Here is a 144,179-nt window from a genome sequence, read left to right as displayed (position 1 = left end):
TTGACAAATTAGTACACTTCAGTAAGATGTTCTTCGAAAACATGATAAATATTCTAAGCTTTAATTTTACATGAAAACTTAGAGTTTGAGATTTATCCACATGTTAGGTATGTGGACTTTTGAATAAATTCGGAATATTTAAGGGTACAGTGGCATCATCATGATATTATTCGCCAAATGGTCTAGGGGCCTGGAGCATCTAATGCTCCAGATGCTTCAGTTCAAAGGCAACCTCGGCGGCTGGGTAATTTAAATACAGTTACTGAAATTAACCTGGAAATTACCAGATTGTTGCCAAAAACTCGCTGGTCTACTGATATACTGTAGGAAAAAAATACCATCTGGTCTACATGTGGCTCTATTCCTACAGAAATGTGGTTGACTCCCTGGAAATTGACAAGCTATTCAGTTGATTCAAACCTAACAAAGCTTGGACAGAGCACTCAGGGCTGATGCAGGTGCCGGACAGGAAAAAGGCACAACTGACCCAGGTGCCTCTGACAAGTTACTAATATCTAGTTATTAATAATTGGGAAAGCAGTCACACAGACTAGGAAAGTAACATCCCAATATATTTTCGTGCTCAGAGTGCCACAACTTTCAGCCCAATTTCAAGACTCCTTCAACATTAGCCCTGGATTTGTCCTGTCCCACTGGCAGGTAGATCTACCACAGGCAGCCTTACAGTAGTAGAGTTGTGAGGGCGTAACCCTGGTACAATGTTCTCTCTAGCTTCTGTTTGCTGAACATGGTGATTTTGTTGCACTGTACCATCCCTTCAAGATAGACATGTAACCATCTAAAATGGAAGGTTGTTTCTCCGTCGCTTGTTTGTTCCCTGTGGGATGTTGTTAATTATTGTGTTTATTCACAATAACAGAGAGTCCTCATCATTGACTCCATACCCCACAAATTTTCATGGCATCAGCTCCCTCAGCTGATGACTCAGTACCTTTCCATTCTGAGCACCACTTTGGGAGAAGCACTGAGGTTAGCAGGAGCACAGAATGTAAGTCTGGATGTGGGACTTCAACATCCTTTACCAAGAATTCTCCCATGGCACCACGACTGACTAAGATGACTGAATTCTAAAGGACATAACCATCAGACATGGCTCCTCGTAAGTGGTGAGAAAGCCAACACAAGGGAATAACTTACTTGTCTTTGCCCTCAATAAGCTATACGTTGAAAGTCCATCTATTCAGGACAGTATTAGTAGGAATGCCTGCAACAGCCCTTGTGAAGACAAGGCCCTGTCTTCACACTGGAAACAGCCTCCATCGTGTCAGGTGGTATTTCTGCCATGCTAACTGAGGTGGATACAGAACAAATCAAGGAGCTCAAAATCGGCATCAATAAAAACCAGCGGGCTTCCAGCAGGAGAAGAATTGTACTTCACAGTATATAATCTCATGACCCAGCATAGCACTTACACCACATTACCATTAGGGCAGGGGCCAACTAAGTCAGGGTTCAATAAGGTGTGTTGGAAAGCATGCCAGGAGCAAACTTGGGCACACTGAAAACGTAGAAAGATGGAAACATAGAAAATAGGAACAGGGAGTAGGCCATTCGGCACATCGAGCCTGCTCCACCACTCAATGTGATCCTCTATCTCAGCACCATACTCCTGCTCTCTCCTCATGCTCTTCGGCACCTTTAGAGTCTAGGAATCTATTTAATTCCTCTTTAAATATATTCAGTGACTTGGCCTCCACATCCCTCTGTGGTAGAGAATTCCATATTTTCACCACCCTCTGAGTGAAGAAGTTTCTCCTAACCTCAGCCTTAAATGGCCTACCCCGTATCCTGAGACTTTGACCCCTTGTCCTAGAACCCCCCAACCAGAGGAGGCATCATTTCTGCATCCAGTCTCTCCAGCCCTGTCAGGATTTTATACATTTCAATGAGAACCCTTCTTATTCTTCTAAACTCCAATGAATACAGGCCCAGTCGACCCAATCTCTCCTCATACCAGGAATGAGTCTGATGAACCTTCACTGCACTCTCTGTCCATGGCAAGTAGATCCTTTCTTAGGTAAGGAGACTAAAACTGCACACAATCCTGCAGGTGTGGTCTCACGAAAGCCATGTACAGCTGCAATAAGACATCTTTGGTCATGCACTCAAGTCCGCACTGAAGGCCAAAATATTTACCTTCTTAAATGCTTGCTGAGATGCCAGAACTATATACATGCTAAATGGCAGAAGTAGCATGTCATAAAGGATGACACGTGATCCTACAACTAACGAATCATATCAGAGCTTTGCAGTCCTGCCACATCCAGTCATGAAGGGTCGTGGACAACTAACCAAATAATGAAGAAGAGACTGCATGTGCATCCCCATCATCAATGATGGCAAAACCCAGCACATGAGTGCAAAAGGCTGACTGAAGGATTCGCAGTCATATTCAGCCAGGATTGTCAATGGGATACAAAAACAAAAAGTGCGGGAAAAAGTCAGCAGGCCTGACAGCATCTGTGGAGAGAAAGACAGAGATAATGTTTCGAGTCCGTATGACTCTTCTTCAGATTCTGTAGCTGTTGATGTTCAAATGCAGCAAGGCCTGGACAAGAATACAGCCCCGGTCTTTCCAAAGCCTGTCAAGCACCTACAAAGCACAAATCAGGATTGTGATGGAATACTCTCCACTTGCCTGGATGAGTGCAGCTCCATAACAATCAAGAAACTCAACACCATCAGGACAAAGCATCTCACTTGATTGACACCCCATCCACAAACATTCACTCCCTCCGCCACTGAAGCACAGTGGCAGCAGTGTGTACCATCTACAAGATGCAGTGCAGGAACTCACCAAGCCTCCATAGACAGCACCTTCCAAACGCACAACATCTATCACATAGATGGACAAGGGAAGCAGATGCATGGGAACATCAGCATCTGCAAGTTCTCCTTCAAGCCACACATCATCCTGACTTGGATCTATATCACCATTCCTTCATTGTCACTGGGTCAAAATCCTAGGGCTCTCTCCCTAATATTACTGTGTGTGCACCTACACCACATGGGCTGCAACAGTTCAATAAGGCAGCTCACCATCACATTGGCAATTAGGGATAGCTAATAAATGCTGGCCAAGCCAGCAACGCCCAACTCCCATGAACGCATAATAATTAAAAAATAAATAAATAGAGAAAGAGGCTACAGAATGTTGCCGAACACTGGGATCTAGATCGCACAAAAATCACAAGAAGTTAGCATTTGCAGGTATCTTCAGACAAGGGCAGCAGATGTATGGGAACACTACCACCTGCAAGTGGCAGCCCATGTCAAAATGCAGCAAGACCTGGACAATATCCAGGCTTGGGCTGACAACTGGCAAGTAACATTCACACCACACAAGTGTAAGGCAATGACCATTTCCAGCAAGAGTGAATCTCACCTTTGCCATTCAATGGCGTTACCATCGCTGAACCCCCCACTATCAACATTTTGGGGGTCAACCTTAACCAGAAACTGAAATGCACTAGCCATATAAATGCTATGGCTACATGAGCAGATCGGAGGCTAGGAATCCTGCGACAATAATTCATCTCCTAACTCCCCAAAGCCTGTCCACCATCTACAAGGCACAAGTCAGGATTGTGATGGAACACTTTCCATTTGCCTGGATGAGTGCAGCTCCGACAACACTCAAGAAGCTGGACAACTTCCAGGACAAAGCAGCCTCCTTGATTTGCACCCCAACCATCACCTTAAACATTCACTCCCTCCACCACCGATGAACAGTGGCAGCAGTGTGTACCATCCAAAGGGCACACTGCAGAAACTCACCAAGACTTCTTAGGCAGCCCCTTCCTAATCCACGACCGCTACCACCTAGAAGGACAAGGGCAGCAGGTACATGGGAACTCCACCACCTGGAAATTCCCCTCGAAGCTACTCACCATCCTGTTCCTTCACTGTCGTTGGTCAAAACCATGGAATTCCCTTCATAACAAGCACTGCGGATGTTGCTACATGATGTGGACTGCAGCAGCTCAAGAAGGAACTCACCAGCACCTTCTTAAGGGCAGTTGGGGATGGGCAATAAATGCTGCCCTGGCCAGTGATGCCTACATCCTAAAACGAATAAATTAAATATGAAAGCAGTATTGAGGGAGGCAAATGGAATATTGGCCTTTGTTGCAGGAGGAGATGGAGTATAAAGTCAGGAAGTCTTGCTCCAACCGTGCAGGGCAGTGATGTGAACTCACCAAGAGTACTGTGTACCTTTTTGGTCCCCTTACTTAAGGAGGTCTTTGCTTGCATTGGAAGAACATCAGAGAAGGTTCTATAGGCTGATTCCTGGAATAAAGCAGTTGCCACATGAGGGAAGGTTGACTTAGATACGTTGAAGTTTCGAAGAATGAGAGATGGTCTTATTGGAACAAATAAGATTATCAGGAGGATTGACAGGGTAGATGCTTTGAGGACGTTTCCACTCGTGGCAGAATCTAGAATTTGGGGCACCTTTCAGAAAATGGAGTATCCCATCTAAGATCGAGAGAAGGAGGAATTTCTTCTCTCAGCCGTTCATTAATATTTTAATTCTTTACCCCAGAAATCAGTGGAGGCTTGGTCAATGACCATATTCAAGGCTGAGTTAGACAGATATTTGATCTAAAAGAGAGTCAAGAGTTATGTCGGGAAGGCAGGAATGTGGAGTTAATGCCACAGTCAGGTCGGCAGGGACCGTAATAAATGGCAATTCAGGCACGCGGATCAGAATGGCCTGCTTTTGTTCCAATTTCTTATGTTCCTCATAGAAGTGTCCTAGCCCAAAAGCCCTTCAGTTGTGGCAACAAAGATTTTCCCTCCATCAGTAGGTGAGGAATGAGGATTATCGTTAATGAATGTACAGTTTATAGTTACATTTATAGTTTATTCTTTCACGGGGCATGGGTGTCGCTGGTTAGGCCAGCATTTATTGCCCATCACTAATTGCCTTTGAGAAAATGGGGATGAGCTGCCTTCTTGAACCGCTGCAGCCCACGTAGTGTAGATACACCCACAGTTCTGATAGGAAGTGAGTACCAGAGTTTTGACCCAGCGACAATGAAAGAATGGTGAAAAAGTTCCAAATTGGGATAGTGTGTGGCTTGGAGGGGAACTCCTTGGAGGGGCGGTTATATTCCCATATATCTACTGCCTTCATCCTTTGAGGTGGTAGTGGTCACGGTTTGGAAGATGCTGTCCAAGGATCTCTCATTAAATAATGAAACCGTCCATGCTCATTTGCAACAAGACCTTGACTGTATTCAATCACAGGCTGATAAGCGTCATACAACGTTCATGCCACATAAGTGCCAGGTAATCACCAACTCCAATAAAAAGAGAGACTCAACTCCTCCCTTTGACTGTCAAAGGGATTATCGGTGCTGAATCCCCCACCACCATGGAGATCAGCATTGACCACAAAATTAATTGCATGAACCACATAAATACTGCGGCTACAAGAGCAGGTCAGAGGCTGAATATTCTGTGGGGCATAACTCACCTCCCGACTTGGCAAGGTCTGCCTAGGGTCTACAAGGCACAAAATATGAGTGTGTTGGAATATTCTGTACCTGCCTGGATGATGAAATTTCCAGCAACACTCAGGAGGTTTGATACCGCTAAAGGCAAAGCAAACAGCCTGATTGGTGCCCCAACCACTACCTCAAATATGCAGCCCTTCTGCAATGGTGCAGCATAGGTTTTTTTTTATTCTTTCATGGAACGTGGACGTCACTGAAAAGGCCAGCATTTGTTACCCATCCTAATTGCCCTTGAGAAGGTGACGGTGAGCCTTTTCATTTGAACTGCTGCAGTCCATGTGGACACCAACAATACTGTCAGGAAAGGAGCCCCAGATGTTTATCCCGCAATAGTAAAAGAACAGCAATATAGTCCCAAAACAGAATGGTGTTCATCTTGTAGTGAAACTTGTAGGTGGTGGAGTTCCTTGCGCCGGCTGCCCTTGTCTTTCTAGGTGGTAAAGTTTCCGGCTTTGAAAGGTGATGTGGAAAGTGAGCTGCTGCAGTGCATCTTGTAAATAGCATGCCCGGCTGCCACTGTGCTTCCGTGTTGGAGGGGATGAATATTTAAATTGGTGGATGGGTTGTCAATCGAGCGCACTGCTTTGCCCTAAATGATGCTGAGCTTCTGAGCTAAGTCGCAGTCGTCCAGGCAAATGAAGAGTATTCCATCACACTCATAACTTGTGCTTTTCAGATGGTGGACAGACTTTGGGGTGAGGCGGTATCCAGCTGCTTTGTACCATCTACAAGATGCACTGCAGAAACTTGCCAATGTTTCTTTGGCAGCACGTTGCAAACCTGCGACCTCTGCCATTTACAAGGATAAGGAAACAGTCACGTGGAGCAAGCACCACGTCCAATTTTCTCTTCAAGTCACACTGACTTTGAAATATATCAGCTTGCTTCATCTTTACTGGGTCAAAATTCTGGAACTCGCTATGAAATTGCTCTGTTGCCAGTTCCTTTACCACACTGGCAAGGGTGATTGAAGACCTCTCTTCACCCTAATGACAAATACGGATGGGCAATAAATACAGCCTTGCCAGTGACGCCCACGTCCCAGGAACCAATACCGAATGTGTCATATGAAATTAAATATCGCAGAATCATTGCAGTGTGGTAGGAGGCCATTCGGTACATTGAGTTTGCACTGGCTCTTTGAAGATGCATTCTACCTAGACCCACTCCCCTGCCTTAGCCCAGTAACCTTGCACATTCCTTATTTTCCAATAGCAATCCAATTGCCTTTTGAATACCTCAATCGAACCTGCCTCCAGCAACCTCTCAGGGAGTTCCTACCAGGTTGCAAACACCCCCTCGGTGAAAAAGTGGTTCCTAATGCTCACTTGATTGGGAACAGTTTCTCTCTATTTACCCTGCCCATACACCATCAGGACCTTGAATATCCCTATTAAGTCTCGTGCCAGCCTTCTTTTCTCCATGGAAAACAATCCCAACCTCTTCAGTCTATCCTCATATCTGCAGTTTTTTTTTTTATTCTTTATGGAATAATTCTCCTCTGTACTTTCTCCAATGCCTTCAAATCCTTTCTCAAGTATGGCGTTCAGAACTGGACACAGTACGGCAGATCAGGCCTAACTAGTGTCTTATACAAGTTCAACATGGCCTCCTTACCCTTGTACTCGATAACTCAATACGCCTATTAATAAAGTCTAAGATAGAATATGCTTTAGTAACTACTCTCACAACATAGCCTGCCATCTTTTATGATTTATGTACATACACACAGAGATCCCCTTGTTCCTACACCTCATTTAAAATTTGACACTTTATTTTGTTCTGTCTCTCCATATTCTTCCTACCAAGGTGAATCACCTCACACTTCTCTGCATTGAACTGCATCTGCCACTTGTCTGTCCAAACCACCGACATGTCTATGTCTTTTGAAGGTCAAGACTATCCCCATCACACTTGACAACGTTTCCAATCTTCTTATCATCTAAAAATTTTGAAATCGTGTCCTGAACACCACAGTCCATGTCATTAATATATATCAGGAAGAGCAGGGGTCCCAAAACTGATGTCTGGGGAACTCCATTGTAAACCTTCCTCCAATCTGAAAAACAACAGTTTATCACTACACTGCTCCCTGTGACTCAACCAATTTCTTATCCAAATGCCAATTTTCCTTTTATTCCATGAGCTATTATTTTTCACACAAGACTGTTGTGTGGCACTGCATCAAATGCCTTTTGAAGGTCCATATATACCACATCAACGGCGTTGCCCTTGTCAACTTTCTCTGTTACTTCCTCAAAAAACGCCAGCTAGTTAGTTAAACGTGATTTCCTCTTAATGAATCCATGCTGGCTTTCCTTCGTTATCCTCTGATTATTGATTTTGCCTGAACTATAGTTTCCAGAAGTTTACTTGCTGCTGAAGTCAAACTAACGGGCTTGTAGTTGCCAGCGTTATCCTTGCACCCATTTTGAGCAAGGGTTCAACATTCGCAATTTCTCCTGCCTCCATCTGCAAGACCCCTTTTTATACATAATCAGCCCTATTATTTCTTTCACCACCCTTTTATTATTTATTTGCTTACAGAAGGCCTTGTGATTCCTTTTTATGTTAGCTGCCAGTCTATTTTCATACTCCCTCCTTGCTTTTTGTGTTCGCTTTTTTTCACTTCCCCTCTGGTTCTTCTATATTTTGCCTGATTCTCCATTGTGATTTCTACCTGACATCTGCTGTAAGCACACTTCTTCCTTTTCATCCTCAACTCTATGGATCTCATCATCCAGGGTGCTCTTGATTTAGTTGTCTGACATTTTCCATAACGGGAATATACCTTGACATTACCTGCAACACGTTTTCTTCGAAGGTAGCCTATTGTTCAGCCACCATCTTTTCTGCGAGCATTTGCTTCCACCTCACCCAATTCTGATGCATTCTCATCCCATCGAAATTGCTTTTCCTCCAATTAACTATCCCTGTGCTGGATTGTTCCTTGTGCTTTTCCATGGCCAACCTAAACATTATGATACAATGGTAACTGACCATAAATGCTCCCCCACAGGGCAGGCACTGTCTCATTGTGTTGTACAGACAAAGGGAGAAGCACAAATGAGACAGAGTTACAATCTATCACAACCAGGAGCAAACATCATTGGTTCGCGCTGACCCTTAACCCAATGGGTTGAAAATAGGTAGGTTAACAAACATCAAGTATTAATCAAAAACAAAAACAGAATTACCTGGAAAAACTCAGCAGGTCTGGCAGCATCGGCGGAGAAGAAAAGAGTTGATGTTTGGAGTCCTCATGACCCTTCGACAGAACTCTATCAAGTATTAATGATTTCTGTTCTGCCTGTGCTCAGCATTGTAATATCCTTACACATCTGACCATCAAGCGAGTTCCTTCCAGTTTGTCTTCAAATAATAAAACGTACTCTACTCATTAGAGTAACGATTCTCAGCTATATAACATTGAAACTGCCTTGCTTAATGTGGAACAAGCTTGAATTGCACAATTCGATCAGCTTGGTGTCTGGTACAAACAGCAATCCATCAGAATATTTTACAATTTTCTGACTTCCCAACACATCTGGATAATTTTGTTTACCCGATGTGAAAGGAGCGCATGCTCTCCCTGTAAGCAAACAAGAAAGCATTGTATTTGAACAATGTATTTCACGAGATTAACACATTGCAAAGCGCTTTTTTACAAACACATTTGACATGCAGGCACTGTTGTAAATTTTACGAGGCTATGTCCCTTTATTTTTCAAAATATGTTCCTTCAAATTTCAATTGACTGGAAATGTTGCAATTTGAACTGAGACAGAGAAAACTTCTTAAAATGCAAGGCCACATTCGTAGGCGGAGGTGAGAAACAAACAAATCACCCTCAGGAGAATGTGAAAAGAGAGAGACATTTCCTTTAACCCAGATATCCATCATAACTCATAACTTTGGAAGGAAGATATATTAAAATGCAAATTACTGGATAAAGAAACAATGGCTACCACAGATGGATACGTCCAAAATCTCTTGAAAATACACAATGGGTGAAGTTTTCCAAGACAGCACTGTCAGTCACTAGAGATGGAAAGTGACACAGGAAGAGTCTGGAAAGCCTTCAGCAGAGGAAACAAGTTGAGAGCTGCCCTCTATCTCTCTCTCTTCTGGACTAAACATGTCTCCCAGCTGGAGAAGCCAAATCTACAAGAAACCCATCAGCGAACTGAAATCTCGTAATAATTACAACATTTCCTACATCTGACTGTGTCCAAGAAACCAGCTAACTTAAATCAGCCACAGCGTTTAAAATCTATACTTCAAGAACAATCAAAGGACACTCAGCTGTATGTACTTTAACTTTTTTTTTATTGGACCTAACTCCCCTAATTTCTGATACGTGTGTGTGTGTGTGTGTGTGTTTGTGTGTGTGTTTGTGTGTGTGTTTGTGTGTGTGTATGTGCCCTAATGACTGCATGAGGGTCAAATGCTTGACACCTTTACTATTTTTCTCGGGTAGTGGTTAATAAATTTTCCCTTTCGTTGAGTCAAGAAAACCCTGTTTGATTGGCTCCTTATTGCTCACAGCATGAATACTTTAATACAATCTGATCTGGAAAAGGCATATCCTCGTAAAAAAGAAACTTAAGCCTTTACGGGGCCAACTGAAGAAGGTGAATAAAGGGAACGCAGTTCAATCCTTCTCATCTGGTCATAATATAATGGAGGAAACTTTACTGCTAACTTATGCAGGGCATATTCCCACAAAGAACAATGTGATATGGTGGTGCTGGGGGCGGGGGCGTGGGGGTGGGGGGGGGGGGGGGGGCGGTTGGTGGGGTGGGGTGGTGGTGATGGTGGTGGGGGCGGGATGCGAATATATTTTGACCGGGAAACGTGGTGAAACCCCATGCTCCCCTTTGAAATGCCGTCCTGAGATTTTCTATCCACACTTGAGAGAGAAGAAGGGACCACAAATTTAACTTTCGCCCAATAGACAGCACCTCCAATGGCGCAGCACCCTCTCAGCAATGGACTGGAATGTCAGCCTTAAATTTTGTGCTATAGTCTCTAGGGTATATATATCCCAGTTATACACACTTCCGCGAAGGTCAGCACAACAGAGGGACAACCACTCCCATTCCCCTTCAATGTGCGCAGTGGTGCTCCTGACATTTAACCAATAAAAGCTTTGAAGTTTACCGGAGCAAAGCACTAATAAATATCCCATTGCTCCTTCTACGATCACTCTCCTTATTCAGCCAATGGCTTTCAGTATTCAGGAGGTTACAGGACTTTGTTCCACATGCAATGAACGAATGGCGATGTATGTCCAAGTAAGGACGATGCGTGACTGGCAGGGGAGCTTGAAGGTGACGGTGTTCATGTGGATCTGCTGCTCTTTTCCTTCCAGGCGATGGAGATGCTGACGAACTAGTGTTGAGGAGTTTGTGCACTTCATTCTTTAGATAGGATATTCCATAGGCACGCAATGCCGGTAGTGGAGCAAGTGGATGTTTCAGGTGGTAGATGGGAAGATACAATGATATTGGAGTTATTGATCAATCTACCGCCATCAGATAGTCTACAGCAGATCAAAAAAAAAAAATGACAGGGTAAAATTCCCACTGATAGAAGACTTTGGCAACCATAGTTCCAAACTCACATTTTTGCTCCCAAAAATATTCACTTCTGTATTTATTCATATACAGTATCGCCAAACCTTATTTTCTTTCTAGCCAAGATCAACAAAAACGACTCTACAGCTACCTTAAAGTCAAAACTATTCAAACGAATAGGTGTGTTGCTGGGAATGTAAATTTAATAAGTTTCGGTAATTCTGTTCCCGTTTTGCGACAACATGTGCTTTTCACATCATATAACAGAATGACCCAATTACATTTACATTCATAAGTAAAGCAAAATGAAATTATTTAGGATCTACGGCATACTGAAATTTAGCTTTTGGTAGATATATTGCAAGAAATTCTAATTGTTGAAATTGTTTTGTCGTGAATTCAATAATTGCATCTTTGATTTCTCGAAATCTGCCCAAGAACTTATTTATTCCTCTTGCAAGCGTTGTTAACCTAAAATTAATTGTCAGTTATCACACCCAAAACTGTGTTTTTGAGTCTTGAACATCTAGAACAACCTCTGCATGGATGCTTAACATTTCCTTACTATAACTACTCTCCCAATAATACCTTACACACAAGTGAAAAATATTACCTAATATTTATGTTTCAGGACAAGTTAAAAAGCAAATCCATCCAATCGTTTCAGCTTTGGTAAATATTATATGCCACTATGTTAATAATGCATTAAAATGTACGCTGACATATTCATAACGCTCTATTTTAGTGGAGTGAATAAAACATCCAGCAGAGTCAAAAAACAAAAAAACTGCGGATGCTGGAAATCCAAAACAAAAACAAAAACAGAATTACCTGGAAAAACTCAGCAAGTCTGGCAGCATCGGCGGAGATTTTTTTTTGTTTTTATCCAGCAGAGTCTCTCTTGCGCAATATCCCGTGCGCAGAATCATGCCGTGCTCGGTGTAAATACATTGGTTGTATTTTAATTCGCTTTTCGACCATCTTTACACTTACAAAAGCAGATCAAGCAAAACATAAGTGTAAAGTAAATAGGGAAAACGGTTTATATCTTTACAGCTGTTTAATCCGCAATCAGCCCTCACTAAAATCCGTTGGTTATGTGAAAACAGCAGGGCCAGAGTGGCGAGCAGGACATTGTAACATGAGGATGGAAGGTGGGTCTGTAGATTAGGTATAAACTAGTTTCTAGATTAATGTTTTTCTGCTTGGGATCCGATTGAAATGCGGAACATCACCAATGCTCTTACGAGATTGTTCCACAGAGCGTCCGGACGATTATTCAGTCAAATAACTCACACAATATTATCGGAATAAGGATACGGGACGCCGGCAGCAGACGTAGGCCATTACGCAGCGATGTAGCCGTTCGTCTGATTCAGGACACCCCTCATGCCCATCGCTAGGTTCTATCAGGCAAGCCAGGCATGAAAAGATTAACTAAACGGAAAAAATAAATTTGTTAAGTGCCTGCTTTGGATGCTGAATGTACAATTATGCAGCAAATCAACAACCTCGAACATTTAACAAACATACAGTTTTTAAGAATGTGCGCCACAATCCAGAGATTTTGGTTGCATGATGTTAAATACAATGATTCTCTGGTCTACAAATTATTCTGAAACAGTCCAGCTTTAAGGAACGCTTGGTGTAGTTAGTGGTTGAGACTCTTTGTGTCGCTGTCCACCAATTAGGAGCTTAGACGCTGCAAGAGATCTACCCCTCTCCTCCATAGGACAGAATCGAAGAGAGAGAGAGAGAAATAGATGCTGTGTCTGTTTTTGCGCTATGCCGCCATGTTTAGCAGTACAGTTCCAGTGTAATATTTGTATTTATCGGTTTAATATCGGCGATAGGCTTATTTGTGGCACAATGTTCCAGTTTATATAAACGATTGGCAGAAGCTTCGTTATTTTAACAACAAAATTCAGCCCAGAACAATGGCTAAGACACGCAGGGGCGGAACCCCTTTTATCTTGCTGCTTTGTGTGTTGGACCTGGTCTCGGGACAAATTCGCTACTCGATTCCCGAGGAACTGGAGCATGGGGCCTTTGTTGGAAATATCGCTGAGGATTTAAAGCTGCAGGTTTGGGAATTATCTGCTCACAATTGTCGGCTTGTCGCCAATGAGAAGAAACAATATATTGAGGTAAATCTGGAAAATGGGATGTTATTTATGAATGAAAGAATCGACAGAGAAGAGATTTGCAGGCAAAGCTCTACCTGTTCCCTTTCTTTTGAAATAGCGCTGGACAATCCATTGAAAATGCATCGAGCTGTAGTGGAAATACTAGACGTAAATGATAATTCACCTCATTTTTCCAAAGATGAATTTTCCCTGCAAATCAGCGAGTTAATTGCGCAAGGGGCGCGCTTTCCTCTCGAGAGCGCGCACGACCCGGACATCGGCTCAAACACAGTCAGCACTTATCAAATCAGTTCGAACGAACATTTCCGTATTAAAGTGCAGACCAGAAATGATGGCAGTAAAAGTGCCGAGTTGTTATTAGAAAAGCCCTTAGACCGTGAAGCGCAGTCCACTTTTCACCTGACACTGACGGCTGTTGACGGTGGAATTCCTCGCAGGTCTGGCACAGCTCGGATTATCATTATTGTAGTGGACGTCAATGATAATGCACCTTTATTCGATCATGAAATATACAGGGCGACGATAGCAGAAAACACTGCTAAAGGCACCTTAGTTGCAAAAATCAACGCTGTTGATTTGGATGAAGGCACGAACGCTGAGTTAACATATTCTTTCACCCATCACGTTTCGGAAAGCATTCGCGAGTTGTTCAAATTGGAACCGAGCACTGGAGATATCAGAGTTCAAGGAGTACTGGATTTTGAAGATTCAATTGTTTATGAACTTGATGTACAAGCTGTGGATAACGCTATGCCTGGGTTAGCAGGACATGCCAAAGTTATGGTTAGTTTAATTGACGTTAATGATAATTGTCCCGTGATAGAGGTAACGTCGGTATCCAGCACGGTCCCTGAAGATGCTGCACCAGGGACGGTAATAGCTGTAATCAGCGTTACGGATTTAGATTCGGGGGTAAATGGGCAAGTACAATGTCAAGTTCCTAGGGATGTGCCATTTAAACTGCAAAGATCTTCAAAGAACAACTTCGAATTGGTAACACGCGAAATCCTGGATAGGGAAATAGTTCCATTCCACAACATCACTATTTCAGCCTGGGACGGAGGCTCTCCCACACTTTCAACGCTCAAAACTATCCTGGTGTCAGTTTCTGATATCAATGACAACGCACCAAAGTTTGCACAATCCTTGTATAGCCTGTACCTGATGGAGAACAACATTCCTGGTGCTTCTATATTCGTTGTTAAAGCATTAGATCTTGATTTGGATCAGAATGGGGAAGTCATGTACTCTATTCTGGACAATCAAATACAAGGGCAGCCTGGGCCTGCTTACCTCACGATTAATTCCAAACATGGGACCATTTATGCGCTGCGTTCCTTTGACTACGAGCAACTTAAACAATTCCAGATCCAAGTTCAAGCTCAGGATGCTGGATCTCCTCCACTGAGCAGCACTGCCACCGTAAATGTTATTATCCTGGATCAAAATGACAATGCACCAGTTATTGTTTCACCTTTAACGTGGAACCATTCCGCATCAGTAGAGATTGCACCTCAGTCAGTGTATTCAGGATACCTGCTCACCAAGATAATCGCGACTGATGCGGATTCTGGTCAGAATTCACGGCTCTGCTACCGACTGTTGCAGGCCACTGATCCCAGTCTGTTTACTGTTGAACTTCACTCTGGAGAAATCAGAGCAACGCGAAATGTTAGAGAACAAGACATCATTACAGAAAGACTGGTTATCCTTGTGAAGGACAATGGAGAGCCTAGTCTCTCCAGTACCACCACGATCTCCTTCACAATGGGAGCCAACGCTACTGGTAAACCTTTGGAACGAATTGACGAACCGAGACAGTCGGAATATTTTTCCGTACTTAATCGTTATTTAATTATCGTTCTAGGATCAACTTCATTTTTGTTTCTTGTAACAATTATTTTTCTGGCCGCCTTGAAGTTTAAACAAGCCAGGGATTTGACAGAAGATTACAATGCCAGAGATCGTTGTTACAGATGGAGCAATTCAAATGAGAATTCTCATCGTAGACCTGCCCCAAAAGAGCCATTAAATTATCCTGGAGCTGGTGAGACTGAAGGTTATCGTTATACTGTTTGCTTATCTCCAGAATCATCCAAGAGTGATTTTCTGTTCCTAAAGCCCTGTCATCCTACCCTGCCTTTTAGTGAAGTGAATGTCCCGGGCACCAACGCGATGAATTAATTTGAACAGTCACTTTTAGGTAATCATTCTGATGAAGACTTTTATATTACGTGTTGAAGTAGCGGACATTTTTTTGCGTGTAGGATTTCATTTTCACCTTAGTACAGAAGGCTCGATGGTTTAAATCTACTTCACGTTCTTCCTATGTTCCTAGATGTTCGTATTGTTGAATATACCAGCGCTTTTGTGACAGCCATAGTAGTATATATTGCATTAACGTTAGCAAGAATCCTAAATTACCTGTTTTAATTTCTGTTTCTGTTATTCCTCTCTGGGTTGCACTGTTAGGTGTTTTTTGTCGCATGCATATTAGGATTATTTGTATCAAAAGGCATAATTTGAATGCCCAGGAAGCTTTCACCTATGGTTTTAATGTCTCATAGATCTATTTTTAAAAAGTCATTCACGGGGTGTGGGCTTTGCTTTCTAGGACAGCATTTATTGTCCATCACTACTTGCCCTCGAGAAGGTGGTGGTGAGCTGCTTTCTTGAACTGCTGCAGTCCATGTGGTCCACATACACCCACAGTGCTGTTAGGAAGAGAGTTCCAGGATGTTGACACAGCAACAGTGAAGGAACGGCGATATATTTCCAAGTCAGGGTGGTGTATGACTTGGAGGAGAAGTTTTCCCATCTATCCTCTGCCCTTGGCCTTCTAGATGGTAATGGTCGTGGGTTTGGAAGGTGCTGTCGAAGGGCCCTTGATGAATTCCTGCAGTGCATCTTGTAGATGGTACACACCGCTGCTAATGTGTGCCGGTAGTGGTGGGAGTGAACGTTTGTGAATGTGGTGCCAATCAAGTGGAGTGCTTTGTTCTGGAGGGTGTCAAGCTTCCTGAGTATAGTAGCTGCTACATTCATCCAGGCAAGAATGGGGTATTCTATCACACTCTTGACTTGTTCTTTGTAGATGGTGGAAAGGATTTTGATCAGATGGTGAGTTATTCATTGCACGATTCCTAGCCTCTGACCTTCTCTTGTAGCCACGGTATTAATATGGCTAGCCCAGTTCAGTTTCTGGTCAATGGTAACCCCCCGGATACTGAGAGTGGGGTATTCGGTGATGGTAATGCCATTGAATGTCAAGGGACGATGGTTAGATTCTCTCTTGTTGGAGATGGCCATTGTCTGGCACTTGTCTAGCATAAATGATACTTGCCACTTGTCAACCCAAGCCTTGGACATTGTCCAGGTCTTGCTGCGTTTGGACATCAACTGCTTCAGTATCTGAGGAGTTGTGAATGGTGCTGAACATTGTACAATCATCAGTGAACATGCCTCCACTTCTGACCTTATGATGGAAGGAAGTCATTGATGAAGCAGCTGAAGATAGCTGGGCCGAGGACACTACCCTGAGGGACTCCTGCAGTGATTTCCTGGAGCTGTGATGACTGACCTCCAACAACCACAACTAACTTCCTTTGTGTTAGGTATGACTCCAAGCAGTGGAAAGTTTTCCCTCGATTCCCATTAACTCCAGTTTTGCTAGTGCTCCTTGATGCCACACTCAGTCCATTGTGGCCTTGATGTCAAGTGGAGTCACTTTCACTTCACTACTGGAGTTTAGCTCTTTTATCCATTTTTGAAGCAAGGCTGCCATGAGGTCAGGAGCTGAGTGGTCCTGGCGGAACCCAACTGGGCACCAATAAGCACGTTATTGCAAAGCAAGTGCGGCTTGATAGCACTGTTGATGATCCCTTTCATTACATTGCTGATGATCGAGAATGGACTGATGGGACAATAATTGGCCAGTTGGATTTGTCCTGCTTTTTGTGTTCAGGACATACCTGGGTAATTTTCTACATAGTCGGGTAGATGCCAATGTTGTAGCTGTAGTGGACCAGCTTGGCTATTGGCGCAGCAAGTTCTGGAGCACATGTCTTCAGTAGTATTGCCAAAATATTGTCAGGGCCTACAGCCTTTGCAGTATCCAGTGCCTTCAGCCATTTCTTGATATCACGTAGGGTGGATTGAATTGGCTGAATGCTCGCATCTCTAATGCTGTGGACATCCAGAGGAGGCTGAGATGCAGCATCTGCTCGGCACTTCTGGCTGAAAATTGCAGCAAATGATTCAGTCTTATCTTTGCATTGATGGGCTGGGTTCCCCTATTATCGAGGATGGGGATATTTCTGGGGTCTCCACCTCCAGTGAGTTGTTTAAATGTCCACCAACATTCACGACTGGATGTGTCGGGGCTGAAGAGCTTAGACCTGATTCGTTGATTATGGGATTGTTTCGCTCTGTCTATCACTTGCAGCCTATGCTGTTTGGCACGCAAGTAGTCCTGTGTTATAGCTTCACCAGATTGACACCTCATTTTTATGTATTCCTGGTACTGCTCCTGGCATGCCCTTCTGCACACTCCAGTGAACAAGGCTTGATCACCTGGCTTGATGGTAATAGTAGAATGGGGGATATTTTGGGTTATGAGGTTACAGATTGTGTTCGAGTACAATTCTAGTGCATCTGATGGCCCACATTGTTGCTATTATGACACAGCCAATGGTAAAAGCTGAATTGTTTGAATCCCAGAGGGAAACTTGAAACACTGCAATTTTGGCAATTTGTAATTTCAAGACGCAGGCTTTGAATTCAGTAGGAATAAGAACACTGATCCTCATGGTTTTTATATAAAACTAAATTAAACATTTATTAATTTACCACCAAATTAACACATACACATGGATACAAAACCTACTACAATAACTTCATAAACACGTCCCCAAATTCATCACCCCCAGATAAATCTCCACTGAGGCACCAGTAACCCATAGGCTTTAAATAGGCACCAAGCAAAGCATACTTGACCTTAAAAATTCCAAATGTGGTTCCCTTGCAAGTTGTTTGGAGGTGTGCAGGTTGGCTACAGCTTAAATGCCTTTACGTTACACACAAACTCCAGGTATATATCTAGCTTTCGCTTTGAATGAAAATTTTCCATTGTATGACTAGGTCTTTTCAAATTCAGCTCTTCTAACAATAACACCCCTTTCGTAGCACCAATTTTATTAGTAAGCTGAAAAAAAAAGAAACACATTGTTTAGCTTCTTCTAGCTAGGTGCAAGAGTTTACACACAATCTTGAATGGTTTATTCAACAAATACAAAAGGACACTTTACCTTACTGCTCTCGTTATTGTTCACCCAATTAACATCCCCAAACTACTATCCATTAAAGCACTCAGACTAGCTGGTTTTAATCCAATTAAGACACACACCAACATGCGCCTGGATACAGACCACCCCCCCCAACTAGAATTCTATTAAAAAAAAACAATTTCCAATCACATTATGCGCATTAATATCTCTTCATGACAATGCCCAGTCTTGTGTTGCTAGATCTGTCCAAAAACTATCTCATTTAGCACGCTGCTAGTGCCACATAACACGATGGAAAGTATCCTCAGTGTGAAGGCAGGACTTCGTTTCCACAATGACTGTGTGGTGGTCACTTCTACTGATACTGTCATAGACAGATGCATCTGCAGCAGGCAGGTTAGTGAGGATGAGGTCAAATACATTTTTCCCTCTTGGTGGTTCTCTCGCCACCTGCCACAGACCCAGTCTAGCAGCTATGTCCTTTAGGGTTCTGCCAGCTGTCGTGCTACTGAGCCACTCCTTGAGCTGGACAGAGTACATTTTGTGCCCTTGCCACCCTCATTGCTTCCTCCAAGCTGTTCAACGTGGAGGAGCACTGATTCATCAACTGAGGGAGGGCGGTATGTGGTAATCAGCGAAAGCTTTCCTTACCCATGTTTGACCTGTTGCCCTGAGATCTCATGGGATCCAGAGTTGATACTGAGGTCTCCCACGGCAACTCACCCCCGACTGTGAGTGCCATTGTGCTGCCACCTCTGCTGGGTCTGTCCTGCAAGTGGGACAGGGCATACGCAGGGATGGCCATGGTGCTGCCTGGGGCATTTTCTGTAAGATATGATTCCATGAAGATTACTCTGTCAGGTTTGATGTTGCGTATTGTTGCTATGTGGCTTGACTAGTCTATGAGGCAGCTCTCCCAGTATTGGCAGTAGACCCCAGATGTTAGTGAGGGGGACTTTGCAAGGTGGACAGAGCTGAGTTTGCCGTTGTCATTTCTGTTGCCTAGGTCGATGCTGGGTGTTCCGTCCGGCTGCAATCCTTTTTTGAGGCTCTTGATACAACTAAGTGGCTCTTTATATTCGTTCATGGGGTGTGGGCTTCGATAGCTCGGCCAGCACTTATTGCCCATCCACAATTGCACGTTGTTCAGAGGGCATTTATGAGTCAACCACATTGTTGTGGGTCTGGAGTCACATGTAAGCACGGATTACTAGTCCAGCGACGAAACCACTACGCCATTGCCTCACCCCAGATGTAGCATAATGGAGAGAATTGACACAAAGCAGACCTGAATCCACAAAAACAATTCCTTTTTGAATAACAACAAAGCACCTTGAGCGATTTCGAGAAATAAATATATCATGAGGGAATGCAAGAGGGTGACTTGTGTTAGTGTTTAGAGGCTATGATTTAATAATGGCCGAGGTCAAGGCAGCTTTGAAATCTTGGAGCCAGCACTTATATCTGAGCACAAGGGAATCCTGATGCACCCCTGGTCAAAACTAACGCGTAGTTTCCTGTACTGGCGCAACATCATTGGATTGCGCCCAGCGTTAGCCATTATCTCTACTTCAAATAGAACACATGATCAGATCTTTACAGAAGTGATGTAGCTAAAGCTGTGAAGACGGCCGTCAAACTCGAATGGCTGGTTGGGAATTTCAGTCCGATTCAAAGCTTTACTTAGAGAAGGCCCATACTCGTAAACAATTGGTAATCCATGACTCAGATGTCCACAAGTTACTAACATGTGCCATTGAAACCAATATAAATTAATATTAGGAGCGATATAAAACCGACAGCCGACTCACTATCACCCTATTTTATTCACTCATGGAATGTGGATAACTCTGGCAATGGCAGCGTTTATTACCCATCCATAATTTCCCTTGATAAGCTGGTAGTGACCGCCTTTTTAAACCATTCCAATTGATGTGCTGTTAGGTAAGGAGTTCCATGATTTTGATGCCGCCATGGTGAAGAAAGGTGATGTATGTGCAAGTTAGGATACAGTGATACTTGGATGAGGAACCTGCATGTCTTGGTGTTCCATGACCATGCTGCCCTTGTTTCTCGAAGCAATACAGGTCGTAGGTATGGAAAATGCTGTCTTCAGATCCTTGGCGATGTGCTGCAGTGTGCCTTGTAGCTGGTACACACTATAGCCAAGATGTGCTAATGGTGGAAGGTTTGAATGTTTAAAGTGATGGAGGACTTGTTGATCGGGCGTGTTGCTTTTTTTCTGGATGCTGTCAGGCATCTTCAGTGATACTGGAGCTGCACCTGTCCTGGGGAGTGAAGAGCATTCCATCACACGCTTGACTTGTGCCTTGTATATGTGGAAAGGCATTGGGGCGTCAAGAGATGCATGATGCGTCTCTCACCGCAGAATTCCCAGCATCTGACCTGTTGGTAAAGCCACAGTATTTATTCATATGATCCATTCATTGACCTGGTCGATGGTGACCCCCTGGACTGTTGATGTTAGGGGATACAACGATGATAATGCGATTGAATGAAAGAAGATGTAGAAAGACTCTTTTGGCATTTGACTGGCACTTGTAAGGCCTGAATATGTTACTTGCCACTTATGTGGCCAAGTTTGAATATTGCCAGCTCTTGCTGCGTGTAGACATAGACAGTATCAGTATCTGAGGAGCTGCAAATGGAACTGAACACTGTGCGATTATCAGCGAACATCCCCGCTTCTGATCTTATGATGGGATGGGGGTGGTGGGGGGGGGGATCTATTGATGAAGCAGTTGAAGATGATTGGACCTAGGACAGTGCTTTGAGCAACCACTGCAGTGATGCGCTGGGGCTGAGATAATTGGCCTTCAACGACCACAAACACCCTCCTTTATGCTTAGTTTAACTCCAACCAGTGGAGAGTTTCCCCCTGATTCCAATATACTTTAATTTTACTCGATGTTACATTTAGCCAAATGCTGTCTTGTTATCAAGGGCAGTTGCACTTCCCGCTGAAATTTAAGTCATATTCTATGTCGGACCAAAGTGGTAATAAGGTCTGGAAATGAGTGATCCTGAAGGAACCCGAACTCAGCATCAGTAAGCAGGTCATTGCTGAGCAAATGCGGCTTGGTTGCCTTGTAGATGACACTCTCCATCATTTTCCTGATGATTGACAGTAAACTGGTGGTACGGTAACTGGCCACCTCTTGTCTGTTATTTAATTGCCAACCGCCATCATGACTGGATGGAGCAGGCCTGGAAAGATTTACTCTGATACGTTGACGGCACGATCATTTACATCTGTGTAAGCTGTGTTGCCCCTGCTGTTTGTTGTGTATGCTATACGTTTTCTGTAGCTTCACCAGGTTGACACCTCATTTGTAGATACATTTGGTGCTGTTCCATGCATAATCTTCCACGCTTTTGGGCCAGCATTGGTCCCTGGCTTGATGTTAACGTAGAGTAGTGGAAATGATGGGTCCTGAGGTTACATGTGATGGAACGCAGTTCTGCTGCCGCTCATCTCCCACAGCGCTTTATGTATGTCCAGTTTCGAACTAATAGACCTGTTCTATTCTACCCCATCTGGCACAATGGAAGCACCACAGAACAGATTTAGGGTATCATTAGTGTGGAGATGGATTTCTTGTCCACAACGATTGTTTAGTTACTTCAACCACCACTATCATGGTCAGATGCATCTTCAACAGAGAGGAGGGTGTCAAGTTGATTTTCCTCCGTGTTGGCTCTCTCACTACGTTCCTTAGGCCCAATCTAGAATTATGTCCTTCAAGACTCAAGCCAGATTGATCATTAATGATGCTACTGAGCCATTCTTTAGTGATGGAATTTGAAGTTAGCAACCCACATATATTGTTCACCATTGCTGCTTTCAGTGTTTCTACCAAGTGGTGTTCAACATGCAGGAGTATCGATTCAGCTGAGGGATGGCAGTAGTTGAATTCCAGCAGGAGGTTTCCTTGCCCATGTTTGATCTGATGCCATGAGTCATCAAGGGGTCCAGAGTTAATGTTGAGGGATACCAGGACCACTTCCTCCGAGTTAAATAAGACGACTGTCAGATCTAAAGAGTCTGCCCTGTATTTCTAACTATGCATCCATCTATCTGTCCAGCCTTCTATCAGTCTGTCTGTCTGTCTGTCTGCACACACACATACAGGCACACACACAGACACCACAGCAATGTTCATGGTATTCATTGTAATGAAACATGAAAATTCCAGTAATCCCTTTCAATTCATAGGGATACTGTCCTGTTCAGGCAAGCTGACATATAGAGTGGCGATAGTGAGGGTTTTCAATTACAAAATATTATAAGGGATAATGTTAGAATAAACAGTACGGAGGGGGAAAAATTCCGGAAATGTTTTCCGGAGAACATCCTTGTTCAGTGTGTTCTTGGCTCCATGAGAAAAGAGGCAGACAGGAGGCGGCCACCCTATTACCAACTAGTATTGGGAACTGAGGTGGGCCATGTTGGCCACGCATTTGTGGGAGAACGCTTGGCTTAGAGTGATCATTATATCATAAGGTTTACATTAAAAACGTAGAAAAGAAAGGAATGGTATGAAGAAAAAGTTATAGATTGTGAGAGGGCAAATTTCAATGCAATGGGAAGAGATCTGGTCAGGGTAAAATGGAAATAAAGACTGATAGGATGAACGGTAATGGAACAATAGGTGATACTGAAGGAGGAAATGCTTCAGGTGCAAGTTAGGTATATTCCAACAAGGTAGGGGAACCAAAAACAGGCTCCTTGGAAGACAGCTGAAATAGAGATTATGATGAAACTAAAAAAGAGTGTGTATGATGCACATCAGGTGAATTCTTCTGGTAAAAAACCAAATCAAATACAATAGATTAAGGGCCTGGGAGTGAATGGTGATGAGGAAAATAAGACTGGCAAAGAGAGAACATGAGAATAGAATGGCAGCCATCATAAGAGGGACTCAAAATGTTTCTTTCCACTTGTAAATAATTACCCAGTAGTACGGTGGAGTGGGTCCTATTAGGGGCAAAAAGGGTGATACATGCTTAGAGGTGTAGGAAAAGGCTACATTACTTAATAAGCACTTTGTATCGGTGTGTAGGGAGGAGGAAACTGACAAAATATTTGCAGATGATAGCAGAGGCAATGGATAGGGTGAAAATCGAAAGGCAAAAGGTATTGGAAAAGCTGACTATACTTAGGATAGATATGCCACTTTGTCTGGGTGGCTTGTGTCCCACATTACTGAAGGAGGTGGATGTGAAGATAATGGAAGGGCTTGACATAATCTTTCAATCTTTCTGAAATATGGGGGAGGTGCCAGAGGATTGGAGAATGGAAAATGTGACATCGTTATCAAATTGGGTGACAAGACAGTTCTAACAACTCCAAGATAGTTAATATAACATCAGTAGTGTTACGGTTTTAAAAACAAGAGGAAGGGGAACAAATCAACTAGCACTCGGAGAAGCTTATGTTAATTAAGGACAGCCAGCACAGATTTGCAAGAGACATACCATGCTTAACTTATCTTATTGACGTTTGTGATAAAGTAACAAAGAAGGTTGCTGAAAGGAATGTAATTGATGTTTTTTACATGAATTTTAGATAGTGTACAACAAAAAGGATTGGTTAACAAAATTCAGACTGCTGGAATAGGAGAGTTATTGTAAATTGGATAAAACATTGCCTTAAGGACAATTAAAGTTATTTTTCAGACTGGAGGATGGTGACCGTTGCTACCCAAGGGGAAGTACTAGGACCACTGCTTTTTTGCTACATATAAACGACTAGGATCCCGAAATACCGAGTGGAATTTCAAAATTTCAAATATGAATCGCCTGCAACTTGACATAGGCAGGCTAGAAGTACGAGCAAGCAGGTGGCAAATGTAATTTAATATAGAAAAATGCGAAATGTCGGTATTTTGGAAGAAGAGGAAGGGAGGTGCAATATATGCTTAATGTCACAGCTCTAGTATGCAGGAACAGAGGAACCTGGAGGCGCATAAGAATAGATTTTTGAAGGTGGCTGGGTATTTTCATAGATTGGTTAGCAAAACACAGGGCACCTTGGGCTTCATAAATACAGACATTGACTACCACAGCAGGGAAGATATGCTAAACTTTCATCAAGCCCTGGTTGGGCCCCAGCTGGAATATTGCATCAAGCTCTGATTATCACACTGCAGGAAGGATGTGAGTGTCTGAAACGGTGCAGGAGCGATCTACCAGGATGGTTCCAGGGATGGGGGATTTTAGTTGCAAGCTTAGGTTGGGTAATTTGGGGTCATTCCCCTTGGAGCAATGGAGATTGAGGGAAGATTTGATATCAGTGTACAAAATTATCACATGGATGAGATAGACAAAGAAAAAATGTACGCATGTGGTGATAGTGTAAGGACCAGAGGACACAGATTTAAGGATTTTTGCAAGAGGTGCATGGAGATTGATTGTATTATTCTTTTTATTATTCATTCATGGGGTGTGGGCTTCGCTGGCTGGGAAAGCATTTATTGCCCATCCGTAAATGCCCTTGAGAAGGCGGTGGTGAGCTGCCTTCTTGAACTGCTGCAGTTTATATGGCGTAGGTGCAACTACAGTGCTGTTAGGAAAGGAGCTCCAGGATTTTGACCCAGTAACAGTGAAGGAATTGTGATGTACTTCCAAGTTAGGGTGGTGAGTTATTTGGAGGGGAAACTCCAGGCGGTGGTGTTCTCATCTATCTACTGCTTTTGACCTTCTAGATGGCAGTGGTTATGGGTTTGGAAGGTGCTGTCGAAGGGCCCTTGGTGAATTCCTGCAGTGCTTCTTGTAGATGATAGACACTGCTGCTGCTGTGCGTCGGTGATGGAGGGAGTGAATGTCTGTGGATGTGGTGCCAATCAAGCGGGAAGCTTTATCCATGATGGTGTCAAGCTTCTTGAGTATTGTGGGAGATGCACTCAGCTAGGCAAGTAGAAAGTATTCCGTCGCAATCCTGACCTGTGCCCTGTAGATGTTGGACAGGCTTTGGGGAGTCAGGAGGTCAGTTACTCGCTGCATGATTCCTCGCCTCTGACCTGTTCTTGTAACCACAGTATTTAGATGGCTAGTCCAGTTCAGTTTCTGTTCAATGGTAACCCACATGATGTTGATAGTGGGGGGGGGGGGGGGGGGGGGGGGGGGGGGGGGCGGGTCAGTGATCTTAATGCCATTGCAAATCAAAGGGCGATGGTTGCATTTTATCATGTTGGAGATAGTCATTGCCTGACACTTGTGTAGTGTGAATGTTGCCTGCCATTTGTTAGCCCAAGCCATGGATATTGTCCAGGCCTTGCTGCATTTGGACATCAACTGCTTCAGTATCTGAGGACTTTGCGAATTGCACTGAGCATTGTGCAATGATTAGCGACCATTCCCTCACTTCTGACGTTATGCTGGAAGGAAGGTCATTAATGAAGCAGCTGAAGATGGTTGGGCCGAGGACTGTACCATGCGGAACTCCTGCAATGATGTCCTGGAATTGACATGACTGACCTCTAACTATCACAACCATCTTCCTTTGTGCTAGGTATGACTCCAACTCGTGGAGAGTTTTCCCCCTGATTCCCATTGACTCCAGTTTTGCGAGGGCTGTTTGATGCCATGCTCTGTAAAATGCTGCCTTGATGTCAAGGGCAGTGACTCTTACCTCACCTCGAGAGTTCAGTTTTTTTGTCCATATTCGAACCAAGGCTGCAATGAGGTCAGGAGCTGAGTAGCCCTGGCAGAAACAAAACTGGGTGTCAGTGAGCAGGTTGTTGCTAAGCAAGTGCCATATGATAGAACAGTTGATGACCCCCGTTCATTACTTTACTGATGATGGAGAGTAGATAGAAGGGGTGGTCACTGGCCGGGTTGGATTTGCCCTGTTTTTTGCCTCCAGAACATACCTGGGCAAATTTCCACATAGCTGGGTAGGTGTCAGTGTTGTTGCCATATTGGAATAGCTTGGCTAGGGGAGCAGTAAGTCCTGGAGCACATGTCTTCAATATCATTGCTGGGATATTGTCAGGGCCCATAGACTTTGCATCATCCAGTGACTTCAGCCGTTTCTTGTTATCATGTGGAGGGAATCGAATTGGCTGAAGACTGGCATCTGTGATGCTGGGGATCCCCGGAGGAACTGAGATGGATCATCCACTCGGCAGACCTGGATGAAGATTGAAGCAAATGCTTCCACCTTATTGGTTGCACTGAAGTGTTTGACTCCCCCATCATTGAGTATGGTGATATTTGTGGATTCTCCTCCTCCGGTGAGTGGTTTAGTTATCCACCACCATTCCTGACTGGGTGTCGCAATACAGCAGATCTTAGAGCTGCTCCGTCGGCTATGCGATTGCTTCTCTCTGTCTATGACTTGTTGCTTATGCTGTTTGACTGTAAAATAATCCTGTGTTATAGCTTTTGCAGGTAGACAGCTCAGTTTTAGGTATGCCTGGTGCAGCTCCTGGCATGCCCTCCTGCATTCTTCATTGAACCAGGGTCGATCCCCCAGCTTGTTGGTAATGGTAGACTGGGGGATATGCCGGGCCGTGAAGTTACAGATTGTGTTTGAGTACAATTCTGCTGCTGCTGATGGCCCACAGTGCCTCATGGAATTTCAGTCTTGAGTTGTTAGATGTGTTCGAAATCTATCCAATTGAGAAAGGTGATAGTGCCACACAACATGATGGATGTGATCCTCAATGTGAATGCAGGACTTGGTCCCCGCAACAACTGTGCGATGGTCAATGCTAATGATACTGTCATGGACATATGCATCTGTGGCAGGCAGGCTTGTGAGGATGAGGCCAATTATGTTTTTCTCTTTGTTGGTGCCTCAATGCCTGCTGCTGACCCAGTCTAGCAGTTATGTCGTTTAGGACTCGGCCAGCTCAGTCACTAATGGTGCTACCGAGCCGCTCTTGCTGATGGACATTGGAATTCCCCATGCAGAGTACATTCTGGGCCCTTGCCTCCCTCAGTGCTTCCTCCAAGTGGTGTTCAACATTGGAGAGCCCTGATTCATCAGCTGAGGGAGGGCGGAATGTTGTAATCAGCAGGATGTTTCCCTGCCAATGATTGACCTGATGACATGAAACCTCATGGGCTCCGGAGTCGATCTTAAGGACTCCCTGGCAACTCCATCCCGACTGTATCTGACTGTGCCACCACCTCTGCTGGGTCTGTCCTGTGGATGGGACACGACACACCCAGGGATGGTAATGGTGGTGTCTGGGAAATTGTAAGATATGACTCCGTCAGGTTGACTATGTCAGACCTTTGCCTGTCTTGTCTGTGAGACAGCTCTCCCAATTTTTGCACCAGCCCCCAGATGTTAGTAACGAGGAATTTGCAGGGCTGACAGGGCTGAACTTGCCATTGTTTCCAGTGCCTATGTCGATACTGGGTGGTCCGACCGGTTTTATTCATTTTTTGTTACTTTGTAGTTGTTGGATACAACTGAGTGGCTTGCTAGGGCATTTCAGAGGGCATTTAAGAGTCAACCACATTGCTGTGGGTCTGGAGTCACATGTAGGCCAGGTAAGGACGACAGGTTTCCTTCCCTAAAGGACATCAGTGAGCCAGGTGAGTTTTTATGGTTATATGGCCATCTTTAGACTTTTAATTCCTGATGTTTATTGAATTCAAGTTTCACCACCCGCCGTGGCGTGGTCGAATCCAAGCCCCAGAGCATTACCCTGGGTTTCTGGATTAGTAGTTCAGCGAGAAAACTAAAGTACTTTTTTCGATAACGAGTTGTAATGGCCTGGAATTCAGTACCCACGAGGGTGGTAGAATAAGAAACAATCCATGATTTCAAAAGGAAATTGCGTGGGAACTCGAAGGAAATAAACCTGCTGTCTGCAGGGATCGAGTGGAGGAATGGGACTGACTTGTCTCATGGGCTGAATGACCACCTTCTGTGCCGTACATGACTATAATTCTATGCGCAGCTCCGTTTGGCCTTTTGCATGTTTTTAAAGTTTTAAAAAGAAACTAAATTGTAAAGTGAATTGCGTAGTTAAAACGATTAGCGTTTTTGACAGTGATTCATCCACACTCAGTTTGTCACTGAAAACTTCTGGGTACAATGGAAGTGGATTGCCAAAATGATGAGCAGGATGTTGTGACATTGTACTGGTTGCATCTACAGATCTGCGACAACCAAGTTTCTAGGTTGACATTTTGCTGTTCATGATGCGTTTTAATACAAGATTGTTCGCCAATGCGTTTACTATATCGTTACAAACAACTACCTGACCAATTAATTGATGCAGCAGTGCATTACTGAAGTCAAGGGTCACAAGAAACAGACTTATGATTATTCTCGCGGTGTGGGCCATTCGTCTTGTATATGATAGTCCCAAATTGAACCATGCAAGCCAAGAAATAATGATAATTATACAGGAAAATCAATCTGGTCCGCATCGGCGCTGATCAGAAAAATATGAACAAGATGAACATCAGTTTTCGATTGTAAAACATCTATTTATGGATGTTTTTGAGCCACACTATTCCATACGAATCTAAAGATTTTAGTTGCATAATTTTAAATGTATCAGAAATAATATTGAGACAGTCAATCTTTAAGAATCCTTTGGTGCAATTATTGGCTGAGACTCTCTGTGTCGCTGTCTACCAATTAGGAGCTGAAACGTCGCAGGAGATCTACCCCCTCCCCCATCGAGGAAGCGCAGACCAGAAGCCGAGAGAGACAGAGAGGCTGCGTGTGCATAATGCTCTGCGGCCACGTTCAGAAATAAGGGTTCGGTTTAATATTCGCATTCCTCCGTTCAATATCGGTTTTCGATTTATATGTGACATAGGAATTCAGTTTATATAAAGGATTTGCAGAGACTTGGGCATTTATACTAAAAAGTCCAGCTCAGAAAAATGGCGAATGAACGCAGGGGCGGAACGCCTTTTATTTTCCTGCTTTGTTTGTTGGAACTGGTCTCGGGACAAATTCGCTACTCAATTCCCGAGGAACTGGAGCATGGGGCCTTTGTTGGAAACATTGCCGAGGATTTAAAACTACACGTTTGGGAATTATCATCTCGCAAGATTCGGCTGCTCTCCGATGATAGGAAGCAATATATTGAGGCAAATTTGGAAAATGGGATATTATTTGTGAATGAAAGAATCGACAGAGAACTTATTTGTAGACAAAGTTCTATGTGTTCCCTTTCTCTTGAAATAACGCTCGACAATCCGTTGGAAATACATCGCGCTGTAGTGGAAATACTCGATATAAATGATAATTCCCCTAGTTTTGCCAAGGACGAATCTTCATTGGAGATCAATGAATTAATTGCACCTGGGACGCGCTTTCCTGTCGAGAGCGCGCACGATCCGGACGCGGGCACAAATGGAATCAGCACATACCAGGTCAGTTCAAACGAGCACTTCGGCATCAAAGTGCTGACTAGAAGCGATGGGAATAAAAGTGCGGAGTTGTTACTCGAGAATCCCTTGGACCGTGAACAACAGTCCAGCTATGAGCTGGTACTGACGGCCATGGACGGCGGGATTCCTCAGCGATCTGGCACAGCTCGGATTGTCATCACTGTACTGGACAGCAACGATAACGCACCTGTGTTCGATCATGAAATATATAGGACCAGTGTAGCAGAAAATGCGGCTCTGGGTACATTAGTGTTAAAAATCAACGCTGCTGATTTAGATGAGGGGACCAACGCCGAGCTGTCGTATTCTTTCACCAGACACGTTCCCCGGAGGATTCGTGAAATGTTCAGGTTGGACACGGTAACGGGAGAGATTGCAGTCCAAGGAGTATTAGATTTCGAAGAATCAGGTGTTTGCGAACTGGATGTACAAGCAGTGGATAAGGCTCCACCCGGTATGGTGGGACATGCCAAAGTAATGGTCAATCTGATCGATGTGAATGATAACGCACCCGAGATAGAGGTGGCGTCAGTATCCAGTACAATCGCCGAAGATGCACAGCCTGGAACTGTGATTGCTATAATCAACGTGGCGGATCGAGATTCAGGAGAAAATGGCCAAATTTATTGTCAAGTTCCTGTGAATGTTCCATTTAAACTTCAAAAGTCTTTGAGGAACAACTATAAGTTGGTTACAAGTGATATCCTCGATCATGAAACAGCCCCACTGTACAACATCTCTATTTCAGCATGGGATGGAGGATCGCCCCCTCTTTCAACGCGTAAGACTATTGTGGTCTCTATTTCTGATATAAATGACAACGCGCCGAGTTTCACACAATCTTTATATAACGCGTATCTGATGGAGAACAGCACTCCTGGTGCTTCTATATTTGCAGTTACAGCTTTCGATTCTGATACAGACCAGAATGGTGAGTTTGCGTATTCTATTATGGAGAACAGCATAGAACAGGGCCTTGGATACTTCACAATTAACTCCAAAAATGGCAACATTTACTCGCTTCGCTCCTTTGACTATGAACAACTGAAGCACTTCCAGATCAAAGTTCAAGCCCAGGATGCTGGGTCTCCTCCACTGAGCAGCACTGCCATCGTGAATGTTATTATCTTGGACCAAAATGACAATGCCCCAGTTATTGTTTCACCTTTAACCTGGAACAGTTCGGCATCAGTGGCGATTATGCCGCAGTTAGTATATCCAGGGTACCTAGTTACCAAGGTGATCGCTACTGATGCCGATTCTGGACAGAATGCACGGCTTTCCTACCGACTGTTGGAGGCCACTGATCTCAGACTGTTTACTGTGACCCTCCTGTCTGGAGAAATCAGAGCAACTCGACACTTTGGAGACCAAGATCTCATCACAGAAAGACTGGTCCTCCTGGTAAAGGATAACGGACAGCCGAGCCTCTCCTGTACGGCCACAATCTCCTTTACAATCGTGTCCAATGTTACAGAGAAACATTCTGAACGAACCGACGAAGCCAAACATTCGGATTCCTTTTCAGATTTAAATCGTTATTTAATCATCATTTTAGGATCAACTTCGTTTCTGCTTCTTGCCATAATATTGGTTCTGATCACGCTGAAGTTTAAACAAGAAATAAATATTGCTGCAGACCCCAGCGCTACAGTATATTGTTACAGACGGAGGAGTTGTAAGAACGCCTTTAATCCGAGGCCTGCGGGAAATGAGTCTTTAAATTATACGGGACCTGGTCAGGCCGTTGGGTTTGGTTATACTGTGTGTTTAACTCCAGAATCATCCAAGAGTGATTTTCTATTTCTAAAGCCCTGTCATCCAACTTTGCCTTTCACTGAAGTGAATATCCGGAACACCAACGCGATGACTTAATTTAATCACGAGCCTTTGTGCTGATAGGTAATTCACTTTGATAAATAGTCTTTTTTTGTGTTTGATGAGTACGTATTGTATACATTTGTCTAAATCCTCGTATGGTGATTAGAAGGCAAGATAGGCGAAACTGCTTACAGTTTTTCCTATAATCCCATATGCCCATGATGCGAAATATTAATGACATTTTGACAGCCGCGAGCAGTGCTCATAATACTACGGTTAGTATGACACCAGTGTTTCAATTTCTGTTTAGGTGAAGTGTATGTCTGTCTGTGATTCCTCTCTCCCTAGCAGTACACTGAATTGAGCAGTAGCAGAAAGCATCATGTCACAATTTAGTGCAATATTTCATGGAATTTAAAGCTTTCTATTAGAAGCCACGCTAAATTAAAATAGTGTTTCTCCAACTACGTGTAGTTAGAATGTTCATGTTGTTTAATAAAAACGCACTTTTAAAATATTAACTGCCATGCACAAGTGATAAACAGCAATTCGAACGATTTTGCCAAGTCAGATCATTGCATACATTTGTTTCTGATTCAACGCAATACCCTGAACTGTTGGTGAATTATTTATTAGAATCATTGTATTTCTATATATATATATATATATATATATATATATATACAATTCACACATAAGATATTGGGACTTCTAACATTCTCGCAATAAATATCCGCTACTCTGTAGACGGTGCCATGACTGATATGTTATGGTCGCTAACTGCAGTTTTATAAGACTGCACTACCATGTGATTGTCTAATACAGTCACCACACTCACGTAATTCAATATGCTTTCGGAATTAGTTTGTTCTATCATAATTCAAATTTCAAAATAAGGATTAAATAAAATCAAAACATTGCATAATTGACAATGATAAAAGGAAAATGCGAACTGATTTTTAAAAGTAATCCTAATAAAGGTTTTACTAGAAGCCGATGCCTCGTCCAACAACCTGAGCTTGCATTTGACATTTGAATACATAAATATGTCACTGTGAGGTGAATTTTGATTATACAATTTGATTCTATTGGGCTAAGATTCGGAAAAAAAATCGAAAGCCTTGCCATGTAAAGTTTATATTGGATAATTACGCATCTATTGCAGTTTAAGTTTTTGACAGAGGCTTAAAATTCGATCATCAAAGGAACAGAAAATATCGCAGAATCCATTTCTTAAAATAGAATTTGGTCAATTTGAAATATCTGGGATATAAGCCATCACTGTAATGAAAAAAACGTATGAATCTCCTGATCCCTTTGTGGCTGTGCCACTACAGTCCCTGCTTGCTCTTTATCCACCTTCCCCTCACTGTAGTCCTTGTTATGGTAGATCGCAATATCCTACTTCAACGCCTTTCCTCTGTTCTTCAGCTCAATGGGACGGTTTTGACTTGGTTCACACTTAACTATATGATCATTGCCCGTCTCTAATAATCCCTTTTCTTTCTGGACGCATATTATTCTTTCTGGAAATCTCCAAGGTCCTGCACTTGGCTCATCTTTTTCACATCTACACCTTGTCTACAATGCACATCACAGACATCAACTATCAATATGCAATATCGCATAAGTATGCTTATGGAAACGTAAGATGTGCCTCGCTACCACCTTTCCTAATTTCTCCACTAGCTCCGTTTTGTCTGCCTGTTGATCAAATATCCAAGTCTTAGATAAGCTGCAGTTTATTACATTGACAACACGGAAGGTATCGTCTTCAGCCCCCACCATATCTGCCATATCTTTGAAACCTTCTCAAGCATTGTGTCAGGCGGAGCAGGAGTGTTCTCACTCTCAGCATTTGACTCAGAGCTCCGTTCCCAATCACCTGTCTTTACCATCACAAATTACTTATGTCTCCATAATACTACCTGCCTCCTGTCCTATCATAGTCCATCTGCCACTGAAACACTTCCTGATGCATTGATCAATTCCCGACTCAACTATTTCAAAGTTCCTCTGGTCGGCCTCTGGTCCGGTCCTTCACACTGCGCAAATTTCAGCTCATTAAAACGTTCCTGCCACAAATCTATCCCACACTAATTACACTTCTTTAATAACCTTGTCCTCGGCGAATTATATTGTCCCTAACGCTGTAAACGTTAACATCGGACCATTTGTTTAAATCATTTCTTGAAAAACAATAGCCGTTATTAATAAACAAAAGGCAGGAATCGGCTCCGCCGAAAAGGAACAAGGTCCATCTCGTTCAACACCTAACATTATGATAGCCGGACTTTGCAATGATTCTGGGGTTTTACTGCGAATTAAAAAAATAGAAAGCATGCATGTGGCTTGAGGAAGCAGCATTTGCTCAATTAAAAAGAAAAACGTTAATAAATAATGAGTTTGTCCTGTTACCGTACTGAAAACACACAAAAAAATTCCCGCTGTTCACAATTTTATAAAAATAACAGAGGTATCTTGAAGAACCCACACAAGATATCTCTAAGATGTATTTTCAACAAGAAGGTGTACAACTTGAACACATATGATTGACAAGAGACTGTGCTGGTAGATCTTGAACATGTGCGGAAATGTTTAACGATTGCTAGCGAGTCGGTAACCCATTTTACATCAACAGCTTTTATTATTTGCATTAAGGTCAAATAAGTGTGCGCAAGAATGTAAAACAGGTTGCCGACTTGCTATTACCAGCTTTACACTATCTCTAAAAGACAGCAACTACTTTAATGATTTTACTTGAATAATGATTATCCTTGAAATTTAAGTTCTATTTTGTTAGGCCCAAAGTTAAAGTAAGAACTCTACCATGAATAGAAAGATAAATTACATAACGGAAGCAGTAACATTTTGAAATTAAGTAAAATGTGTCAGAGCTCTGTGGGACATGCATTAACGTTGGCAGCCACTCGTCTCACTGGTGGAGACATAGCTGAGAGTGGAACAGCCTGCTTACAATTTCCACCTTTCCAGTATCATAACATCGTATAGTTACACTGAGGAAGACCAGTTTGTCCGTCATGATAGTGCTGGCCGAAAAATAATGGCAAATTTAGCCTCACCGCATTGTCAAGTTATCCCCCTCCCCAGGTCCAACCCCAGAACCCCCCCTCCTGCCCCCGCAATCAGTGTTGTAGGTTCGGGCACCGCCAGTGCGCGTTCAAGTGTGTTGCAAATGCGATGCGTCTTTCACGACTGTACTATGCAAGTAATCCTGCTTTGTAGCTTCACTATGACATAAGTGGGCAATTTTCCACATAGCCGGTAGATGCCAGTGTTGTAGCTGTGCTGGAACAGCTTGGCTAGGGGCGCGTCAAGTTCTGGAGCACAAGTCTTCAGTGCTATTGCCGGAATATTGTCAGGGCCCATAGCCTATGCAGTATCCACTGCCTTCAGCCGTTTTTTGATATCACGTGGAGTGAATCCAGTTGGCTGCAGACTGCATTCTGTGATGCTGGGGACATCCGGACGAGGCCGAGATGGATCATCTTCTTGGCCCTTCTGGCTGAAGATTATAGCAAATGCTTCCGCCTTAACCTTTGCACTGATGTGCTGGGCTCCCCCATCTTTGAGGATGGAGGTATTTGTGGAACCTCCTCCTCCAGTGAGTTGTTTAATTGTCCACCACTATTTATGACCGGATGTGGCAAGGCTGCAGAACTTATATCTGACCCGTTGGTTGTAGAATCGCTTCACTCTGCCTACCACTTGTTGCTTATGATGATTGGCACGAAAGTAGTGCTGTGTTATATCTTCACCAGGTTGACAGCTCATTTTTATGTGTGCATGGTGCTGCTCCTGGCTTGCCCTCCTGCACTCCTCATTGAACTAGGATTGATCCCCTGGCTTGATGGTAATGGTAGAGTGGGGAAATGATGGGCCATGAGCAAACAGATTGCTGCTGCTGATGTCCCTCAGCGCCTCATGGATGCCCAATCTTGTGTTGTTAGATATGTTTGAACTCTATCCCATTTCGCTTGGTGGTAGTGCCACACAATACGATGGAGGGAATCCTCAATGAGAAGGTGGGACTTCGCCTCCACAACGACTGTGCGATGGTCACTCCTATAGATACTGTCATGGACAGATGCATCCATGGCAGGCAGGTTGGTGAGGAAGGGGTCAAACATGTTCACCCTCATGTTGGTTCCCTCACCACCCATTGCAGACCCAGTCTAGCAGTTATGTCATTTATGAATCGGCCAGTTTGGTCAGTAGTTGTGCTGCTGAGCCACTCCTGGAGATGGACATTGACGTCCCCCACCCAGAGTATATTTTGCATCCTTGCCACCCTCAGTGCTTCCTCCAAGTGGTGTTCAACATGCAGGAGCACTGATTCCTCAGCTGAGGCAAGGCGGTGCTTCATAATCAGCAGGAGGTTTCCTTGCCTATGTTTGCCTCGATGCCATGAGACTTCATGGAGTCAAAGTCGATGTTGAGGGCTCCCAGGGCAACTCCCTCCAGACTAAATGCCACTGTGTTGTGCTGCCACCTCTGCTGGGTCTGCCCTGCCGTTGGGGTAGGACACATGCAGAGATGGTGATGGTGGTGGCTGGGACATTTTCTGTAAGATATGATTTCGTAAGGTTGACTATGTCAGGCTGTTGCTTGACTAGCCTTGAGTAGGCTCTCCCAATTTTGGCATTAGGCCCCATATGTCAGTAAGGAAGTCTTTGCAGGGTTGACAGGTCTGAGCTTACCGTTGTCATTTCCAGTGCCTATTTCAATGCCGGGTGTTCTGTCCAGTTTCATTCCTTTCTCGTGACTTTGTAGTGGTTTGATACAACTCAGTGACTTGCTGGAGCATTTCAGGAGGCAGTTAAGAGACAGTCACATTGCTGTAGGTCTGGAGTCACATGTAGGCCAGACCAGGTAAGGACGACAGATTTCCTTCCTTAAAGGACATTAGTGAACCAGGTGTGTGTTTATGGTTGCATGATCATCTTTAGACTTTCAATTAACGATTTATATTGAAATCAAATTCCACCATCTGCTGTGACGCAGTTCGAACTAGGGTCCCCAGAGCATTACCCTGGTTTTCATGTTTACTCGTCCAGAGAGAGAACTAAACAAATTTTTTGACAGAACGAGTGGTAATGTCATATAATTCACTACCCACGAGGGTGTTGGAATAAGAAACAATCCATGATTTCAAAAGGAAATTGCTGGGAACTCGAAGGCAATAAACCTACAGGGTTGCAGGGATCGAGTGGGGGAATGGGACTGACTGGTCTCTTGGGCTGAATTACCACCTTCTTTGCCGTACATGACAATTACTCTATGCGCAGCTATTTAATAGCACATTTTGGTCTTCTGCATACTTCTAATTTTAAAAATAAAGTAAATTGCAAAGTGAAATGCATATTTAAAAACATTAATTTTTTTACCAGCATTTCTTCAACATTCAGTTTGTCACTCAAAACTTCTGGGTAGATCGGAACAGGATTGTCAAACTGACGAACAGGACATTGTGACATTGTTCTGGTTGCACCTACAGATTTGCGACAAGCAAGTTTTTAGTTTGACATTTTGCTGTTTATGATGCTTTTTATATACAGGATTGTTCGCCAATGCGTTTACTGTATCGTTACAAGCAACCGCCCGATGAATTGCCAGCCCAATTAATTGATGCAGCAGCGCATTACTGAAGACAAGTGTCACAAGAAACAGACCTATGTTTGTTCCCGTGGTGTGGGTCATTTCATCTTGTCCATGATATTTCCAAATTGCACCACGCAAGCAAAAATATAATGATACTTATATGAAAATGCATCTGATATGCATCCGGTGCTGATAAAAAAAATCTACAGGATGAACATGAGTTTTCGATTGTAAAAAATCTTTTTATGGATGTTTTTAATCTATATTATTCCATAAGTATCTAAAGATTTTAGTTGCATAATTTTAAATGTATCATAAATAATATTGAGACAGTCAATCTTTAAGAAACCTTTGGTGCAATTATTGGCTGAGACTCTCTGTGTCGCTGTCTACCAATTAGGAGCTGAAACGTCGCAGGAGATCTACCCCCTCCCCCATCGAGGAAACGCAGACCAGAAGCCGAGAGAGACAGAGATGCTGCGTGTGCATAATGCTCTGCGGCCATGTTCAGAAATAAGGGTTCGGTTTAATATTTGCATTTCTCCGTTCAACAGCGGTTTTCGATTTATATGCAACATTGGAATTCAGTTTATATAAATGAATTGCAGAGACTTGGGCATTTATGCTACAAATTCCAACCCAGAACAATGGCGAACGCACGCAGGGGCGGAACGCCTTTTATTTTCCTGCTTTGTTTGTTGGACCTGGTCTCGGGACAAATTCGCTACTCAATTCCCGAGGAACTGGAGCATGGGGCCTTTGTTGGAAATATTGCCGAGGATTTAAAACTAAACATTGGGGAATTATCGTCTCGCAAGATTCGGCTGCCCTACGATGAAAGGAAGCATTATATTGAGGTAAATTTGGAAAATGGGATATTATTAGTGAATGAAAGAATCGACAGAGAACTTATTTGTAGACAAAGCTCTACGTGTTCCCTTTCTCTTGAAATAGCGCTCGAAAATCCATTGGAAATTCATCGCGCTGTAGTGGAAATACTCGATATAAATGATAATTCCCCTAGTTTTGAAAAGGACGAGTTTACATTGGAGATCAGTGAATTAATTGCACCTGGGACGCGCTTTCCTGTCGAGAGCGCGCACGATCCGGACGCGGGCACAAATGGAATCAGCACATACCAGGTCAGTTCAAACGAGCACTTCGGCATCAAAGTGCTGACTAGAAGCGATGGGAGTAAAAGTGCGGAGTTGTTACTCGAGAATCCCTTGGACCGTGAGCAACAGTCCAGCTATGAGCTGGTACTGACGGCCATGGACGGCGGGATTCCTCAGCGATCTGGCACAGCTCGGATTGTCATCACTGTACTGGACAGCAACGACAACGCACCTGTGTTCGATCATGAAATATATAGGACCAGTGTAGCAGAAAACGCGGCTCTGGGTACATTAGTGTTAAAAATCAACGCTGCTGATTTAGATGAGGGGACCAACGCTGAGCTGTCGTATTCTTTCACCAGACACGTTCCCCGGAGGATTCGTGAAATGTTCAGGTTGGACACGGTAACGGGAGAGATTGCAGTTCAAGGAGTATTGGATTTTGAAGAATCAGGTGTTTATGAACTGGATGTACAAGCAGTGGATAAGGCTCCACCCGGTATGGTGGGACATGCCAAAGTAATGATCGAACTAATCGATGTGAATGATAACGCGCCCGAGATAGAGGTGGCGTCAGTATCCAGTACAATCGCCGAAGATGCACAGCCTGGAACTGTGATTGCTATAATCAACGTGGCGGATCGAGATTCAGGAGAAAATGGCCAAATTTATTGTCAAGTTCCTGTGAATGTTCCATTTAAACTTCAAAAGTCTTTGAGGAACAACTATAAGTTGGTTACAAGTGATATCCTCGATCATGAAACAGCCCCACTGTACAACATCTCTATTTCAGCATGGGATGGAGGATCGCCCCCTCTTTCAACGCGTAAAAGTATTGTGGTCTCTATTTCTGATATAAATGACAACGCACCGAGTTTCACACAATCGTTATATAACGTGTATCTGATGGAGAACAACACTCCTGGTGCTTCTATATTTGCAGTTACAGCTTTCGATTCTGATACAGACCAGAATGGTGAGTTTGCGTATTCTATTGTGGAGAACAGCATAGAACAGGGCCTTGGATACTTCACAATTAACTCCAAAAATGGCAACATTTACTCGCTTCGCTCCTTTGACTATGAACAACTGAAGCACTTCCAGATCAAAGTTCAAGCCCAGGATGCTGGGTCTCCTCCACTGAGCAGCACTGCCATCGTGAATGTTATTATCTTGGACCAAAATGACAATGCCCCAGTTATTGTTTCACCTTTAACCTGGAACAGTTCGGCATCAGTGGCGATTATGCCGCAGTTAGTTTATCCAGGGTACCTAGTTACCAAGGTGATCGCTACTGATGCCGATTCTGGACAGAATGCACGGCTTTCCTACCGACTGTTGGAGGCCACTGATCTCAGTCTGTTTACTGTGACCCTCCTGTCTGGAGAAATCAGAGCAACTCGACACTTTGGAGACCAAGACATCATCACAGAAAGACTGGTCCTCCTGGTAAAGGATAATGGACAGCCGAGCCTCTCCTGTACGGCCACAATCTCCTTTACAATCGTGTCCAATATTACAGAGAAACATTCTGGACGAACCGACGAAGCCAAACATTCGGATTCTTTTTCAGATTTAAATCGTTATTTAATCATCATTTTAGGATCAACCTCGTTTCTATTTCTTGTCATTATAATTTTTCTGATTGCGCTGAAGTTTAAACAAGAAAGAAATATTGCTGGAGACCACAGCGCTACAGTTTGTTGTTACAGACGGAGGAGTTGTAAGAACGCCTTTAATCCGAGGCCTGTGGGGAATGAGTCTTTAAATTATACGGGATCTGGTCAGGTCGATGGGTTTGGTTATACTGTGTGTTTAACTCCAGAATCATCCAAGAATGATTTTCTATTTCTAAAGCCCTGTCATCCCACTTTGCCTTTCACTGAAGTGAATATCCGGAATACCAACGCGATGACTTAATTTTATCACGAACCCTTGTGCTAACAGGTAATTCACTTTGATGAAGTTTTTTTTGCGTTCTATCAGATTGTACATTTGTTTAACTCCTCTTAGGTTTATTAGAAGGCATGACAGGAGAAATTGCTTACAGCTTCATATAATCCCACACGTCCATGGCGCGAAATATTGCTAACTTCTTGAGAGCCTTGAGCAGTGCACATCGTACTACGATTAGTATGACACCAGGCTTCCACTTGTTTCAATTTCTGTTTAGGTGAAGTGTATATTAATGGCTTTCTGTGATCTCTCTCTCCCTCGCTGTCTTTTCGCATGTAAACTGAATTGTGTAGTAGCAGAAGGCACAATTTCACAATTGAATGCAAGGTTTCATGGAATTTAAAGCTTTCTAGTAGAAACCAGACTGAATTAAAATCGTTGCTTCTCCAACTATCTGTAGCTAGAATGTTTCATGTTGCTTAATAAAAACACACCTTTAAAATATTAACTGTCATGCACAAATAATATACAGCAATTCGACCAATTTTGCCTGAGCCCAAACATTCCTCACAGTTGTTTTTGATTCAATGCAATACTCTGAACTGTTCATGAATTATCTATTATGTGATTGTCTAATGCAGCCACTCTATTCTTACACATAATTCAATACGCTTTCGGATTTTTGTTTGACATTTGCTCACTGTAATGCAAATTTCAAAGTAAGGAATTGAATTAAATCAAACCGTTGCATAGTTGACAATGATACAAGGGAAATGTGAACTGTTTTTAAAAAAATAATCTCAATAAAGAACTTACTTGGCGATGATGTCTAGTCCAACAACCTGACCTTGCATTTGATATTTGAGCACATAAATGTGTTAATGTGGGGTGAAGTTTGATTGTACAATTTGATTTTATTGGGTAAAAATGCAGGAAAAAAAATCAAAAACCTTCCCATGCAAAGTTTATTTTGGATAAATACACATCTTTTGCAGTTTAAGTTTTTTGACAGAGGCCTAAAATTCGATCATCAAAAGAACAGTAAATATCCCAGGATCTATTTTTAAAAAAGAATTTGGTCAGTTTAAAGTATCTGTGGTATAAGCAATCACTATAATTATAAATGTGTGAGCCTTCGGATCCCCCTATGACTGTGCCCCTACTGCCCCGGCTCCTCTTTGTCTGCTTCACCCTCACCGTAGTCCTTGTTATGGTAGATCACAATATCCTACTTCAACACTTTTCCTCTGTTCTGCAGCTCACTGGGACTGTTTTGGATTGTTTCATACTTAAACATTGCCTGTCCATCTCTAATAATCATTTTTTCTTTCTGGAAGCATATTATTCTTTCTGGAAACCTCCAAGGTCCTGCACATGCCTCCTTTTCTTTCACATCTACACCTCGTCTGCTCTGCACATTAGAGACATCAACTATCAACATGGGCCATATCGCATAACTATGCTTATGAAATCCCAAGATGCGCCTCTCTACTACCTTTCCTTATTTCTCCACTACCTCCGTTTTGTCTGCCTGTTGATCAAATATCCAAGTCTTAGATAAGCTGCAGTTTATTACATTGAGAACACAGAAGGTGTCGGCTTCAGCCCCCACCATAAGTGCTATATCCTTGAAACCTTCTCAAGCATTGTGTCAGGCGGAGCAGGAGTGTTCTCACTCTCAGCATTTGACTTAGAGCTCCGTTCCCAATCACCTCCTCTTACCAGCACACATATTTATGTCTCCATAATACTACCTGCCTCCTGTCTGATCTTAGTCCATCTGACACTGAAACATTTACCGATGCCTTCATCAATTCCCGACTCCACTATTTTAAAGACACTCTGGTCGGCCTCCCGTCCGGTCTTTCACATTGCGCAAATTTCAACTCATGCAAAACGTTTCTGCCACTATTGTATCCGACACTAACTACACCTTATTAATTGCCTTGTCCTCGGGAAACTATATTGACGTCCTGTCCCTAATGCTGTAAATGTTAACTTCTGACTATTTGTTTAAATCACTTCTTGAAAAACAGTGGCCGTTATTAGTAAACAAAAGGTAGGAATCGCTCGGCCAAAAGGAACAAGGTCCACCTAGTTCACCTCCTGCCATTGCGGTAGCCGGACTTTACAATGATGCTGGAGTTTTACTGCGAATTAAAAAAAAAATAGAAAGCATGCATGTGGCTTGAAGAAACAAATTTCGCTCAAGCAAAAAGATAAACGCTTATAAATAACGAGTTTGCCCTATTACTGCACTGAAAACACACAAAAAATCTCCCGCTGTTCACAATTATTTAAAAATAACAGAGGTATCTTGAATAACCTACACATAATATCTCTAACATGTATTTTTAACGAGACGGTGTACAACCTTAATGCATGTGATTGACAAAGGACTGTGTTCGGTAGGTTTTGACTTTGTGCGTAAATGCATAACGATTGGTAGCAACTGGGTAACCCATTTTTCTTCAACAGCTATTATCAATTGCATTAAGGTCACAAGAATGTAAAACATGTCGCCGACTTGCTATTACTAGCTTTATACTGTCTCTAAAAGACAGCAACTACTTTGATGATTTTACTTGGATAATAAGTATCCTGCAAATTTAAGTTCTGTTTTGTTAAGCCCAAATACAAAGCAATAATTCTACCACGAATAGAAAGGTAAATTACAGAACGGAAGCAGCAACATTTTGAAACTCATTGAAGTGTATCACAGCTCTGCTGGACATGCACCAACCTTGGCAGCTGCTCGTCTCACTGGTGGACACATCGCTGATAGTGGAACAGCCTGCTCAAAATTTCCACCATTCCAGTATCATAACATCATAAAGTTACACTGAGGAAGGTCATTTCCTCTGTTATGATAGCGCTAGCCGAAAATTAATAGCAAAAAAGCATCATCCTATTTTCCAGTACTCCCACCTCCCCAGCTCCAACCGACCGCACCCACCCCCCCAACCAACCCCCTCCCCCTCCCCCCAACCCCTCACCCTCAGTGGTGTAGGTTAGGCCAGTAGGTTAGGCCAGTGCACATTCAAGTGCGTTGCAAATGCGATGCATCTTTCACTAACTGTATCTTTGAATTATTTTACATGCATTTTTGTGCGCATTTTAAATTGCGCACTCCTAAATATTTCTGTTGCTTATATTGCAAATGAGTTGGGAGCAGTCTGGCTTTAAGAGCAGTTGCTGCAATTATTGGTTGCGGCTCTTCGTGTCGCTGTCTACCAATGAGCAGCTCATACGCTCTGGGGGATCTACCCCCACCCCGTCCGGGGAAGCACAGAACAGAAGCGAAGAGACAGACTGTGTCTGCATTTATGTTTTGCGGCCATCTTCAGCAAAGCAGCTGAGGTCGAGACTTTGCATTTCTAGGTTCCGTATTTGTATATTATGTATATTTGAGCAATTGTAGTGGCATAAGAGGCCAGTTAATGTTTATGGCTGGAAGATATTTTGAAATTTTCAGATACAATCCAGTCCAGAACAATGGCGAATGCACCGATGAGCGGGGCGTATTTCATCATCCTGCTTTGTGTGTCTGACCTGGTGTCGGGACAAACTCACTATTCGATTCCCGAAGAATTGGAACTTGGAGCATTTGTTGGGAATATCGCTGAGGATTTAGCACTAAACGTTTGGGAATTATCGGCTCGCAAATTTCGGCTGGTTCCGGATGAAAGTAAGCAATGCATGGAGGTAAATCCGGAAAGTGGGATTTTGTTTGTTCACGATAGAATCGACAGGGAACAGATATGTGGACAAAGCTCAACTTGTTCTCTTAATTTTCAAATAGCGCTCGATAATCCGTTGGAAATACACCCCGTTGCAGTGGAGATACTAGATGTAAATGATAACTCACCTAGATTCCCAAAGAGTGAATTCACCCTGCAGATTAATGAATTAATTGCGCCAGGAGCGCGCTTCCCTCTCGAGAGCGCGCTCGATCCAGACGTGGGCACAAACACAGTCAGTACTTACCAAGTTAGCCCAAATGAACACTTTGGTCTCAAAGTGCAGACAAGAAGCGACGGGAGTAACAGCGCTGAGTTGTTATTAAAAAAATATTTGGACCGCGAGAAACAGGCAAGCTTTCAATTGGTACTGACAGCAATTGACGCAGGGATTCCTCAGAGATCTGGTACAACTCGGGTTATGATTACTGTTGTGGACGTCAATGATAACGCGCCTGTATTTGATAATGAAATGTACAGGGCGAGTGTGGACGAAAACGTCGCCAAAGGCACCTTGGTAACAAAAATTAATGCTGTGGATTTAGATGAAGGCATGAATGCTGAGCTGACCTATTCCTTCACAAGCCACGCCTCCCAGAAGATCCGTGAATTGTTCACATTGGACCCGGCAACTGGAGAGATCAGAGTTCAAGGTGTACTGGATTTTGAGGAATCAAGTGTTTATGAACTTGACGTAGAAGCTGTGGACAGTGGTTTGGCTGGAATGGTAGGACATGCCAAAGTTATAGTCAGGCTAACAGACATGAATGATAACGCCCCCGACCTTGACGTGACCTTGGTGTCTAGCACGGTGCGGGAAGATGCTCCTCCGGGTACTGTGATAGCTCTGATCAGTGTAACAGATTTAGATTCTGGGGAATATGGAGAAGTTCAGTGTCAGGTTCCAGTGCAGCTTCCTTTCAAACTTCAAAAGTCCTTGAGGAACCACTACAAATTGGTTACTAAAGCTATTTTGGATCGCGAAACCGTCCCGATATACAACATCTCTATTTCAGCTTGGGACAGAGGGAATCCCCCTCTTTCAACAAATAAAACTGTCTTAGTTTCAGTAACTGATATAAATGACAACGCCCCGAGGTTCACACAGTCTTCATATAATGTATACCTGATGGAGAACAACACTCCCGGTTCCTCTATATTTGCTGTTACCGCGTTAGACCCTGATTTAGGTTACAATGGGGAAGTGTCATATTCTGTTTTAGCGAATCCGCTGCAAGAAATGTCTGCGCCTGCTTACGTCAGTATTAACTCAAGAAATGGTAACATTTACGCACGACGTTCCTTTGACTATGAGCAACTGAAACATTTCCAGTTCAAAGTTCATGCTCAGGATAATGGATCTCCTCCACTCAGCAGCGCAACCATGGTGAATGTTATTATCTTGGACCAAAATGACAATGTTCTGGTTGTTGTTTCACCTTTGACCTGGAACAGTTCAGGATCAGTGGAAATTGCACCCCAAATAGTGTATGCGGGATACTTAGTCAATAAGGTCATCGCTACTGATGCGGATTCTGGTCAGAATGCTCGGCTATCTTATCATCTGTTGGATACAACTCATCCAGGTCTGTTTACCGTGGGTCTTTACTCTGGAGAAATAAGAGCAACTCGCAATTTGAGAGATGAAGACCTCACCAGACAGAGAATCGTCCTCTGCGTCAAGGACAATGGACAACCCAGCCTCTCCAGTACAGTCACAATTTTCTTTTCAATCTTGTCCAATGTTACTAAAAAATCGTTGGAACCAAGTCACCAACCTAGAACCTTGGAATATCTTTCGGATATAAATCGTTACTTAATCATCATTTTGGGATCAGCATCCTTCTTGTTCCTCATAATTATTATCTTTTTGGTTATTCTAAAATGTAAACAAGACAGAAACATTGCTGAAGACGACAGCTCTGCAGTTTGCTGTTACAACCAGAGGAATTCGGATAATGCTTTCATTCGGAGGCCTGCAGCAAACGAACAATTAAAGTATAGCGGGCCTGATCAGGCAGAAAGTTATCGTTATGCCGTGTGTTTATCTCCAGAATCATCCAAAAGTGATTTTCTGTTTCTGAAGCCTTGTCACCCTACCTTGCCCTTCACTGACCCGACCATTCCGGACTCTAACGCATGAATATAATTGAAGAGCAGTTTCTCCACTGAGAATGGTATACATAATTTAAGAATTTTACAGCACCGATGGAAGTCATTTGTCTGACCTGCTTGTGTCGGTTCTTTGAAAGTGCAGTGTAATTAGGCTGCATTCTAAACTTTTCTCGGCAACCCTGCAACTTAGTTGCCATCTAGTACATGTCCAACCGCCTTTTGAATTTCCCTATGGAGCCTGCTAGCGCCATTTTTTCAAGGTCGTGCATTCCAGATTTTAGTCACCTTCTTTGCGAAAACATTTTTTTAACTTTCTTCCTAATTCTTTTGCCAATTAGTCTAAATCCATGACTTCTGATTGCCAACTGAATTGTCAGAAGAAATCGTTTGCACATATTGACCTTATCAACACTGCCCTCCCTCATAATTTGAAAAGTGTGAGGTGATGCATTTTGGAAGGAGCAATTTGACAAGGAAGTGTTCAATGAACGGCATGACATTAGGAAGTTCTGAGGAACAAAGGGACCTTGGTGTGTGTGTCCATAGATCTCTGAAGGCGGAGGGGCATGTTAGTGGGGTGGTGAAAAAAGCATATGGGACATTTGCCTCTATCAACCGAGACATAGATTATAAAAGTAGGGAGGTCATGTTGGAGTTGTATAGAACCTTTGTGAAGCCACAGCTGGAGTACTGTGTGCACTTCTGGTCACCACATTACAGGAAGGATGAGAATGCACTGGAGGGGAACACAGGAGGTTCACCAAGATGTTGCCTGGGATGAAACATTTAAGTTAGGAAGAGAGGTTGGATAGACTAGGGTTGTTTTCGGTGGTGTAGGGAAGACTGAGGAGCGACCTGATCAAAGTGTACAAGGTCATGAGGCATATGGACAGGGTGGATAGGGAGCAGCTGTTCCCCTTGGTTTGGAAGTCAGTCACAAGGGGACATAAGTTCAAGGTGAGGGTCAGGAGATTTAGGGTGGATGTGAGGAAAAACTTTTTTCCCCAGAGGGTGGTGATGGTCTGGAACGCGCTGCCTGGGAGGGTGGTGGAGGTGGGTTGCCTCACATCGTTTAAAAGGTGCCTGGATGAGCACTTGGCACGTCATAACATTCAAGGCTATGGGCCAAGTGCTGATAAATGGGATTAGGTACGTAGGTCAGGTGTTTCTCACGTGTCAGTGCAGACTCGATGGGCCGAAGGGCCTGTTCTGCACTGTGTGATTCTGTGATTATGTGAATACCTCTATTTGATCTCTCTTTGCTCGACGGGTGTCAAATCCAACTTCTCCACTCTCTCCACATGACTGAAGCCCTTCATCCCTGATATCATCCTCGTAAACCAACCCTGCACCCTATTCAAGTTTTTAAAATCTTTTCCAAATACAGTTGCTAGTTTTTTGCTGAAAACTCCAACTGAAACCTAACTAGCGATGGCTAAAATTTTAACTTGCCTTTCCAACTTTTGGATTCTTTTCGCAAATCCAAGTATTCCACTAGTTTTCATAACTGCCTTGCTGTCTTCAATGGTTTGTGAATATGCACGTTGAGTTTCCCCTGTTCGTAGTGCCTCAAAATAGCACCATTTATATTATACTGGTTGTCTATGTTGTTTCCTCCAAAGCACATCGTTTCACATTTAATCATAGTTAATTGTATTTATCATGTGTCAGCTTATTTTACTAGTCTCTCTTTGTTCTCTAGAAGTCTTATTACCCTCCTTACCATTTATTATGTTGCCATTTTCTGTAATCTGCAACATTGAAAATTATAACGGTTATGGGAACATAGGAACATAGGAAATATTTTTTATTCATTCACGGGCTGTGGGCTTCGCTGGCTGTGCAAGCATTTATTGCCCATCCCTAGTTGCCTTTGAGAAGGTGGTGGTGAGCTGCCTTCTTGAACTGCTGCAGTCCCTGTGGTGTAGGTACACCCACAGTGCTGTTAGGGAGTTCCAGAATTTTGACCCAGTGACAGTGAAGGAATGGTGACTTGTTTCCAAGTCAGGATGGTGACTGACTTGGAAGGGATGTTCTAGTTGATCATGTTCTCATTTACCTGCTTCCCTCCTCCTTCTAGATGGTAGTGGCTGTGGGTTTGGAAGGTGTTGTCTAAGGAGCCTTGGTGAATTCCTGCAGTGCATCTTGTAGATGGTACACGCTGCTGCTACTGTGTGTCAGTGATGCAGGGCGTCAATGTTTGTGGATGTGATGTCAATCAAGTTGGCTGTTTTGTCCTGGATGGTATCAGGCTTCTTGAGTGTTGTGGGAGCTGCACTCATCGATGCAAGTGGGAAATATTCCATCACACTCTTGACTTGTGCCTTGTAAATGGTGGTCAGGCTTTGGGGAGTCAGGAGGTGATCTACTCGTTGCAAGATTTCCAGCCTCTGACATGCTCTTGGAGCCACAATATTTATATGGCTAGCATAGTCCATTTTCTGGTCAATGTTAGACCCCAGGATATTAATAGTGAGAGATTCAGTGATGGTAATGTCATTGAACGTCAAGGGGAGATGGTTAGATTATTTTTTGTTGGAGATTGTCATTGCCTAACACTTGTGTGGCAAGAATCTTACTTTCCATTTGTCATCCCAAGCCTGCTGCATATGGGCATGGAGTGCTTCAGTGCCTGATGAGTCACGAATGGGGCTTAACATTGTGCAACCATCAGCAAATACCTCCAAATCTGAGCATAAGATGGAAGGAAGGTCATTGATGAAGTAGCTGAAGATGGTTGGGTCGAGGACAGTACCATGGGGAACTCCTGCGGTGATGTCCTAGACCTGAGATGATTGACCTCCAACAACCACAAACATCTTCCTTTGTGCGAGGTATGACTCTAACCAGTGGAGAATTTTCCCCTTGATTCCCAATCACTCCAGTTTTGCCAGGGCTCCTTGCTGGCACACTCGGTCAAATGTGGCCTTAATATCAAGGGCAGTCACTCCCACCTCACCTCGGGAATTCAGTTTTTTTACCCGTGCTTGAAGCAAGGCTGTAATGATCTCAGGATCTGAATGGCCCTGGAGGAACACAAAACGAGCGCCGGTGAACAGTTTATTTATAAACAAATGCCGCTTGATAGCACAGTTGATCAGCCCTCCCATTACTTTACTGATGATTGAGGATGGAATGATGGGATGATAATTTGCTGGGTTGGATTTGTCCAACTTTGCATGTGCAGGAAGTATCTGGCCAATCTTCCACATAACCTGGTAGATGCCAGTGTTGTAGCTGTAGAGGAACAGCTTAGCTAGAGGGGCAGCAAATTCTTCAGTACTATGGCAGGAATATTGTCAGGGCCCATAGACTTTGCACTATACAGTGCCTTCAGACCTTTCTTGATATCATGTGGAGTGAATCGAATTGGCTGAAGACCGGCATCTGTGATGCTGGGGATCTCAGGTGGAGCCTGAGATAAGTCATCCATTTGGCACTTCCGGCTGAAGATTGTAGCAAATGCTTCAGCCTTATATTTTGCACTGATGTGCTGGGCTCCCCCATCATTGAGGATAGGGGTATTTGTGGAGCCTCCTCCTCTGGTGAGTTATTTAGTTGTCCACCACCATTCACGACTGGATATGGCAGGACTGTGGAGCTTACATGTAACCCATTGGTTGTGTGCTCGCTTAGCTCCGACTATTACTTGCTGCTTATGCTGTTTGGCATGCAAGTAGTCCTGTGTTTAGCGTCACAAAGCTGGCACCTCATTTCTAAGTATTCCCAGCGCTACTCCTGGCATGCCCTCCTGCATTCTTCATTGAATGAGGGTTGATCCCCTGGCTTGATCGTAATGGTAGAGTGGGAGATATGCCAGGCCATGAGGTTACAGGTTGTGTTTGTGTACAATTCTGCCTTTGCTGATGGCCCACAGCGCCTCATGGATGCCCAGTATTGAGTAGCTAGATCTGTTCGAAATCTATCCCATTTAGCACTGTGGCAGTGCCGCACAACACAATGGAGGGTATCCTGAATGTGAAAGTGGGACTTCATCCACACAACAGCTGTGTGGTGGTCACTCCTACTGATACTGTCATGGACAGATGAATCTCTGGCAGGCAGGTTGGTGAGGATGAGGCAAAATATATTTTTCCCTCTTGTTGGTTTCCTCACCACCTGCCGCTGACCCAGTCTAGCAGCTAAGTCCTTTAGGACTTGGCCAGCAGTGGTGCTACTGAACCACTCTTGGTTATGGACATTGAAGTCCCCCATCCAGAGCACATTCTGCACCCTTGCCACCCTCAGTGCTTCCTTCAAGTGGTGTTCACGTTAGAGGAGCACTGATTCATCAGCTGAGAGAAGGCAGCACATTGTCTTTGCCCATGTTTCACCTGGTGCCATGAGACTTCATGGGGTCTGGAGGCGATGGTCAGGACTCCCAGAGCATTTTCCTCTGAACTGTATGCAAATGTGCCACTACCACTGCTGGGTCTGTCCTGCCAGTGGGACAGGATATACCCAGGGATGCTGAGGCTTGTGTCTGGGACATTATGTGCAAGTTATGAATCCGTGAGTGTGCCTTTGTCAGGTTTTAGCTTTCTGTGAGGCAGCTCTCCCAATTTTGGCACTAGCCAAATGTTAGTAAGAAAGACTTTGCAGCGTCGATGAAGCTGAATTTGCCGGTGTCCTTTTTGGTGCTTAGGTGGTCCTCCAGTTTAAATAATTTTTTGTGACTTATATAGCAGTTTGGTACAACTGCGCATCTTGCTAGGCCATTTTGGAGGGCATTTAAGAGTCAACCAAATTGCCCTGTTGGCCAGACCAGGTAAGGATGGCTGATTTCCGTCCCTAAAGAACATTAGTGAACCAGATGGGGATTCGAACCCTGGTAGCTAGAGAATTACCCTGGGTCTCTGCACTACTAGTCCATAATACGCTATTACCTCTCTGGTAGGAGCAGGCATAGGCCCTTTGCCTGCTTGAGCTTACCGTGCCATTCAGTTAGATGACGACTGATCTTCTATTTCAACGCTATTTTCCCGCATTATCCCTTGATGTTTTTACTAGCTAAAACCTATCGATTTCTGGTTTGGACATTCTCAATGACTGAGCCTCTGAGGTAGAGAATTCCAAAGATTTACCACCTTCTGAGTGAAGAAAGCCTTCCACATCTGAGTCCCAAATGCTTTACCACTTATTCTGAGACTGCGTTCCCTGGTTCTAGGAGACCCGGCCCCACCCTGCCCCCTCGCTCCACCATAGTTAGGGGAAATATCCTTTCTGTATCTACCTTGTCGAAACCTGTATGTATTTTGCATGTTTCAATGAGTTCCACTCTCATTCTCCTAAACACTAGAGAATACAGGCCCAGTTTCTTCAGTCTGTCTTGATAGGACAATCCCGCCATCCCCGGAATCAGCCTGGTGAACCTTCATTGCGCTCCCTTTTTTGCAAGTTTATCCTTCCTTAGATAAGGAAACCAAAACTGTGCGCAATACTCTAGGCGTGGTCTCACCAAGCTCTATGCACTTGCAGTAAGATACGTTTACTCCTTTACTGCGACCTCGGTCATTAATATGTAATATGAAAAGCTTGGGTCCTAATATCAGTACCAGGGTGAGGAGGGGTGGGGGAGTGGGTGCGGGGGGGGGAGGGGGGAGGCGGGGTGGTGGGTGGGGGTGGGGTTGAGGGAGTGGTGGGGGATGGGTACTAATTGCATTGCTGACTCCTGTCAAAGGGAAAACAAAGCTGTTCACGGCTACTCAATTCCTCCTATCCTTTAGCAAATTAAATATCTAAATTACCACCGGTCGGTCAATCGCATATTCTCCTATTTTCTGAATAAAGCGGTTGTGTGACAACTTATCAACTACCATTTGAATGCCCAAATATACATGTGTTGCACTAGTTTCAATTAGCATTTCTGTTATTTCATCGCACAGCTCAATCCAGTTTATTTGGCCACTGTTTGCTTTTACCAAATCGGTGCTGGCAGTCCCTTATGCATCTATTCTACCCCAAATGGGAGTTATTATTGCCCTTGACAATGGTCTCTGGTTGTTTACCCAACACTTACGGCAGATTGATTCGCCTGTAATTACCAGATTTCCCGCCCTCCCCCCCCCACTCCTTTTTGAATAAGGGTGTAACATTTGCAATTCTACAATGCCCTCGGATCTCTCTTATATCTACAATGATGAGCTGTCTGTTAGTCGGTGAATTAGAAGGTTTCTTCATATGGCTAAATCCTCACGTTGGCAATTGAGGACCTGATAGGCCGGAATTCCTTACTGCTGTTCCTATGATCACACATGCTACTAATTATACTTACTTGTCGTTTTAGTTACAACACTGTATATCCTGTAGTAACGTTAACATAAAACCTAGCTTTTGTTTGTTTCACTTTTGTCTTTTGAAGAAGTACATATCGATATATTCCTCCGGCATTTCTCTCGCAGCTGTTGTGATAGTGTTTTGAAGCATGCATGTATTAGATTGGGGTTAATTTCAACAAGGCATAAATTCAGCGTCTGAAGCGCATTTACTTGTAACGCAAAAGGGAAATTAGATAAAACTATAGCCTTTCTTTCAGACCTTCCTTTCAGTGAGAACGTTGCCTCTTTTCAGTTAATACGCCAATGTAAAAAAAGTTAGATTTTCCAAAGGTTAAATATATGGCAATTAAACAGGATATGCTATACATGATTTCATTTTCATCTTTGTTCCAAATATAAGATAGTTTTGTTGTGACAGTATTCCCAGTGAGTATTCCTGCTCCTGTATAATAGTGAAAGCAATAGAGCCAGGCTTCCTCGAATTTGTTCAAATGTGTTTAAATGTTTAATCTTCTAATAACCATGATTTATGATAGTTAAATAACGGTTTCGTTTATGCGAATAAAATCTCAATATACAAAATTATAATTAAACGATTGAAATTGGCAACTCAATTATCTCTTTATCACCCAGGCGGTGTTTTTACTTGCAGGCAAACCTCGTCTAAAATCCTATTTTTGGAAATAAACTTGTTTGTATGCGATGTCACTCTAGGCACTGAATCTGGAATGTGACATCTGACGATGCCTAGTGTCACTAATTTCTGAGGATGCATCAGTACCACTCAATCCCGTGCACTGATGGAATATCCTAATAGCATATTTCCCAAAATATTTTCCAATTTATAGATCGGATGCTAAAATTGGCAAAAGGTACGTGAGTGTCAGCGAGAGATGGGCACATAGATATATGTCGAGGAGGCTACCACAAACACTCAAAAACAGAATCTGCAGAGGCGCCTTAGAACGTGATAAAATAGGATTGTCTAACCTTATCGCGTGAGGGGCCACATTTCAATTTATTTCTCATTCAACGGGCTGATGAGAACATTTTTGGAAGATATGGTTTGGCACAACATCTAACATGAATTTCAAAACAAACAAACAAAAAAAAATCAGTCAAAGAAATACATTGGTATATTTTTAAAAGAATAATTAACAAAACTCATCATTAAAAAGCGCCAAGTTGCAGATCTAACCAATAAAACCTTTTTGAATTTTAGCTAAAGAAGCTGCCCTCGAGAGACAGACGAGGCCAGAAGTCTTGGTCACCAGGGAAGAGATGGGGGCCGGAGGCGATTTAATTTTAACTATCTTGAGATTTTGAACTTGCCTTCACCTCTGGTGGCTTACACTCGGTGCTGCCGTTGTGCTGGCCTCGGCAGAAATCTAACGAAAGTGGGCTTCGGTATGGGCTGCCTTTCAGCCTTGGTATCCTCCTCTCCTGGCCTGCTTTGTGGATAGATTTTTGGGGAGGGAGGAGGAGAAGGGGAAGGGTCTGTGTCTCAGTCCGGCTCACTCCCAGTCTCACGGTTGTCGGTCTCACACATGCTGACTCACACAGACTCACTCAATCTCAGACTCTCACATTCACTCACAGACACACACTCACACACATACACACACACTGTCTCTCTCTATCACATGCACACACACATATAAATACAGACTTACACTCACACAGACTCACTCAGATAGACCCATTCATACAAACTCACTCACTCACTCAGATGCACTCACTAACACAGACTCACATACTCACACAGGCGCACTCAGCCGCTCCCAGGTTTGGAGCGTTTGGACCTTCTATAACCTAGGAGGTATTCAGGATGGCTGTTATGGTGCCAAGCCACGCTTCCTCACTCTGCCCTGGCGTAGACACCAGTTGGCCTGGCAGGTTGAGAGAGCAGGCGATTGCTGTGGCTGTGGCTGCTGTTTCTCTTGGCCCCCCTGTCCCGCTCCCTCATCATGACCCATGTGGTCGTTTAGGGGTCCGGCCACTGCGCAGGAGGGCGAGAAAGAGAGAGAGAGAGAGACAGTGCAAGCTGTGTTAGCAAAAGGGAAGCCACTCACCTTCGCTGCACTCCCAATAACAGACAGTTCCTCTCCCACATTTATTGTTGCCAGGCTCAATGGTGACATCACTGGGTTAAGCAAATGCCTGACATAGTCATATTCGAGAAATCATACCCTACAGATAATTTCCCAGGCACAACCATCACCATCCATGGGTATTCCTTGTCGTACAGGGGGACAGGCCCACTACTGCTGGCAGCACAATGGTAAACATCCAAGGAGATATTGCCTTGGGTGCCCTCAACATTGAGTCCTTACCCCATGAAATCTCATAGCTTCAAGTCAAAAATATACAAGGACAGCGCCTGCTGATTACAAGCTACCACCCTCGCACCCCAGCTCAACTGATGAATCAGTACTCCTCCATGTTGAACACCAATTGGAAGAAGCACTGGAGATAGCAAGGGTACAGAATCTATTCTGGGTCGAGAACTTCAATGTCCATCACCAGGAGTGGCTTGGCACCACCACTACTGACCAGGCTGGCCGGGTTCTAAAGGACAAAGCCACTAGACTGCGTCTATGGTAGGCGGGGAGGTAACCAACAAGAGGGAAAAAGCTCACTGACCCCGTCCTCACCAAACTATCTGTTGCAGATGCATCTGTCCATCACAGTATTGACAGCAGTGAGCACCACATAGCCCTTGCGGAGATGAAGTTGCATTTTCACCTTGAGGATGCCATCTATCGTGTTGTGTGATATTACCACCATGCTAAATGGGATAGATTTCAAACATATCCAGCAACTCAAAACTGGGCAACCATTAGATGCTTTGGGCCATCTGCAGCATCAGAACTTGTATTGAACCACAATCTGCAGCCTCATGGTTTAGCACATCCCCCACTATACCATTACCATGAAACCGGGCTTATCAATGAAGAGTGCAGGAGGGCATGCCAAGAACAACACCAGGCATACGGAAAATGAAGGGACAGCCTGGTGAACCTACAACGCAGAACTACTTGCGTGGCAAACAGTGGAAGCAGCATGTGTTAGACAGAGCTAAGTGATCCCACAATAAGTGGAGCAGATGTAAACTCTGAAACCCAGCCATATCCAAGCGTGAATGTTGCTGAGCAATTAAACATATAACAGGAGGACGTGAACTCATAAGTATCTCCATCCTAAATGATGGCAGGCACCAGTACCTCAGCACAAAGGAAAGGTTGAATCCGTTGTAAACATCTTTGGATAGAGGTGGAAGTCGATGACATCTCCTCCCATAGCCCACAGCGTCACAGGTGCCAGTCTTCAGTCAATTTGATTCACTCCACGTGATATCAAGGCGCTGAATACTGCAAAGACTACGAGCCCTGACAACATCCCAGCAATAATATGGAAGACTTGTGCCCTAGAACTAGCCATGCCGTGAGCCAAGCTACTCCAATACAGTTATACCACTGGCATCTATCCGGCAGTGTGAAAACTTGCCAACTATGACCTGTCCATAAAATGTAGGATAAATTCAACCTGGCCAATCACCACCCCATTAACAATGATGGAAGGCGTCATTGACAGTGGCATCAAGTGGCACTTACTAAGCAATAACCTGTCCACTGATGCCCAATTTGTGTTCTGCCAGGGCCATTAAGCTCCTGATCTCATTACAGCCTTTGGACGAAACATGGACCAAAGAGCTGAACTCAAGAACTCAAACTGCCCTTAATTTCAATGCAGCATTCGACTGAGTGTGGCATCAGGGAACCATAACAAAACTGAAGTCAATAGGTATTGGGGAAAATTCTCCACTGGTTGGAGTCATACCTAGCGCAAAGAAAGATGATTGTGGTTGTTGGAGATCAATCATGTCAGCCCCGGGATATTGTTGCAGGATTTCCTCAGGGTAGTGTCCAAGCCTAGCCATTTCAGCTGTTTCATCAATGACCTTTCCTTCATCCTAAAGTCAGAAGTGGGGACATTAGCTGATGATTGCGCAATGTTCAGCACCATTCCTTACATTTCAGCTACCGAAGCAGTCCCATCCATATGCAGCATGAGTTGGGCAACGTTCAGACTCGGGTGTTACCATTAACCAGAAACTAAACTGGACCAGCCATATAAACACTGTGGTTACAAAAGCAAGCAGAGTCTGTCAATTGTCTGGCTAATAATTCACCTGCTGACCCGCCAAAGCTTGTTCACAGTTTACAAGGCATAAGTCAGGAGTGTGATGGAACACTTTCTACTTGCCTGGATGAGTGCACCTTCAACAACTCTCAAGAAGCTTTTTCTAATGCAGGACAAGGCAGCGCACTTGATTGGCAATCCATCCACCAGCTTAAAAGTTCACTCCTTCCACCACCAACGCACATAGGAACACTTTACCATCTACAGGATACAAGGCAGAAACTCAGCAAAGCTGCCACCCTCGACCTCTACCACACAGAAGTACAAAAACAGTAGGTACAGGGGAACACCAACAATCACAAGTTCCCATCCAAGCCACAAAACCATTCTTACTTGGAATTTTATTGCCGTTCGTTCACTGTCGCTGTGTCAGAACCCCGGAATTCTAATCCTAGAAACACTGTCCACAGAACATGGACTTCAGCGATGCAAGAAGGCTGCTCACCTTCTCAATGGCAATTAGTATTGAGCAATAAATGCTGGCTTAGCCAGCGGTGCACACATCCTATCAAGAAATTAAAAATAATGCACCTGAGATTGTGACGCTGAGCTTCCTTTTTGAAGCACTACTGTCCTTGTGGTACCGTTAGATTGGGAGTTCTTGGCTTTGACGCCGTGACACTAAAGGAATGGCTGTTATAGTTCAAAGTCAGGATGACGCGTGACTTGGAGGGGATCTTGTTGGCCATAGTGTTCCCATTTGCATTTTTCCCTTGTTCATCCACGTAGAACAGGTGGTGGATTTGGAAGCTCCTGCTAAAGAAACTATGGCGAGTCTCTGCATTGCATATTGTAGATGGTAAACATTGCACCCACAGTGCGTTGGTGGTGGGAGAGTAAACCATTAAGGTAATGGATAGGGTTCTTTTGTCCTGGATGGTATCAAACATTTTAAATGTTGTTGAAGCTGCACTCATGTGGGCAAGTGTGGAATATTTCACCGCACTTCTTATTGTGCCTCATTGATTGTGGACAGCCTTCAATGAGCCGGGAGGGGAATTCCTCACCATAAAATTTTAGCTTCTGTCCGGCTGTCGTTGCTACAATATTTACATGGCTGGTCTAGTTAAGTTTCTTGTCAATGCTGATACCTCCGAATGTTGATGGCATGGGATTCCGTGATTGTAATGCCCTTGAATGTGAAGCTGACTCATTCACTTGGCACTTTTGACGCATTTATAAATTCTTTGTAATGAAATATAAGTACAAATCTCTTGCCTTGGAGGTCTCGGTTAAATAAAGTCACGAACATCTTATTGTTAGGGGTTATTTCTGCCCTTTGCACGCTGGTAGGGAACCATAATATTGTGAACAATGATGCTATAAAGCTGTATAGTTGTTACAATGAGCCAGAGCTGGAGCAATGAAAGACAAAAACTCTCGCAGGGGTATTTTCAGGGGTCGGGTGCAAACCTTCAATACAGCCTGCAACTGACCTGAATCTAAAACCCATTATTTTCAGGATGCATACAAAACTTCAGCAATTCGATTTCATTTTACATGTGTTGTGCTCTGTTCTAATTATACTTATAGATTCTGGTCATTATGCAGCAGTGATCTATCGTGGCATACACTTTGCAGCGCAGGTGCATGTTTTGGATGCATGAGAAGATGATTTTTTCTGAATTAATTTGTGAAGAATCAGTTTACCTCTAAGACCATATAGGAGTTTTTTCCCCTTATTCATGATTACTGGAAAATGACCAAGGTTTCCTCAAAAGCCACTACATATTAATTAACATTATATATAGGAAAAGATACTTGAACATGCGAGTAGTCATTTTGGTGGAAATTTTTGCGCGGTTATGCAACGTGCACAAAAAGTTAATTTTCTAGGCTCGTGCGTTCAATTCATCTCTCGACAAGGCTGTAGAGTTTACATGTTGTGAAGGCTGGAGGCGCCAACCCTAGACTTTGGGCTTTGGAACGAACAGAAGTGCAGTTGAATCCAAGATTGCTTCTTACCTTTCAGGTTCGGATTCAGTTCCTTCTACAAGATGTAGGAAGGAATATTATGAACTTCCCAGTGTGAACATGAACAAATGTTAACGATGCACGATGCTTCAAGTTTATCGAAATTTTTAATGCTAATTTATTATTAACTGGTTGGAAGAATCTGAATTGTCAATGGAACAGACAAGTGCGCCTTTCCTAATATCTTGACCTCTTTCCTAAATTGTGGTAACAAAAGTAAGCTCCAGTTGGAGCCTAAACATTCTTTTCAAAACTCTGAGCAAAACCTTGTTGATTTCATATGTTCTGCTTCTATTGGTAAAGCCTAGTATCCCATATGCCTTGTTAACAGTCTTTTTTCAACTTGTCCTGCTACTTTCAAAGACTTGGGCAATTATGCCACATGCATCATTGCTTCTGCAACCCTTTCGAAGATATATAATTTGGTTTATTATGCCTCTCTTCATTGATCCGGCCTATGAGCCTGGGAAATAAACTTTCCATTCACGTTGCATAATGTAAAAAAAAACATTTTTCCCCAGTGTTACTGTGGGATACTGTGAAGCAGGCTTGTGTGGGCTGTGTGCATGTTCTGTCTGTGTGCATGTGGCTAATTCAATTAAACTGAAGACAGTCAGACTGCAAGGTTTAAATAATCAAAGGTTAAAAGTGTAAAGTAGTGAGGCACAAGTAAATAGGCTAGAGCTAACATTTGCATTTTTAGCTAAGTTGAGAGATTGCTTCAATATCAAAGGAAAATGGTGACATCTTGCAGGAGTTCATAGGTAAACTACTAGTCGGGATATTTCTTTTATTGACGCAAAAGCAAAGATCTTATATTTGGAAGGGTTTGAGTTTCAAAGTAATGTGAGAATAATGGGTAAAGATGAAATAGGAAATACATATTAAAAGAAAGACTGAAAGCTGTACGAGGTGAGTGGCCATGTGAGATCTTGAAGAGTGAACTGTGAAGTAGCAGTTTCTAGCCGCCCCAGATAAGTGTCTGTGGTTCCACAAAGCACGGTTGTGTTACAAGCCTTGGATTTCCATTGGGGAATGAAAAGGAGAGAGAAGCTTGTGACATACCACCACCACCGCCCCCCCAAACCCACCAAACTCCTTTGCAACAGTGGGTGTCTTGCACCCAAAACTTCCAATATTACTGGATGTTTTATAGCTTAAGAATCTATAGGAATGGTTGCCTGTAAAAGGGCGTTTATTTGCGAGTCTAGCTAAGTAGAAATGTTTCGGGAAATGTTATAAGACTAAATGTAACTGTGTAACTGTAACCTTGTGTGTTCAAGTTTTCTTTTCTTTTGTTAATAAATATTTGAATTTAATGGTTAAAATCTCAAAAAGTGGTAACGGCATCTTTACTTCTGACTTTAGTACACCTACCTTCTCGTAATGAAATACAAATTGCCAATCATTGCGATAGCTTGACCAAGTTTCCTTTGGGATTTTGTCAGATTGGCAATTACCACCTGCTATAGCACAACAATAGCCACGACAAAATTGCATCCAAAATGATTAATGCCAAGTTCAAGTTTTTTTCTGTATTGTTAAATTAATATCAGGAACACTGCACGGGTGCTTTTGAAGAAACTTTGTCATATTGCAGCCTAACAATATGAAGTACTTCACAATTCTCCGTGTGTCTGCCCATTTTGCGAGTGTGTCTATGTTCTCCTGAAGCCTGTTGCAATCCTCTTCATTGGTCGCTATATTTCCAAGTTTGAAACTTTCAAATTAAATCCTGTATATCCAAGTCCTAAGCCTAGGTCTTTGAAGTATAACAAAAATAATAATTGTCCCATTATCGATACATGGGGGGTATCACTTCACACTTCTCTCTAGTCGAAAATAAAATGCTCACCACCACTACTTTCTGTCCCTTTCCAAATTATGTAATGAAGTAGTTACTGCCCCTTTCATCTTATCCACTTCAATATTGATGATGTCGTTTATATGGTACTTTATGAAACGCCTTTAGGATGTTCATATACACAACATTTCGGAAAAAAATGTGGGAGCGTGACAGAATAGGCATGAACAATTGGCAATAGTTGCTGAACTAGATAGTTGCTGTAATTGAAAGTAACCCCTGGAAATGCAAAGTAACCCTCAATATTTGCCAGCTTTTATGTATGTCTGTTCGAGTATTTTGATTGTGCACTCATAAACATTACACTTGGCACGTTATAAATAATTTCGAAAAAGTCTAGCTTTAAGAACAGATGCTGCAATTATTGGATGAGACTCTTCGTGTCGCTGTCGACCAATAAGGTGCTGAGACGCTGCGAGAGATCGACCCCCTCCTCTGCCAGTAAAACACAGAAGAGAATCAAAGAGACAGATGGTGCTTGCATTTCTGGTGTGCGGCCATGTTCTGAAAAGCTGCTACCATTCAGCCCCGCCATATCACGATTCAAAATTAGTCTTTAGAAATATATTCAAATAATCATTTCATTAGAGCCAAATTATTATAATCAATTGAAAGGCATTTCGATATTTTGGAATACATTTTAGACGAGAACAATGGTGAATTTGCCGTCGATCGGGGCGTCTTTTATTTTCCTGCATTGTCTATGGCGACTCGCCTCGGGACAAGTTCGCTATTCGATTCCTGAGGAGCTGGAACATGGGGCCTTTGTTGGGAATATCGCTGAGGATTTAAGGCTACACATTTGGGAATTATCGGCTCGCATGTTTCGGCTGGTGCCCGATGACGTAAGACAATATATAAAGGTAAATTTGGAAAACGGGAATTTATTTGTTAATGAAAGAATCGACCGAGAACAGCTTTGTAGACAAAGCTCTACCTGTTCCCTTCATTTTCAAATAGCGCTCAATGACCCTATTGAAACGCATCGTATCGTAGTGGAGATACTCGACGTAAATGATAACTCGCCCAGCTTTGAGAATAATGAATTCTCGTTGCAGATCAGTGAGTTAATTGCACCAGGGGCGCTTTTCCCTCTTGAGAGCGCGCATGACCCGGACATGGGCACAAACACAATCAGCAATTACCAGATTAGTCCAAACGAACACTTTGGCATTAAAGTGCAGTCAATGAGAGATGGGAGTAAAGGCGCCGAACTTTTATTAGAGAAGCCATTAGACCGTGAGCAACAGGCGACGCTTCACCTTGTACTGACTGCCATTGACGGTGGGGTTCCGCACAGGTCTGGCACAGTGCGGATTATCATTACCGTAGTGGACGCGAATGATAACGCGCCCATATTCGATCAAGAAATCTACAGAACCCACGTAGTAGAAAACGTTGCCGCAGGCACGTTAGTGATAAAACTTAAGGGCGCTGATTTGGACGAAGGCTCCAACGCTGACCTAACATATTCTTTCACTAATCACGTTTCCAAAAGAAATCGCGAATTGTTCACATTGCATCCGGAAACTGGAGAGATCAGAGTTCAAGGAAAAGTGGATTTTGAAGAATCGCGTGTTTGCGACCTTGATGTACAAGCTGTGGACAATGCTCCACCCGGGCTTTCAGGGCGTTGCAAAGTTGTTGTTGATATAATTGACATTAACGATAATGTCCCTGAATTAGCCCTGAATTTGGTGTCCAGCACAGTGCGGGAAGATGCTCCTCCGGGGACTGTGATAGCGCTGATGAGCGTAACGGATCTAGATTCCGGTGAATATGGAGAAGTTCGGTGTCAAGTTCCAGGGAATATCCCATTTAAGCTCGAAAACCCTTTAGGAAACAGCTATAAGTTGATTACCAGTGATATTCTCGATCGTGAAATGGCCTCAGTGTACAACATCTCCATTTCCGCCTGGGACGGAGGGTCTCCACCTCTTTCAACAAGTAAAAACATTATAATTTCGATAACTGATATAAATGACAACGCACCAAGATTTACGCAGTCCTTATATAATGTGTACCTGATGGAGAACAACACTCCAGGTGCTTCTATATTTGCTGTTACCGCTTTGGAAGTTGATTTAGATCGGAATGGGGAGGTCACCTATTCTATTCTGGAAAATCCGATGCAAGAACTGCCTGCGTCTGTTTACGTCACCATTAACAGCAAAACTGGGAACATATACCCGCTGCGTTCCTTTGACTACGAGAAACTGAAAAATTTTCAATTTCAAGTTCAAGCCCAGGATGCTGGATCTCCCCCACTGAGCAGCACTGCCACCGTCAGCGTCATTATTTTGGATCAAAATGACAATGCTCCTGTTATTGTTTCCCCTTTAACTTGGAACAGCTCAGCCACAATGGAGATTGTACCCCACTCAGTGTATCCAGGTTACTTGGTCACCAAGGTGATCGCAACTGATGCCGATTCCGGTCAGAACGCACGGCTTTCCTATCAACTGCTGGAGCCCTCTGATCCCAGTCTGTTTACTGTTGGCCTTCTCTCTGGAGAAATCAGAGCAACAGGGCGTTTAAGGGTCGAAGACATAATAGCAGAACGACTGGTCATCTGTGTGAAGGACAATGGACAACCGAGCTTCTCCAGCACAGCCACAATCAGCTTTTCAATTTTGCCTAATATTACAGAAAAATCTTTGGAACGAACTGACGAACCAAGACAGTCTGCATATTTTTCGCATCTTAATCATTATTTGATCATCATTTTAGGATCAACTTCTTTTCTGTTTCTTGTGACCATTATTTTTCTGGTCGTCCTGAAGTTTAAGCAAGACAGAAATAGTGCTGGAAACTACGGCTCCACTGTTTGTTGTAAGAAACGTAGGAATTCGAATGATGCCTTCAATCAGATGCCCGCGGCAAACGAACCATTCAATTATCCGGGGCCTGGTCAACCTGATGGTTATCGTTACACGGTGCGTTTATCACCAGAATCATCGAAAAGTGATTTTTTGTTTCTAAAACCCTGTAATCCCACTTTGCCTTTCAATGACCCGAGTATTCATGAGTCCAAGGCAATAAAATAAGTAAGAAGTATTGCCATGTTGGGAATGACATACAATTCACTTTGGTGAAGAGCTATCATCATGCGGTGAGGCAGTGGGTAAGATTTATTTATATCGCTAACACCACACATTGGTAGCAAAGGTCTGACAGGCTTAATTGCTTTCTCTTGGCCCTATGACATACTTGTCTATGGGGTTGATTACACAAGCTGCTTTTAGTACGTAGGCTATTAAGGTTTTAGCATAAAATCTGGTTATTGTTTGTTTCAAATTCTGTTTTGGTTAAATGCACATCGCTGTGTTCCCCTGTCATTTTTCACTCTGCTGCTGGGGTAATGTTGTATATCATGCACATTGGACTGACTTGTATCCGTAGTATAATTTCAGCTCCTGAGTGAATTTATCAGTAACGTTTCATAGGACTAAAACCTATATTTCTGCTGCCAGGTTGTATTAAAATGATCGATTATATCAATGCATGCAATGAGTACATTGACACTTCTTCAATAATAATACACGGATCAAAAAATGCTGCACATTTTCCGGAAACTAATCATGCACCCATTAAATTGAATATTGGGAAAAAAGTAGTTTTGGATATGTGATGACTAGAAAGTTAGTGAGAGTTACTCAATTAAAAGTTATGACTGGATCGTGCAAATGTAATACTTACAGATGTACATTAAAATGATATACCTGTGTAGTGGTACACTAATAGATATTTTTCTGCTATGTAGGCAAAGATGCTATGTAGGCAAAGATATCAGTGCCGCTTAATCATATTAATGAATATAAATCAAATTTTTACTTTAAATTTTTGCCACGCTCTAACCTTGACTGAAAACACTAAGTTTTTGGTCAAATTACTTAGCTATTTCATATTCAGTTGGTTACCGGAAGCTGTCAAATCCCATTGTATTTTTATTTTTCAAATTTATAAACAGGTCCCTTATGAAAGTTACTATCCAATTTCCTTCCAGCACTTCTTCAGTTACTGCATTACCGATCGTAACAACTCACGGAAATAAAAGCTCCTCATTTCTTTGCAATTTTGCCAATTACATTAAAACTATGTCTTCTTGTTTCTTACCGTCCAGTCAGTGAATACAAGTTCTTATCATTTCCGCCATCAAAACTCTTCATAATTTTGAACACATCTATTAAATATCTCCTAACCTTAGCTGCTCTACGAACCCGAAAAAAATTCTAGTCTCTCCCTCCATACCTAAATTCCATCATCCCTGGTGCCTTTCCAACAAATCTGCTCTGAATGCACTCCAAAGCACTGAGAACGTTCTTAAAGTGTAATGCCGACTATTGGTCACAATACTCCAGATGAGGTGTAATCGAGATATGTATCTTGAATTGTAATATATGTCATATCACGTTGATATGTATTACTAGCTTTAAAATGACAAGAGATAAAAAAAAAACACGTGAAAAGATATATGACGACTTATCACAGTTTTTGCTGAGAAATTGCTGAATTGTGAAATTAAATCCCCAAATAATAGCAAAAATTCTAGAATGGAATTTTAAAGTAAAAATTTGATTTATATTCATTAATATGATTAAGCGGCACTGATATCTTTGCCTACATAGCATCTTTGCCTACATAGCAGAAAAATATCTATTAGTGTACCACTACACAGGTATATCATTTTAATGTACATCTGTAAGTATTACATTTGCACGATCCAGTCATAACTTTTAATTGAGTAACTCTCACTAACTTTCTAGTCATCACATATCCAAAACTACTCTAATTAACGTCGCAAATGGCATGCTTGTGACTATAATCGTTGTGCCCCAACCATTCTAATTGTCCATGACTGCTCTGAAGTCTTTGACATAGTGCATCAAGATAAGGTCTAACAACATCTCTCCTCTGTTGTCATATTCATTGCGGCTTCCCTCCTTTGATTATACTCTTACCTTTCAATAGTCCAAACGTCTGCAACACTGATGAATTTCTCTGTCACCCTAGTGCGACAATTTTTCAACCTCAAGTATCCACCATTTCCCAAATTCCCTTCTTGGCCTCCACATTGTTTTTTGCTGACATTATCCACAAAGTTGATTTCATGTATAATGATGTCGACAACCATACGCCCCTCTCCACCATTACTGTCGAGCACCCCACTGAGTCTAGGTTGCAAAACCTCTTGATGGGCATTCCATTTTGAATGAGCTGCAATTTACTCCTGTTAAATAACGAGAAGATCGAAGCTCCTGGAACAAGTTCTGGGCTCCTGCAATTGACCCCTTCTTCCTCCTTGACCACACTCACAGGCTGAAGTAGATTTTCACCTCTCAGCATCAATTTTACCCAGAACTGAATTTCGAATTACCTGTCACATACATTTCAAAGTTTGGCTAAATCCACCTTCACAATGTCAGCTGTTATTATCTGTACCTCCTTCCATGTATTGCTTAAACTCCCGTCCATGCTTTTATACCTCTAAACACAACTCGTTCAGTGCGTTCCTGAGATGCCTTCCTTCGTCTATAAATCTACAAATCTCTGCTCAATAAACACTTTGCAGCTCAATCCCAAAGCAAATTTTAGGAGATACTGATCCCTGGTTCCATGTTCAAATTTAGCAGTGGTTTCCCTCTTTCCTATTACTGCATCCTGCTGTACGTCTACACCTGCTGCACCTCAGCCATTTTAGATGTGCACTTGCGATGCCATGACATACAAGGCTATGGGCTTAGTGCTGGCAAAATGGGATGAGAATAGTTAGGTACTTGTTTGGCCAGCGCAGTCTCGATGGGCCGAAGGTCTTTTTCTGTACTGTAGACCTCGATGACTCTATGACTCTATGAATTACAATCTGTAACCTCATGGCCCGGCATATCCCCCACTCTACCATAGTCAAGGGATAAATTATGGCTCTTCAATGAAGAGCACAGGAGAGCAGGCCAGGAAAAGCACCAAGTATACCTGAAAATGAGGTGCCAACCTGGTGAAGCTACAACACAGGGCTACTTGCATGCCAAACAGACTAAGAAGCAAGTGATAGGCAGAGCTAACTGATTCCACAGCCAACAGATTAGATCTAAGACTTGTTGCCCTGCCACATCCAGTTATGAATGATGTTGGACAATTAAACAGCTCAGTGGAGGAGAAGGCTCCGCAAATGTCCCCATCCTCAATGATGGAGGAGCCCAGCACATCTGAACAAAAGATAAAGCTGAAGCATTTGCAATAATGTTCAGCCTGAAGCGCCGAGTGGATGATCCATCTCGGCATCCTCTGGTGGTCCCCAGCATTCGATGCCCTGAAGAGGAATCATACAGACTCGAAGCATTAATTTAGTTACTCTCTCCACAGCAGTTGTCAGGCCTGCTGAGCTTTTCCAGCATTTTCTACATTATCACAAAAGCTAGTCTTCAGCCAATTAGATTCACTCCACGTGATATCTATAAACGACTGAAGGCACTCGATACTGCAAAAGCTATGGGCCATGACATTATTCTGGCAATAGTATTGAAGATTTGTGCTCCAGAACTTGGCACACCCATAGCCAAGCTGTTCCAGTAAAGCTACAGCACGGCACCCACCTGGCAATGTAAAAATTGGCCAGATATGCCCAATACACATAAAGTATGACCTCTCCAACCCACTCAATTATGGCCCCATCAGTCTAGTCGCAATCATGAGTAAAGTGACGGAAGGGGTGAACAGTGCTATCAACTGGCGCTTGTTTAGCAATAACCTGCTCACTCTGGACCCCTTGAGATCTCATGGCATCAGGTCAAACATGGGCAAGGAAACGACCTGCTGGTTATCACTTACCGCCCTCTCTTAGCTGATGAATCAGTGCTGCCTCATGTTGAACATCACTTGGAGGAAGCACTGAGGGTGGCAAGGGTGCAGACTGTACCCTGGTTAGGGGGCTTCAATGTCCATTGCCAAGAGTGGCTCTATAGCAAGATTACTGGCCGAGCCCTAAAATACATAGCTGCTAGACTGGGTCTGCGCCCAGGAAGGTCATCAACAGTGCTATCAAGGTGCACTTGGTTAGCAATAACCTGCTCATTACTGCCCAGCTTGGGTTCTGCCAGGGCCACTCAGCTCCTGACCTAAAGCCATTTTTCAAACATGGGCAAAGGAGCTGAGGTCCCGAGGTGAGGTAAGAGTGATTGCCTTTGACATCAATCCATATTTGACCGATTGTGGGATCAAGGAGCCTTTGCAACACTGTAGTCAATAGGAATCAGGAGGAAAATTCTCCATTGGTTGCTGTCATACCTAGCACATAGGTAGATGGTTGTGGTTGTTGAAGATCAATCATCACAGTCCCAGGACATCACTGCCGGACTTCCTCAGGGCAATGCACTAGGCCCAACAATCGTCAGTTGCTTCATCAATCACCTCTCTTCCATCATACTGACAGAAGTTCGGATGTTCGCAGATAATTGCACAATGTTCAACACCATTTGTGACTCCTCAGATACTGAAGCAGCCCATGTCCAAATGCAGCAAGACCTCGACAATATCCAGGCTTGGACTGAGATGTGATAAGTAGTATTCATGTCATGCAAGTTCTAGGCATTGACTATATCCAACAAAAGGTTGTATGACCATCGCCCCTTAACATTCAATGGCATTATGATCTCTGAATCCTCCACTAGCAACATCCTGGAGGTGACCATTGACCAGAAACTGAACTGGACTAGCCATGTAAATATTGTGGGTGCAAGAGCACGTTAGAGGTTCGGCATCCTGCAGCGAGTGACTCACCCCCTCACTCCCCAAATCCTGCCCACCATCTATAGGGCACAGGTCAGGAGTGTGATGGAATACTCCTCACTTGCCTGGATGAGTGCAGATCCAACAACTCTCAAGAAGCTTGGCAACAGCCAGGACAAAGCACCCCGCTTGATTGACGCCCCACCCACAAACATTCACACACCCTTTCCCCCCGCCCACAACCCCCACTCCCCCAACGACACACTGTGGCAGCAGTATGTACCATCTACAAGATACACTGCAGATACTCACCAAGCCTCCTTAGACAGAACCTTCCAAACACAAGGCCACTACCATCTAGGAGGACAAGGGCAGCAGACAAATGAGAACACCATCGCCTGGAAGTTCTCCTCCAAATCACTTACAATACTGACTTGGCACTCTATCATTGTTCCATTACTGCCGCTGGGTCAAAATCCTGGAACTTCTCCCTAACAACACATGGACTGCAGCAGTTCAAGAAGACAGCTCACCACCACCATCTCAAGTACCATTGGAGAAGGTCAAGAAATGCTGGCCTACAGGTAGGAATAAAAGGAACTAGCATTCCAGACTGTGAGTTACTCTGACTCAGGCCCCTGTTGCAGACACCTCACTTCATCCCTGCTCCCCCCCCGCCCCCCCCTCAATCCCAAGCACTGGCGGCCGTGTCTCCAGCTATTGAGGTCGATGTTTGTAACATTTCCTCACTATATTGATTCAGCTCTATTCCTCTTATGTTCGGCTGTAAAACCCAACTACTTGAGCAAGCCTTTTGTCACTCTTTTTAATGCCTCTTCTTTGGATCCGAGCCAAATTTTCCTGATTATGCATCGTTTTATTCGTCTTTTTTCCCATCTCTTTTACTCGTCAGAATTGTTTGCGAATATAAGTAGCCTTACTCCTGCAATTAATTTTTAGCAGTTATACTTGTGATTCCATTTAGCGGTAAGTTTACTTAAATCATGCCTGCTGTATTATACTTTGCGTTTTCTTGCTCGTGTCAAAAATATTAAAATTTCCTGTATGGATTCAGCTATTCATCAACAATTCTTTGATGACAATCATCTTGATTACAACCTAAATGAAAATGCCATTTATGCCACTATTGAATAACCATTTACTATTTATGTGATATTTCAATCCTGAAAAGGCACTATGGAAGCTGCTGATGGATATTCTGGAGCTTCCCTTTGACATTCCATGGGCTTTCGAACAACACAAAAGAACAATACACTATATGAAGGATGTGATTGCAATGGAGAGGGCGCAGAAGAGGTTCACCAGGATGTTGCCTGGGCTGGAGCGTTTCAGCTATGAAGAGAGCTTGTTTTGCTTAGAGCAGAGAAAGCTGTGGGTGGGCGTGCCGGGGGCGGGGGGTGGTTGATAGAGGTATACAAATTTATGAGGGGCATAGATGGGGAAGATAGGAAGAAACTTTTCCTCTTAGCGGAGGTGCCAATAACCAGGGGCATAGATTTAAGGTAAGGGGCATGAGGCTTAGAGGGGATTTGAGGAAAACATTTTTCATCCAGAGGATGATTGAAATCTGGAACATACACCCTGAGGGAGTGGTAGAGGCAGAAACCCTCACAACATTTAAGAAGTATTTAGATGATCACTTGAAATGCCATCACGTACAGCGCTACGGGTCAAGTGCTGGAAGGTGGGGTTCGAATAGATAGGTGCTTGATGGCTGGCATAGACACAATGGGCCGAAGGGCCTGTTTCTGTGCTGTACAACTCTATGACTCTATGACTCTACAACTCTCAGATGATTTTCAGATTGCGTCTATGCCAACAACATCGGCTATTTAGGTATTCTTGTAGTCAGCAAAAGCCCGTCATCCCTGTTGCCTTCCAGGAAATCAGCATTGGTCGCACTTGGATAAGGTTAATATGTATTAATAACGATAGAACAGCATTCGATCTAAAAGCTGACCTCTTGTGGTTCCCAAGCTCTTTGCTGATGGGAATTCAGTATTTCTAACATGGAACTTATGACTTAAAGCTCTACAGCTCCATTTGTGATAGAATGTCATTAGCTATCAACACGTTTACTCTCCATTACATTTGATGTTGCAAAACGCCTGGAGTGTGGTGGGAGAAGTGGGTTGTGACCGCATTGGGGGTAGGAGGCACTTAAGGGAGAGCAGCCGCGAGTGGGAGGAAATGAGTTAAACGGTTCCACAATTCCAAGAAGGCTATTATTTACAAATGCAACATAAAATCGGTGATAAACCTTAAACCTCGCCATCTGCCATGCTCAGGGCAGTTTCCTTCCACACATCATTCAAGTTGTTGACAATGAACTTTGTAAGAGTGTCTTCAAACACAGTGCCGAACTCTTGTACGTTTCAATACTATCAAATAATTCTATTACTAATGCTGATATTGCCATAACCAATTAATAAGTCAATTATATTTAAAATAAGCTTTCATTCCTTTGCTGTTCTAATCTGTGGTCATTCTTAGATAAGTCATATGACCAGAAATGTATATCGACATAATTCAAGAGCAGAACTTTTCTATCTTTAGCAAAAAATATGTTTATGACCAATTGGGAAACCAGTTCTATCACTATCACAGAGAAAGCCAGCATTGACACTAAAAAATTGGAGATATACGATCAACATCTCAGAAGTATTGTTGCAATCAAGGCTTCTGGTTTTGATAGTCCAAATATGGAGAAACAGTTTAATCTGACAGGAGATGCGCTGAACAGAGGTCAAAAATTTAATGTAGTTAGTAAAAGAGCCAGAGGCGACTTGAAAGGAATTTGTTTTGCCTGTGCAGTATTACAATATGCCGAACAGTCATTGATGACCACTAATGACGTGAATGATCTAATATCCAACATTATCGTGATATCAGCTGCATAGATTCCATATAAAATAAAACATGAAACCAAAATAATGTAGTTGCTGGAAATCTGAAATAAAAGCAGAACAAAAACCTAGAAAAACCTAGCAGGCTTGGTAGCACCAAAGTTAACGTTTCGAACCCGTATGACTCTTCTTCAGAGTATTTTGCTTTCACCTTAGTGTTTAATTCACTGCCACTTCTCTTTCAGGAATGCCTACCTTGAAGAAGTACTGCTCTTCTCTCCAGTAGGACTTCCGTTTGTCTCTTTCACCCTGTTGATCTTCATTGCTAATCATTTCCCTCCTGGTGTTTGGCAAGGTGTTTGTCAAAATTCGCTTTCACAGCCATATTCCCTTCCTCAGCGACTGTCTCCGACTCCAAATTACCCCCGGCGGATTCCGAGTGAAGTTCCACCCCTCATATTTCGGATCCACCCAGGATTAAAGGTATGTCCGGGGCATACAATGTTCCTCGGATTGCTGTTCATGCCGCATTCTGAGATGCACTCTTGGTGCCATGCGCAGCCATATGTACACACTCAAGTCTCTCCAGCACCTACTCATCCTCTCTCAGTGCTGCCCTGGTCCCCAGTTTCATTTCATTCTTCGGCTTATCCAAGGCCTTAACAAGAAACTTTTTCTCTTCTTTTCAGGTGTTAAGGCATGCAAGCTCCAACAAATTATTGATACCAACGCCCTTCCCCCCTTCATATCCATCTGACTCCATCCCTTCCTGTAATCTCGTAACTTGCTGTGTATTCGCCATATCCTCTGGCCTTCACCTCTTTGATGCTGTTCAGTACTCAGAAAAGGACTCAGTTTCATCCACTTTCACCCTCACCTCAGTGGATTTCAGGCCCTGCACATGCTGAATTCTTCCTCCACCGCCTTCCTCTCCGTGCTCACTTCTTTGAGCAGGAGGCCTGCCGCGTTCCACGGATCCTTTACCCGCCTCCAGTATTCCTCATCTATCTGATGCCTCCCTCTGACCTCTTACATGCCCCTGATCCTTTCATTGAGAACTGAGAGCGTGACATCAGCCATCTTAATTTCTCTGCTCCTTTCACCCACCCCAACCTGTCTCCTTCTGAACTTGCTGCACTCTGTTCTCTCAGGTCCAACCCTGCTGAAAAAAAAAGCTCTGAAATGATACAAACTCGAACCGTTATCTCTTTTTCCCTCTCCGCAGATGCTGCCAGACCTCCTGAGTTTTTCCACCATTTTCTGTTTTAATTGCATATAAAACAAGACTGACAAAGGGCATTTTTCTGCGTGCTTGCCTCGAGTATTTAATGATATTTCCGGAAATATAACGGTCGGTACATTATAAATGGATTTCTATACAACCTAGCTTTAAGAATAGTTGCTGCAGTTATTGGTTGAGACTCTTCGTGTCGCTGCCTACCAATAAAAAGCGGAAACTCAGCGAGAGATCGACTGTCTCCTCAGCCAGGGAAGCACAGAACAGAATCGAAGAGACAGAAGGCGCCTGTGTTGATGCTGTGCGGCCATTTTCAGAAACGCTGCCCAGGTTGGGTCTTTGTGTTCCTCGTTTCAATATTAATGCATAGATATATAGTCGATTATCTACTGTGGCATAAAGGACATGTCAATCTAATCGATTTCGGAATATTTCCATATTTTTCAACAAATTCCAGCCCAGAACAATGGCGAATATACGGATGAACCCGGCGCCTTTCATTTTCCTGCTTTGCGTGTCGGACCTGGTTGCCGGACAGCTTCGCTACTCAGTTCCCGAGGAGCTGCAACATGGGGTTTTTGTTGGTAATGTCGCTGAGGATTTAGCAGTCAACGTTCGCGAATTATCGGCTCGCAAGTTTCGGCTGGTGTCCGATGAAGGGAAACAATACATGGAAGTAAATCTGGAAAATGGGAATTTATTTGTGAATGAAAGAATCGACCGAGAAGAGCTTTGTGGACAAAGTCCTGCCTGTTCCCTTTCTTTTCAAATAGCGTTCGATGATCCTATGGAAATGCATCGTGTCACAGTGGAGATTTTGGATGTCAATGATAATTCGCCCACTTTTGAAAAGAGCGAATTCTCCTTGCAGGTCAGCGAGTTAATTGCACCAGGAGCGCGATTTCCTCTCGAGAGCGCGCGTGATCCGGATGTTGGTGCAAACACAATCAGCACTTATCAGATCAATTCAAATGTGTACTTCGGTATCAAAGTTCAGACGAGAAGGGGTGGGAGCAAAAGTGCAGAGTTAATTCTAGAGAAGGCCTTGAACCGTGAACAACAGCCAACCTTTCATCTTGTTTTGACCGCTATTGATGGTGGGGTCCCTCAAAGATCTGGCACAGCTCGGATTATCATTACTGTCGTGGACGGGAACGATAACGCCCCCGAATTCGATCGTGAGGTCTACAGCGCGACCATAGCAGAAAATGCCCCTCGAGACATCTTGGTGAAGAAAATCAACGCTGTTGATTTGGACGAAGGTGCTAACGCAGATCTGACATATTCTTTCACCAATCACGTTTCACAAAGGATTCGCGACTTGTTCAAGCTGGATCCTGAAACCGGAGAGATCAGAGTTCAAGGAGTACCAAATTTTGAGGAATCAAGTATTTATGAACTTGATGTACAAGCAGTGGACAATGGTGTACCGGGTTTGACAGGACATGCAAAAGTTATTGTCAGCTTAACTGACCTGAACGATAACGCCCCTGAGATAGAGGTAACGTCAGCAACTGGCATGGTCCCCGAAATTAAGCAGCCTGGAACTGTGATTGCAACAATAAGCGTAACCGATTCAGATTCAGGGAGTAATGGGGATGTTCAGTGTCAAGTTCTCGTAGGTGTTCCTTTCAAACTTCAAAAATCTTTGAGGAACAATTACAAATTGGTTACCGATGAGGTTTTGGATCGTGAAAGAACCACATCGTACAACATATCCATTTCGGCCTGGGACGGCGGGTCGCCCACTTTGTCAACACGTAAAACCATCTTGGTTTCTGTTTCTGATATAAATGATAACGCGCCGAGGTTCACACAATCATTATATAATGTGTACCTAATGGAGAACAACAATCCTGGTGCTTCTATTTTTGCTGTTAGCGCTAGCGATTATGATTTAGACAAGAACGGTGAGGTGGTTTATTCTATTCTAGATAATCAGTTGCCAGGGGAACCTGGGTCTCGATACGTCACGATTAACTCTAAAAATGGGAATGTTTACGCGCTGAGTTCCTTCGACTATGAGCATATAAAACATTTCCAGATCAACGTTCAAGCTCAGGATGCTGGATCTCCTTCCATGAGCAACACTGCTGTGGTGCATATTATTATCTTGGACCAAAACGACAATGTCCAGGTCATTGTTTCACCTTTGACGTTTAACAATTCAGCATCCGTGGTTATTATCCCCCAGTCAGTAATTCCAGGTTACTTGGTAACCAAGGTAATCGCGACTGATGCCGATTCCGGTCAAAACGCAAGGCTTTGCTACCAACTGCTGGAGGCAGCTGAAGCCAGCTTGTTTACTGTGGGTCTTTCCTCCGGCGAAATCAGAGCATCCCGGGGTTTTAGAAACCAGGATGTCATCACAGACAGAATCGTCGTATGCGTGAAGGACAATGGACAGCCAAGCCTCTCTAGTACGGCCACAATCTTCTTTTCAATCTTGTCCAATATTACTGAAAAATCGTTTGAACCAACTAACGAACCAAAACAGTTGGAATACCTTTTCGATCTTAATCGTTATTTGCTCATCATTTTGTGATCAACGTCCTTTCTGTTTCTTGTGACCATAATTTTTCTGGTTGTTCTGAAATATAAGCAAGACAGAAATATTGTTGAAGGCTACAACACTACAGCGTGCTGTTACAGAGGGAGGAATTCAAAACATGCTTTTAATGGAAAACGTGCAGTAAACGAAACTTTAAATTATCTCGGACCTGGTCTGAATGAAAGTTATCGGTATACCGTTTGTTTATCTCCAGAATCATCCAAGAGCGATTTTCTGTTTGTAAAGCCCTGTCACCCCACCTTGCCTTTCAATGAATTGCCTGTCCTTGAGACCAACCCAAGAACATAAGTTTTTGGTTAGAATGCCAGATAATTATCTTGGTATAGAGTCATTTTGTTCCGCAAAAATTAATAGGTAAGTGTGATGTATATACCTGAATCCTCATATTGGTAGTGGAATGACTGATTGGCCAAATTGTTTACACCTCATCCTATGAGCTTATAAGTTAGTAATGTGAACCTGCCGCCTTCTGACTGTCTTGCATAGTTTACACTATAGTAACGTTAGTATGAATGCTGGCCTTTACTTGTTTCACTTTATGATTTAGCGAAATACACATCAGTGTGTTTTCTCCTTTCATCTCACCGCTACTGTAGTGGCGCTTTATTGCATGTACATTAAAGCAGTTGGTATCACAAAGCATCATTTCTGTGCATGGGGCAAATATATCAATGATTGTGAAAGGGACGTGACTTAATCTAAATGTTTTAGATGGCACAGTCTATTGAAGCTTTGGTTTGGTCAATCATGCAGAAGGAACTTTTGCGCTTTGCAATAAATACTTCCCTCTGAAAATGTTCATATTTTCCAAAAGTATATTATATGTGTTAAGGAAAAAATGCTTTCTGAGCAATGCTCCAGAATTAATTTAAAACAGCACCGATTTCCTGCGTATGTAATCAGTCATTTGATATTATGTTAGGCAACTGGATACCTAAAATCTAGTATCTGTTATTTCTGAGGGCGTTGCTGAGCTAATATTATCCAAAGGGAAGAGTATCACGTTTTCCCGGGAAGGTAGCGCACTGTTGCTGTAACTTCAGAGTGAAAACGGTCACGCTTCCTAGAAAGTGCTCAAAATATTCTCTAAGTGTTTTCAGACGTGCTATTTGTCTCAGTTTTCACCATAATTGATTTTTTATTAGCCTATATTTGAAAAAAAAAAGATCAACACAGTGGCTAAGGAAAGACGTTGTTAATTGACCATGGATAAATTTGCCCGGAGGCATTTTCCAGTTTAATAAAAGGAGGCCATTAATCTATTTCAGTGGCTGTTTCAGGGCTGCGCCCTAGGTGGCATCCCGAAACTGAGTCTAAACATTGTGGCTACAAGAGCAGGTCAGAGGCTGGGAATACTGCGGCGAGTAACTCAATCCCTGACCCTCCGCCGCCTGACCACCAATCGCAAATCGGGAGTTTGATGGAATACTTTCCACTTGCCTGGATCCGTGCAGCTCCAACAACTCATAAGAAGCTCGACACCATCCTGGATAAAGGACACCCCATCCACAAACATTCACTCCCTCCGCCACCGACGTACAGTGGCAGAAGTGTGTAGCGTTCACTGGATGCACTGAGTCACCAAGGCTCCTTAGACAGCACCTTCCAAACCCACGACCACTGACATATAGTAGCACAGGAGCTTCAGAGGAAAAGGAACATCACACTTGGAGCTTCCCCTCCAAGCCGCACACCATCCCGTCTTGGAAATACATCGCCGTTCCTTCACTGTATCTGGGTCAAAATCCCGGGACTCCCTCTAGCAGTACTGTGATTGCACCTACTCCACATGTACTGCAGCAGCTCAAGAAGGCACTCACCACCACATTCTCAAGGGCAGGTAGAGATGGGCAATAAATGGTGGCCTTGCCAGCAACGCCCACAGTCCATGAGTTAATACAAAAAAAATCAGTCTCATTAACAAAGGGACGAGATTTTTCGGCTCATGCCCAGAGACGTTTCCCACTTTAATCAAACAAGGTCACTAATCTGTCTCAGTGACAGTTTCACTGCTGCACGCTGGGTGGCATCTGTGAGCAGGTCAAGCAACTAAGAGGCTCTTCAATCCATCAGATTGAAATATCCTCACAGCCACATAGATAGCAAATGACAAATGAAAAAATGCATAAGTTACATCTAAATCCTATATAGGGAGCAAAATAAAGATTTAAAAATACAGATGAGTTAATGAACAGGCGCGTGGTTTGAACTGAGTGGGAACTGAGGCGTTTGGTGAGTGAGGGAGTTCACTGCAGGGGGAAGGAGGTGCTCCTTTCTTTGTCTACCTCTTTCACCCTCCAGTATTTGAATCCTATATCGGTGCAGCGGAAGGTGCTGATTGGTGAGAAACTGATAATTTTATTCTAGCCATAATAAACACTTATTAAAGTTAAGGTATGGCAGGGCAGCTCGGTTGAATGGAATGTGTGTCCTTTTGAATGTAGAAAGTCTTGGATGCACAATGCATCCTCGACAAATACCTCTGTAAGAAGTGTCAACGGCTGAAAATGATTGAGCTCCGGGTCTTGGAAGTCAAGCAGCGGCTGGAGTCACTATGGTGCATCCGTGGGGCAGAGAACTTTGTGTATAACGCGTTTTGGGAGCTGGAGACACTGCAAGTTAGGAACATGCAGGCAGAGAGGGAATGGATGACCATTAGGCAGTCTAATAGAACACCAATTCTCCAGCCATGTGTTGAATCACTCAATCCTTCTGATCCTATGCTCACTAGCACTAGAGGTTACTGCTTTTGAGGTTCTGCATTTTAATGTATCCGTAACGTCTTAAAATATACTATCAGGGCCTCATCTCTCTTCTTACCTATACCGTAGGCAGGACGTGCAGTAGTCCCCTGAGTCGACCTTCCTTGCTAATTGCTTATCCATTTTGGATACCAATGAAGTTGATGGTTCCTCAGAGGAGTGCAAAAAAAGCCAATTTCGTGGCAGAACCGGCCACACAGCTGCACAGCAGGGAAGAAAGAAGAGTGGAAAGGCAATTGTGATAGGGAATTCGTTAATTATGGAACAGGCAGGCGTTTCTGCAGATCAAGACCTGACACCAGGGTGATATGTTGCCTCATTAGTGCCAAGATCTAGGCTGTCACAGAGGAGCTTCAGGACGTTCTTCTGGGAGAGGGCGAAAAGCCTGAGGACGTGGTTCACAATGGTATAGGTACGAAGAGAGATTAGGCCCTGACAGCATATATTAGGAAGTTAGGGAATACCTCAAGAAGCTGAACCTCAAAAGCAGTAACCTCAGCATTACACCTAGTGCCATGTACTAGTGAGCATAGGATCAGAAGGATTGAGTGATTGAACACATGGCTGTAGAAGGGAGGGCATCACATTTATGAGGCATTGGTTCTGGCTCGGGGGCAAGTGGGAAATGTACAAGATGGATGGGTTGCACCTTAGCAGGACTGTCATGGACATTCTCGCAGGGAGGTTTGCTAGTGCTGTTGAGGAGGGTTTAAACTAGATTGGCAGCGGGATAGGAAAGCCACAGGGAGGTCAAATTGGAGGGAAGGAAAACCAGTAACTAGAAGTAGAAAAGTAGTAAACGAAACTAGAAGGTTGATAAAACAAAGGTAAGCATCAAATTGGATCAGAATGCGGAATAATGTTAAAAATACAACGTTAAGGACTCTGTCTGAATGCATGCTGAATTCGCAACAAGGTAGATGATTTGAAGGCACAAATAGTGGTAAATTGGTATGATTTATTTGTCATCACTGAAGCATGTTTACAGGGTGGACAGGACTGGGAACTGAATATTCAGGGATATTTGTCATTTAGGAAGGATAGATGGAGGGGAACACGCAGGTGGGAGCGGCATTATTAATAAGGGATGAGATCAGTGTATTAGTGAGGGTGGACTTTGGAACGAAGGATCTAAAAGTGGATTCAGTTGTGTGGAGCTAAGAAGCAGCAAGTCGAATCAAACATTGGTCGGAGTTGTTTACAAGGTACCAAACTGGAGTGATGATGTTGGGAATTGGAGGAATCAGGAAATTAGAGCTGCATCTAATATGGGTAATACAGTAATAATGGGCAGCTTCAATTTAAATTTTGACTGCGTAAGCTTGATTATTACTAATGCTGTGGAGGAGAAATTCGTGGACTGTGTAAGAGATGAGTTTCTGAGCAGTACGTTGAGAAACCAACGAGGATTCAGGCTATTTTAGATTTAGCATTATGTAATGAGAATGAGCTAATTAACAGCCTTTCTGTAAAGGAGCTATTAGGAAATACTGATTATAATATGAGACATTAAGTTTGAAAGTGATATACTTATTCCTGAAACGGGGTTCCTTAATCTGAGCAAAGGCAATTATGAAGCTAAAAGGGGCACGTGGCTATGGTGGATTGGAAAATACATTAAAAGATTTGATGGTAGACAGGCAATGGCTACTTTTGCAAGAAGTATGACATGGTCTGCAACATACATACATTTCTCTAAGACACAAAAATCCAACAGGAAAGGTGAACCAACGGTTGATAATAAAACAAATTAAAGATTGCAGTAGATAAAAGAAAATGGTTTATAAGTTTGCCAGAAAAAAGTGGCAAATCCGTGGATTGGGAGTAACTTAGAATCCAACAAATGATGACAAAGAAACTGATAAAGAAATGGAAAAGAGAATATGAATGCAAGCTGGTGATTAACATAAGATGGATTGTAAAAGCTTCCTTAGGCATTGAAAAGACAAAGATTGGCAAGGACAAGTGTGCATACATTGGAAGTGGAGAAAGCAGAATTTATAATGGAGAATGGGGAAATGGCGGAGAAACTAATCAATTACTTTTTGTCAGTTTTCACGGAGGAAGACACAGAAAATCTCCCTAAAATAGCAGGGAACCAAAGCATTAATAAAAATTAGGAACCGAAAGAAATTAATATTAATGAAAAGGTAATACTCAAAACATTATTTGGATTCAAATTTGATAAATCCCCTGGACCAGATAAGCTACATCCCATAGCTTTGAAGGAGTGGCTCTATAAATAATGGTTGCATTGCTGGGTATCTTTCAAAATTCTCTAGAATCTGGAAAGGTTTCTGCAGATTGGAAAGTAATAAATTTAGCACCACTACTTAAGAAGAGAAAACTAAGGACCACAGACCTGTTAGTTTGATGGCAGTAGTAGGAAAATGTTAAAATCAATGTTAAAGGATGTGATAACTGGACATTTGGAAAATTATGTAATTGGCAAGTGTCAATATGGATTTATGAAAGGGAAGTCATATTTGACAAACGTGTTGGAGCTTTTTGAAGATGTTACTTGTAGCACAGGTAATGGAGAAACAATGAATGTGATGTGTTTGGATTTTCAGAAGGCTTTGGATAAGGTCCCACACAGGAGTTGAGTAAACAAAATTAGAACACATGGAGTTGCTGGTAATATACTGGTATGGATTGAGAATTGGCTAGGAGACAGAAAATAGAATATAGTAATAAAAAGGTCATTTTCAGGATGGCTGGCAATGTGTGTAAGGACCACAGCTTTCACAATCTATATAAATGATTTGGATGTGGGGATCAAATATAATATTTACAAATTTACTGATGACACAAAACTAGTTGGGATTGTGTGTTGTGAGGTGGATGCGAGGAGGATTCAAGGAGATTTGGGCAAACTGAGTGACTGGACAAGAGCATGGCAGATCGATATAATGTGAATAAGTGCGAACTTATCCACTTCGGTAGGAAGAACAGAAAGGCACAGTATTTCTTAAATGCTAAGAGGTTGGCAAGTGTTGATGTCAAAAGGGACCTGGGTGTCCTTGTTCAGGAATCACCTAAAGCTAGCATGCAAAAAGCAATTAGGCCTTCATCACCAGGCAATTTATGCACAGGAGTAAAGATGTCTCCTGCAATTTTAAGGAGCCTTGGTGAGACAGCATCTGTAGTAGTGTGTACAGTTTTGGTCTCCTTATCCAAGGAAGGGTGTACTTGCCATAGAGGAAATGCAATGGAAGGGTCACTAGACTAATACCTGGGATGGTAGAACTATCTTTTGAGGAGAGACTGAGTAAACGGGCCTGTATTCTTTAGAATTTCGAAGAATGAGAAGTGATCTCATTGAAAGTTCCGAATTTTTTACAGGGCAGGTGTGGATGTGGGCATCGCTGGCAAGGCCAGCATTTGGTGCCCATCTCTAATTGCCCTTGCTAGGTCACTTCAGAGGGCAGTTAAGAGTCAATCACATTGCTGTGGGTCAGATCAGTTAAGGACAGTAGAATTCTTTCCCTGAAGGAGATTAGTGAGCCAGATGGGTTTTTGCAACAATCAATGATTGTTGCATGGTCATTATCACTTAGACTAGCTTTATTTTCTAGATTTATTAACAGATTTTAAATTCCCTCAGCTGCCGTGGTGGCACTGGAACCCATACCCCCAGATCATTAACCAGGGGTATTACTACTACGCGACCGTCGCTACTTACGCCACGGTCGCTGCTTAGGCCCCCGTCTGCCTTGGCTGGCGAGCCTAGAACTAGGGGGCACTGTCTCAGAATAAGGGGTAGGCCATTTAAGACTGAGATGAAGAAGAAGTTCTTCACTGAGAGGGTGGCGTATCTTTGGAATTCTCTACCCCAGAGGGCCCTAGAAGTTCAGTCACTGATCACGTTAAGGCAGAAATCGATAGATTTCAGGTAACTAATGATATCAAGGGAAAGGGGGATAGTGGGAAAAGTGGCCTGGATGTAGATGATCAGCCATGATCTGCTTGAATGGCGGAGCAGACATGGAGGACAGAATGGCCTACTCCCGGTCCTATTTGCTATGTCCCTATGAGACATAAAAGAGGCAAAGAAAAAAAATAAAAGATAACCACTTTTTTTTTAGCTCTGAGCCTTTGATTTTCTTCTGAAGTAATGCGACTCTACACTTCTACGGGTATTTTCTCCATGTTTAGATTTTATCAAAACTTCATCATTATTAAACTACATGGTTGAAAACTCACACACGCAGAAATGCACCAGCCATTTTTTTTCAGTCATCCTAAGGTAGCACAAAGAGGAGATACCCTACTTTACCCCACTACAGTGATTTCAGGACTGAGTCTATCGGTGAAATCTCCAATAGCGTACCCTGTGGAGGAGTCGAGTATATCTGACAGCAACCTCTGCATTTCTGCGTTTAAATGCGCACGCGCGGATTCTAGACGTTGCTTTTAGATCCATGCGCTAATAACACGCAGTGCTGATACCTTTGCTGTTGTTATTCAATGCAATCTCTCCGGAGAACTTCCACCCCCATGATTGTAACAACCGTAACCAAAGTCACATATGATTATTTTCGTATGGTTGTCTCCGTGGTGTCTTATCTTACCTCAACTTCCATGTCTTCATTGAAGCCTTTGACATGTGAGACAAGAATATATTATCCCAACTGTGTTTCCACACTCACACTAAACAAAAACAAAATACTACCGATGCAGGAATTCTGGAATACAAACAAAATATGCTAAAAAGAAAACAGCACGTCAGACAGCATCTATAGAGAGAACAGAGTTAAAGTTTCAGTTCGATGGCCTTTCATTAGAACTCTACTCAGTATGACTTCCCTCTCTTACCTATTGCACGTGTAACACTGGTCACTGGGCGAATATTCTATCCCCGCTCTTGGACTATTTCACTTCTGCTTTTCTTCTATGACATTATGTTCCACGGTGACATCATGCACAGATATGTGGTCAACTTTCACAAAATATATTGTTGGGAAACCATTTTGCCGTTGCATCACCAATATAGATCACTTCATTGCCTCTATGTTGCTGGATTATTCGACTCTCACTGAGTCTACGACGAACCCCAGTGAAATATTAGGACAGCAAATGTACTGACTGAAGGCCGCTGCTACAAAACTGACAGCATTATAATGAATTCTATCACCCTCCTTGACCATTTCTTTAGGGTCAATCAGACTGTTCACGACCTCCGTATATACCATAATATGTCCATCACACAGCCTTCCTGCATTCAATCCCATTGCTTTACACCCTACAAACCTGTCCTCACTACAACTGTTGTTGAAAGCCTCATCGTTTATTGACTGCGAGTTCAGATATCCCAACACACTTCTTCGAATTCTCACATTATTCAGTTCATCTGAAACGTTGCTGCCCATATACGATTCCAAGCCTAGTTCACAATGATAGTGTTCTCGATGATTTGCGCTGACTCCTGCACCACCAACCCCCAACCCCACACCTCAAATTTCCTGTTCCCATCCTCATATTCAAACTTCGTCATAGACTCCCTCTAAATTATTTTTGCAACCGGTACGCACCCACAACCCCCGTCCGAGAACTCGACTTCCCTAAATTCTGGTCTTTATTGCAGACACTTCTTTTCGCTATCGCACCATCTCCCAACAAGCATATTGGCGGCTTTCCCTTCAGCTACCTAGGTCAAACACCTCGAAATTCCTACATCTCTAGCTCCTCTAAGACCCTTCTTAAAATCCACTTTTTTGACAAAGCATTTGGTTACACCATCAATCTACATTGTGGCGTCTCTTTGGTTCACCATTGCTTTCGGATTATGTCCTCGACTTTTATTGCGTTTATAGTGCTTAATAAATGATAAGTGCTGTTTTTCACATTTTCCGTTTACTAACGCATGTTACTGATATAAATAACAGTAACACAACATTTGATTTTTAACCATATTCGGAATATACTGGAAATATCGGCCTCATGTACGTATATTTATGCTTCCCCTTCCCGTGACAAATTCAAAGACTTACAGATCCCAGTTCACGTTCACAAAAGTCGATTCAGTCATTGAACGTCATCACATTGATACGAATTATTTGATGATAACACAGGTGCCTGAGTTACCAAGTCAGCGTTGTCAAATAACTAGGTCGGACTTTCAAAAGAAATTATATAGCGATAGTGATAGGAAGCTAAAGAATTTGGTAATAATGATAGTTATGGAACATTTGCCATCAACGTACTGATTTTAACGCATCCTCTGAAAGACACAGTGGAGAAATATAGCTTACTTGTTTCTCAGACACAAATCGTTTTCTTAATAGTACACACAATTCTTTTTCACACGTTCATTGATGAAATCACATCACTATTGGCAAAGGAGAGAAAGGTATAGGAAACCCAGAGCAGTGATTGTGGTGAGGTGGATTGAATTAGAAGTGACAAATGACACTATTTTACTGCGTCGTTGGTAATTTGTGACAGTTTCTTTGGGTCTTAGACATGATGAACACAGACGGGGCCAAAAGAACTTCCTGAATCTACGTTTCGGGCTCAGTCTCTCCTTCAAGATACGGGAATGGACTGTTATGAACTTATCAGTCCGAAAACAAACTATCAATTCCATTTTCAAAGACAAGCAATGCTTGATGTTTATCGAGAATGTGATGTCAACTTCTTTCTGAATGGTAAAATACCAACCTTTCAGTAGAACATAATGTAACCGAGCTTTCTGATCTTATAATCTACTCGTCTTTGGTTTCATCTTTTGATTTGATGCGCTTGTTGAAAAGTAAAATACAATCCAATTTTGCTAATTACAAATTTCCAGCAAAGTATTTGTGCTGAAAGTGTACTCTGTTAATAATGACTTAAGCGAAGTTAAAAATACTCTTCGAAAACTATATTTACTAGATTTATCATTGGAAGGTTTGTCTTGAAGGTTTTATTATTCAAATGCACCGATTTCATGCAAGTATTGGCAATTTATTTACGCCTTTCATTGACGCTGCACAATGGTAGGAAACTTGCTCACCTCTGATAGGATACTTCTACCGACAAACTACAGATTGGTTTAGATAAATTGTAGGTGCTAAAATGTCGGAGGTTACATGTATGAACCATCGGTAACAATGGGTGACATAGAAGAAGGCACGAATAACCGTAGCGTTTTAAAACATAAGACTGAAATAAAATTTCTATTTCAGGAGTTGTTTCTGCGGCGATTCTATTTATTTAGGTTTTCCGCGTCTAGAGGTGCATGAGGCAGAAGGAGCCTGCTTCTGTAGCTCGCATTTCCTGAAGCCAGAGGGGTGCCACTTGCATTAAGTGTGGCTGACCATGCGACCCTTCCACACTTATCAGCTATAGGTGTGTTGGAAGGATTTGCAGGTTGATAATGCTGTTTGGCTGCGTTATGAACACCCCTCCACTGCCAGTCAAGATTCGGGGTGGGACTCAAACCCAAAGCTTCAGGTTCAGAGACAGGAACTCTACCCATTGCGTCACAAGGCCTCCTTTGAGATTTTAAATTGCACACTCATAAATGTTAAAAGATTGGATATAGCTTAGCTTTAAGAGCAGTTGCTGCAGTTATTGGTTGAGTCTCTTCGTGTCGCTGTCTACCAATAAGGAACTTAGAGCCTGCCAGTGATCTACCCACCTCCTCCAGAGAAGCAACAGAAGCAAAGAGACAGACGGTGCCTGCCTTTATGTTGGACGGCCATACTCACAGAAGATGCCCAGACTGGGCCTTTTTCATTTCTCAGTTCCCTATTAGCATTTAGAAATAAATTCGATTAATTTATGCAGCAGAAGACGGAATGTATTATTGTCGATTTTTTGAAATTTTGCGACATTTTGCAGTCACAGCGATGGCGAAAACAGGCAGCAGCGGGGCGCTTTTCATTTTCCAGCTTTGTGTGTCGGACCTGGTTTCTGGACAAATTCGCTACTCGATTCCTGAGGAACTGGAGCATGGGGCCTTTGTGGGGAATATCGCTGAGGATTTAGCAATCAAAATCAGAGAATTGTCGTCTCGCAAATTCCGGCTGGTTTCTGATGACAGGAAACAATACATGGAGGTAAATCAAGAAAACGGGATTTTATTTGTTAATGAAAGAATCGACCGAGAACTGATCTGTAGACAAAACTCTCCGTGTTCACTTTCTTTTCAAGTAGCCCTTGATAATCCTTTGGAAATGCATCATGTCGCAGTGGAAATACTGGATGTAAATGACAATTCACCCTCCTTTTCAAAGGATGAATTCTCCCTGCAGATCGGTGAGTTAACTGCACCAGGAGCGCGCTTCCCTGTCGAGAGCGCGCACGATCCGGATGTCGGTACAAATGCAATCAGCACTTACCAAATCAGTCCAAACGATCACTTCGGCATTAAAATGCAGACAAGAATAGATGGAAGTAAAACTGCTGAGTTGTTATTAGAGAAGTCTTTGGATCGTGAGAAACAGTCTAGCTTTTATATTGTACTGACGGCGACTGACGGTGGGGTTCCGCACAGATCTGGTACGGCGCAGATTCTGATTATAGTAATGGACGTCAATGATAACGCACCTGTATTCGATCATGAAATCTATCGTGCGACTATACCAGAAAACGCCCCTCAAGGTACCTTAGTAACGAAGATCAATGCTGTTGATTTAGATCAAGGCGTGAACGCTGAGTTAACATATTCTTTCACAAGCCACGTGTCCGAAAGAATTGGCGAGCTGTTCAAATTGGACCCATTAACTGGAGAGGTCAGAGTTCAAGCTGTACTGGATTTTGAAGAATTAAATGTTTATGAACTTGATGTGCGAGCAGTCGACAACGCTCCACCTATTATGACAGGACATGCCAAAGTTATGGTCGATCTAATCGATATGAATGATAACGCCCCTGTAATCGAAGTGAGCTCGGTATCCAGCAGAGTCCCTGAAGATGCTGCTCCAGGGTCAGTAATAGCTGCAATCAGTGTCACGGATTTAGATTCTGGAGCAAATGGCAGGTAAATTGCCAAGTTCTCGGAGATATTCCATTTAAACTTCAAAGGTTTTTGGCGAATAACTATAAATTGGTAACACACGATATTCTGGATCGCGAAACAGCCCCGCTGTACAGCATAAATATTTCAGCCTGGGATGGAGGGTCCCCCCCTCTTCATACAAGCAAAATTATTTTGGTTTCGGTTTCAGATATAAATGACAACGCACCACGCTTTACAGAATCATCATATAACGTTTATTTGATGGAGAACAATATCCCCGGCGGATCTATATTTGCTGTTACCGCTTTGGATTCAGATCTGGATCAGAATGGCGAGGTCATCTATTCCATTTTGGACAATCAGACAGACGAAATTCCGACGTCTGTTTACGTCACAATTAACTCCAAAAATGGGAACCTTTACGCGATTCGCTCCTTTGACTATGAAAAACTGAAGTATTTCCATGTCAAAATTAAAGCTCACGATGCTGGATCTCCCCCGCTGAGCAGCACTGCCATCGTCAATGTCATCATCCTGGACCAAAATGACAATGCCCCGGTCATTGTTTCACCTTTAACCTGGAACAGTTCAGCATCAGTGGAGATTGTGCCCCAATCAGTTTATCCAGGTTACTTGGTCACCAGGTTGATCGCGACTGATGCCGATACCGGTCAGAACGCACGGCTTTCCTACCAACTGTTGAGGGCCACTGACCCTGATCTATTTACTGTGGGATCCCTGACTGGAGAAGTACGAGCAACTCGACGATTTAGAGACCAGGACATCATCACGGAACGATTAATCCTCCGTGTGAAGGACAATGGACAGCCAAGACTCTCTACCACCGTCACAGTCTCATTTTCAATCGTCCAAAATATTACTGAAATATCTTCTAAACGAAGTAACGCACCAAGCCGGTCCGAATATTTCTCCGATTTAAATCGTTATTTGATCATCCTTTTTGGTTCGACTTCATTTTTGTTTCTCATAACCATAATTTTCCTGATCGCCTTGAAGCTTAAACAAAACAGAAATACTACAGAAAACTACAATTCTACAACTTGTTCCTACAGAAGAAGCAATTCGAATAATGTTTTTAATCAGAGACCTGCAACAAAGCAACCTTTAAATTATAGCGGGCCTGGTCAAACTGAAGGCTTTGGTTATACTGTCTGTTTATCACCAGAATCATCGAAAAGCGATTTTCTGTTTCTAAAGCCCTGTCATCCTACTTTGCCTTTCAGTGAAGTGAATGTCCGGGATACCAACGGGATGAATTAGTTTAGACAACAGCTTTGACGCTGGCAGGTAATCCAATTTGATGAAGAGTTATATGTGCTCGATCAACAGATACGTTTTGTATAGATGATTGAATGCTTCCATTGCTAGTAAAAGGCATGTAGGACCAACTTCTTACCGCTCCCCCTATGTTGGTTTATTTCCTGTTACTGATCATATCTGATTGTATGCTGCTTTTCTGACAGCCCTAAGTAGTACACACTGTGTTAACCTTGGCATGAAATCTGGGTTTTATTTATTTCAGTTCCTACCCCGTTGTTGTGTGTTGGTGTTTTGCCGTATGTACATTAAACTAGTCAGTGTCACAAGGTACAGCTGCTCCCATTGGCAGAAGGGTCGAATAATGGAGAACACCGATTTAAACTGATTGGGAAATAAAAAAGCAACAGGGGCGCCGTGAGGAAAAATTATTTTACACTGCCAGTGGTTATGATCTGGAATGCACTGCCTGAGAGAGTGACGGAGGCTGTTTCAATCGCTGCTTTCGAAAGGGGATTTGGATATTTAACTGAACAGTAAGATTTCCAGGGCTATGGGGGAAAAACGGGCGGGTGTGGGAATAAGTGCGTTGCCCTCAGAGGGGGGCGCCGCGGATATGATGGGTCGAATGACCTTCTACTGCATTGTAACCATTTTATGATTCTACAATTCTATGATTTCTGCGCCAGAGAAATTTCGCCTGTAAATGTAGCGCTCTTTCGAATTAAGACTGAGGGATTACAAGCCAAAGTGAATTAAACACTTTGGATTTAACCTTGTGTTTAGTGACAATGCATACGTTTTTAAGTAAACACCCCTGTCTAAAATATTACATAGTATCCACGAATAATATCTAGTAATTTAATCGAATTTGTAGAAGTCATACTTACTTCTGTCTTTACACAATATGCCAAGTTGTTGGGGACGTAACCTCTTCTAGATTAATTTAGGTGCTTGCGAATCACAAGCAGCTCACTTAATGCATTCAGTATCTGTTACTTTGTAGGTCATGTCACGATAGATATTTTCAATCCTGAAGGCGTCACTTTTCTGCCACAGCGTGTGACATGCAAGTGACCTTCTGCTTTTTAATGATTATATATGATCTTGTGAATTTGCAGTCCAGCCACTGAGTCTAAGCTTAACGCAAAACGCTTGTGAACGTTTTTTCGTGCGCCATGTTTCCCCTCAGTAGCTAATATATCTTGCGTTCAAACAAGGAATTAAACAAAATGAATAAAATGGGAATACCACACATTTGACACTAAGATGATTATGTTTGTCAAGTGAATTGCCATTTTATGACCAGATTCAAGTTTAATCTCCAAGACCACATGTGAGGTTTGGAATTTGACACATCACATGACTCAGTGAGCTGGATTTAGGTTGTCCAGTGTTTACACGTTCAATGTGATTCACTTCTAGGGTGCATCAGAACTGTTCAGTAATTAGTATTGCTGGAATTCTCCTGCCCGCTGGTTTTCAATTTTTTTTTTGAGGAAATGTTAAGGAACAAATTCCAAAATCTTTATTCAGGCAAAGGTTAATTGGGTTATTTTTGAAAGACAACATGTGTATTACCAACAATGAGGTAGAAAGAAAACGTCAAACACTGACAACAAACCTATTGCAAAATTTGTATTAGCTCTTTAAAGATCAGAAGGTTCATAAAATTCAGAGGAAATGCTTTTTCTATTGTAACTAAGCTATAGAAACAGAAGAAATTAGTTTCCTATCATGCAATATGGTTATTTTTGTGTTTGGTGACATTTGGAACATCTAAACGTTCGACTTCCTAAAAGCTGTCAGATAAGCTACAGAGACAAACTCAATGTATTTAATTATTTGATTTGCATCTTGAATAAACACAAAATGGAATTGATTATGAAAATTTATCATTACCCTCTGCATTTTGATGCTGCTTCGATAATCATGTTTCCATTTGTGCGTGAGAGAGAAAGCATGCAAGATAGATAGGTAGATAGATAGAAAGAGAGAGAGAGAGAAAGAGAGATAGAGAGAGACAACAACATATGTTCAGGAATCAATCAAAGCTCACCAAATTCAATACGTATGTGATACATAAAAACATTATATAACAGCAATGTTAGGTGTAATATTTTTCTGAACAAGTGAGAAAGGTATTAATATGGGAAATGATGAAGTGGTCCTGACAGGAAGGGATAGGCAGTGCAAATTTAAGAGTAAATCAACAGATAAGGCTGCAAGCTACAAAAATAATAAAAAGGACAAAATTAAAGCTTCTCCACCTGACTGAAAGCAGCATTAGTAAAAAAAAAAACAGATGTACTGATAGTGCAAATAGAAATAAATAAGCATGATTTGATAGCCATTATAGAAGCATGGCTGTAGGGTGACATAGATTGGGGCCTGAATATTGAAGGGTACATGGCATTTAGAAGGAAAGGAAGGTAGGAAAATTTTGAGGGATAGTTCTGTTAATTAATGATGGCATTTGCACAATAGAGAGGGATTACCTTCGTTCAGCAAACCAGGGTGTAGAAGCAGCTTAGGTAGAGATGAGGAATGTTACAGGCAATAAGTCGCTTTTGTGAATGGTGTACAGGGCCTCTAACAGTAACCACAAGGTAGGATGCATTGGAAAGGAAAACAATAGTGAGAGCTTTTCAGGAAGATACAGAAAAAATCATGGGGGACTTCAATCTACATATGGTCTGGAAAATTCAGGTGGGCAAAGGCAGCCTAGGCGAGGAGCTTATAGAAGCTTATATATATATAGCTTATGAGGAGCTTTTCGGATAATTTCTTAGAACAGCACGTTCTGGAGCCAACCAGAGAGCAGTCTATATTAGATCTGGGATTGCGCAATGAGAAAGGAATAGTTAATGTCCTCATAGTGAAGGTGCCCCGAGGGAGCAGCGATCATAATATGATTGAATTTTACATTCAGTTTTGAGGGAGAGAAGAGTGAGCCTAGGACTCGTAATTTAAAGTTAAATGAGGGCATGAAAGCTGAGCTAGCTAAATTGAACTGCAAAATACGTTAAGGCATAGGTCAGTAGGGATGCAGTGGCAGACATTTAGGGAGGTATTTTAAAATATGCCGAATAGATACACTCCAATGAGAAAGAAAATAAAACCCAGGGGGCAAGTCATCATCCGTGGTTAAATAAAAAGATTAACGATAGTATCAAACTTAAAGAAACAACATATAATTGCGCAAAGACGGGTGGCAGGTCAGATTGTTAGACAGAATATCAAAAACAGCAAATAATAACTAAAAGGTTAATACAGAGTGAAATTTAAAGTATGAGAGAAAGCTAGTTAGAAATATAAAGATGGATAGTAAGAGTTTATATTTATATTTGACAAAGAAAAGAATTAAAAAAATGAGTATTGTTTCTACAGAAAGTGAGGCCCAGGGGGGAATTAATAACGGAAACTAAGGAGATGACAGAGAAATTGACCAGGTATTGTACATCGGCCTTCACTATAGTGGATAAAAGTAACATCCCAGAAATACCTGTAAATCAGGAAACGGAAGGGAGGGAGAAACTCAAAGAAATTACTGTCACCGGGGAAGAGGTACTGTGCAAACAGTTGGATCTGTGGGTTGACAAGACCTTTGATCATGATGGATTTCATCCTAGTGGCTTAAAGGAAGTGGCGACTGAGGTAGTTGATGCATTGGATTTAATTTTCCAAAAATCCCTAGGTTCAGGGAAAGTTTCATTGAACTCAACATCTGTTGCAGCGAAGATATTAGGAGCTATTATTAAAACGTTATAACAGGGCACTTAGAAAAGTTTAAGGTAATCAAGCAGAATCACCGTGGCTTTCTGAAAGGAAAATAATGATAAAACAATTTATTGGCGCTCTTTCAAGAAGTAACACGTCCTGTTGATAAAGGAGAACCGGTAGATGTACTGTGTTTAGATTTCTAGAGGGCATTTGATAAGGTGCCACATCAAATGTTATTGTGGAAAACAATAGCTCATGGTGTAAAAGAGAACATGCTGGATAGATGATTGGCTAGCTATCAGGAAGCAGAATGTAGGCATAAATGTATAATTTTCTGGTTGGTAAGACTTAACAAATGGTGAGCCATAGGGTTTAGTGCTGGGTCATCATCATTTTTCAATTTATATAAATGACTTGGAAGAAGGGGCCAAAGATACGGTTGCTAAATTTGCTGACAATGCAAAGGTTGGTAGGAATTTAAGTTGTGAAGAGGACATAAGGAAGCTGAAAAGGGATATAGATGGGGTAAGTGAGTGGGCAAAGAACTGGAAAATAGAGCATAATGTGGGGAAATGTGAAATTGTCCATTTTGACAGGAAAAATAAATAAGTAGCATATTACCTAAATGGTGAGAGATTGCAGAGATTTGAGATGCAGATAAATCTGGGTCTCCTCGTCAGCAAAGGTTAGTATGCAGGTCCAGCAAGCATTTGAGAAGGCTAGTGAAATATTATCGTTTATTGTGAGGGGAATTGAATACAAAAGTAGGGAAATCATGCTTCAGTTATACAGGGCATTGATCAGTACACATCTGAAGTAATGTGCAAACCCTTGGTCTCCTTAATTCAGGGAGAGTGTAAGTGCATTGGAAACAGTTCAGAGAAGTTCTACTAGACTAATACCTGGAGCGGGAGGGTTGCCTTACGAAGGTAGACCTGCATCTGCTGGAGCTCAGAATAGAAAGAGGGGACTTGTTTGAAACATATAAGGTCCCGAGGTTATTGACAGGTGGATGTGGAAACAATGTTTTGTCCTGTGGGAGAATCTATAACCAGAGGTCATTGTTTAAAAATAAAGTGTAATGCATTTAAAGCAAAAATGAAGAGTTTTTTTTGTCACACAGAGGCTCATGAGTCTCCGGAACTCTTCTTCAAAAGGTGGTGGGAGCTGATATTTTGAATATTTTAAAGCAGGGGTAGATAGATTCTTGATAAATAAGGGAGTGAAAGGGTTACAGGGAATAGGCAGGAATGTGGAAAAATCAGATCGGCCATGAACTTAATGAATGGCAGAGCAGACTTGAGGGGCCAACTTGCCTACTCCTGCTCCTAATTCGTATGTATGTTCGTATTTTCATACGTGCATATGTTCTATTCTGCCCATTGCTGTAACAAAACATATGCTATATTCCCTGAACGGGTTTCCCTGCACAACGATGCTAGATCAAAAACCTTTCCTGCAAGCCCATCGCCGCCCTATTTCATCATCTCCCCTCACACACAATCCTAAGTAACTCACGGGGTCCAATTAGACTGCTATCAAAACCTCAGCGCTCCTAAAGCCTGGATCGGCACCCAGTGCTACTACCGTTTAGCATAGATTCCGTTGTCACAAATGTAGAGACCCCTGAATTACAACTAAATCCCATTTTCCAACTCCTTTCCTCCCAAGAACAAGTTGGTTGAAGTTTAACCTTTTGTCAATCTTAAATGTCCTAGTTAGATGTATGAGAAAATTAAACGATGTAAACAATGCACCCCTGCTAAGTTCAAATCCAACTCCAGAACCTGAAACTCAAAAATCAAGGTTTGCACTCTAGTGGAGTATTGAGGGAGCACTGATTTGTTGGAAGTATCAAACTGATGCCCTATCTGCGCTCTCAGGTGGCTGCAAAATATCCCAAGGCCCTATTTCTAAGAGGAGCAGGGAGTTATCCCTGGTGCGTTTCCAATATTTATTCATCAGTTGACATCACAAATCAGACTAAGTGAACATCATTGCATAGCTGTTTTTGAAGGTTTGCCATGGGAATCAGCCGGAAAGCTCTTGACCATTTAGAGTGATACATAGCACAAAGAGGATGGCTGTGGCTGTTAGAAGCCAATCATCTAGGTCCCGGAAAATCACCGCAGGTGTTCGTTATGGTTTTGCCCTAAGCGAATCACCTTCGGTTGTTTCATCAATGTCCTTCCCTTCATCTTAAGGTCAGAAGTGGAGGTGCTTGCTGATGGTTGCAGGGTGTTTAGTGTGGTTCATGACTGCTCAGATACTGAATCAGTCTGTGTCCATATGCAACAAGGTCTGGACACAATTCGTAATTTGGCAGGCACGCAGCAATTCAGACTACGGATGTGCTAGGCAATAACCATCTCCAAAAATAGAGAGATTAATCACCTCTCTTTGACATTCAACTGCATGACTATCGCTGAATCCCCCCACCATCAACATTCTGGGAGGTAATATTGATCAGAAACTTAATTGAACTTGCCATGTAAATTTTACAAGACCAGGTCAGAGGCTTGGACTTACGCAACATGTAACTCACTCTCTGACTCCCCAAAGCCTGCCCGCCATTCATAAGGTACAACTCAGGAGTGTGGTGGAATGTTCTCCACTTACCTGGATGTGTGCACCTCCAGCAATAGTCAAGAAGCTCGACACAATACAGGGCAAAGTGACTAGCTAGATTGACACTCATGCACCACCTCAAGCATTCACTCCTTCCACCATTGATGTACAATGGCAGCTGTGATATCAGCAATACCAGGAATCCCTTAGGCACATCGTGAAGTAATGTTTGTACATGCTTGCACTCCTATTCCTATTTCAGCCAACGCACTGTTCCCCTCCAGCTATAAAACACAAACTGCAACCTTGGTATGATGCCATAAACTGGTTCGTCCTCAGGGTTTCAGACAAGTAACAATTCCAATACATGTCACTCTAATAGCAATTCCTTCCGAGATCTTGTATTCTTCCCAAAAATGTCCATGTTTTTCTTCCAGGATCAGACCTTAGCTTCTGTACCATCTACAAGATGCACTGCGGTAAGTAGACAAGGCTCCGTTGATGGTACCTTCTAAACCTGCGATCATTGTCACTTAGTAGGACAAGGGCAGCAGACGCATGGGAACACCACCACCTGCGAGCACCCTTCCAAGCGACACTCCATCCTGACTTGGAAATATATTGCTGTTCCATCACTGTCACTGGGTCAAAATCTTGGAACTCCTTTCCTATCAGCGCTGGACTGCGACAGTTGAAGGAGGCAGCTCACCACCACTTTCTCAAAAGAAATAAGGACGAGCAACAGTTATTGGCTTTGTCAGCGTCGCTAACAACCGATGAAAGAATACAAAAAAGCCGTAGCCTTTTTCACCTTCGAGGCTTGACCATTTCAAAGCATTTCTGGTGGCCTCCCATTTTCTACCTTCCATGCAAGTAAAGTTATGCAAGTTTCTTCTAACCTGCACCGACATACATTCACCTCTCACGCCTGTACTCGCTGACTTAATGGCTCCTGTTTGAGCAGATCCTTGATTTTAAAATTCTGGATGTTACTTACAAACCCCTCCAGTACCTCATGCCTCTCTATCTCTGTAAACTCATCCAACTCTCTAGTCCGCAGAAGTATCGGCACTCCTCGTTTAACTACTCCGATTTTAATCACTACACCAATAGGCGCCTTGCCTTAGCTTCCTCAGCCCTTGCCTCCTTAATATCTCAGTTTTCCTACTTTTCCTTCTTTAAGGTTCTCCTAAAAATCTATGTCTTTTCCAAGGTTTTGGTAATGTACCATATTCCCTCCTTATGTGGCTTGATTGCGAGTTTTTTTTTATAGTCGTCCCGGTGAAGCATTGTGAGACGTTTTACGACCTTGAACGCGTGATAAAAATGCAAACCGTTTTGTTATAAAGACGCAGGATGTCTCAAATCAATGGACAATGTGCCGTTGATCTGATCTGTTCTGACCGAAGATTACCACATCACCAATTCCACCAACATGGTTTTGTGAAATAAGGACTGAAAATGCTGGAAACATCAGTAGGCCTCGCAGCACCTGAGATGAGAGAAACAGAGTTAAGATTTCAGGTTGTGATCTTTCATCAGAACTGGCTATGATTCAAGGATGCGACCGGAAACTTTGGCTCTGCTTCTCTTTCTATGGATGTTGCCGGATTGTTGAATATTTCCAGCATTTCCTGTTTTTATTTCAGACTTCCAGCATCCGTAGTATTTTTGCGTTTTACCCAGTAGTGTCACGTGGTCCATTGTGTGCAAGTTTTGGAAAACTGCAATAGTAGCTAATGTCCGTTCAGAGTATACATTGGAAATTATTTTTATGTAAATACGCTAACTCCTTAAGTATGTCGCCAGTTATGTTCAGACTTTCCATGGGACCAAATTTAATCAGACTTTTTATGGCGCTACCCAGCAGCAGGAAGGTTATTCATCCATGTGAGGGTGACCTACAGATTAGGTCAATAACCCAAAATAACCCACTGAGCTGCAATAAACTGGATGCTACAGGTAAAGCTATCACAATCACAGTAACGGTTTGTGCCAAGGGCCACTATTGATCAGGTGGAAAATGTTATTGCGAGGGACTCCAGCATTTCTGCTGCTATAGAATGTTATCCCGATTTTACAAAGAATATTGCAAAATGTTTGTGCTTTTAGGATGATTTTAAATTGCGCACCCTTAATCCTTCAGTTCCATTATATTGTAAATAATCCAGAAACTGTGTAGCTTTAAGAATAATTGCTGCAGTTATTGGTTGGGTCGGTTCGTGTCGCTGTCTACCAATAAGAAGCGATTCCGCGACCAGGGATCTACCTTGTTCCTTAGCCTGGGAAGCACAGAACAGCAGCGAAGAGACAGACAGTGCCTGCGTTTATGCTGTGCGGCCATGTTCAGCAAAGCTCCTCGGGTGTAGATTTTGTCTTCCTCCATTTCATATTAGTGTGTGGATGTATATTCAAATAGTGTTGTCGTGTAAGAGACAAGTAGGCACAATCGGTTGGACAAAATATTGATATTTTACAGCAACATCCATCCGAGAACAATGGCGGCAAGGAGCAGCGGGGCATCTTTCGTTTTCCTGCTTTGTTTGTTGGATCAGATTTCGGGACAAATTCGCTACTCGATCCCCGAGGAGCAGGAGCATGGGGCCTTTGTTGGGAATGTCGCTGAGGATTTGAGACTAAATATTTGGGAATTATCGGCCCGCAAGTTTCGTCTGGTCTCCGATGAAAGGAAACAATATTTGGAGGTAAATCTGGAGAACGGGGTGTTATTTGTTAATGAACGGATAGACAGAGAGCAGATTTGTAGACAGAGCTCTATCTGCACCCTTTCTTTGCAAGTAGTGCTCGATAATCCTTTGGAATTACACCCTGTTGCAGTAGAAATATTAGATGTAAATGATAATTCACCCAGATTTCCGAACAGTGAATTCTTCTTGCAAGTCGGCGAGTCAATTTCAGCAGGTGCGCGCTTCCCTGTCGAGAGCGCGCACGACCCGGACGTCGGCACAAATGCAATCAGCACTTACCACATCAGTCCAAATGAACACTTTGGCCTCAGAGTTCAGACGCGAAATGACGGGACTAAAAGTGCCGAATTGTTACTGGAGAAGCCCTTGGACCGCGAAGAGCAGTCAATGTTTCATCTTGTCCTGACGGCTGTTGACGGCGGCGTTCCCCCGAGATCTGGCACAAGCCGGATTTCGATCACTGTAGTGGACGCGAATGATAACGCACCTGTATTCGATCGTGAAACATATGAATCCAGGGTAGCAGAAAACTCTCCCAAAGGGACGTTGGTAATAAAAGTTCACGCTGCTGATATAGATGAAGCTACCAATGCTGAGCTGACCTATTCTTTCACCAGCCACGTTTCCCAGAGCATTCGCGAATTGTTCAACTTGGACCCGGAAACTGGAGATATTACAGTTCAAGGTGTCCTGGACTTTGAAGAATCGAGCGGTTTTGAACTTGATGTAGAGGCTGTGGACAGTGCTCCGCCTGGTATGGCGGGGCATGCCAAAGTTTTGGTCAGCCTGATAGATAGGAATGATAATGTCCCCAACTTAGATGTAACATTGGTGTCCAGCCCGGTGCAGGAAGATGCTCCGCCGGGGACTGTGATAGCCCTGATCAGTGTTATGGATCCAGATTCTGGCGAATATGGACACGTACAATGTCACATTTCAGGACAACTTCCGTTCAGACTTCAGAAAACCTTGAGAAACAGCTACAAGTTGGTTACCGATGATATTTTGGATCGTGAAACTGTCCAGATTTACAACATTTCTATTTCAGCCTGGGACGGAGGGTCTCCCCCTCTTTCAACAAATAAAACTCTTCTGCTTTCCGTTTCAGATATAAATGACAACGCGCCTACATTCACACAATCCTCATATAACATTTATCTGATGGAAAACAACACTCCCGGTGCTTCGATATTTGCTGTTACCGCTTTGGATCCAGATTTAGACCAGAACGGTGAAGTTCACTATTCCATTCTGGAGACTCAGAAAGAAAGGGGACATGGGCCTGCTTATGTCTCGATCAATTCCAAACATGGAGACATTTACGCGCTGCGCTCCTTTGACTATGAACAACTGAAACATTTCCAGATTAAAGTTCAGGCTCAGGATGTTGGGTCTCCCCCACTGAGCAGCACTCTCATTGTCAATGTTATTATCTTGGATCAAAATGACAATGCACCTGTTGTTGTGTCACCTTTAATGTGGAACGGTTCAGCATCAGTAGAGATTGTGCCACAGTCAACATATCCAGGATACTTGGTCACCAAGGTAATCGCATCTGATGTTGATTCCGGTCAGAACTCACGGCTTTCCTATCAATTATTGGAGGGCAATGATCTCAGCTTGTTTACCGTGAAGCTTCTCTCTGGGGAAATCAGAGCAACACAGCGTTTAAGGGAGCAGGATATCAACACAGCAAGATTGGTCGTGCTCGTGAAGGATAATGGGGAGCCAAGCCTCTCCACTACGGTCACGGTGTCATTTACCATTTTGTCGAATGTTACAGAGAATTCTTCTGAACGAACTGACGAACCCGGAGAGTCGAAGTATTTTTCGCAGCTTAATCGTTATTTAATCATTATATTAGGATCAACATCATTTTTGTTTCTTGTAACCATAATTTTTCTGGTTATGCTGAAGTTTATTCAAGACAGGGATATTGCTGAAGACCACAGCTCTACGGGCTGTTATTACACAAGTCGAAATTTGAATGGCGCCTTTAATCAGAGGTCTGCACCAAAGGAACCCTTTAATTATACCGAGTCTGCTCAGACTGAAGGTTATCGTTATACCGTGTGTTTATCACCAGAGTCATCGAAAAGTGATTTTCTGTTTCTAAAGCCCTGTAATCCTACCTTGCCTTTCAATGACTTGGGTGTCCGGGACACCAACAGAAGAAAATAATTTGGAAGAATTTTCATTGTCGGGAATGGCAAATAATTCACTTTGATGAGAGCTGTTTTCTATGCTTTGAATTATTGGGTAAGTTTTTTGAGTATACGATTATATCCTCAAGCAAATTAGTGAAATTGCTTACTGTTGTTCGCATGTTTTTAACTTTCAATAATGCTAAATATACCTGCACAATTCATCACAACCCTGAGCAGTTTCCATTTAATTAGTGTTAGAATGAAATCCGATTTGTAAGTACATATTAATATAATCGCTGACATTCTACTCCCCGCTGCTCTGCTAATGTTGCATCACAAGTACATTGAGGTTGTTAATGTGACAAGAATAATTTCAGGGCCTTGGAATTGACCAGTGGCTGTAAAGATTTGTAAAATTAAAAGCTTTCTTCCTGATGTGAAGCTGAATTAAATTCTCTGGTGATACCATTGTGTGTACCACGAATATTGACGGGTTTCATTAAATACACCCACCTGCAAATGTTATATATTCACCTCAAGAAAGTTATACAATAACTAAACTTAATATGTCAATGTTAGACACTTTCTCAGCTTTGTTCCAGATTTTATGTAAAAGCAATGGTTGCTTGGGTAAATCATCTAGTTGTTTCATGTGAAATTGGTTACCCATAGTATAAACTATGCTAGTGCAATCCTTTGTTTTTCGAGTACTTAATCAATTTCCTTTAGTACGTTACTGTTATATTTTTACCTATTGTCCTTTCAGGTAATGCATTCCAGGCTATAATAACTTTGCATTAAGAAAATCTCAAATTTCTTCTGGATTTTTTGCAATTAGTTTAAAACTGGTTACCATCTCTCCCTCTGGAAACAGATTTTTTTAATTATTTTCTCTCCAAACGCCCATCATCTTGTTGAATACTTCTCTCAAATCTCTAGTAACCTTTGCTACCCTAAGGAAATTAATCCGAGATTTTTCAGCCTTTGTGCGTAACTGAAGTCTCCCATTCCTGATACCATTCTAGGAAATCTCTTCTGAACACTCTCCAAAGGGTTGCTAAACTGCTTTACTCAGAATTGGACATAATACCATAAATGGGATGTACTTCAGCTATCTATCAGATACACGCCATGTTGCAACACATTGTTAAGGTTAAAGTGAGAAGGAATAAAACTGTGCAGATATAAATATATATAATGACTCAGTTTACAGTTTAGTTTTACTGAAGAATGGTCTGAATTCTATAATTCAATCACCCAAAAAGTAAAAAATTCTAAAAATATTTTGAACGTTGAACTTGACTTATTTATGCTACATAAATCGGTGACACTCATGCTATTGCCTGCATGACATAAACGCAATGGTTGGTGAGCAACTCCACAGAAATATTATTGCAAGATGCATGTTTACCGCACATTTCAACAATTATACGTAGTTCTGGCTTGAATTATTTGAATAACTCTAATCAAATAACGACCCACCACTCAACTGAAACGGCTCTAACCAATGAGACAAATGACCTCCTTTGTAATTCTGACCCCACTATCATACCTACAAAGCCTCCATAATCTCCCTGAAACTTTTGCATATGGACGATATTGTTCTCCTCCAACATTTTTCTCTCTTTCATACCCAACGTGACTTCTTTCATTTGGTCGTACGTTCAGCGCACATGATAGCTCAAACATCAGGAAATGTGAATCACTTTGTTGCCTCACACCAAATTTCCACGCTTCTCCCAGTTCTCTTCTTCTTCAATGCTTCTTGGTGACATCATCCACAGAATTGGGGCCAGATTCCACATAGTTTGCTGTTGATAGCCAGATCTATCATTCTATCATTCACGCCCAGCAATACGCTGCGTTTCTATTACTGTATTTCCTGACAGGTATTTCATTTTACACGAATTACAATTTCCTTCAGTTAACCAATGAAAAGACCCAACACCGTCTTGGAAGAAACTGCACCATTGCAATAGATTCCTTCCTGGGTCAATCTCTTAGCTGCAAACGACTTGTTATCCCTCAACGCCCGAGGAGAGCCAGTCCTCTGTATCAGGAACACTACTTATGACGACGCCCCGAACTTCATACACAATTGCCCAAATTTCATCCCTTGTTCCGCTAAACTCTTTATCTATTTTTCTTTCATTTCTGAACTCAAATATTTCAATACTAGACTGACAAGACTTCCTTGCTCCGTGTTCAGTTCGTTCAACACTTTATTTAACCATATTTTATCCCAATTCCAGGTCACCCATCACACCGTGGCAATCTGTGTAGGTTCCTGGTCCTACAATGACTCACAATTATAGCCGTTAATCTCATGTCAAAACGTTATCCTCGTCCCTAATTCCTGCAGCGCTTTCCCGTTTTACAGCCACCCATCGCAGACGGAGCGTCCCTCCGGCTGTGGCCTCTATGTCGGAAGACTCCCGCTGTCACCCCGTCCATACCACTACCCTTACCAGTGGTGGCCGTGTAGCCCACCATCTACGCCAAATCCTGCGAAATGCCTGCATTATAACACTCTACCTAGAATCATCCAAGATCTTCGATAAAATGTAACTTTTAGGCGAAAAGGTTGGTCACATATTGCAATGGGCATTTTGTTCCAGCGACTATTCTTTTCCTTTTAGTGCTCCTATGACGACCCTTCGAATCTATAGCTTTTTAAACGCTTTACACATGTTTCCTTCACCTGTTATCATTTTTCATCGCTGCCTCCACGAGTATAAATAGCATCACATCACACTTTTCAACACTTGCACCTTTGCCCTTATTTTATTCATCAGCATATTTAACCGCGTTTACGTCTGTAGTATTAAGTTATGTATTTTCTTAAGCAGCTCAATTGCTTACAGATACTGATTGAAGTGCACACTTTCGAGTTCACTTATTGCTTAACTTTGTCTTTACAATATTCACTTTAGTTGCAATCCAGACACCGGTGCCATTATGACAGTGTTTAATGATTCTTCACCACGGTACGTGATGCTTAAAAGGTAACTCAACGAAAGTCTTTGAAAACCAAAGATTTTGGTGGAGATTATGGTGCTCTGTGTGCCACGGGCTATCGAAAATCATCGAAGAGCGCCGATGCTAACGCATGGGCTGACTAGGTTCTCGGGATGTGGTCGCCAATGCTGTTCACAGGTGGGAAGTTAAAGCTCAAGTTGAGACAGAATGCCATCAGAAATATAGAATTGTAGAAGTAGTGCACGTATATATCCGGTATAGATGCTCTTGCAGATCGTTATGAACGCAGCTGTTTGAGCGTCGGCGAGCAGCGATTAGCCTAACCAGAAATGTATGCTAATAACATTCAAATAGAGGATGTTGCTGTGTCAAAGAAAAAACTGACTTGTGAGAGCGATTGGAATAGCAGTTCAAATATTAACACAATGAAGTGCATTGGCACTAAACGAAGGAAAAGACACCATCAACATCTCGATTGTATTTATCGGGGTTTGATGGACTAAATAAGGGGAGACGGGTTCAACTGGTAGAAAAGTCAGTAACCAGAGGACACAGCAATTATGTGATTGGCAAAAGAATCAGAGACGACATGAGAACACTTAGGTGTAAGCAGAAAGTTCTTACGGCCTGAAAATTCACTGGCTGAAGGGGTTGTGAAAGCAGATTCAATGATTACCTTGAAAAGGGAAGCAAATAAATAATTGAAGCCCAAAACTTTGGTTGACTGCTGGGAAAGAACAAGAAATGGACAAATTCGTTAGCTCCTTTTTAAAGAACCGACACAGGGGCGATAGGCAGAATGGTCTTATTATGTGTTGTAATTTCTATGATTCTATTATTATCTGATCCTATGCAAAGACAACATTGTAAACATGCCTAAAGCACATGGAATTAGTAAATAGTAACCATTACAAGCAATCTGAAAGCATGTTAATGTCACGATGGCCGAGAGAGAGGATATTGCAATTTATAGCTGGTATCGCTGTTTCGCCTCCTCGCCTTTTTGTTTATTGGTTATCAATTGATCGAGCGTTGTCATTAATCGTAAAATTATGCACTGGAAATCGCCAAGGAGCTGCCGGAATCATCGCATACAAACTAGGTCACCTTACTCTGTAACCAGTGCCAGATAAATTGTATTTCCTTAGTGGCGTTATATTCCATCAACAGAAGATTATGACCGCCTAAAGACATAACGTCGATCCATCCCTCATGAATTGGAGGAATATGATTTGTGACAAAATAATATGGTGAATGATTCAGTTCATAATAAAGCGTTTAATTAGTCATAATTGTTAACGAAATTGGTCTATTTTGTCGGATGCAGCTATCGTCCTATGTAAAAACGAAAATACTTATTTTGGAGTACAATTTGTAAATATGTTTCACTAGAGTATGGTAAAACAATTCAAAAGAACTGCAGGCCAGAAAATAAACCCAACTGACCAGAAATTATAATAATGTTTGTCGACTAAATTTCAGATGCTGCTATAATAATAGAATTGAGAGGGTGTAGCCACCCGGGAAGACTGAACTGACTGGAGTTGTTTTCATTATAAAAGGGAAGACTGAGAGGTGAACTGACAAGGAATTATAAGATAACGTAAGTGTTTGCTAGCTAGAGAAGGTGTTTTCATTTGGGGGCCAAAACAGAAACTATGGACCACAAATATAATAGTCAGTAACAAATCTAATAGGTATTGCAGATAAGAGTTCTCTAACCAGAGAGGGGTTAAAACGTGGACGTCGCAGGTACAGGATTATATGAAGCCAATAACACAGTTTCTTTTAAGGGGATTCTAGATAAACACGCGAGGGAGATAAGAATAGAAGTACTTTTTAATGGTTAGATGAAGAAGCATTGGGAGGAGGTCCGTGAGGAGCATCAATGCTGACATAAGCCTTTTAGGATGAATTGCCTGATTCTGTGCTGTAAATATTAAACAACATTATGTTATGCTCATTGAAGATATGTTGGGGTCCTATGTGCACATATATTTTCGGAATCGACTTTAATTCTACGATGATTTACGTATCCTGTGTATTTCAAAGCTGAGTTACTCGAATACTGCTGAACGAAATGAACAAGCCATCCTGAAATATATGAGTCTGAAATTATTTAAGCATGCATACTGAAGAATCAACGTTTCCTTTATTTTGAACAATAATTTCATTATTGAAGAAAATTGTACCCAAATGCCACAAGCATGCTAGCATGACGATAAGGCTTGCAGATGAAAATTGTCACTGTGCCGTACAGTCTTGTCTTTCGGAATTAAATATATTTATGACTATTAAAAAATACAAGTAGTTGCACTAGAATATCACCTCCACTTTCAACGTGCACTTAAACTGATGTACAAAGACCTGGTTTGTAATGTGCAAAGTGGAGCATGTCAGATGCCAGTTATACTGCGGCTGCAATTGGCATTTAGCATGCTTGGGAAGCTACGTTGTATTTCATGTAGATGCACCATGGAAACCTTTTGACACATAGGAAGTTATTTCTCAATAATTCTTATAATGTACTCTTCAGGTGATGTATTCAATGTGTCATTTGTAATAAAATACTAATAAAACTGTATGATGTGTGCAATGGAAATTTTCCAGTTAAATGAACATATTTTATAGTTTCCTTTGGGCTTTGGATTTTGATATTGAACCTGTATAATTATGAAAATTAATTGTTTGAAGCCGTGTTGTTTCTGTGATTTTTGAGAACTGCATAAGCAATGATTGTTCTTGACTTTCTATTTCTGAAGGTAAAGTGCAAACCCAGCAATGTAACTTGATACTGACTAATTGCAAGTCACTATTTTCAGGGTGCATACGAATCATCGTGGCTTCGCTTTCATTTTTGTAGAAGTGATTCTCTGTTCTAATTATATGTCATAATGTTTTGAACATATTTATCATAACCCCAGTGCTTTTTTGTTAGCGCACATTTTGCAACGCTTATGTGTAAAACGCCCGAGGAGAGGGAATTCCATGAGCGTCCTTTTGAAGAATGGAATTATTACTAAGAGGACACGGGAAATTTCAATTTCACCCTTCGGATGCTGAAGTGTCCAAATGTTGCGAATGCAGGAGATGCAGTCCTAATCAGAAGATAACTAAAAATAAAAACCTGCAATTATAATCCAATAATGTTATTCTACTCGGCGTGCACTGGCCCCCTTTAGACAGTTCTCGGAAGCCTCTCGTATCATTAGAAAAGGGAGCAGAGATAGTGGAACATTCTGCCTGGCATTCTCCTCCTCGGTGACTCATAAATTTGAATGAATCTACAGAATAAACTCATCCCAAGAGCTCACTTTTGCTCAACCTTGAACACAATTCTTGTCCACACTTTCAGTTACAAAATAACATCACACGACAAATCGGCGAAAGAAAAGGTAAGGTCAATGTCACATATGACACTGATTTTCTCATTTAAAAAGTATGCATAAATAAGGATTTAACAATTTGCAGTAAATTAACAACGGGTTGTTCTTTGGGTGTTGGAAATAACGATAATGTACTCGATGTCAAACGGCTCAGACCCCCTCCAAAACCTATGAACGGACGATGATGAACTTGTCAGTCTGAACATGAACCAAACAATCTTTTTTTAATTCTTTCATGGGACGCTGGAAAGGTCAACATTTTCTGCCCATCCTGAATTATCCTTGATCTGAGTGGCTTGCTTGGCCTTTTTCGAGGCCAGTTAAGAATCAGCCACATTTATGTGGATCTGAAGTCACAGGTAGGCTGGAACAGGTAAGGATGACAGATTTCCTTCCCTAAAGGACATCAGTAAACCAGATAAGCTCTTACAACAATCGATAAAAGTTGTCATCACTTGTAACTAGTTTTATATTCCACATTTATTAATTGATTTTGAATCCCGTCAGCTGCAGTGGTGGGATTTGAACCATTGCCCCCAGAGCATTAGCCTGGAGTCGCTGGATTACTAGGGCAATGAGATTATAACTACACCACCGTCACCCCATACATAATGTACGACGCCTGAAATTTAAAGAGAGTGCGATTCTAAATTGTTAACTTGAATCGAATTATGCTGAACTGCCAATGGAATAAGCAGGCTGCCTTGTTATGTGATGTTGCCAAGGATTTCCATCATGCCTGAGATGTTTTCTTGAAAAGATACTTCGAATGAACTTTGTTCCAAATGCAAATAGTCAAATATTTAATTTGGTGCAACAGTCGCTGTAGACATTTTTTCGTAATTAGCCATGGCCCACAAAGGATCAGATGCATCTCTTGCGATTAGAGAAAGGCAATTGGTTATACATCGTTGGAGGGGCATGGGCAAGGAAGGGAGTTGGCCTTCATGAGCTACCACTGTGAATACAGTGAAAACATTACATAAAATTTAATTAAAAAGAAAATGTTTTCGAAAAAATCAATAAAGTATTATTCAGAATATATGCATTAAAAGGTTGGTTTTTATACAAACGATCTAACAACCTGCTATAGATTTCATCAGTTAAAACTATACATCAAGAAAGGTAAGGATGCATTTCGCATTTATGCAATGCCTTTCAAGATCTCAAGGTATCTTGAAAGCCTTTAACATTAATGAAGCACGCTTAAAGCTTAGCCGCCTTTGTATAGTTGGAAACCTACCAGTGATTGAATTGGAGGTTGACAGTATGGCGATTGAACTTTGGCGACCATTGTTGATGTGAACGATGTAATTACCAAAAGTCTCAGGATTCCGATATATCACATTTAAAAGTAAGGTTGAAACGTAAAACGAGATTTCTGTGCGTGGTTTTCTATATATTTTTAATTGCACACCCGCAAATATGACGGTACCATTATTTAGAAACAGCCTCGCTTTAAGAATAGTTGCTGCAGTTATTGGTTGGGACTCTTCGTGTCGCTGTCTACCAATAAGAAACCAAGACTCTGCAGAGATCGACCCCCTCCTCCGTCAGGGAAACAGAACAGAATCGTTGAGGTAGACGGCGTCTGCGTTTATGATGTGCGGACATGTTCAGAAAATCTCCCCGATTGTGCCTTTACATTCCTGGATTCTATCCTAATATACATAAATAATATACTATACTGCTGGCAAATGTTGTGCGTTAAAAGGCAAGCTCTATTGTGAGAAATTTCAATATTTTGCTACACAATCCAGCTCAGAACAATGGCGTATATATTGATGAGCCGGGCGTCCTTCATTTTCCTGCTCTGTGTGTCGGACCTGGTTTCGGAGCAGCTTCGCTACTCGATTCCAGAGGAACTGGAACGTGGGGCCTTTGTTGGGAATATCGCCGAAGATATGAGGTTAAACGTTTGGGAATTACCGACTCGCAAATTTCGGCTGATTTCAGATGACGTGAAACAATACATGGAGGTAAATCTGGGAAATGGTTTCTTAATTGTTAATGAAAGAATCGACAGGGAACAGGTTTGTACCAAAAGCTCTGCTTGTTCCCTTTCTTTCCAAATCGCGCTCAGTGATCCTTTGGAAATGTACCCTGTCTCAGTAGAGATACTAGATGTAAATGATAATTCACCCAGTTTTCCGAGGAAGGAATTCTATTTGCAGATCAATGAGTTAATTGCGCCAGGGGCGCGCTTCCCTCTCGAGAGCGCGCGTGATCCGGATGTGGGAACAAACACAATCAGCACTTACCAGATCAGTCCAAATGACCATTTCGATATCAAAGTGCAGACAAAACGGGGTGGGAGTAAAAGTGCCGAGCTGTTATTAAAGAAGTCCTTGGACCGTGAACAACAGTCACTGTTTACTCTTCTGCTGACGGCCATAGACGGTGGGATTCCGCACAGATCTGGCACAGCTCAGCTTATCATTAATGTAATGGACGGAAATGATAACGCACCTATATTCGATCATGAAATCTACAGGGCGACCGTGACAGAAAACGTCGCCAATGGCACGCTCGTGATAAAGATTAATGCTGCGGATATGGATGTAGGTGAAAACGCTGAAGTAACATATTCTTTCACTAACCACGTTTCCCAAAGTTTTCGCGATTTGTTCAAATTGGACCCTGTAACTGGAGAGATCAGAATTCAGGGAGTACTGGATTTTGAAGAAACAAATGTTTATGAACTTGACGTACAAGCAGTGGAGCATGTTCCGCCTGGACTGGCAGCCCATGCAACTGTTGTGGTCGATGTCATTGACACGAACGATAATTCCCCTGAGTTACAAGTAACCGTGGTGGCTAGTGCTGTGCGGGAAGATGTTCCTCCGGGGACTGCAATAGCTTTAATCAGCGTAACGGACCCCGATTCCGGTGAATATGGAGAAGTTCAGTGTCAAATTCCAGGGAGTATTCCGTTCAAGATCGAAAAATCTTTGAGGAACAACTATAAGTTGGTCACCAATGGTATTCTGGATCATGAACTGACTCCACTGTACAACATCTCCGTTTCTGCCTGGGACGGAGGGTCTCCTCCGCTTTCAACTAGTAAACTCATCTTAGTTTCTGTAACTGATATCAATGACAACACACCAAGTTTTACACAATCCTCATATAACGTGTATCTGATGGAGAATAATACACCTGGTGCTTCTATATTTGCTGTTAGTGCATTTGATGCTGATTCGAATCAGAATGGAGTCATCTCTTATTCCATCCTTGACCACCAAAAGCAAGCTACGTCTTCTTCCCCTTACGTCTCAATTAACTCCTATAATGGAAACATTTATGCGCTGCTCTCCTTTGACTATGAACAATTGAAACATTTCCAAGTCAAAGTTCAAGCTTACGATGCTGGGTCTCCTCCTCTGAGCAGCACTGCTATTGTCAATTTTGTTATCCTGGATCAAAATGACAACACACCGGTTATTGTTTCACCCTTAATGTGGAACAGTTCGGCATCAGTGGAGATTATGCCCCAGTCAACATATCCAGGATACTTGGTCACTAAGGTAACTGCGACTGATGAAGATTCTGGTCAGAATGCAAAGCTTTCCTACGAGCTATTAGAAGTCACTGATCCTAGTATGTTTACCGTTGGGCTTCTTACCGGGGAAATCAGAACAACACGAGCTTTTAGAGACCAAGAGATCATTACAACAAGTTTGGTCCTCTGTGTGAAGGACAATGGACAGCCGAGCCTTTCCAGTACGGCCACTATCTCCTTTAAAATAATGCCCAATGCTACTGAGAAATCTTTTGAACGAACTGATGAACCCAGACGGTGGGAATATTTTTCAGATTTAAACAGTTATCTAATTGTCATTTTAGGATCCACTTCCTTTTTGTTCCTCATAACCATAATTTGTTTGGTTATCCTGAAGTATAGGCAAAGCAGAAACATTACTGAAGACTACACCTCTACAATTTGTTGTTACAGTCGTAGGAATTCGAATGATGTTTTTAATAGGAGACAAGCAGCAAATGAACCTTTAAATTATAGCGGGTCTGTTCAAACTGAAGGCTACCGTTACACCGTGTGTTTATCACCAGAATCATCGAAAAGTGACTTTCTGTTTTTAAAGCCCTGTCATCCTACGTTGCCTTTCAATGATGTGAGTGTTCATGACACCAACGCAAGAAATTAATTTAGACAGCAAATGCGATTCTTCGAGTGGCAGGTAATGCTTGCTGGCGAATAATTATTTATTATGCGTTCAATTACAGGTTAAGTGTCATGCACAAAACTGGATTTTCATTTTGGTAGTGGAAAAGTTAATGTGCCCGAGTTACCCACTCCTCTTGCAATTTTTTTTCCACGCGTTCATTAATAGTTATACTTGTCTATAATCTCATTTTTACAGCCTTGATTGGCAAATTCTGTACGTTAGTAAAAACTTGTCTTCCAACTGATATATATTAAAATTTCCTTCTGAACCGAAGCCATATGGCGTCTTCTGAAATCCTACTCTCCACTATTTTAGTAGAGTCTAAGCCCATTTAGTCGGAGCGGCCTATATTTGTCCTAAAAAGCTAGATGAAACTTCAGATCAATCAATTAATATGTTATTATTGGATTCAAGGTCTGAATTCAGGACCAGAAGGTCTTCTAACTAACAGTGACGATGTACAGAACTAAATATTATTTTTGAATTCGTGTGTATTAGAGTTTCAACTGTGCTCCATTTTGTAGCATTCTCATGCAATCTTCCCTCTAACTTCGCTTGGCTGTGTGCAGCCCCACTGATGTAGTGCACAGTCGCTTTATGTTTGGCGCGCCGCGTATTAACACACCATAAGGAAAGTGGCCTTTTCGTTCCATGCGCAGTACATTTGGAATTGCTTTACAACCACTCACCTTCGAATCTTGGAGGGAAGCATGCTCTCGTCTCTGAATTACACCTGAACTCCTGAAACCTTAGCACAAAATCTAGGATGACATTCTAGTATAGTGCAGAGACCGAGCTGCACTGTTGCAGCTGCCGTGAAATGGTTGATACGTTAAACCGAATTCCTGTTTGTCCTCTGAGGTGGACCAAAATGTTGCCATGGCACTAATTAAAAAACAGGGGAGTGTCCTCATCAATATGAGCTGATAATTGACAAGTTACATTCGCGTCATACAAGTGCCAGGCAATGACCATCTCTAACAAGCGAGAATTGAAGCATCTTCCCTTGACATTCAATGGCATTGCCTTCGCTGAATCCCACAAATATCAAAATCTTTGGGGTCAGAAGGTGGTTACCATTGACCAGAAACTGAACTGGACCAGCCATACAAATACTGTGGCTACAAGAGCAGGTCAGAGACTGGGAAGTCTGCAGAGAGTAACGCACCTCCTGACTCCTCAAATTCTGTTCACCATCTGCACGTCAGGAGTGTGATGGAATAGCTTCCACTTGCCTGGATGAGTGCAGCCCCAAGAATGCTCAAGAAGCTCGACACCATCCAGCACAATGCAAAGTGCTTCATTGATACCCCATCCAGCACGTTCAACATTCACCCCATAACCGATACACAGTAGCAGCTGTTTGTACTGTCTGCAAGATGCACTGCGGCAACTCATCGAGGCTCCTTCGACAGCACGTTCTGAACCTGTGAGCTCAAACAGCAAGAAGAACAAGGGAAAATGGAAAAACCACACGCTCCCCTCCTAGCCTCATGTCACTCTGACTTGAAACCAAGTGAAAGATGCCACCACAAACCAGATGCTATGGATCTCGTGTCAACAGGCCCTCCACTCCAAGACACTTGTTACTTTGTAAGCCAACCAGCCTCACAGAACTCCCTATTTCACATGAGGGTTTCCATTTCAGCTCTCCAAGAACCTCCTTTTGAATTTTCCCCCAAACTGACATTTTCACTCAAATGCTTTCTATAGGGTTCCACCTCCAGGGTTTCGAATTCTCCTTCCGATATTCTTTTCCCCTAGGTCACCGCATCCATCTTCCTTCCACACACTCTCTCTCACCGACTCAGCCACCATCAATACACGACTGCTTCACATTCCCATGGAAAAAATGTGGCAGACCTTCGGTCGTCACTTTGGATCTTCTGGCCTCTCATTTTAATCTGCATCCCGCAGCTTTCTTCCTTTAAACTTGAAGCTTAGAACTTTCCTCCGCTCCTCACTCTTACCTTCACTTAATAGAACCTTTCCCAAGTTCCTGTCCTTCCTTTGACTAGAAGGTCTTCTAGTTTTTCTCTCACTCCTTGGCCCTGGGGCCTTTTTTCTTTAGCTTGGGGCTTGCTATCTGTCCGTTTTCATGCCCTTCCTGTTCTGGCACCTTCTTCTAACTGAACGCACACTGTTGTTTCATTCTGTGTGTGTCATGGGAGGGGTGACGGTTTCCCTCATTGGACACCTGTTACTGGCAACAGCACATTTTTTCCTATTCTTGTGTTTGCTTTAATTTCTCCCCAAGCGTCATAAAACACAATAGAAAAGCAGGTACACAAACAGGTTTAGACCTGCTGTGTCCCTCAAAAATGAAACTAGATCCCAGGTTTCACCTTATATCTCACAAATAGAAAAATGTATGAATTAAACTTAAACTTGAAGATATACCTTATTCCTAACACCCAAATATACTTACAATTTACTTAAACCATCTGTATTTCCTAATACCCAACACTTCAAAAGAAAGAAAGCTCCACAACAGTCAATGTTCCTTTACAACGGCATTACATCCGCCTCACACAAACTTAACACCACAATCCCCTAACAAAAGCTTATTACATATAATGCAAATAACTTTTACATTCCTTTCACGTTTACAATATGTCGTACAACTAGAAAAATTTCAGCAAAACAATGTCAATAAATGTAGTAAGTTTTGTAGGTTTTCTACATCATAGCATTATTAACTTAACTCTTCAGATGTTTCCCCTCTTATTCCCAGTCTTTAACTCAGCAAACAATGTTTTATTTAAACCTACACGCAAATCGTGCTTTTCGTTTGCTGTAGGTGTAATTCCATCTTCATGCTCATTTTACAAACTCAGATCTGATATATTCTAATTTTGATTTAGCAAAGTCAAAGTGGCATTTTCTGCATTAATGTGTCATTTCCTCTCTGGCCAAAATCTCTTGTCGCCGTTTCAAGGATATTGTTGAGATGCTTTTTATGTCACACAAAAGTATTTCATACTCTTGCGTGGATTGATCTTTAAACTTTTTCTGAGCTTGTTGTTTCTCACAACCCCATTTCCAACAGGCCTTTTTCACTTCTCTTTAAGCATATCAATTACTTTCCCCCTGTGGAGTTTCATAGTTCGTTCCAACCCTTCAACTCTTTTACATAATCAACGAACTATATCATTCCACTCCTTTACTGGTTTTGCATGGTGTTTTGCAAACTGTCTGGATTCCAACAGCTGTATCTTTTATATTAACACCGGCAAGAATTTTGTAAATCAGTGTCTCTGGTCATTGACCTGGAAGAGTCAGTTTGCAATTTCAGTCCTTTCTGTTGACAATTATTCATTTTCACTTCTGCAGGCACTTTAATTGCTTTCATATTGTCCATTCCTGAGGTTGATGCATCAGTACTTTTACTCAGATCAGTTCTTTTCTCAATTGGAGACAATTCAAAAAAGAATTTTTATTCACAGGAACAACTTTGGAACATGTGTGACACTCCATTCGCCAAACCTTCCCTTTCGTCTTCTCCAGTTTGCAATGAAGTTTGAAAATATCATTACTCATTTCATGACAAAGTTCGAACAGCTGGATAGTCTTGATTTTAAGTTCTGCATTCAACCAATTATTTTGATTTACCAGCAATTTCTTTTCTTGTTCACGGCATTTTCCCTGATGTTTCAAAGCAACTTCTGTTGCTTGAAGATCATCAAGTTTTAACTGAACATTGATCTTTGTTAACTTTGCTTCTACAAGTTTATCATTCAGACATATCAAGTCCTCAGTCAAATGTTCTACTTTCTGTGACTGATTCTCAATTGTTTTCAACAATTCACTTCTTTCATTAGAAAACCCTTCTTTTCTACATGAAAGTTGTTTTTTATGTTAATCAGGTTTCACTTCAATTGCTTGTTGTCAGGATTAAGAGTTTCATTTTGGCCACAATAGTTTTCTGAAGTTGGATAAGATCAGTATGATAAACTGCCTGCTGCAGTACAGTGATTGCCACATTACTACCTCCTATAGCCAAATCATCATCCAGAATAACATCGACCCCATCCAATAGGTGATTTAGGAATAATTCCCACTGTAACAACTCCAGTTACAAAGCGACTTTGTAAGTTGACTTAACACAAATAAACACGTTCATAAATTCCATTAATACCCCTTAGTAATATTTTTCTCTTCATAAAAATATCCGGAACAAAAAGTGTATCATTGGCCACCATCAATAATTGTTCTGCCCCAGTATCTCAAAATTTCAATCTGTTTACTTATTTTATTGCAGGAGTAAGGGAACACTTACCCCTTTGAGACAAAGCATCCACAAACTCGCATTGCCTGATTTCCTTCACCAGTAATCAAAGAAGACTTCTCTGGACTGCCTTGAACAATATTCCCTTTTCCTGTATGTTTAAAGGGAGACGTTTCACCTGTACCACTGCTACAGTTTTAACAACCATTTTCTTTTCTGATGCAACCTTTCCAGAGGATTCCTTTGGCATTCCTGCTACTGCAATAGGTCCACCACATAATCTTCAGCAATCCGCATGAACATGTCCCGCCTTGTTACATTGGAAACACCTAGGATTCTGAATATCACTTCCACTCTCAAAACCTTCTTTTGCGGTCTAAGGAGAGATCTACTGAGAATTCACAGCTGTCCCTTCTATTCCCTGACTCTGTGCCTTCATTTCAATTTCCCATCTTCTATCCCTGGTTCAAAAAAGAGCTGAACTCCCGAGATGCGGTGAGAGGGACTAACCTTGACATCAAGGGAGCATTTGATCGAGTGTGGCATCAAGAAGCACTCGTAAAACTAGAGTCAATGGGAATCAGGGGGAAAGCTCTCCACAGGTTGGAGTCATACCTAGCACAAAGGAAGATGTTTGTGGTTGTTGGAGGTCAGTCACCTCAGCTCCAGGACATCACTGCAGGAAATCCTCAGGGTAGTGTCCTAGGCTCAACAATCTTCAGCTGCTTCATCAATGACCTTCCTTCCATCATACGGCCATGAGTGCAGATGTTCACTGATGATTGCACAATGTTCAGCACCATTCACCACCCCTCATATACTGAAGCAGTCCATGTGCAAATGCAGCAAGACGTGGGCATTATCCAGGCTTGGGCTGACAAGTGGCAAGTAACATTAGCACCACACAAGTGTCAGGCAATGACCATCTCCAACAAGGAAGAATCCAACCATCGCCCCTTGATGCTCAATGGCATTACCTTCACTGAATCCCCCAATATCAACATCTTGAGAGTTACCATTGACCAGAAACTGAGCTGCTCTAGCCATATAACTAATGTGGCTACAACAGCAGGTCAGAGGCTAGGAATTGTGCGATGAGTAACTTGTTCTTGACTCCCCAAAGCCTGCCCACCATTTACAAAGCACAAGCCAGGATTGTGATGAAATACTCCCCAATTACCTGGATGAGTGCAGCTCCCACAACACTGAAGAAGCTGGACACCATCCAGGACAAAGCAATCAGCTTGATTGACACCACATCCACAAAAATTCACTCCCTGTACCACCGACACACTGTAGTACCATCTACAAGGTGCGCTGCAGGAATTCACCAAGGCTCTTTAGACAGCACCTTCCATCCCCACAACCACTACCACCTAGAAGGACAAGGGCAGCCAATAGATGGGAACACCACCACCTGGAATTTCCCCTCCAAGTAACTCACCTTCCTGACTTGGAAATATATCACTGTTCCTTCATTGTCACTGTGTCAAAATTCTGGAACCCCCTTTCTAACAGCACTGTGGGTGTGCCAACATCACATGGACTTCAGCAGTTCAAGAAGGCAGCTCACCACCACCTTAACAAGTACAACTAGAGAACGGCAATAAATGCTGGCCCAGCCAGCGGAGCCTGCATCCCGTTCATGAAAAGAAAATCCTTCTCAGGTTTATGGGGATGATAGAAAAAGGGTTTAGATTTATGGACCAGCTAATAATGGTTTGCCACCTCTGCTGCCTGTCTAGCTGTTTTAACCCTCTGCTCTTCATCATGGGTTTTAACTATAGGAGGATGTAAATCTTTAAATTCTTCCAAGATAATTATTTCCCCAAGATTTTCATACTTTGCCTCGACATGTAATGCCCTTATCCAAAGGCAAAACTACTTTTCTTACCCTCTCAAGTGCAGTATAGGTCTGCCTAGGCTGTTTCCTTGCATTCCTAAATTTCTGCCTATATGCCTATATAACTCAGATGCACTCAGAATGGCCGTTTTTAGGGCATCATGATCCACAGAAGCCCCTTCTGACAGCGATGCATAAACCTCATGAGCTCTACCTACCAACCTACTCGGAAAAAAGATGCCCAGATTTCTTTTGGCTACTTCATTTGCACTGCAATGGTGTAGTGGTATTGTCACTGGGCTTGTAATCCAGAGATCCATGATAATGCTTTAGAAACCAGAGTTCAAATCCTGCCACAGCAGATGGTGGAATTTGATTTCAATAAAAATCTGGAGTCAAAAGCTCAGTGATGACCATGAAACCATTGCTGATTGTTGCCAAGTCTCATCTGGTTCACTAATGTCCTTTTGGGAAAACTGCTGTCCTTACCTGGCCTACGTGTGACTCTAGATTTACAGCAATGTGGTGGACTCTTAATTGCCCTTTGAACAAGGGCAATCTGGGATGAGCAGTAAATGTTTGCTTAGTCAGCCACCTTTTCAAATGCGATAAAGGATACACACCTTCCCTCAAACTTTGGGAGAGCTTGCACAGACTTAAACATCTCACCACTGGGAGTTGGGTTTGAGGTTTTCTCATCATCAGAACCTTCCTCAGCATCTCAGGTCTCCTTTTTAACTTCCAGCCTTTTAAGCTCGTGTTCCCTTTCTTTTCCTTCTCTCTTGCCTGAAAGTCCAGTTCCAGCTTCCTAAATGCTCTTTCTTTGCCTGTTTCAACCTTTTATCTTTTTTTTTGCCTCCAGTTCAATTTGTTGAGTTAATTTTCATGTTCAACTTGCTTCATTCGCAACTAGATTTTAGCCAATTGAACCGGTTCACCCACTGGAGAAAGTGCTCTCTATTATATCTTTCCAAGTTCAAAAGCTGCGTTATTGTCCCAACCATGTCTGCTTTCTTCATCCCTTTGCGTAATTCTAACTCCAGTTTATCCACCAATTCCATTAGCTTTCTCTTGGCTAATTTCTATAAACCTGCCATGGTTACGCTTACCATCAGCAAACTCCAAAAGCATTTTGAATTCCTTCCCATATAATAGACCTCACCGCAACTCAAATTCCCATGTCCAGTACCTCTGTACTCCACACACTCGTTTTAAGTATTCACAGACCCCGCCAATGGTCAAGGATTTCCACCCTCACCTTCTAATGATATTCCCAGACCAATTATTATTCCACATTCAATCACCTGCTGTCCACATTTTAAATCCCACAAGAACCACATCCCTGTTATGATCCCAGATGATGTTACTACTTGTCAAGTGTGATCCCAGGGTGAAACAGAGCTTGCTAGATTGTAACTTTTCTTTTTTTGTTTAGATATGTGGAGGGTGGCTACTGAACAGAGTCAAAAGGAGTCAGGTGATGAACTTTTAACAAAAGGATAAAGCATTTATTAACAAGAAGAAATGAACTATATTAGAGCAGTCTTCCACCCACATATACCTGTACAGATATATGCAGATTTGTAAGGATAACACAAGTTACATAAGGTATCTTATACTCTAATGTTCACAATAAGCACATTGTCCATGCAAACCAAAAGGCGGCCTGTGGTCAGACACACAACACTCAGAAACCAAGCCACAGATGCCATCCCAAACCAGGTGCTATGGATCTCTCCTCAAGCCACGCCCTCCCCAGCCCCCATCCCCACCCTCAGACACCTGTTACCCTGTAAGCAAACAGGTCTCGCTGAACTATGTCTTTCACATAAGGGTTTCCAGTATCCGCTCTCCAATAACATGCTTTTGAACTTCTCCTAAACTGATGCTTTCTTGCAGGCACCTTTCACAGATGTCCACCTCCAGGGTTTCAAACTCTCCTTGTGATATTCCTCTTCTCTGGATCGCCACATGTATTTAAGCTTTCCTCCACGCACTAGCTCTCACTGACTCCACTGTCTGTAGTACACCACTGATTTACATATCCATAGTAAAGTGTTACAGACCTTCAGGTGTCTCTTTGGGCCTTCTGGCCTCTCGCTTTAAATTTGCTTCCATCAGCTTTTTAAAATTTAAGCTTGAAGCTTGGAGCCTTCCTCTACTCCTCACTTTTAACAGCAATTAACAGGAGCTTTTCCAGGTTACTGTCCTTCCTTTGACTAGGAGGTCTTCTTGGGGCTTTCTCTTTTCCTGGCTTACTCCTTGGCCTTGGGATATTTGTTCTATGCGACTCGCTGTCTGTCCCTTTTCATGTCCTTACTGTTCTGGTACCTTCTTCCAACTCCACTCACACTGCTGTTTTTTTCTGTGTTTTGTGTTTGTGTGTGGCTGTGCATGTGAGTGGATCTCCCTGTTTGGACCCTTGTTGCTAGGCAGCAGCACAGTTTCTTTCTATTCTTGTGTTAGCTTTAATTTCTCCCCAAGAGTCTCCTTAGAAATGTAGGCACACAAACAGCTTCAGACCTGCTGTCTCCCTCAAAAATGAAACTAGATCCCAGGTTTCACCTTTTAACCCACAAATAGTATAACATATAAATTAAACTTAAACTTAAAGATAAGCCTTATTCCTAACACCCAAATGCACACATAACTTAATTAAACTACCTCTTTGCAGTGAGCGTGAAGTTATAACATTGCGATTTTAAAGTAATATCCTCCTAATATTATTCATTAATAAATTATGTTGCAATTTAGTATGCGGGAATGGAATGGTTCACGTCTCCCTGTCAAGGTGTTTCATTTCATCGAATTTTCAGCCAAATGCTTGATGCTTGCATCACCGAAATGGCAACTATTTTGGAGATAATTTAAATGTTTCCCCAACGTCTTTAACAGGCGGCCTCGGGATTCTTCTCTATTCTTTCATCAGACAGCTATTTTACACTTCCTAAGGCGAGACAGAATGGAAGAACTGTTATATATCTCAGGCAGCAGATATTGCAACAGTTTATGGGAAGGCTCATTTTTTTAAATCATTACAGCTTGCTTTCACCTTATAATCAAAAATAATAAATTCAAAAACTTCTACTTGCCGTCTCATCCATCATTTAGAATGATTGGTAGGAGATAGGCCTTAGAGGGTCATTGACTGAATGACTCTGAACTGCATTCGGCTGCTGTATTAGATGGCTGTTTCAGTTGAACTTCTGGTCAATGATCTGAAGATATTGATAATGGGGGACTCGGCGATGGCAATTCTATTCAATGTCAAATAGAAATTGTCAGGTTGTATATTCTGGAGATTGCCATTGCCTGAAACTAATGTGGCATGAATGCAACTTTCAACTTATCAGAGCAAACTACCATGTTGCTTAGTTGCCGCTGTATGCAGGATTGCGCTACTTCACGAGCTGAGGAATTGCGAATGGAGCTGAATATCGCACAATCTTAGCAGGCAACTCCGCTTTTGCCCTAATAAGGGAGGCAAGACCATTGACGAAGCAGCTGAACATATGTATTGGGCACTCTTCGAGTATTTCCTAAATTGATGTTCTGTGGCTGAAATGATTGGCCCACAGCAACTACATCCACTTTTCTTCATCGCAGGTATGATTGCAATCCACTGGGGAATTTACCCTGATCTCAATTGGTTTCTGTTTTCCTAGAACTTCTTCGTATTATGTTTTGTGAAATGCTATGCTGCTGTTAGTCAAGACAGTAATTGTCACCTCGCCTCTGCAATTCAGCTGCTTTTGTTCACATTTGAACATTGGTTGTAAAGAGTTCAAGAGTGAGTAGTTCCAGCAAAATCCATACTGAGCAACACAAAGGAGGTTTTTGGTGAGTAAGTGCTGCTCACGAGCATTGCTGATGACTCCTTCCATTACATTGGCCCTGAAATGGAAGCAGGTTTCTGTTGGGGCGATAGCTAACCTGCTTGGATTTGTGGTGCTTGTTTGATCAGGGCACACTTAGACAATGTTTCACAATATCTGACAGATGTTAGTGTTGTAGCTCTCCTAAGGAAATTCTGGCCAGCACACAGCTACTTCCGGAGCATGGGTATTCTGCACGCCAACCAGGATGTTTTTTTCTGTGCCAAGCCCCTTCCTGTGTCCAGTGCCTTAGGCCGTTACTTGATGTCACATAGAGTAAATTCCTTTTGCTGAATACTGGTATCGGTAAGAGTAGGGGTCGCAGCAGGAGGCTAAGATCATCCACTTTGAACTATTGACTGAATAGATTTCAGATCGTGTTGCACATCATTGAGAATGCATTTTTTTTAAAGAAGAAACGTCTTTCAGTTCTAAAGCACCGTTCAGCACCTCAAGAAGTCTCAAAGTACTTTACATCCAATAAAGTATTTTTCAAGTGTGTTCGCTGCTTTAGTAGGAACCTCTGCAGCCAATTTGTGCACAGAAAGGTCCCGCAGACGGATGAAGTCAACAACCAGGATAAATATTGCTAAAGCATCCGTATCGTAGTAGTTGTTCAATTGTCCACCACCATGCAAGGTTACATGTGGCAAGGTTAATCCGATCTGATTGGTTCTGGTCGGTTAGCCCTACTGCCAAACAACCTTGCCGTTTAGTGTACACATTATTCTTTTAGTTTAATTCGACTGGCAGCTCACTGCATGTCTGTTACTGCTGCCGGTGTCGTTACTGAGAAATCATGCTAAGCCAGGTTTGTTAATCTGAATTGATAGTGATACAGAAGTGAGAAACATACCAGGTGGCAAGTTTCCAGGTTGTGAGGACCCGAGTCCCCTCTAGACAGCTAGCCTGAACGCCATGATGCTTCCAGACAAAAGATTAGAATGTCACGGGACTGCAGCTTCATGCTGGCCAAAAGCAGCATGCTTCCTTAATAAAGAATATTAATGAAACTGTTGATATTTACAACAATCAGACATTTGCATGTGCATTGTCAATTTACTGATAGTATTAACTAAATTTGCAGATTACTTTGTCCATTCAATACAAATTCTTGAAATGGAATGGTGGAGTTTGAGCTCCTTTTCCTTTACCCATTTATTGGATTATGGGGTCCTGGTGTTGGGGGCTAGATTAGTTCATTGCTCATCCATAACTGCGCTTGTGAAGGTGGTGGTGAGATTCCATCTTGAACCCCATGCAGTACATGTGATGTTGATACAACCACAGTACTGCTAGATAAGTGTGGATGATGTTATTTTGAAGGAGAAATTTCAGCTTAAGGTATTCCCAAATTACTCCTGCCCTTGTTCTTCTAGGCAGCAGAGGTTTGCAGATGGTGCATGCTGCAGCCACGGTGGGCTACGTTGGAGGAAACCAATGTTTATGGTGATAATTTGGGTGCTGATTATGTGGGCTACCTTGCCCTGGGTGGTGTCAAGTTTCTTGATAAAAACAAAAAACAAAAAATTGCGGATGCTAGAAATCCAAAACAAAAACAGAATTACCTGGAAAAACACAGCAGGTCTGGCAGCATTGGCGGAGAAGAAAAGAGTTGACGTTTCGAGCACTCATGACCCTTCGACAGAGCTAGGCGAATCCCAGGGAGGGGTGAAATATAAGCTGGTTTAAGGTGGTGGGCGGGGGGAGGTGGGTGTTGGGTTGGGGGAGAAAAGTGGAGGGGAGTCGTGTGGTTGTAGGCAAAAGCAGTGAGAGAAGCAGATCATCAAAAGATGTCACAGACAGCAGAACAAAAGAACACATAGGTGTCGAAGTTGGTGATATTATCTAAACGAATGTGTTAATTAAGAATGGATGGTAGGGCACTCAAGGTACAGCTCTAGTGGGGGTGGGGGGAGCATAAAAGATTTAAAAATATTTTAAAATAATGGAAATAGGTGGGAAAAAGAAAAATCTATATAATTTATTGGAAAAAACAAAAGGAAGGGGGAAGAAACAGAAAGGGGGTGGGGATGGAGGGGGAGGTCAAGACCTAAAGTTGTTGAATTCAGTATTCAGTCCGGAAGGCTGTAAAGTGCCTAGTCGGAAGATGAGTGTTGTTCCTCCAGTTTGCGTTGGGCTTCACTGGAACAATGCAGCAAGCCAAGGACAGACATGTGGGCAAGAGAGCAGGGTGGAGTGTTGAAATGGCAAGCGACAGGGAGGTTTGGGTCATTCTTGCGGACAGACTGCAGGTGGTCTGCAAAGCAGTCGCCCAGTTAACGTTTGGTCTCTCCAATGTAGAGGAGACCACATTGGGAGGAAAGAATGCAGTAGACTAAGTTGGGGGAAATGCAAGTGAAATGTTGCTTCACTTGAAAGGATTGTTTGGGCCCTTGGACGGTGAGGAGAGTGGAAGTGAAGGGGCAGGTGTTGCATCTTTTGCGTGAGCATGGAGTGGTGCCATAGGTGGGGGTTGGGGAGTAGGGGGTGATGGCGGTGTGGACCAGGGTGTCCCAGAGAGAATGATCCCTACGGAATGCTGACAGTGGGGGTGAAGGGAAGATGTGTTTGGTAGTGGCATCATGCTGGAGTTGGCAGAAATGGCGGAGGATGATCCTTTGAATGCGGAGGCTGGTTGGGTGATAAGTGAGGACATGGGGGACCCTATCATGTTTCTGCAGGGGAGGAGAAGGCATGAGGGCGGATGCGCGGGAGATGGGCCAGCCACGGTTGAGGGCCCTGTCAACGACCGTGGGTGAAAATCCTCGGTTGAGGAAGAAGGAGGACATGTCAGAGGAACTGTTTTTGAAGGTAGCATCATCGGAACAGATGCGACAGAGGCGAAGGAACTGAGAGAATGGAATGGAGTCCTTACAGGAAGCGGGGTGTGAGGAGCTGTAGTCAAGGTAGCTGTGGGAGTCAGTAGGCTTGTAATGGATATTAGTGGACAGTCTATCACCAGAGATTGAGACAGCGAGGTCAAGGAAGGGAAGGGAAGGGAAATGTCAAAGATGGACCACGTGAAAATGATGGAGGGGTGGAGATTGGAAGCAAAATTAATAAATTTTTCCAAGTCCTGTCGAGAGCATGAAGCAACACCGAAGTAATCATCGATGTACCGGAGAAAGAGTTGTGGAAGGGGACTGGAGTAGGACTGGAACAAGGAATGTTCCACATATCCCATAAAGAGACAGGCATAGCTGTGGCCCATGCGGGTACCCAAAGCCACACCTTTTATTTGGAGGAAGTGAGAGGAGTTGAAGGAGAAATTGTTCAGCGTGAGAACAAGTTCAGCCAGACAGAGGAGAGTAGTGGTGGATGAGGATTGTTCAGGCCTCTGTTCGAGGAAGAAGCTAAGGGCCCTCAGACCATCCTGGTGGGGATGGAGGTTTAGAGGGATTGGACGTCCATGGTGAAGAGGAAACGGTTGGGGCCAGGGAACTGGAAATTGTTGATGTGACGTAAGGTGTCAGAGGAATCACGGATGTAGGTGGGGAGAGACTGGACAAGGGGAGAGAGAAGGGAGTCAAGATAACGAGAAATGAGTTCTGTGGGGCAGAAGCAAACTGACACGATCGGTCTAACGGGACAGTTCTGTTTCTGGATTTTGGGTAGGAGATAGAAGCGGGCCATCTGAGGTCGGGCGACTCTCAGGTTGGAAGCTGTGGGAGGAAGATCCCCAGAGGAGATGAGGTCAGTGACAGTCCTGGAAACAATGGCTTGATGTTCAGTGGTGGGGTCATGGTCCAGGGAGAGGTAGGAGGAAGTGTCTGCGAGTTGATGCTCAGCCTCTGCGAGGTAGAGGTCAGTGCACCAGACAACAACAGCACCACCCTTGTCAGTGGGTTTGATGACGATGTCAGGGTTGGACCTGAGAGAATGGAGTGCAGTAAGTTCAGTGAGAGAGAGATTAGAATGGGTGAGAGGAGCAGAGAAATTGAGATGACTTATGTTGCGCCATGGTCGTCTCAATTTCTCTGCTCCTTGGACTTGGAAAAATTTATTAATTTTGCTTCCAATCTCCACCCCTCCATCATTTTCACGTGGGCCATCTCTGTCACTTCCCTTTCCTTCCTTGACCTCGCTGTCTCAATCTCTGGTAATAGACCGTCCACCAATATCCATTACAAGCGTACCGACTCCCACAGCTACCTTGACTACAGCTCCTCATATCCCGCTTCCTGTAAGGACTCCATCCCATTCTCTCAGTTCCTTCACCTCCGTCACATCTGTTCCAATGATGCTACCTTCAAAAACAGTTCCTCTGACATGTCCTCCTTATTCCTTAACCGAGGTTTTCCACGGTCATTGACAGGGCCCTCAACCGTGTCCGGCCCATCTCCCGCGCATCCGCCCTCACGCCTTCTCCTCCCTCCCAGAAACATGATAGGGTCCCCCTTGTCCTCACCTATCACCCCACCAGCCTCCGCATTCAAAGGATCATCCTCCGCCAACTCCAGCATGATGCCACTACCAAACACATCTTCCCTTCACCCCCACTGTTGGCATTCCGTAGGGATCGTTCCCTCCGGGACACCCTGGTCCACTCCTCCATCACCCCCTACTCCCCAACCCGCACCCACGGCACCACCCCATGCCCACGCAAAAGATGCAACACCTGCCCCTTCACTTCCACTCTCCTCACTGTCCAAGGGCCCAAACAGTCCTTTCAAGTGAAGCAACATTTCATTTGCATTTCCCCCAACTTAGTCTACTGCATTCGTTGCTCCCAATGCGGTCTCCTCTACATTGGAGAGACCAAAGATAAACTGGGCGACCGCTTTGCAGAACATCTGTGGTCTGTCTGCAAGAATGACCCAAACCTCCCTGTTGCTTGCCATTTCAACACTCCACCCTGCTCTCTTGCCCACATGTCTGTCCTTGGCTTGCTGAATTGTTCCAGTGAAGCCCAACGCAAACTGGAGGAACCTCATCTTCTGACTAGGCACTTTACAGCCTTCCGGACTGAATACTGAATTCAACAACTTTAGGTCTTGACCTCCCCCCTCCATCCCCACCCCCTTTCTGTTTCTTCCCCCTTCCTTTTGTTTTTTTCCAATAAATTATATAGATTTTTCTTTTTCCCATCTATTTCCATTATTTTAAAATATTTTTAAATCTTTTATGCTCCCCCCACCCCCACTAGAGCTATACATTGAGTGCCCTACCATCCATTCTTAATTAGCACATTCGTTTAGATAATATCACCAACTTCGACACCTATGTGTTCTTTTGTTCTGCTGTCTGTGACATCTTTTGATGATCTGCTTCTATCACTGCTTTTGCCTACAACCACACCACCCTCCTCCACTTCTCTCCCCCAACCCACCCCCCCCCCCCAACCACCTTAAACCAGCTTATATTTCACCCCTTCCTGGGATTCACCTAGTTCTGTTGAAGGGTCATGAGTACTCGAAATGTCAACTCTTTTCTTCTCTGCCAATGCTGCCAGACCTGCTGAGTTTTTCCAGGTAATTCTGTTTTTGTCAAGTTTATTGAGTTGTTGGAACTGCACTCATCCAAGCAAATTGAGAGTATTCCATCACACTTCTAACTTATGACTTGTAGATATTTGAAAAGTTTTAGGGATTCAGGAGATGCGCTACTTGCTGCAGACTACGAAACCCTTTGAACTGCTCCTATAGCCGCAGTATTTTTTTCCCTGGGCCAGCCAGGTTTCCGGTCAATAGTTATCCACGTGATGTTGATGGTGTGTAATTCAAGGACAACCATCCTATTGCAAGTAAAACTAAGTAACTTTAATAAAAGAGATCAAAGGTATTGGACTGAAAATGCACAAAGGAAACAACAAACTATATGGCCAATAGCAAGACAGAAAATATCACACAAATTGAAATACAAGAACATTGAAAACAAATGACTGAATACAATTACCTGGACCAAACAACAAAGATCAAGGCTTGTAGAGATGAATTGGTACTGAGTAGGTTTAGACAACTCTGGAGCTGCTACATGAGATACAGAGGCATTCGTTATGATAAGAAAATATCACTGCTATTGCAGGAAGGGTGTTTGATAAGTGTGTGCAACCGATTATGTTATATGGGTGGAATTATGGACAACTGAAAAAAATATAGAAAAATAAAACTATGCACAGCTCAGAGAGCAATTGAACGGCAAATATTTCCCATATCCATTCGGGATAACATTAAATGAAATGAAATACTCCAGAAAACAGAAGTTAAGGGCATCGTTCAAAAGATAAAATACGCCAAATGGAGATGGGCAGGACATGTTCATCTAAGGAATGATAACAGTTGGACGAAAACGTTAATGGATTGGCAGCCAAGAACAGGCAAGAAAAGTACGAGACTATTAACAAGATGGAGAGATGACAACGTCACATCTAGGAATTTATGGGCGGTAGCAGCAAGGATTAGAGATGAATGGATAAAACATTAGGATGGCAACATCCTGCACTGAATGAACACAGCCTAAGCTAGACATATTGCATGTTAGGGAGCGGTGCTTTGTCTCTCTCTGGTTAGCGATGTTTAATACCTTGCACTTGTAAGGTGCATCTGATTCTTGCGACTTCTCAACCAAGCCTGAATTTTGCCCAATCCTGCTGCATGCAGGCCTGTACTGCTTCCTATCTGAGGAAAACATTGCTCAGTCAATGGGGAATGGATCCACTTCTGATTTTATAATGAAAGTAAGGTCATCGATGAAGCACTTGACTGTGGTTGTGCTTCGGATACTGAAATGCCAGCAATTCCCCGGGCCTGTATGATTGGCCTTCAGCAATCACAACTATCTTTGTTTGTGCTAGATATGACTAGCTGATTGAAAGGTTCGCCATTGACTTCAATTTTACCAAAGCTTCTGTTTTGATAACTCCTGGGATGTGAGAGCCCCGTCCCAGTCACGATCCCGCCTCTTGCACGACTAGTTGAGAAACAGAACCACCCTTTGCATGATTCGACAATCATTCATTGTTTAGGCCGGTTGCACATTATTGAGAGGAAGCTAGGATGAAATATTAAACTGCGATGAAAGGATTCAGAGCACGATGCAACAGTTATGATCATATTCACGATTTCTCCCCGCTTAGTCTCTAAACAGATGTACTTGCCAGCTTTCCCAACACCAGTGGGGGCTTATTTCAATTAAAGCAAATGGCCTTCTACATTAGGATCTTCAACGTATGATTGAAGGCTTACTGTGACAAATGTTCATCAGTGTACGTTTATGCCCCTTTTTGTCCCCTGATAAACATAGAGGGGAAGGTTTATCCCATAAATTATTTGTGACCGGCCGGAATCGGGGGCTTTCAAGTTCAATGTGCCCATGATTCTGTTGATCACTGAAACAGACTGATGAGTTTTTCATTTGACATTTTTAGTGGAAGCAACTTAATGCCCAACTCATAAGCACTTTGTTTCGCTCAGCATTTTCAAAAATAAGTATGAATACGTTGTTTTTTAGATGCTCAATATTTAGATGTAATTACTTTCCAAATTTTAAGAAAAATGGCAAAAGATAGAACCGCGAAAGGCTTATTTTGTGATATCCAATACATCACCGAATGTCAACAAAGAAGCTCAACTGAACAATACATGATACCTTTGACACAAGCAGAAAACTGAATTTCCATGAGGTTCCTAAAGTCATTATGCCAATATAAAGCACAAACGTTCTGTTATGATCTAATACCAGCTTCAAACGGCAATTGCAGCTGCAACACGCAACTCAGTTTGTTTCCCGTTCTTTTGCAAATAACACGAAATTGTGTTAATTGATCTCAGATATGTCACCAAAACTACCATACACAAGGGTAATTATGACAAATGTAATTGAAGTTAAATACTGTTGCCCATCGTTATTCGCCGTGTATATAAGGATTCTGTCCAGCTACGCTACAATTGCCTAATAGCAACACCGTCAAAGGTACAACACGTCTGAAATACATCACAGCGCGAGTATCCAAATGCAGCAGAATTCTAAAGATTTGAACTTCAATTTGTGTACACAGTTTCATAATCTCAGAAGGCTTGTCATATCTCAGACGCCTTTGTCTAGGGTAATTGTTTCAATTAGTTGGATACCCTTATCTATAAGACAATAAGCCAGCTGCACCGGGATAACAGCGCCGTCAATAGCGCACTGAAAATTCGAATTGGGATTTCAGCAATGGAAACATTCATCTGCTATGTGAATCTTGTGGATTTTAGTCAGTAAGGCGCCCACTTCAGAAGATGTTCTGCAGATCAGTGCAATATTCTCACAAATATTGAAGAAATATGGACTCACTACACAATCATAGAATGACTAAATGTTATGTCAAGATATAAGTCCAGTCGGTCCTTCATGCCTCTGTTGGTTACTTCTAGAGCATTCCAATTAGACCCACTCCACTGTCCTTTTGCCAGTTTCTTGCAACTGTGATCCCTTGAAGTATCTATCCAATTCCTTTTGAAACAAGCTCTAGAGCATACCTCCACTACTCTTTCGGGCATTCTAGCCCGCAACAGCATTGCATAAATATCAATGGGTGGAATTTATCATCTACTTGGAGGAGAGTTTGGAAGTGGTGGTGCTGGTGGAGGGAGGGGGTAGGGGAGGCGCTGGAGCGAGTAATCAGGTAGGAGGGTACACTCCCACCTCTCTCCCAGTGAAGTTCACGGCAGGAAGGCTTTCAGGTGACATTCCCGTCTGGTGGCAAAATGAGGCCACTTAAGTGTTCACTCAACATCATCGCTCATCAAAGCCCTTCAGGTTTGCCAGGAAGGGAGGGAGTGGGTCCCTCATTCACTAAGGTGTCATGCCCAGAACTGCTCACAGTATTGCCAGTGTGGCCTAACCATATCGTTGTATAGCTGAAGCATCATTTCTTTCCCCTTGTATTCTAATCATGCAGATATAAACCCCAACATCTTGTTGGCATTTTTATTAGTTTTCATATGTGCTCATGACATTTTAATGACCTGTATAAATGAACCCCTTAGTCTCTTTGTACTTCCACTTTTACAAGCGTTTCACCAGTTAGAATGCACTCTCTTCTATCCCTTTAAGGTCCCAAATGGATTACCTTTCATTTGCCTACATTAATATCAAATTGACAGGGTTTTGCATATTCACCTAATCTACAGGCATCTCGCTTTAATTGTGTACTCATTGTATAATGCTTTGAACCTGTCCATCGTTGTACCATCAGTGTTCTTGGATATGTGTTTTGCATCTGATCATGTACGTTAATAATGCATTTGGTGAATAATTGAGGTTCCAACACAGATTCTTGCAGGGTACCACCAGGCTGCCAGTTAGACTACTTGCCGTTATCATTAATCTCTGCCTCCTGCTGCTCAGTCACTTTCCTGAACAGGACAACAATTTGCCCTCAATGCCATGGGCTCAACTCTAGCTGACATGTTCTAATGAGGTAAGAACTAATAAATAACACCCACCTGCTTGTTCTCTACGTTAGACTTCTTTAAAAAAAAAATTCAAACAGGTGTGTCAGGCAAGAGCAACCTTTAAAAATACACGATGGCTTTCTCTGATCCGTGGAAAGTTTTCAGGACACTCCTTCCTTCATTACAGACTCTAGCAATTTCTTAACAGCAGATATTCGACTAACTGGTCTATGCTCCATGGTTTCTCCTTCACCTTTCATAATAGCGTAGAACAATCCACAATTTTCCAATCTAAGGGAAATTGGAAAGGAGAGACAGTTAGGGCACTTTCAATATCCTCATCTACTTACTTTTAAATCCTGAGATGGAATCTGTATTATGCGGGGGATTTGTCAATCTTTAGTATTTTTTGCATTACGATTATTTTGTTTATGTTAATTTTTCTGAGGCCCGAACCCTGATTCAACATTAGTTTCCTAAGGATGTCGAGCATGCTATCTTTTTCCTCGATAGTAGATACTGGGGTAAATAATTGCTGAGCATATTTGCGCAAGGAGAACCCTTGATTATTAGGGTTATAAACTGGTTTTCAACCCTACTGAAGATTTCTTAACAGCCACCCATCCCTCAGTATGTGGTTTTAACTATTTATGTAAAATTACACACATTTCCTGCCGTGATTGCTGCAGTACAACAGTGACAACGCTTAAACAGCACTTCATTGTCTTTACAGCATTGATGGAAGTCCTGTGGTGATGAAAGGCTATATATAAATACAGTTCTCTCTTTCATTTTTTTATTTACAAATCTGACCAGTTTACTGTGGATAATCTTTTCATCATTACATTTACGTCAGCTTTACCCAAATCTAGAATTAAAAGAAGCTGTTTTGTGTTTCTCCAGTTCTAACACAGCATTGAATGCGATCATACTGCAATTGGATAAACCTTCAAGCACCATCGGTCTGTCGACTAAATCTACCTCATTTCTCATTATTGTATCTAATGTGGCCAATCTCCTTCTTTGTTCTAGGGTTTATTATTGCATAAACTATCCGGAACACACCCACTAAACTCACTACTTTTCTGAAATGTGCTGGTCTGCTTATCTAAATCTACATGAATGTTAAAATCCCCAACAATCTACTCTGGATATCTTACATTAATTTCTAATCTCTGCATATGTACAATGTATCAATTCACAGCTGCTACGAGAAGACATAACATTCACGATTGTCTTAAGTAGTTTCTCTGTTCCACCCATGGAGTCTCGGATTACCGCTTATCTATCAGTATATAATGTTTTACCACTGAAGTGATTTTATTCTTAATCACTAGCTCTACTCCTCTCTCTATACCCTATCTATCCTATAGATTTTATAACCTCTCAGATTTAGTTCACATTCCGAACCGTCCTACAGCTATGCTCAGTAATGGCGACCACGTCATTCATTCCGAGTTCAATTTGTCCCTATGATTCATCCCATCTGTTCCTTGCATTCTATTCCTTTGTATAAAGAGCACTTATTTCGGTGTCACAACCTTATCTATCCTTCTGCTCTAGTAGCTTAATTACATGCTTATTATTTATCCCCCTTAGTTTAATTACATTTCAATTTTTACTCTTCCTTTCACCTGTCATGCCTAAAGCACAATATATAACATTGATCTATTTTGTCCCGTTTTCCTTGTTTTCAAACTATTATCTATGCTGCCTTTCCATTTGGACCTTCCATGTATGATATTTCAATGAACGTTTGAGTGAGCTATTTATCCTTTCCACTGGGATCCAAGTTCAAGCCTGGTGCGCATGGAGCCCATATCATAGTGCATTCATCCCTATCGCAGTACTTGTGCTAGTATACCTAGGAATTCAATCTTTCTTCCCACACCACTCCTTCAACTACCTGCTCATCTCCTTAATCTGTTAATCGCCATTCCAGTTTTTTCTGACCAGGGTAGCAATCCAGAGATTATAACTCTTGACGCCCTGTTCTATAATTTATCTCCGAGTACCTCATTTTCACCAAACAGGAATTCTTCCTTTCTCTGTAATTTTGTTCCCAATGTAGATGAGAGCATCTGAACCCATCTCAGTGGAACATGAAAACAGCAGATAAAGGGCCAGAAATAGGCCATTTGATCCCTCGAGGCTGTTCCACCAGTCAGTAAGATTATGACTGATCTGAGCGTGGCCTTAACTCCTTTTCTCTGCTGCCTACCAACTTCCCCACTACCCTCCCCCCAACACCCATCCCATGACCTCTGGCTCCCTTGCCGATAAAGAAACTGTCTAACTCAGCATTGGATATATTCAATGAGCCAGCCTTCAGTGTTCTCTGGGGTAGAACACACCAAAAAGTAACGAGCCTCTGAGATAAGAAATTGCCCAGCATCTCCATCTTATATGGCTGACCACTTACTTTCAAGGGGTGCCCCCCGTTCCAAATTTCCCCACGAGGGGGATGTCCTCTCAGCGCCTACGCAGTCAAATCCCCCCAGAATCTTGCATACTTCAATAAGATCATTCTCATTCTTCTAAAATTCAATGAGTGTAGCTCCAACCAAACCCTTCCTCATAAAACAACCCCTTCACCCCAGGAATAATCATCCTATTGGGTCTTCTCTGAACATCGTCCAACGCAAGTATTTCCCTACTTAAAGAAGGTCAAAACTTTATTCAATGCTTTGGGTGTGGTCTCACTAATGAACTCTACAGTTATAGCAAGACTTCCCTACTTTTCTTTAACACCCCTCTTGCAATAAATGATAACACTGCATTTGCTTTTCTAAGTCCTTGCTGTATCTGCACAGTAACGTTTTGTGATTCATATACGAAGATACCCAGGCCGCTCCGTACCACAACATTCTGCAGTCTATCTCCATTTAACTTACGGCGTTCTTTCCTGTTCTTCCCAACAAAGTGTCAACCGAACAGTCTCCCATGCTGTACACCATCTGACAAATTGTTGCCTGCTCACCTAACCTTCCTCTCCAGTATCCTATTAAAACAGTTCGAGATGACCTTCACTCTGGCACAGGTGTTGGGGGCGGTGATGGGGGGTTGGGGGGTGCGGGGTTGGGGAGGGGGGCACATTCCACGTAGGACTCTCAATTCTACTTACAAAGGATGCTATGCGACCGCTGACTATTCAAGCCCACACAAGAGGAAAAACAAATCTTCCCTCACCTCTTCCTATGCCTCCTTTGAGCAAACCGCTGATCCAATGTGTCAGCATTAATATTTTGCCTGGTCTTCCAACAGTCTTTAACTTTGGCCTCAAAGTAATAAGTACATTATTTATTTTGCTCAAGTTTTACATCTATTCAATATAATAGAAGGTTCCCGTTCATGCTACCATTGGAGTAAATCTAATCTATATCCTCTTCAAGGCCGTGGCTTGGTCAGTATTTAATATTTGCAAATCGGACTGCTGCCACCTCGTGGGTGCGTAACATCCGATATGATGAAGTCGGGTCAAATAACGGAAATTGATAGGCCAATTTCCAATAATATGGTAGGCGGGCAGGTGCCGAAATCAGCAGCCGGCCGGCCATTTTAAAAGAAAACCATGAACAGTCAGCTGAGCTTGTTAACCAGTTAATTGATCTAAATATTACGCTGCCCATGCTATAATGCAGGCGAGAGTGAAGAGTCCGCATTTCATTAACTGCGGTAAAAAAGCTTGATGAAAGAGAGTACATTTTTATATGCTGTCCTATGCACACCATCCTTGCAAAGATGATATCCCTATTTGTGCTTTCCCGCCTGGCCGCCAAATGCCGTCCAGAATTAAACATAAAATCGAGTTGACGCCTAAGCAGCGTTTTGTGAAGATTTAGCATAAGTCCATTAAATTTCAGCTGTCATATGCCTGACGTTTGCTTAGTCAATGCCATCTTGAAGTCTATTAGTACCATCCTCATTGCTTACTAAATTTTCGAGTTTCTCGTCATCTGTAAATTTTTGGATTTATGTCTTGATTACCAAGCCCATGTCATTAATCTACATCAAAATGTGCAATATTCCTTATACTGAAATTTGGGAAAGAACGCTCTATACTCCCGTTGAACCTGAATGACAACCGTTCACCACCACTCTGATTTCTGTATCTTTGCCAATTTCGTATCCACACAGCCACAGGCCCATTCATGCCCTTTACTTCCCCCCTCCTCACAGTCCAAGGGCCCAAACACTCCTTACATGTGAAGCAGCACTTCACTTGCACTTCCCCCAATTTAGTCTACTGCATTCGCTGCTCCCAATGCGGCTTCCTCTACATTGGAGAGGCCAAATACCGACCGGGTGATTGCTTTGCGGAACACCTCCTGTCTGTCCACAAGCATGACCCAGACCTTTCTGTCGCTTGCCAGTTCAACACACCACCCTGCTCTCATGCCCACACGTCCGTCCTTGGCCTGCTGCAATGTTCCAGCGAAACAGGAACAGCACCTCATCTTCCGATTAACCACTTTACAGCCTTCTGGACTTAACATTGAGTTCAACAACTTCAGATCATGAACTCTCTCCTCCATCCTCACCCTTTTTTTGACCCTCTTTTAAAAAAATAATTATATATTTCTTTTCTTACCTATTTCCATTATTAGTTTTAAAATTTATTCCCATCCATTGTTTTAGCTTATTGTCCACCTTTTAGCCTATTTCGATCCCTACCCCTCACCCCACCCCCACTAGGGTCATTTGTCACTTGTTCATCCTGCTTTCTACCCTTAATGTCACCATCAGCACATCCTTTATCTAATATCACCTCCCTCAACACCCTTTTGACCTTTTGTGTATGACACTTTTGGCAATGTCTCCTTTGCCTCCACCTATCACTGGCCCTCTATCCAGCCCCACCTATCCCACCCCTCCTTAAACAGCTTATATTTCACAACATTTATCTTTCTCTTTAGTTCTGAAGAACAGTCATATGGACTCGAAACGTTAACTCTGTCTTCCTCTGCACAGATGCTGTCAGACCTGTTGAGTTTTTCCAGCAATTTTTTTTGTCCCATTCATCCCATCACCTTTTTTTTTAATAAGTCTATCGCATTTTACTTGTTGCTGTTGATGTGGTGTACATGGACTTTAAACAGTGCCACACAACAGATTTGTGAGTAAACCTATAGCTCACGGAATAAAAGGGACCACAGCAACATGAGTACAAAATTAGGTGGGTAATAGGAAACAGCGAGTGATGGTTAATGGATATTTTTGGGGCTGGAGGCTGGTTTGGAGTGGAGTTCCCCTGGGGTCGGTATTGGGACCCTTGCTTTTCCTGATATACATTAATGATGTAAATCTTTGTTTACAGGGGGACATTTTCAAAGTTTGAAGATATAAAACATGGAAGTATTGTGAACTGTGAGGAGGGCAGCCTAGAACTTCAGAAGCACATAGACAAGTTGGTGGAGTGGACAGATAGGTGGCAGATGAAGTTCAATGCAGAGAAGCATGAGGTGATTCATGTAGGTAGGAAGAACATGGAGGAGCAATATAAAATAAGGGGTACAGCTTTAAAGGGTGTGCAGAGGGACCTGGGTATCTCTGTGCGTAACTGATTAAAGGTAGAAGGACAGGTGGGGAGAGCAGTTAATAAAGCATACAGTATCCTTGGCTTTATTAATAGGGGCATGGAGAATAAAATCAATTAAGTGGCACTAGTGAGACCTCAGCTGCACTATTGTGTTCAGTTCTGGGCTTCATACTTTAGGAAAGGTGTGAGCCCATTGGAGAGAGTGCGGAGGAGGTTTACAAAACTGGTTACAGGGATGAGAACGTTCAGTTATGAGGAAAGATTGGAGAAGCACGGATTGTTCTCCTTGGAGCGGAGAAGGCTAAGAGGACATTTGATAGAGGTGTTCAAAATCATGAAGGATCGCGACAGAGCCAATAGGGAGAAACTGTTCCCATTCGTAAAGGGATCGAGAACGAAAGGACACAGATTTAGAGTGATTTGCAAAAGAAGCAAATGTGATGCAAGAAAAAGGTTTTCCACATAGCGATTGGTTCGAGTTTGGAATGCACTGAGTGAAGTTTAGTGAAGGAAGGTTCAATCGAGGCATTCAAGAGGGCATTGGATGATTATTTAAATAGAAACAATGTGCAGAGTTGCGGGGAAAAGGCAGAACAATGGCACTGATTTATAACGCTCATTCGTAGAGCCGGTGCAAACACGATGGGGTGAACAGCCTCCTGCACCGTAACAAGTCCGTGATTCCGTGATGTCTTACCAAATGCCGTTTAAACGTCCCTCCACCATATTAGTCATGGTAACCTAATAAATCCTCACCAAGTCTGCGCTGAATTTCATTAATTATCCCACGCTAGTCCATGGGCCCATCGGAAAATAAATGTTCGCCTTGTCAGTATTGCCCACATCCCATGAACGAGTAATAATAATAAGAAAATTGTGCCACTTCCTTTGACTAAACCTTGGATGTTCATATGTTCAGAAAGCACTTACTTCTTAAAGAGTTTTATTAGCCTGGCTTACATCTTCATCAGCAATTTATTTTACAATTTCTCTTTGCCCCTTCTTGTTGCGCATTTAGCAAACCTCTGTAGCTTCTGTGTTCAACTTTGTTGTCTATTGTATCACAGACCTTACATTTGTTATAAACCTCTATTTTTTGTGTAACGTTAACCTCTACATCTCATTCACCCAGGGAGTTCAAGCTATGGAGGCCATTCTTACTCCCGTCGTGGCAATGTTTCTACTCTGTACTCGGACCAAATCCTCTTTAAAGACCTCTCCTTGTTCAATTACTGCTTTTTCGACAAATGTTTAACTGCATGTACTTGAGTTAGATCAATTTTCCACTCACTGAATTTATCCTTTCTCCAGTTAATCAGTTTTAACCGGCTTTTTTTCATGGTTATTTTAAATTATTCACCTTCCAAACTCGCGAACACCACCATGTAGAAGAACAATGGCAGCAGACTCATGGGAACACCGTTGCCTGCAGATCACCCTCCAAGTCCCACACCATCCTGGCGTCGAAATATATTGTCGTTCATTCACTGCCGTCGGGTCCAAATCCTGAAACTCTCCTCCTGACATTCTGTCAGTGTACCTGCACATGGACTGCAGTCGTTGAAAAAGCACCTCATCACAGTTTCGCAAAGGAATTTGGCGATGGGAAATGAATACCGGCATTGCCATCGACGCTCAAATTCCAGGAACGGATAAAAAGGAAGCAGAAGTAAAGTTTCAAAATCTCACCTCATGTTTCCGGTACTTGTATGAACTTGTAAGGAGTAGCATAACAGGCCTTCGTAGGCCAAACTAAAGTTGCATATAACAGCAGCCTTCTCAGCTAACTATATGATAGCAAAATTTATAGGTGCCATAGGGCTTCCGGAAGGATTCTGACAATGCGTAATTACATCAGTGTGATCAATGCCTTTCAACAACTGTTGGGACAAAATTATCCGACGCGACACGTTAGCGGGAAGGATAAACAAGACTGAATTATTTCGCTGCTCATAAAAACGCGATTTAGATGGATAGATGATCTGAGCCATACTTCCTGTCCCTCCTATTTTGTGACTTGTGATATCCGCACTGAACCCATTATATCAGCCATGAAAGACTATACAACTTACAATGGATCACTCATCCAAACTGGCAGGAAGCTCATTTTAATTAGTACTAGAAAGCATTGTTTAATTCAGTGCAACGAAGCACGGTCATTTATTTTAGAATTCTAATCATTAATAAGATAGCAACTTATTAGCAACTCTTATCCTGCAGCAGCAGTTGACATTTCGCTTTCAACAACTGTTATTCTTGCTTGGAAGTTCAATGGATTTCCTGGTAGAAAAGTATTGTTGGGAGACGGACTTATTGACAATACTTTTATGCATCTATCTTTAGAACGCTCAACTCAGTTTGCATGGGGCAATAATACTATTGGCTATGATTGGTAGCCTACATGCTTTCCCAAGTAATGGGGGTATAGTTCCGCACACAAATCTCCTGACATCCATGCGAAAGTAGTTTGACGTTACCTTTTAAGTAATTATTTTTATTCACAAATACTGTAGAAGATACTGAAAAAAAACTCATCAATGCATGTATGCTGTGCTGCTGTTTTGACAATGTGCGACTAATAAATAGTGCTGTAGACGTTTGCATATTAAGTAAACGCAGTGGCTACGTGTTTCAAATGTCACCTCATCATGACAGGATAATTCTGTTCTCATCTTGCAAGTAATCACAACCACAATAAAAGGATGACGTCGAAGTGCTTGTTGCTGCAGCTTCAGACTGGTAGCTGCAGCGGTGCAACCACGTTTCGATATTTGCGTTTTGCGGGTTTCGAAACTGGTTAAGTTCAATAACCCACCTGGTCAACAAGCTTTCATTTGTTAGATGTAAACTGTTACAATTATACTAATTGTTATTAAATGCAACTTATTCAATTTCAAGCCTTTTTCGTGAAAGTAAGTTTGTATTTAGGACGTTTAACGATAAACACAGAAAATGCAGAAAATGTTCAGTACCCATGGAGGTAGGATCACACTGAATGTCTCAGGCAGATGACCTTTCAGCGGAAATGATTAGGGTCATATTTAAGTGTTAACAGAGCGACATGAGTTGAAACGTAAGTGAAAATTGTACGAATGCATCAGTTGACCGGATCATCTGTTTACGGGTTTTTTTTTTTACGGAATTAAAGAATTTGCAAGTGGAGGCAAATTGCGATCTAAACTGATGCCATAAATTACTGGAACGGACTATTATGAAGAGCTCAATCCGAGTCAAGCTCACTCACTAAAGGTAAGCAATCTCTAAGGTTACTTCAAGAAGCCAAACATGCAATTGCCTGACTGAAAGTACAGTGTTCAGTCAAAGTGACAAATATTCCCACAAGGCTTTTTGCGATTTCATAAAATGAAAAGTTACCGAATTTACTTGAAATTACGCCAAAAACGTTGCACATTTGCAAAGGCTGCTTAGAATGTAAAATGCAGACTATTTTGCAAGGAATTATTTTCGTGCGATAAAAATGTAGAAATTAGTGTATTGTACATAAGCGTATTTAATCTAAAAATTACATGAAAAATGCAGTATAAACAAACTTTATCCTTTCAGATTACTTATCAAGGCCGAGAGTTTCCACAATACAACCGATTGATTCTAAACGCAGTGCAATTTCTTCATATTTTACACGGAGCAGTGCAGCGGCAAGAACATTGCTCATATGAAGATGTGGCAATGGACCATTGACGACTGTTGACATCACGTATGATCTAAGGAACCACACACAGTATTTCGGTTATACGTCTTAACTGGCTTTAAAATAAAATATAATTGCAAAATGACCTAATATCATTTTATACGTTTATCTGAAGATTTTAATTGCGCACTTCTAAATATAAATACTTTTGAAGCAATGCAGCTTTAAGAACAGATGTTGCAGTTATTGGCTGGGACACTTTGTGTCGCTGTCTACCAATAAGGAGCTGAAACGCTGTTCGAGATCTACCCCGCCTCTCGCAGAGATACACTGAGCAGATTGGAAGGGTGAGAGACAGACTGTTCCTGCGTTTATGCTGAGCGGACGTGTTCAGAAAATAAAACACTGAATGAATTTATCCTTTCCCGATTGAGTATTAGCAGTCAGATGTAACGTCAACGTTTTCTTTATGGTGACAGCGATTCCTTTTAGTGATTCGAAAACCAAGGCAGAGCAATGGCGAATACGCCGAGCTGCTCGGCGTCTTTCATGTTTCTGCTCTGTATATCGGACCTGGTTTCGGGACAAATTCGCTACTCGATTCTCGAGGAGCAGGAGTATGGGGCCTTTGTTGGGAATATCGCTGAGGATTTAAGCCTAAACGTTCGGGAATTATCGGGCCGCAATTTTCGACTGGTCTCCGACAGCAGTAAGCAATACATGGAGGTAAATCTGGAAAATGGAATCTTAATTGTTAATGAAAGAATCGACAGAGAGCAGCTTTGTAAGCAAAGCACTACCTGTTCCCTTTCGTTTCAAATAACGCTGGAAAATCCTTTGGAAATGCGCCGCGTTGCAGTGGAAATATTAGATATAAATGATAATGCACCCAGTTTTTCAAAGGACGAATATGCTTTACGGATTATTGAGGTAATTGGGCCAGGGATGCGTTTGCCTCTAGAGAGCGCACACGACCCGGACGTAGGCACAAATACAATCAGCACTTACCAGATCAGCCCAAATGAACACTTCGGTCTCAGAGTTCAAAGTAGAAATGATGGGACTAAAAGTACCGAACTGTTGTTAGAGAAACCGTTGGACCGTGAACAACAGTCAATCTTTCATCTTGTACTGACCGCTTTTGACGGTGGGATTCCCCACAGATCTGGTACTACTCGGATTGTTGTTAATATTATGGATGCGAATGATAATGCCCCGGTATTTGATCAAGAAACATATAGGGCCATTGTTCAAGAAAACAACCGCAAAGGTGCGTTAGTGATAAAGCTCAATGCTGCTGATTTGGATGAAGGTACAAATGCTGAGCTAAGATATTCTTTCACCAGTCATGTTTCCCAAAAGTCTCGCGAGCTGTTCAAATTGGACCCGATAACCGGAGAGATCAGAGCTGAAAGGATATTAGACTTTGAAGAATCAAATATGTATGAGCTTGATGTAGAAGTTGTGGATAAAGGTCCTTATCCAATGGCAGGATATGCCCAGGTTATGGTCGGACTAATTGACATGAATGACAACTCCCCTGAGATTGAAGTGACATCGATATCCAGTACAGTCCCTGAAGATGCACACTCTGGGACCATGATAGCTACAATCAGTGTAAGGGATGCCGATTCCAGTCAAAATGGACAGATTCAATGTGAAGTTGATATGGATATGCCATTTAAGCTTCAGAAGTCTTTCAGCAACAACTATAAGTTGGTTACAAGTGGTGATTTGGATCGGGAAACGATCCCGCTATACAACATATCAATCACCGCCCGGGACAGAGGATCCCCTCCTCTTGCAACAAGTAAAATCCTAATGGTTTCAGTTTCTGATGTAAATGACAATGCTCCAAGGTTTACACAAGCCTCGTGTAACGTGTTTGTGATGGAGAACAATGCGCCCGGTGCTTCTATATTTACCATCACCGCTTCAGATCCAGACCTGGATCAGAATGGAAAGGTGTCCTACTTTATTTTGGAAAGACAGGTAACATATACATTTGCACCTCCTTATATTACGATTAACTCGAACAGTGGGATCATGAATGCGCTGATTTCATTTGACTATGAGCTGCTGAAGAATTTTCAGATCATTGTTCAAGCTCAGGATGCAGGATCTTCCCCCTTGAGCAGCACTGCCACCGTGAATGTTATTATCTTGGACCAAAATGACAACGCTCCGATTATTGTTTCACCTTTAGCTTGGAACAGTTCTTCGGCCGTGGAAATTCTGCGTCAATCGATATATCCAGAGTGCTTGATCACCAAGGTAATCGCAACTGATGCAGATTCTGGGCAGAACATGCGGCTTTCCTTCCAAATTCTGGAGGCCACTAACCCCAGCCTCTTCAGTGTGGGACTGCTCTCTGGAGAAATCAGAGCAGTCCGACATTTTAAGGAACAAGACTCCACCACACAAAGAGTGATCGTAATGGTGAAGGACAATGGACAGCCCAGTCTCTCTAGCACGGCTACAATCTTCTTTTCAATCTTACACAATACTACTGAAAAACTCTCCGTACAAAGTCACCAACCCAGAAGTCCTGAACAATTTTCCGATTTGAATGCGTATTTAATCATCGTGTTTGGCTCAACATCCTTTATATTTCTTGCAATCATCATTTTCCTAGTGATACTGAAATGCAAACAGGACAGGAATACATATTATTACAGCCCTACAAATTGTTGTTGCTGCAGGCGGAGGAATTCGAATGACGCCTTTAATCGGAGAGCTGTCCCCAGAGAACTTCTAAATTATCCTGTTGGAAGTCAGACGTTCCCCATTTCTGAAACACAACAGTATACTGTCTGTTTATCTCCAGAAGCATCCAAAAGTGACTTCTTGTTTTTAAAACCCTGCGAAGCAACTTTACCTCTCAACGATTTGAATGTTCGTGACAGTGGCGTGAGAATATGAAACAAATAAACTTTTATGCTGGAGAAAATTGCTTAAACATTTACTGTTGTAGAGAGTTGATCTGTTGTTCGCGACAATCAAAATTCATTTCTGCGCATGAACACTCCAGAAATGTATAGTTATTAATAATAATGCCTGTTTGGGTTATGCCAATGTTTCGGATGCCGCCTGTAGAGTATGTCGTGTTATTGTTCACATAAATAGCTGGCCTGGTACTCGTTATAATTCCTGTTTTGCCGAAGCTCATAAACATCTGGAATCAACAATTCCCCACTACTTATAAATGTAGCTGACCACAGTTCGAAAAGCTTTCTGTTCAAAATCTATGTTCCAATAAAACTTCCGTTTTTAGATTCGAATTTGGGAAGCAGTTTACTTTTTCAATAATTATGGGGTGTTTAATATTAACATATCTTATTCCCAGATCACTTACATTGCTTTGTACGGAATAAGTTGAAGAGACAATTGATCAAATGAAGCGTGATTTTTTTTTTGTTTCTGCCAATACTTATGTCCTGGCCGCTTTGTCAAGTCAGTGCTTAAAACAATAGGCACAACATCCATTTTCTAAAAGGAAACATGCAAAATGAGCGTACTCTTTTTTGTCTGAAATGAGTGGATGTCTCTTCGAGACTTCATGGTAGCATAAATATAATTCAGGAGGCAGTGGAAGAAAAGCATTTAAACATGTTCCAATGGCAGATCACTTTTGGGAGGGAATGTCATGTATCCAAACATGACAACATTGGAAATTTTTCTCACCAGACCTTGCCGGTCATATACATAAATGTAGGAACAGTATTGTGGGATAATGATACATTTCAATTTCCGCTGGGAAAGGCTGATTAATAAAAAATGAGTTGCAGTTAGTAAACTTAACCCATGGAACTTGTTTAGCCATTGTTTAGACACAATAACTGTCTCCAACTTCAGCCCCAAATCTGTGTCAAATCGGAACCTGCTAACCGAAGTCGTACATCCCAAAATACTCAGCCCTGTTTGTGGTCAAATCTATTATTAGTTGTCTCGATCTATTTCATCCTGTTGGCCCTGAGGTTTTTTAAAAGGCTGCTTTGGAACCATGCAACATTGATGTATATATCTGGCTCATACAATTGCAATTAGCAATAGCAACTTGAATGCAAACCAAGCAATAGAACCATGGAAATAAATCTTCAGTTTTTCGTTGAAAGCTTTACTTGGGCAATTAACATATGCAAAGAAAGTGGATGCCCGATCGACGAGCATGATTATAGCATTTTGAAGCTTTTGGAACGTATTTCATTGGCAGGCAGCACTGCAAATGATGAACGTTTGGATAATGGATGCATGCATAACATAGATATTTTGAACCAATAATTGTAAACGATTATCATCACAGATATTTGGCAAATATGCTGGCAGGAACTCCATATTCTAAGATGTTATTTGAACATAAAATGGTACTGACCATTCCAAATACTCTGATTTTGCTTAAACACTTACCGTTGTCGAACAATCTATTACTAGCTTGGAGCACAAATGATCCTTTCAGTTATGTTGATTTTAAAATGCTTTTATATTCTTGTTATGTGACATGGTTGCAAGTAGGAACATCCAATAACAAGGACAGAAAAGGGCTGTCTGATCTAATGAACACCTACAAGATATCCATAAACTTACTAGGCATCATAGCCCACCGCTGTTCCCTCAGATCATCGGTCATGCAACCTCATGGGAGAGGAGAATCAACAGATAAAAAATAGCTAGGTTATTTCGAGAGAAGCAAATCTCCAAATCTACCAGGTTAGTTAAGCAGGTCACAGCAACTGTGAGACACATTTCCTTTCGCCTTGAACTAGATTTGAATATGCTGGAGTGGCAAACTCAGCCCTTTCGACCCTGTGAAACACACCTTACAAAAACATGGTGGCTTGTACCACAATTAGCAGATCTGTCTCGCAGGCTTATCAAGCAATAACCCGGCAACCATACAGAAATATACCTTACAGATAATGTGCCAATGTACCACCATCACCAGTCGTGGCAGCACGGTGGAACACAGTTAGAAAGGGGTTGCCCCCAGAGTCCACAACATCGACTCTGGAGTAAATGAAGCCTCTTGGCATCAGGTCAAAGGTGAGTATGAAAACCTCCTACTGATTATCGCATGCCATAACTACCCCCACCCCCTCAGCTGATGAATCACCACTCCTGTATGCTGAACACCATTTGGGGGAAGAACTGAGAGTGGCAAGGGCACTGAATGTGCACTGGGTGGGAGACTTCATTGCCCATCACAAAGAATGGCTCGGTCGCAACATTTGGCTGCTATTCTGGGTCTGTGGCAGGTGGTGAGGGATCCAAAAAGAAGGAAAAACATACTTGGCCTCAGCCTCACCAACTTGCCTGCGCAGGTGCAACAGTCCATGACGGTATTGATAGCAGTGACCATGGCAGAATGCTTCTGGAAATGAAGTCCTGTCTTCACATTGAAGATACCCTCTATCATGTTGTGTAGTACTAAAGCCTTGCTAAATGGGATGGGTTTTGAACAGATCTAGCAACTCAAGGCTGGGTAACTAGGAGGCGCTATGGGCCATCTTCAGCAGCAGAATAGCACACAACTGCAATTTCTAACCTCATCGCCCAGCATGCCCCCCGCTCCACCATTACCACCACATCAGGGGGTCAACCATGGTTTAATGGATAGTGTAGGATAGCATGCCAGGAGCAACAGCAGGCATACCTAAAAATGAAGTGTCAAGCTGCTGGAGCCACAGCACAAGTCTGCTTGCATGCTAAACAGCATAAACAAAAAGCAATAAACAGACCTACGTGATTCCACAATCAATTAATCATATCTAGCTCTACAGTCTTGCGACATCCAGCCTTGCATGCTGGTGGACAACTAAGCATTTCACTGGACTAGCAGGCTCCACAAATATCCACATGCTCAATGATGGGGAAGCCCAGCACAGCAGCGTAAAAGATAAGGCAGGAGCATTTGCAAGAACCTTCAGCCAGAAATGCCGAGTGGATGATCTATCTCGGCATCCAGCGGAGGTGCCCAGCATTACACATGACAAATGTTCACCTTTATCT

At 42.5% G+C, this 144,179-nt stretch overlaps 4 protein-coding genes across 4 annotated transcripts in view; all 4 read left to right on the top strand.

Annotated features, from left to right (window-relative positions):
* Nucleotides 1-40,426, top strand: part of LOC121281399 — a 43,373-nt gene extending 2,947 nt beyond the window's left edge. The window contains exons 2-4 of the mRNA XM_041194344.1: nucleotides 13,001-15,433; nucleotides 29,422-31,811; nucleotides 37,946-40,426. Of these exons, the coding sequence (XP_041050278.1) occupies nucleotides 13,001-15,433; nucleotides 29,422-31,811; nucleotides 37,946-40,426 (7,304 nt within the window). The remainder of the gene's footprint in view (nucleotides 1-13,000; nucleotides 15,434-29,421; nucleotides 31,812-37,945) is intronic.
* Nucleotides 40,427-43,897: 3,471 nt separating this feature from the next.
* On the top strand, nucleotides 43,898-46,285 carry LOC121281398 (protocadherin-10-like). The gene has a single exon (XM_041194343.1). It carries the CDS (start codon nucleotides 43,898-43,900, stop codon nucleotides 46,283-46,285), a length of 2,388 nt encoding a protein of 795 aa, XP_041050277.1.
* Nucleotides 46,286-61,229: 14,944 nt separating this feature from the next.
* LOC121281397 (protocadherin-10-like) lies at nucleotides 61,230-63,623 on the top strand. The gene has a single exon (XM_041194341.1). It carries the CDS (start codon nucleotides 61,230-61,232, stop codon nucleotides 63,621-63,623), a length of 2,394 nt encoding a protein of 797 aa, XP_041050275.1.
* A 9,248-nt stretch (nucleotides 63,624-72,871) lies between these two features.
* Nucleotides 72,872-141,454, top strand: LOC121281396. The gene is given in 12 exon segments (XM_041194340.1): nucleotides 72,872-75,256; nucleotides 77,422-77,595; nucleotides 84,218-84,389; nucleotides 85,567-86,703; nucleotides 86,706-87,966; nucleotides 92,368-92,372; nucleotides 94,693-94,734; nucleotides 96,689-99,136; nucleotides 107,207-109,671; nucleotides 127,670-127,806; nucleotides 134,303-134,392; nucleotides 138,668-141,454. Coding segments are annotated over 12 exon segments (12,744 nt in total). The 3' UTR covers nucleotides 141,096-141,454.
* The last annotated feature ends 2,725 nt before the right edge of the window (nucleotides 141,455-144,179 follow it).

The sequence above is a fragment of the Carcharodon carcharias genome, chromosome 8 (assembly GCF_017639515.1).
Source record: "Carcharodon carcharias isolate sCarCar2 chromosome 8, sCarCar2.pri, whole genome shotgun sequence".
Lineage (NCBI taxonomy): Eukaryota > Metazoa > Chordata > Chondrichthyes > Lamniformes > Lamnidae > Carcharodon > Carcharodon carcharias.
This window is presented reverse-complemented; position numbering and strand designations above follow the sequence as displayed.

Coding starts and splice junctions, on each gene's coding strand:
- LOC121281398 (XM_041194343.1), top strand. CDS start 43,898: ATGGCGAATGCACCGATGAGCGGGGCGTATTTCATCATCCTGCTTTGT.
- LOC121281397 (XM_041194341.1), top strand. CDS start 61,230: ATGGTGAATTTGCCGTCGATCGGGGCGTCTTTTATTTTCCTGCATTGT.